This window comes from Fundulus heteroclitus, chromosome 16 (genome assembly GCF_011125445.2).
Source record: "Fundulus heteroclitus isolate FHET01 chromosome 16, MU-UCD_Fhet_4.1, whole genome shotgun sequence".
Taxonomy (NCBI): Eukaryota; Metazoa; Chordata; class Actinopteri; order Cyprinodontiformes; family Fundulidae; genus Fundulus; species Fundulus heteroclitus.
Genome location: NC_046376.1, coordinates 23,035,603 through 23,148,461, shown reverse-complemented (window position 1 = coordinate 23,148,461; position 112,859 = coordinate 23,035,603). Strand labels below are relative to the sequence as shown.

General features: G+C 39.8%; 3 protein-coding genes across 3 annotated transcripts; 1 reads left to right on the top strand and 2 right to left on the bottom strand.

Annotated features, from left to right (window-relative positions):
• Positions 1–1,321: 1,321 nt before the first annotated feature.
• Positions 1,322–19,111, bottom strand: tecpr1b (tectonin beta-propeller repeat containing 1b). Its single transcript, XM_012872406.3, has 26 exons — positions 18,979–19,111; positions 18,685–18,784; positions 15,914–16,146; positions 15,621–15,800; positions 15,327–15,449; positions 13,611–13,733; positions 12,941–13,115; positions 12,527–12,627; positions 12,332–12,433; positions 9,350–9,477; positions 8,673–9,259; positions 7,212–7,324; positions 6,978–7,133; positions 6,723–6,872; positions 6,467–6,624; positions 6,149–6,276; positions 5,827–5,917; positions 5,623–5,719; positions 4,436–4,515; positions 4,285–4,341; positions 4,036–4,210; positions 3,792–3,927; positions 3,587–3,679; positions 3,397–3,503; positions 2,017–2,136; positions 1,322–1,472 (listed from the first exon to the last, which is right to left on the bottom strand). Exons 3-26 carry the CDS (start codon positions 16,136–16,138, stop codon positions 1,332–1,334), a joined length of 3,546 nt encoding a protein of 1,181 aa, XP_012727860.2. The 5' UTR covers positions 16,139–16,146; positions 18,685–18,784; positions 18,979–19,111; the 3' UTR covers positions 1,322–1,331.
• A 6,533-nt stretch (positions 19,112–25,644) lies between these two features.
• Positions 25,645–34,811, top strand: bri3 (brain protein I3). Its single transcript, XM_012872409.3, has 3 exons — positions 25,645–26,277; positions 28,793–28,901; positions 33,644–34,811. The coding sequence occupies exons 1-3, from the start codon at positions 26,112–26,114 to the stop codon at positions 33,774–33,776; spliced, it is 408 nt and encodes a 135-aa protein (XP_012727863.1). The 5' UTR covers positions 25,645–26,111; the 3' UTR covers positions 33,777–34,811.
• Positions 34,812–36,659: 1,848 nt separating this feature from the next.
• Positions 36,660–80,087, bottom strand: baiap2l1b (BAR/IMD domain containing adaptor protein 2 like 1b). The gene is made up of 14 exons (XM_012872405.3): positions 80,037–80,087; positions 77,296–77,371; positions 77,050–77,136; positions 68,324–68,385; positions 65,393–65,464; positions 62,986–63,120; positions 55,965–56,117; positions 55,047–55,202; positions 52,925–53,048; positions 52,161–52,377; positions 44,517–44,579; positions 43,622–43,832; positions 37,577–37,623; positions 36,660–37,495 (listed from the first exon to the last, which is right to left on the bottom strand). The coding sequence occupies exons 1-14, from the start codon at positions 80,085–80,087 to the stop codon at positions 37,423–37,425; spliced, it is 1,527 nt and encodes a 508-aa protein (XP_012727859.1). The 3' UTR covers positions 36,660–37,422.
• Between the last annotated feature and the right edge of the window lie 32,772 nt (positions 80,088–112,859).

Genomic DNA, 112,859 nt, shown 5'->3' with positions numbered 1-112,859 from the left:
GGATTTTGCTGTAAAATTTCTCCATGTAAACAGCTGATTAGGACACAGTAATAAGCACTGGTATAAAACCAAATATTTGTTTCTTAGGACCTCCTGCCAAGTGCAAACCTCCTCTTCTCTGCTCCGTTTTTTGAGACGACTCGGGGATAAAGGCGAAAAATTTTTTTCTCATCATTCTCACAGGGTTCGCTTTTTAAAGGACCAGGAAAATCTACAGAAATCCACCAGAACTGCAGAGCATCTCTATATTCTGACGTTACCAATCCTCCCAGTGCAATGCTTTGACAAAGAAGAGGAGAAACTTCTCTTATCTAGACTTAAATCTATCTTTTTATTGAAATATTACTTTTAAATAAACGCAACACGGGACAGACAGACAGAAAAACTAAAATAAAATACCCAAAACTGCTCATATCTGGTGGTTTTGTCACCGTGAAGCGCTGTACGACATCAGATGATAGAACAGTACTTAAAGTCTTTATTTCACATTTCAATACCCATTTGTGTCTCAGTGACACAAAAACCCGTTGTAGCGTCAACAGTCATGATGGTTGCAGGTTTCTGAACCGGGCGCGTAGGGGGTGGGGGGGGGGGGGGTTCACAGGAACATGTATTTATTGCAAAAGGGCAGAGTGGTATCCTCTGGTGGTAAAGTCCAAAATGTTTCAGTCTGTGTGGACAAAAAGCTGCAAGCCGGTTGTAAGCACTACAACAGCAAACAGCACAACAAACGAAAAGGAACAACGTTTCGAAAATGCATAGTAAATCATTTAGTCAAATCCAAACAGTAAATCAATGCTAAATGAGAGTAAAACGGGGGGGAAAAAATAAATAAATCCATTTCGGGTTACACTGAAGTTCATGAAGAAAAGCCCCAAAGCGTAGCCCTTCGATAACACCTCACCCTCTTAGGTTTTCACTCCAAGATGAAAATACGCAGACGAGCTATTGCTTCGAACCGGTGGTAAGATCAGACATGCATTTGCTTCTGTTCTGAAAAACAAAAAAAGTCTAACAAGACATCCAGAAAGCTAGACTTGTTAGCTGTTTTTTTTATTTTTTATAATGATTTTTTTTTTTTTGCTTGGTACCATCTATCTTCACTGAATACTGAAACATCTTCTGTCTGTGCAAATCAGCCCTGCTGTAACATTCATCCATCGATCAAATCCAGCCAAAAATGCTTAGCCAGAAACTCATGGTTGTGCGGGTCCCTTATGTTAAAAGGGCTGTGGAAAAGGTCCGAGGAAAACACACGTATTTCCAGGCACAAAAGAGGGCTGAGTGGGGACTGTGGGGGGGGGGGGGGGGGGGGTGGGGGGGGGGGGGCGCTACACACACACGGCGCTCCCGTTCACTTGGGTCGCAGGTCGTTGGACGGCCGGGCTGCGTGGGGGGCCGCCGGGAGGAGCGTGGGGCCCCCGAAGGGGCTCTGCTGAGTTCCCTCTCACACTGATGTGCTCCCATCCTCCCTGGGAAACAAAGATTTGGGAATTATTGTTAGTTCAGGTGGATTTTATTTAGACGTATCAGAGTAAAAGCAGCTGGATACAAGTGGGAGCACAAGGTAAAACATTTTTATTTTAAAAAAAGTTTGAAAACTGCAACGTGCATCATTTTCCTTCTACTTCACATTATGCACTGCTTTCTATTGGTCTCTCCTTTGAGCTGGAGCAGGTCTACTGCTCAGCCTGTATATAGCTTAGTAAAGGTGTTGGATGCAATAATATATTCCAAAAGATTTCAGCACACTTTATCTGAGCAAGATTTCCCTTTTTAATGGGCGCATTCGGTCAGAAAGGCCTTCATCAGAGCATACAAAATACAGAATGGACAGACAGGTTAAAAACAGATCAGTCCTGCCCTGATCATTGACAGTATTGGTCTAACCCTTAAAATAGCTGTGAACAACATTTTGTACAAGTTCCTGATTGCAACATGAAATGTTGAGGTTAAGTACTTTTGCAAGGCTGTATAAAGTAAATAGAAATATAAGAGAAAATAGGCTCAACTCACCCCTATGCCATAGTCCCAGGACAGACCCTTGGGTTGCATGGGTCCCACACCCAGCCTGTGGCAGACAGCTCCAGGAGTCTCAGTAGGAAAGCCTGGGACTCCATCTGCTACGATCCAAACCTTGAAGCAAAAAAACTAGAATGTCAAACTTTAGCATTTGTATTGAATGGGTTAAGCTAGGGCTAGACGATAATTCAATAACAATATAATATCGATTGTTAGACGATAATGTTTCCTTCCTTTTGTATTCTAGCTATGTAGGTTAATACTACAGCCATTACATCCTCCCAACCAATCACAAACGCAGACCCAGGAACGCTCCGCCCCCTTCAAAGAGTTCAGAGAGCACATGTTCTTTTTTAAAAACTTGTAGTTTTGGTAAAAAAGTTGGTTGAATAAAGAGTTGCGTTTGAATTCCGTGTTTGTTCTTTATCTAAAAATAGGTTGCTTAGCAACAATATAAAATTGCCAGGGCTGCACTTTGAATTTGTTGATAACTATCGATATCGATCAATATTATTTCTGTTTTATCAATATGCTTTTTTGCTATATCGGCCAGCCCTAAGTTAAGCTATTCTCGGTATGTTGTTGTTAATATGTATTCTGAATTTGGTTTGAGCATGCGCAAAGGAGAAACCGAACCGGTTTCAGTTTTAATGGTTTTATTTGAACTAAGGAACAGGAAGTCCACTCCACAATGTTGGCCTACTTCATGTGTATTTCAAAGATATTGTTTGTGTTATGTCATTTTCTACTTTAATATAAATACATTTTTTATTTTGTCAATATTAAATGAAATGTTAAGTGAAATGTTAAATACTGAAACCGATGAAATTTAGTTTTAGGCCTACTTAGTCATGTTTGTGGTGGTCTATTGTTACAAGCCAAACATTAAATGCAAGTTAAAAGATTAAATTGTGTATAAGATGTATAACATGTTATTGAATAGGTATGTGTTTACTACCTGAAAAAAATAATAAATGTTTATATTTGTGTAAACAAATGTGGTTGTGGGCTTATTTGGAACACACATGTGCTTAAATGGTACTACGGTACCATTTAAGCCCATGTCAGACTTTTGACTTTATTCATAACATTTCTTTAATTTGTTCTTTAAAATATGGATAAGTAAATTAATACACTTTCAAATGAGTGATTAATCCATCATTTTAACAAATGATCATCTTTATAAACCATCTTAGTGTCTATGAAAAATATGTGAACCTAGATTTTGGTGGGCTTAATGGGTACGCTTACCCTAACTAGTATTAAAATTAAAATCTAAGGAGGTTGCTCTGGCACAGGATGTGCATTGTCTTTAAAACTGTGTTCACAGTTTTTTTGGGTTTTTTTGCATACGCTCCCTGTAGTCACACCTACCTGGTCCAGTGGTCCCACAGACACCTTGGTAGCGTTGCCAGAGAGGAGCTCCCAGGCGGAGCCCTGAGGGTAGCTGGGCGTGAGGCCCTGTCTGTACCACAGGTTACCTGAAAGAAATCAGCCAAAAATGAGATATGTTTCATTTATTACTTTTGTGATGTAAAAACAAGCAAAATCAAGTACAACTCACTGTTTTCATCTACAGCAAAGACAGAAGTGCGGCCGACGGAGAGCTGTCTGAGGTTCTGCCTCGGAGGAGAGGGGATGTGGTACCAGCATTCTCCTGCAGAGCGATAGAAACTTCTGAACCGGTCTGAAAACCGCTTCCTTTCTCATCTCATCCTATTCATGTGGTTTCGTCCTGACCCAAAGATCAATTTCCATATCCAACAGACCTGCAGGGTTTTGTGGAGACACTGATCCTCTGTAGAACACGGCTCCGTCCTTCGCGATGGCCCACACCTGATTGGCTCCTCCGATGGAGATCGACTTGAAGGGCTGATCTGTGCCAATGTGGAGCCAGGAGCTCCCCTGTGGGAACAGAAACGCTTCAAAATAGCTTCCAGGATTTTCGACTCACAAATCTGATTTCTAAATGATATATTCTGATAATGTGTTCTAAAAATGCAGATTTCTCACCGCAGGGTTCTGGGGACTCACTCCCAGCCGACACAGGACATCTCCCTTGTCACTGAGGGCCCACACAGGGACCTGCTCCAGTTTGCTCTGGGCCAGACACGGCATCAGAGAGATGTCACTCAGATGGATCGGCGGCACCGCCTTCCACGGACCTCTCACTGTTATCTTGCACCTCCTGTGTTAGGGACAGGTCGCTGTTAATGCTGCTGTGGAGACAGTTACAAACTGGAGGAGGGGAAGCGGGTTTACCTTGTCCATCTTCTGCGCCTCACAAAGTCCTTCATGGTTTTGTGGCCTTGAAATGTCCTGCGGGACAGGGACAATTCAGACAAATGGCTAAACTCTCTTCTTTTTTTCTTGTCAAACTTTAAACGGATCTTGAGAAATAAATGTTTCCTACGCTGGAAAGTCAGCAGCATATTGCCACCCTTCTTTGTCTGTTCCTCCAGGAACGCTGAAATCCACGGCCCACTCGGACACCTAAAACAGCAGTGGATGGCAGCAGACAGAAAACAACCATTAACTACAGGTTCCTTTACTCTTTTGGTTCCCGGTCAGTTTTTTTTTTTTTTGGCCCATTTTCAAAGACCGAAAACAAATGTTCTACATTTCTACAGTGACCAGGATTGATGCGTGAAACCTACAAAAACTAGAGACGGCATGGATGAACGGAGGAGCGGGTGAATGGATGGAATTGATTCAAATGGTCGGGTTGAATAAAATTGACAGATAAGTAGGTGGATGGATGCATTGGGATGTCGAAATAAATTTTTCCATACTTGCTCAGACCTGGAAAAAAACCCTTTTTCCAGACAGCAAGGTTTTAAAGGCTCTAGATCAGGGGTGTCAAACATACGGCCCGCGGGCCGGATCCGGCCTGCCGAACAATTTAGTCCGGCCCTGTGGCTAAATGCATTATCATTATAAAAAAAAAAAATAAAAAAAATAAAAATATATATATTTTTTTTTCCCAGTGTCCTGTCTGGCAATGTGGCAATAAGATGCCACAAAGAGCTCATCAGATTTGACTTTCACAAGTGGACAAGATAAAAGGAAGAGAATGATAAAACAATTATTGAAAAAAACATGTACTTTGTTTAATTGAAAATATGTAGTTCCTATATTGTCCGCGAGGGGCGCTGTGTTTTAATTAGATTAAGCTTTAGGTGTAGAAAATTTTAAATAATTTCTTAATTTGTATCTGTTTGATGTATTTTGTCATGCAGGACAGTGTTTTTAAGTTCCAAAAAATGTGAATAAATGTTTTTCAACATTGTATAATCACTGTGATCAGTTCTTATGCATAATGCACAAGTAAATGTTTAACTGAGTAAAAGTATTGTTGAAATTGCACATACTTTTCTTAAAAACGCTGAGGTTATTCATAATATATTGTGTAAAAGTGAAATTAATTCAATATAAAAATCAAGAAGTCCACTTTTATTAGTTCTATTTAATCTTGCAATGAGTTAACTCGTGTGGCCCTCTTGAGATCAGATTAAGCTGTATGCGGCCCCTAAACCAAAATGAGTTTGACACCCCTGCTCTAGATGAAATATAAGGAACTGATGTCCGGAGTCCTCTTACCCAGGACCACTGAGGGGAGGGGGGATGCGTGTTGCCTTTGGTGCACTCCTTAAACCCACTCTCGTCACTCCACATGGGCCGATCGGTGGGAAGCCCCCTGTTAGAGCATTTTTTTCATTGCGAAAAAAAACAAACAAAAGCAACGATATGTAACATTATTGCATGTAATCAACTGGAAATGTGTGTAAAGTGAAGGAGTCCTACTTGTCCGTATAACCGGTCATGGGGTTCCATCGCTGATTCTCATACACATGCATGCTCCTGACGTCAGTCTGCAGGTGCATGTCAGGGTTGACTGCAGCAGGAAACGCATAGACACGCAATGATAAAGAGTACGTTTTTACACGCGTCTGTGCATGTGCACCAAAGCCTCGACAGATGCTAGCGTTCTGAACCACGGCAAAGCAGTTCCCGCTAAGAAAAGAAAAAAAAAAAACACTTAAAAAGCTAAACGATCAAATTCTTGAGACAACCTCTCTAGAAATCAGCAGGAAGAAAAATATTCTGTCGCTAGGACATGCGTTACCCGGACTGGGCTGTTGCCCGAAGCTCCCGCTGTAGACCCAGGCAGTGCCGTCCCACCCGATGCCCCACACCAGCCCCAGACTGTTAGACTCTACGCAGCGCAGGTGGCCCGGGATCTGGCGCCAAAACCTGCAGCAGCGTACAGGCGGAAGCACCCGGCAAGTTAGCCGCAGCAAGAGACAGAGTTAACTAATGAGGATGTTAGCGACATGTCATTAAAACACCAAAAGCAAAGGCTAAGAATTAAGGCCACGACACAATCGACTGAGTCACGGGGCAAAGCAGAGGATCAGAGCACGCTCTTTGGTGTCGGGCTCACATAAGGTCGCAGGCCACGGAGTGAGCCGCAGCCTCCAGGGACAGGGATGGCTCGTGCACCATGATGTCTCCCTTGGAGGTGGTGGACCACAACGCCTGTCTGCACGGAGCCCCAGCAATACCTCGACACTCGCAGCAACAGTTTGACAACAGGTCCAGCTGTCAGACAAAAAGGGAGCGAGAGGCCAGAGAAAGGTCGCATTATCCCAAGCGTGAAACGGTCTACGGCATTTTTGCACGAAGACAAAAAGGTTTACCCAGTCGTTCATCTCCTTCTCTGATGGCGCTGCCAAGACCAGCGGCCATCTTTGTTTGGTTCTTTCGGCCGTGTACACGGCAAAAGTGTAGTGGCAGTCGTGCAGAACTGGTACTAGTGCCGTCACTTCGTTTATGAACACCTGAAGGTACTGGACAAGCGGCAACAGCGAATCAGTATTCATACGTTTGGCAGTTCTTGTCCTGTTCTGGTTGAAGCCCTTACTTCTCTCTAAGGTCAGGACATGAAAACCAACCTTCTTCTCATCGTATTGACTGTAATAGACGAAGAAGATGCTGTCCTTCCTCCCGTCAGACTTGGTGGACTGCTCGAGAGCAACGACTACGTCCAGCCAGCGCTGCGGCTTCCAGTCTCTCCACCAGCGGAATGCGCCTTTACGAACCCACACGGACTGGGAAAGAAACACCACACAGGATGAGAAACTGTTCACCCTAAAGCAGGAAGGAGGACAGTTGGGATTTCACTTTACGTTGCTTCTCTCCAAAGGTTTCCTGGTGATCTCCTGACGCTCCTGCTGCCGGGGCTGCTCGCTCCAGGCTGCTGATTGCACCGGAGTCAGAGACAGGGAACTGGTGAGAGGACCTGCCATGCAAACAGAGGTGGAAGGATGCAAATAAGGCACTAAATATCATAAAGGGTCGGGGGATATGCCTAAATGATTAGCTAATTTATCTCTTTTTCTTCCTAACTGTCCGACTTTCCCATAATCTTTTAAACTGGTCTTGATCAGTAAGTTCTCAGACCTTTGGCAGGTCTTTTTGTCATTTTTAACGTGGTACTTGTCCATTTTAAGATCAAAGTAAGGTCTTATTTTTTTCGTAAGCCACTAAACTCTGACCTATAAAAATTTCTGTCAAAACTGTACCAGCATTGTTTCAAGCATCAAACAGCTAACTTTAAGCTGGATCTTGCAGCTAGTAGTCTGTAACTAAACATTTCTAAAAGTTTCTTTCTATTATTTTAGCTCAAATCTACTATCCAAACCATTAACCAGAAGATCAGGCTAAACATAGCTGCAAAATCCTTGCTAGCTGCAGCTGACCCCCAAAATTATTTAGACCTCTGACAGATTAAGATTTAAAGTAATATTTTGATTTTACCAACACATTTCTTCTTTTTGGAAGTTTCTACCATTTTGCAGTAGCCTTCCAGGAGTCCAGTCTTGATCTGATTGAGAACTATGGAGGGAGCTAAAGTTCAGGGTGATGGCAACCAAAGAGATTTGGAGCACGTCACCAAAGATAAATGATCAAAGTACCAGAGAAAATGTGCAAAAACGTGCTCAGCAATTATAAGAAGTACATTTTTGCTTTGGTTTTAGAGAACAGTATGAATATGATATGTCAATGAAAAGACAAGTTCTTGAAATAAAAATGATATGTTGTTTTATTATTTAAAAAAAGATGATGTCAGAAACAAAGTTCTCAGCTAATTAAAAATATTTGTTATGAAAATGAAGCAGGTGAATAAACTACTTTTTGGCCTGTTTACTCTATATGAAAAGAAAATAAGTCTTGGAGGCCCTCTGCTGGTCTGGGGGTCCTGGGCAGAGACTTGATTGTATTTTTGGCTTGTTTGCTTTTATTTCCTTAGGCAGTCATTTTGAACTGAATACAAATGAGCCCCACCCTTTTCACATTCCCATTTGTAGGAAGAAAAACATCAGTTTTTTCACCCATGCCACCATTATGTCAAACTTCGTGTGAGTTTATTGTATGAAATGCCACTTAATGGTTTAAAGATGACAAAATACTCAAAGGGTTCTCTTTTTTAAAGCACTGTATTTTGGGGGGAATGTGTGGATGTGCGTGTACTTCCTGTCTTGCTTCTTTGTAAACTTTCAACAGACCCAATTATCATAATTATAATTTCTATCCCTGATTCCACTGTCCCACCATGAAATAGCCTCAGAGACTGGTTGTCCATATACCTGTAGGACTGAGCCAGCTGATCTGTGAACTCGCATCCACGTCGCATCCTCCACCGGAGACCCAAGTCCACACTGGTCCGTCCTCCTCCCCAATGCCCTGTGAGTTCTCAAGGGTTCCCAGGACGTCGCTCAGCAAGCGCCCTGCTGCCTGTCCCCCCCGAGCCGCCTCTGCCCCTTCTAGGTCCACGTTCATAAAGGGGACATCGTGCCCTGCGGCTGGAAGGGTGGGGAGGACCGGAGCTGGCGGCAGCTCCACGCTGTCCTCCTGAGGCATCTCTGTGATGGACGGCTGCGTGGCGGATATTCTGTCGCGGTCACAAACAAGGCTGTTGATGAAGCTGTCGCTGGCTGGGATGAAGGCTTTGGGAGCATCTTGCTGCGGGGCCGAGGAGGGTTCTTTTACCTCCTGGGGAGGGGCGGATGTGTCGGTTCCCCCCAAAGGGACAATAGAGGGAGCTGCAGCCTCCAATATCGGAGTAGCGCTGTGCTCTGAGTTAGCAGGACCCAACTCTGAGTCTGAATCAGTGCCGCTTGGGGCCGAAGCTTGTGAGGCCTCAGTCAGCTGGCCCCTGAACTCACACTCCTCCCTTATGAAAACACAAAGAGTTAAGCATTTAAGGTGTTGATTAAAGTCAGGTAGGAGTTATTCAAGACTTAGCGGATGTTACTCTGCAGACCTTGGCGGAATAAGCTTCTTATTACTGCCCCACTGGGCAGAAACCGGGATCCAGCCGTTTCCACTGGGCTCGGACTGGGTCACGCCCATCCTAAAATACAGCCCGCGATCCTCGCCAACGGCCCACACCTAACAGACGGAGACAAGGCGAAACGTACGTGGAAGAACGGCAGTGACAAGCAAGAGGGGTATGGTAGCTGTAAGCCGTTATACGCAGAACACCAAGTGAGCTATTTAATTAATTCAAGCTCAGTAATCCCCAAAAAAATACAATCTAATGAAACTATTTTCCGTTCTTTAAAAGACCAATCAGAGCAGCTGTTACTTTATAAGGCCATATACTGTAACTCTGGCCGCGGCTCCTTAAGCCATCCCCGTAACTGCAGCCCTCGGACATGAAATATGGGATATGATGACGGCGCCTTGGCCAGCTTCTAATTAGGGAGTCTCCCATATGAGAGGCCAGTGGGAAGTGGGAATACAGTCTGGGGATATTTTCAGGATGGGCCCTGAGGTGCGACTGCTGGCCAGAGCGACACGCTGCGCTCGTGTTACAGTGCTGCAGACGGGCAGGGGGACGGGAATGAGCGAATGACAGAGGGGAGCAGGGGGGGGGGGGAGCTGCAGGTTTGCAGCGCAAGCAAAGTCTTTAGCAGTGAGACACGGAGAGAAGAGTCTCTGCTCTTGATTTGTCCTGAAACCAGATCCAAGCGCAGGGCAAGACGGATCAGGCAGCGGAGAGGCAGTTCGGAGCGGAGAGAGAAAAGTTTTAATAAACCTACAAGGTTAGAAAACGTATGAACAATACATTTAAACTCTTTAATAAAGGGTTTTGGCGACTGTAGTGTTTTATCCTACTGTAGGCGCATGAGAAAGAGCAGAGCGCGAGCTGCAACAAGGCTTTAGTCCCATTTTGTTATGCTACACCCACAAACCTCAATGAATACATTGAGGTTTGAAGTGGCAGAGCAACACGAAGTAGTGCATAATTGTAAAATAGAATGAAAAGGGTGCATGATTTAAATAAAAATAAAAATAATAACTCTGGAAAGTGTGATGTAAATTTCTATCCAGTTTTTCCCGAGTCTACAATCTTACAGCGCTATGTTTAGCAACAATTACAGAAATTACAGTCTTTCACAAGTTGTCTCTCCCGTCTTGACCCAAACTTTACGCACACTAAATGGAGAGTCTCTGCCCCAAAGCATGATGCTGCCAACACCATGTGTCACAGAGAGGAGGGTGTGTTCAGGGCGATGGGCAGCGTTGGCTTTCTGCCGCCTGTTGCGTTTTTTCGTGCAGCTTGAAAAGGTCTATGTTTGGTCTCATTTGAGCAGAACACCTTCTTCCACCTTGTTAGCTGAGTCCCCTGCAAGGCTTATGGCTTGACTCTTCATTGTGTCTCCGATGAAGACACAGATGGTGCCGAAGCGTTGCTCTGCATGACGTTTGTGCAATAAGGCTGAAAACTGATCAGTGAGCTTTAGGCTCTTGTGCTTCTGCAAGTTTGCTGTCCTTCAGCTGTGAAGCGCCTGTTGAAGGCGTGCTTCCTAGCGCCTTGATTTTATTGACCAAATGAGAATTAGTCTGGTCTTCTTTCAACAATAGCTTTCAAGCTTGTGGAGTCAACAACCAATACTTATGATTTTGTTGCCTTCCTCTTCGGCTGATACGGCTGAAACCCAGATTGATTATAGTTACTAATAACTGGGGTATTTTAGAGGCCAGCTGGTTGTACTGAATTTTATTTTAGGAGAATCTGAATAAAGGGGACTTAATAGAAAAGCAAATCACACTTTCCAGACATTTTTTTGTGAAAAATGTTAAAGAAGTTCCGTTCAGACTATTAGACGCACTTAAAAATTCTTAAATCTTCTCAAAAATTAATGGTGCGCCTTAAAATCCGGCGCGCCTTATATATGATTACCGTTGTACTTATACTGACCGATTTTATATGGTACAATGGGCTCAAAATTTTGCTAAAATGTGTAAGTACACCTTTGGTAAGCAACGAAGCCGCTCCGTTCAATGGATATTCGGAGCATTACGGTACACTGATCGGACACCTGAGCTGTCTACAAGACTGCCTGACTGTAATTTCGAAACTCAAAGTGCATTCATGTAAAGAACCCCCACATACTCGGGTGTCATTCACTCTGCAGAGGTTCGCGTGTACTCGATGCGTACCCAAGGAGGCCCATACAAGTATTACATGCAGAGCTACATTTTTACTACCGTGTATGCGGTGTAAACTTCTTGGAAGCAAGAAGTCTTTACAATGAACTGTTTCATATGTGACACCGGGCTTGATATACTGAGCTGCTCCAAGCAGGTGGTCGCAAGGACGCGCGGCCTCACAGTCCCTCTCTGTTCTCACTGACAGGTGGGAGCCTGCTGGAAAAGAAAAGGCTCTAGATGCTCAGTTAGCTAATCACACATTTTACCATCCTTTAAGGCTGCTTAGTCCCACTGGCAGAAATGTGGGAATTGTAGGAATTTGCTACAAGAAATGTAGGAAACAGTACGCTCAACTATGAAGGATAAAACGTCCGCGAAGAGTCAGCATGGAGTCCGCCAAGCTCACAGTATGCACACAGTCTGCCTGAGTATGTGGAAGCCTTTAGGCTATGTGCTAGCAACAATAAACCTAGTAAGTTAATTTAACATAATTAAGTTTATTTTGGCCTTATGTTAGAAACAGGACAGTGTCGTCCAACTACTCTGTCCTCCCGACAGAGACGGGTAGCTCTCTCTCTCTCAGGAGAGGGCTGTGTACATGAAGTGGAGTGATATTACACACTTGGGAAGAATATTTAAAGGCGCCTTATAATCCGGTGCGCCTTATATGTGGACAAAGACACGCATAGACACGTTATGGCCCGAAAAGGACAGTATGTGCTGCTGTTTCTTCGGTTATACTCCCAGTTCTGTGCTCTGAGGTTTGTGGTTAAAATGTGAGAACTGCGTAAAAATCTCCTCTAACCTGGTCGTTGAGTCCCACGTCCACCATCATCATCTCCCCTCCGATACTGATCCAGCCAGAGCCGCAGGGGTTGTGGGAGTTTACGCCACGCCTGAACCACACCTGGACACACATAGACACGCGGGTCGAGACGCGGCGCACAAAGGGGAACCTACAAGCGCTCAGCTCACTTTACTTGAAATTCGCCGGGTTTACCTTGTAGTCCTTTGTGACCACCCACACAACGCTGACGCCGACGGCCACGTGAAGAGCCTCCACCTCCTTTGAGGGTGAGTCCACCTCCAACCAGGAGGTACCTGACAGGAGAACACGCGCAGCGCTGAAGCAGGATGTCCCGTAAAATGGGTTGTCCCACAAAATCAAAACGCCACGCCTGCACTTTCTATAAGGGCATTTATCAGTCAAGACATACAATGCAAAACAGTTTCTAATGTCAATAAAACATCTAATAGATTATCTCTGTATAGAACTTTACTCAAGAGCTACATAATTTACAAAAATCAAACTGTTGAAATGACTATTTCTGGGGTCACTGGACAGCCTTGTGGAAGGACAAGGACAAAAAATGATCAGAACCAGGGATGGACTGTGTGCCACACTGATGCAGACCTGTTGGGCTATCCAGACTGAGGCCTGTACGAACCAGCAGGTTTCCGTCCCACAGCAAAGCCCACAGGAGGTCCCCGGGGCCGGCTGATAACTGTGCAACTTCTTTGGGAACTTCCACCTCCTCCCAGCCGGTGCCCTCTGGCACACGGGGGTGGATTCCCTCTCTGAACCACACCTGTGTGGCAAAAATCATTTCAGTAGATCATCAGGTCATCGGGTCCGATCATCATTTGGATGATGATCGGACGGCATTTAGGCATAAAGTTATAATCTCAGGTTTCACTTCCAACAAGCATTATGTTGCGTTTTCGTAAACTGTTAGCTCTTTTTAATTGAACAAAATCAATATCCTCAGCTCTCATGCCCATCTTGGCTCAGAAAACCTTTAAGTTTGGGCTTGGTATTTACATGAAGCGGTGCTGCCCTCTTGTGGCCATAGATGTTCATTAAAGGGAAAATATCTGGATGTGCTGACATAAAAAAGAAAAATACTGCAAACCACAGGGAAGCCACTAAACTGAGTATCAGGGATGCACACAAACGTGACCCCGTACATCAGCAAGTATCGTAAAATTTGTTGAATATCCAAAAATTTCCTTTAGATTTAGGAGCTAGTTAGCGTTTGTTTGGGTCAGAAATATTAAACCTCAGCTGCGACTGTCTGACTGACCTGTCCTTGCTGTGACACGCCCCACAGGTATGGATACCTCCCAGACTGGTCGCTCATCTCCCAGCCACCGCAGCTGATGTCACACAGCGGCAGGGGGGGCTTCCTAGGATTATCCAAAGGGATCTGCAATGAGACAGCAGAGGAGGATTTATGGATCACATTAGCTTTGACTTTCAAGATTTCCTCTTGGTGTGCCAAATAAATATCCACATAACAGGAGGTAAAGCTGTACGGCAACTCCCAAAACAGATACCGTAAAATGTTTAATTAAAATGTTGTCGTACTGAAGAAAATAACTGCAGTAATATACAGTGGCTTGCAAAAGTATTCCCATCAAATGAAATGTTACATTTTGTTATGTTACAAATACAAATTTCAGAACATATTACTGGGATTTTATGACAGATGACCTTAATCAGAGAAGTTCACGGTGACTTTGGGGGAGCTGCACAGGTCCAAAGCTCAAATGGGAAAATATGTTGGCGTGGCAAATATAAATCCTGCAATCTACAAATCTGACCTTTATGTAAGATTAGCAAAAAAAAGCTGCAGTTGAGGGGAAAAAGTAACTAGAAACCTTATTTAAAGTTATGCAGGGGACAAAACGAACCTTTGGAAGAATGAGCTCTGGTCGGGCCAGAGGGAAACACTAATTCAGTCAGAAAACTAACACAGTATCACCTTGAATAAACCACATGCTCAAGGAAACACGGTGGTAGCAGCATAAACACGAGACAATGTTGGAAGAAAACCAGTTGGAGGCTGCAAGGGTCATCTCAGGACATCTCAGGTCATCTCAGGACCAAAACTTACAGCCAGCACAACCATGTCAGGATCTTTGGCAAGACCTGAAAACTTGCAGACGCTGTCCATCCAATCTAACCTAGCTTGCACTACTTGTCAAAGAAGTATAGATAAAAATATCAGATTCTATATGCAAAAAACTAGTAGAAGCGTACCATAAAAGACTTGCATATTTAATTCCACTTAAAGGTGGTTTCTACTAAGTAGTAATTCATGAGGGGGCTGAATATAAAATTATCTGGAATAAGTTTTTAGAACCATGATTTTTTCTTCCTTCTCACAGTGATGCTACATTGTGCCGGTCTATCGCATAAAGGGGCGACTGTGGTTTGATGGGTTTACTTGATGAGTCGTCTGGCAGTCAGAAGGTTGCGGGTTCGATTCCAGCATCCCCTTGCCACATGTCGATGTGCCCCTGGGCAAGGCACTTAACCTCAAATTGCCTACCGAGCTGCGTCTCAGTGTATGGGGAGTGTTGGCCTAGTGGTTAGAGCAGCATGCTTGCACTCAGAGAAGGATGCAAGTACCCGGTTCGATCCCCAGTGCTGGCACTCTGGGTCCCTGAGCAAGACCCTTAACCCCAGAACCCTTCCCGGACGCCGCACATGGCAGCCCACTGCTCCCCTAGGGTGATGGGTTAAAAGCAGAGAACACATTTCGTTGTAATGTATGTTTCAATGACAATAAAGATGATATTACTATTAAAGTCCCGTAGACGGAAGCTTGAGACTGTTGTTTGTTTTACGCCTGTAGGTTTTCTACCGTGAGCATGAAGTTAACTGGTCAGATTCAAGGATCATAATCTGAAACAGGATTTTGTGGTTGGAAAACATCACCATCACAAACTGCCCTTTCTACTCTCAGTGCAGCTGTACTGACACAGACGTAGAGAGAAATCGGTGCTTGGCAAACCTTCGCCCATGTGCCTTGTGCCGTGTATCGTCTGTAACGGATCCATCGTCTACGACGGACGCAGGAGTTCCACTTCTTGTCTGGGGAAAAGTTGGCCGGAAAATCCACAGCATACTCCCAGCCCTACAGAACGAGAGAAATAAAGTGCTTGGTGCCGGCCAAAGATGCTCTCCTCCTTCCCCCCCTTCCCTCCCTTTATTGATCCAATGACCCACAATGAGAGATAGAAAGAGAGAATAAATAAGCTGTGTGCGAGGAACTAAAACGCTGATGAAGGTCTGAGGCGTTCCTCACCCCGGTCTGGCTGGGTTCTCCGCAGCTCTGATCCACGTACCAGTCACCTTCCCACTCCCAGCTCCGAGAGGGCAGCTGGAAGCTGTGGAGCGGCTGCGGGTTCATCCCGGTGACGTCGCTCCAGGGCCAGCGGTCGGTGGGCAGCAGCACGTCAGTGAAGCCATCCACCGGGTTCCACCTCTGACAGTGAACACACATGGGATGAACTCTAGAATGTAGCTTCGTTGAAATAAAAAAAAAAGCAACATGCTCAGAGCAGAAACAGAGTTTTTTTTTTTTTTTTTTGGCTTGACCTGGTTCTCATAGGTCTCCTCCCGGAAGCGGATGTTGGTCTCGCTGGGCATTATGTTCAGATAGATGTGGTGATCGCAGCCGATGCCCCAGCAGCGTCCCTTGCCTGCAGTGACGCGCTTCAGCTCCAGCAGCATGTCGTCGGCGCGGACCCAGCGCTGGCCGGCTGTGGAGAGGCTGTACACTCTGCCGTACACATCCACGGCCCACAGCAGTGTGATAGGCATGCTGGCTCCTAGCAGAGACAGGGAACGGCACGCATGGCTGTGGAGTTACACACTCACTAAATTCCCTGCAGCAAATTTCTCTCTCGTTTTGTGTGGCAGCCTTTGACATTAGCAGATGACCTTTATTGTGCCATTTGATCTCAGCTTAATGAGCAGGTGCCCTTTCTTAGACTTGGTATACTAAAACTGCATGCCATGTTTTAATCCATTTAAGTCTTATTTGCTTCAGTTAGTCTCTCCTTTCACCGTCCTTTTAATTCATAAAGACCTCCATGACGAGAATCAGAAACCAGCGAGCTCAACAGCATAAAATAACTGAATCAAAGGGGGATAATAATTATATTAAAGATTCCTGCCTCTGTCTAGGTTTGTTGTCGTCTTCAGCAAAATCGCCAAACAGGCTTAAATCGCAGGCAACCGGACTTTCACTCAGTTTTTCCAAAAATGTTTTGACGCCTATCCAGGAGTCTCCAGGAATCTTTGTCAAAGACTCCTGGACAGGTGTTGAAACGTTTTCGGAAAAACTGAGTGAAAGTCCGGTTGCCTCCACTTTAACCACGATTGTTCTTGCGATTAACCGGATAATTGATAATTTGCACAGGCACTTCAGAAAAATGTTCTTTTTTTTTTTAATGCCTTGCACTAATCTGTGCAGATGCATAAAAATGGCATCAAAAACTGCTGACATGTGGATGTAAAGGCCCACTTTTCTGTCCCTTTTTCTTTGCAAATAAGATAAAGCTCACTTTTTAAGTAAGTCAAACAAGATTGATTTCAGTCTGTACTTTGCATCATTCTAACCCATGAATACATTTTTATTTAAAGCCCTCTACTGTGGCTCTGGCTGTACGCTTAGGCTCAGTGTCCTAGTGGAAGGTGAACCTCCATCCCAGTCTCCAGTGTTTTGCAGCCCCCAACAGGCTTTATTATCCTGTGTTTTGCTCCCTCCCTCTCCCCATCATCTCACACCAGCTTTCCTGTCTCTGCTTAAGAAAAGCCTTCCTACAGCATGACATTTCCAACTCTATGTGTCACCATGCATATTGTGTGTTTAGGCCCATATGCAGGTTTTTTTTTTTAGCATGAAGGTGAAAAGGTTTCATTTTTGTCCAACAGCAAATTCACCCCATATGTTTCCTTGTGTTCAAAAGGGATTTTTTTAAAGTTTTCTTCTGGCCACTCTTCCATAAAGGACAGGTGTGTGCTGTCTACAGCTAATTGTTCCCCCGTCAGCAGGTTCTCCCTCCTGGGCTGTTGATCTGTGCAGCTCCTCCAAAGATACCTCTGGCTTCTCGGCTGCTTCTCTTATCAAAGCCCTCCTTGACCAGCCTGTTAGGACGGCCAGATTGAGGTAGGTTTAAATTTGTGATGTCATTTATAGCCTAACCCTGCTTTGACCTTGCTTCTCCACACCTTTATCGCTGACTTGTTTGCTTTTATGATTTATGTTGGTTACTAATGTTCTATAACAACAATATAATAGTGATGAATATAATTCCACTTAATATGCACTATTTGGTGTTGGTGTATCTAATAAACACTCACAAAATCATTTTTTTTGGTTTTAATATGAAAAAATGGAAAAGAAAAAAATCAAGGAGATGGATGCTCTCTCAAGGCACTGTGTTTGAAAAATTCAGAATCAGGTAATTATTTATAAACATTATATACAATGCCATATAATGTTTTTTGAAGACAACTTCAATTAAAACAATGTCATTACCTGAATCTGAATTTTTCAAACACAGTGCCTTGAGATAGCATCCATATACTTGATTTTTTTATCCCATTGTATATAATGTTTCCAAATAATGAATAGAATGTCTAATGGATCCCTTTCGGTATAACTAAATTATTTATTAATTCATTAAGTTAATTATTACAAAATTATTGAATAATAATCTTTTCTTGTTGACTTTGTTTAATCCTCATCACCATTGTTGTTGTTATTATTATTATTATTATTATTATTAGTAGTAGTAGTAGTAGTAGTGTTAGTAGTAGTAGTAGTAGTAGTAGTAGTAGTGTCATTGATAACTAATTTTGTTATTAACAAACTACTACTACTACTACTACTACTACTAATACTAATAATAATAATAATAATAATAATAATAATAATATTAATTATAATAATAATGGTGATGATAATTAAACAAAGTCAACAAGAAAAGATTATTATGATTATGAAAAACCAAGGGGGTTATATTTTGAAATTCATGACCGGAAGTCATGCTTTTATTTTGACTGGCGCACATGACAGTTGCTTTATCGACTGATACTAATCCGCTAGGACACTAACAATCACTGTGGCAAAGAAAAGCTAGCCTTATGCGTTCAACTGGGCCCGTGTCCGTCTGTTTTAAAAGAGCCATAAACACGTTAAAATGAGACCAATAACTAAACTTGATCTTTAAGTCAGCTGTAGAGCCACAGAGTCAACATCGCACTCCCCCTTTTACCTGGCGTGAACTTATATGAATCTACAGTAGTGTGTTGCAGGGATGTCAACTCAGTACAGTCAGAGGAGTCTAACAGGAGCCCACCTGGATATTTACTGGGTCCGACGCGCGGTTGTCATGGGAAATACCAACAGCGTCATGACATCAGGTGCGACAGCAGCAGCTGCCATCTGCGCGATCCATCCTGCGACACGTTCACAAAGCAATGTTTAAAAGCACCGAGCGAGTAAATGTCACGCTGAGATGCACGAGCAGCACAGAGAGAATGCAAATGCCTCTAGGTGGGCTGTAAGCAGTTTACATCTTCAATTAGTCGGCGGCAGTGAGATGGCCCAACCTGCAGGGATGGGCTAAAAAAGCACAAAATATTTTACTCACGCTTGCTCAAGGACCTCCCCCCAGAGAAGCTAAGAATAAAAATCCAGCGTCATTCATCCACGGCATTTATTTTAGACCAGAGGATTGTCCTGTCCAACTCCCGAGCCCACAACAGGAAATGGAGGAAGCGCGTTTGTGATTGGATGCAGCGCTGCGGGGAGTGCGCGATCCCGATCTCTGATTGGTCCAACTGGAAAGCCGCAGGTCTCTCTCTTTTTTTTTTTTTTTTTTTTTTTTTACCCCTCGCCACTACTGGCCTGCAGGATTGTTTTAATAATTTATTCTGCGGCGGGTTATTAATTATTAAAGATGAAGCTTTGGTGACAGATGACACCACAGTGTCACAAAACACCATAAAACAAACACAATAACTTTAACTTCTGATCAACATTGTTGTAAAAATAATATTCTCAATTAAGCCCTATGCAAAACGCTTTTTAACATAGCATTGGTGTTTACGGTTCCTGTACCCGTCATATGAGCAAGGTCAGATCCAAAGGTCCCTCTGTTGGATGTTTAACTATTTAAGAGAGTTTTAAAAAAAATAGTTTCTCTGTGAAGATTTAATCTGTGCATAAAATGAATTGGACAACATGACTTTTGAGAGGTTTGAAGTCTTTTAAAAGTTTACATCAAATAAGTCAAACTGAAGGCAATATATTCGGCCCTCACGAACCAAAAAACATTATCATGTCATAAAGGAGAGGCATATATCATTTTAAATCTGTAGAAAGTAGCAAAAACTGTGCCTCCTGTAGCAAATGTTGATTTTAAAAAACTGTGTAGTAACAGCATCCTGCCACGAGATGTCACTTTTTCCACAACACATTGAGACGGCCCAGAAATGTCTGAAAGAGAAAAAGGGAATGCAGAATTTTTAGAGTCTAAAGTGTAACTCCTCCCAATAACAACTTTTTTTTGCGCAGATAAACTGTATAAACTGGGCCTAAGAGTGCTATCTTTATGCTGCTGAGATTGTTTTTTACATTTTTATGTGAACTGAAATGAAATTATAAAATCAAAAGTGTCGTCTGTACAGGTTCAACCAGCCCCTTTAAAGACTTCATGATGCCCAAGTGGCCCAACATAGGAATGAGTTTGACACCATTGGATGTATGCTAAGTGCTTGATCAGCACACCTTCTCCCCCTTCAGAATCTTTATTAAACCTTGCAAGAAAAACATTATAAATGTATATCGTCAACAATGTCTTCATTTAATTTCCTCTCAACTTATTGAACTTATTTTGAACCTTATATTGAAATAAAAGTGGCCCCCAACATTTTTGTCCCCATGAAAAGTGTTAGCCAGCAGGCTGTCACAGCTTTTAGTGCTTATCTTGAAAAGTGGCAAAAAGGACCTGTACGTTTAAACATTAAATTATTTTAGTAGACGTTTCTGTCCGAGCAGTAATAGAATAAGGGCTTAAAACAGAAATAAGAAGAATAAACTATTCTAGAGCTGAATAGAGCATTTATAGATTAAAACTAATATTTTGTCGTTGGATGTTTCATTCTCATTGAGGGTCTCTCACTCACTCCTCTGGGTGAATTATTAAAGCATGTGAACCCAGAGATGTTCCACATTAAAGGTTTATGGACGTGGCAGTAGTGTAGATAGAGCTGAAGAGCTTTTAAAAAGCGAACCAGCAGCTTATTATTCAAATAATAACGGATGATATTTGAATCAGCTGACGATGGAAGGCAATGTTGTACTCCGAGATAAAGAGGCTGGCTGCAGTACGCTGCATGCAGCATAGTATGGCAAGCTATTTGTGGATTTATTCTGATAACTGGCACAATTTCCCTTTGGGTACATTTTATTGTGTTGTGTGAACACCTCAGTGCTGTAGTTAACCAAATCCGCTTACTAGCGATGCATTTTGCCAGTAGAGGCATTTCCACAGATCTGTGCAGGCAAGAAAGTATTTCCGCCACTCACAGGTATCAGGTTTTTTTAATATTCTGTCACACTTGCATGTTTCAGATTGTCAAAAACCTTTTTCCAGAGCACAATGATAACCTGAGTAAAAACAAAAAGTAGTTTTCATTACTTTAATGCATTAAGATAATAAAGCTACCTAACCTAACATGACCCTATATCCTAATAACTGGTTATGTCACTCTCAGCTGCAACAACATGATCAAACATTCACGATGACTGGAAATGAGTCTTTTAGCATAGCTGTTTTTTGATTAAAGATCTCACTCTGACCAAAAGTTGGGCAAGAAGGGCCTTCATCGTGATATTACATTGAGTTGAACTAATCTTTCATCATGCAGATAATGTTCCTGGCAATTGTTAGAACAGACGCAGTGTTCATGACAATGAAGCCGTTCTGAGGAACTGTTTAGTTAGCTGCATGTCAACACATGTCAAATAATGCCTTTCAAAAGGCATTACTCAGTAAGCTCCTGAATGGATCCCACCTTTGTTTTCAACACATGTTGGTGTCCTTCAGTTAGACTTCTGGTTCCACCCAGTGCAATCAAATGATGTGGAAATGCTTGTCTCTGGCACCAAATAAAAAAAAAAGGTTTAAAAGAAAGATACCTCTGTGGTTGGCTGGGGGATAATAATGTGCTACAAACACACCAAATTCATCCTTAGCACCTGAGGATATCACAAGGGTGTGACTTCTGTGTGCTGGTTTAATGCGGACTCAGAAGAAGATGAGGGAGACAGAGAAAACCATCAAAGAATTATGGCCTTAACTAAATGCTTAATTTGGACCCAATCCCCCTACAAATTTGGTTGTGTTGCCTTTGAACTTTCTATTTTGTTCATTGTCTAATCTTATGGTAAATTCTGCTTTGTTTTGCATCCATATACTGTACCTGCAGTGGAATCTAGAATCCAGTTTAACCTGTACTTTTTTTTTTTTTTGCACCATTACAATTCGTTTGTCACTGAAAAGACACTAATGAAACGTGGGATTCATTAGGAAGTGAGACAATAGAACCGAGATTAAAAGTATGCCGTCTTATCAGGTTATCCAAGGCTGTTTTCCTGCTATTAGAGCCTGCAAGTCCTGAAAGGCCTTCCTCTCTTTTAAATTCTCCATTCTGCTGTCTTAAACGTTCCCTTAGACCGTTTTTTGATAAGGAATCAAGAATCTTTTATTATCACCATATGTTACCACAGTGATATTTTGTTTGAGGCAGACAACGGCTGCACAACACACACAGACACAACACACTTATAATTTACTGGAGTTTTTTTTTTTTTTTTTTTACATTAAAGCATGCAAGTTTGTATCAGAGTCCAAGAGGTCTGATATCAGTCCCTTTGCAAATGATATGAACCATGTTACATGGATGAGTCCTTCCTTTAATTAAGCAACATTTTTGTGCAGTGATCTTAAGGCTTCATTTACAGAAATGTATAATTCAATATTCATGAGAATAAGGGTGAGCAAATATACAGTAACAGTAGTGTGATTGTGACATAATAGACCACAATCTACTCAGCAGGGGTGATATCCCTCACAGCTCTTGGAAAGAAGCTATTTTTGAGTTTATCAGCTCTGGATTTGATGCTTCTGAAACGTTTACCTGATGGAAGAGGGGCACAAAGTGCATTGCCTGGGTGGATGGGATCAGTGGAGATGCCTCTGGCCCTTTTCTGGGCTTTATGAACTGAGTCCAAATCCTGTAGACGGCATCCCACAATCCCATCTGCTGTTCTCACCACTCGTCTTTCCTCTCCTGCACTGTGCAGCTCCCATACCACACAGTTATGCTAGGACAAAAAATAAGTTTCTATTGTAGCAATGCAAAGGTTTTTTAGCAGCTTAGTGGAAAGTCCAGTTTCATGAGGAAGAGGAGCCATTGTTGGACCTTCTTCACGAGGTGGGAAGGTTTCTCTGTCCAGGAGGGGTCAGAGGAGATGTGAATGCTCCGGCATCCAATGCTGTCCACACCTTGCCGTGTATGCAGAGAGGAGCATGTTCAGTCTTCCTGGACCTCCTGTAGTCTGTTATTACCTCTTTGGGTTTGTTGGTGTTCAGGATGTTCCTTTTGAACGTTCCCTTTTAGCTAGTCACATTTAATGTTTACGCCTTGCAGTAAGAAGGTTGTGGGTTTGAATCCCAGCCTGGTGTCTTTGTGAGTTTCCGTGTTCTCCCCTGTGGATGCGTTGGTTCTCTTTATGGGTACTCTGGGTTCCTCCCATAGTCCAAATATATGACTGGAAGGTTAACTGGCCTCTCCAAATTGTCTTTAAGTATAAATATTTACAAGCTGTTTGTCCTGTTCTTCTTTGTGTCGTTCTGTGATGGACTGGTGACCCTATGGCTGCTGGAAATAAGTACCATGAGATAAGTACATTTCTATAAAGTAAACAATTAAAGCTCACTGACTGACTTTGAGACTGACAGGAAAATAAAATATTTGAATCAAGGAAATCAATAGGATTTTAGTGCACAAATTGTCATGGATTGCGGAGGGTTGCAGACCCAAAGTGCAGCAGAGACGAGATTGAGCCTGGGTGTGAGTGAGGATGATGATATTCAATGATGAAGACAAGGAAACCTATAGAGAACGGGGAACGCAGGAGCCAGGAACAACAGAGGTCAACAGTGAACAGAGCGACGGGGACCGATGCAGACTAACGCAGAGAATCCAGCGGCTAACAAACAGAAACTAGGAACTTAAATACATCTGTGGAACAATTGGCCGCAAGACAATCAGTAATCAACAGAATACCAAACGTCTGGGGGACAAGACGAAGCCGAGGAACTGAGGAAGGCATGTAACAGAAATAAACTATAAACAAAACATAAACAACAGATGATTGTGACAGAAATAGCGTTATCAATTTCTAGATTCATTGGTCCATCCATAAAGTCCAAATTAGGACAAAAAGAATGTACTCCATTTTCTTATCTTCTAGATATGCTTGATGTTCCTCAGAAGGCATCCCAAAACATAATGCAGATTGCAAAAGAAGCATTTTCTGTGAAACAGTGATGTACAAAGTAGTTATTAATTAATTCCTATTGCCATATTGCTAGACAGGACACTGGAAAAAAAAAAAAAAAAAAAGTAGTTATTAAGGTAAACAAAACGATTTTCAGGACATAAGATATGGGGGATGATAAAGGTGCCATGCTGCTGTAAACAAAGATCATCATTGAATCAGGAGTAGGTAGTGGAAAGATGTGTTAATGTTAGCTATTTTACATGGAAGTGTGATCGTGGAACACAGACTGTATTAAATATAGTCATATTCAGGAAATTAGAATATGCATCTCTATTGTGTGTTCAGTGTGAATGCACCAAAGGATATTTTGTCAGGTTAAAAGTACCTTTGGAGAAAAAAAAACAAAACTTGAAGCTAGTATTAAACATACTTTTCATTAAGCCCCCTTTCTGCATTAAAAAAATTGCATTTTTATTGATCTAATGCCATATTCTAAGATTAAATGCAATGTTTTTATTAACAGGAGGTGGGAATAAAAATCATAATTAACACAAATCATCAAACTGTGTTAATCTATCTATCTATCTATATATATATATATATATAGATATAGATAGATATATAGATATATATATATATATGATGTAAAAAGAGTTACAGAAATAAATTTACTTTTCAATAATACAGCAATTTGTTTGAATTTTTGTTTTATGCTGTAGCACAGTTTGAAGTCCAGACCTAAAAGAAGATAGATTTACCTCTTACCCTTTAATAGGTACCATAGAACAGAATGTTCCTTAAAAGTTGACTGTCTAAAGTACGGTGGTTTTAGTGATGTGTGAGAGAAAAAACAATGTTTTAGAGGGAAAAAATTATTTTGTCCTAGAAAGTGTAAAGCTCCGATAAATGAAAGCTACAAAACACTATTTTCCATTTGTATGGTTTAAAACAGCCAACACCAATATGGTGCCCGTGGGCACTAGGTAGCCACCTGGACCATATAAATGGTAAATGCACTGATTTTATATAGTGCTTTTCCAGTTATACTGACCACTCAAAGCACTGGACACCAGAGCACACACATACATATACCGATACGCAGCTCGGTAGGCAACTTGGTGTGCCAGGGCACATTGACGTGTGATTAGGGGAAGCTGGAATTGAACCCACCACCTTCTGATTGCAACTACTAAACCAATCAAGCCACAGCCGCCCCCAGTCCCCCTCAAGCCGGTAAAACAATAAATAAATGGCACAACCCTCCAATGAGCTGCATATAAAATGTTACTTTATTCAGTTTCTCTTCCTTTTTAATCATACTTGGTATTTGCACAGATTTAAAAACATGTTTATATTGCATAACGTTAAGGTGAGGTCTAATGATTCTAGTTCAAAGGTCAGTACTTGTAGCCCTTCGTATGACACAGTACCAATGAAGTAGCTCTCAGTTTCAAAAAGGTTGGTGACACCTGGTTTAAAACGAAGCGACCAAAATGCCGGATCATAGTCTGGCGACATTATGACTTTACTTCTTGCTAAGCAGAAACAAATAATGCGACTGATCGGCCACTGCTTTCTCCTGCGTGTGTTTCCACCTCCTGGAAAGCGGAAGTGCTGCAGAATCAGTAAAATCGCCAAATCTCAAAGATAGTGAATATATATATTAATGGCTTGCCATAATCTGTGACTACCGTGCTTTGTTTTTGTGTCCTGTCCCTTTAAGAAGCCTTTCAATGCGCAGAGGCGCAACAGCAGCCCGTCACATGATTCTTTTCTTGTGACAATCCAGACAGAAAGGAAAAGCCTTTCGTGACTTCGAGCTGAGTTTTTTTTTCAAGGCTACGATGGTGCATGGCGGCTGTTTTGGCACAGAAGGACCAACTTCAAGCCGGGAAACGGACTTAAGTTATCCGTCAACAAATTAACGGCGATCATTCCTGCTGTAACGGAGGGCATTCGGCGAGGATTCAGGGTTGTTGCGTCGCTTGGCAGAAAGTTGGCGCATGGAGAGGGGGACGAAGTTTCATTTTTGCGCAGGGTATTTTCTTTGTTTTTTCCCCCCGCTACAGAGCCTCAGCCAGCACCGCGCACCGTTTCGGCTGACAGAAGCCAAGTAGTCAAAACAAATAAATACATATATTTGTTTTAAACTCCTGTTTTGTTCACTTGCGGGGCAAATATACGAGTTAAGGACACGCTTGTTCGGGTGAGATGGTGGACAGCAAACCTCTCCTCCAGGACAGACCTCCCGCCTACCACGCCGTTCCGGGGGCGCATGAGTACGGGCCGCCGCCGCAGCAGCAGCCGCAGCCGCAGCATGGGTACGGAGCCATCCCCGCTGCGGCCCCGCCGCCCTACCACTACCCGGATGGCCCAGGCAAGTAGCAGCTCCGCTTATTCCCCCCCATCGCCGAGCAAAGTTTTCTCCCCAGGCAGGGGACGAGGAGGGCTCTGACTCCTGCCCCGCTTTGAACTTTGGGCTTTAATCCCTCCTCAGACACTTTTAGTTTAACCTCCACTGAGGTTTATAATTACACGGGTTAAAAGAGTGTTTGGTTGGTTTCGCATGCGCAGTTTGTCAACAGCTATGATTTGTTATGCTAATTGTTATGGCACAAAAGAAACGTGATTTTTATATATATATATATATATATATATATATATATATATATATATATATAATCTGTACTGTAAACTTTTAAAAGTAAATAAAGTGTGTTGTATGCTTACTAGAAATGTGTACCAGTTTAATGCGAGGCAGGAAATAATCACCTGACTCTGCTGCTGCTGCTGCTTTTATCCAGGAAGTCAGGCTGTCTTAAAAAAAAAAAAGAAAAAAGAGAGAGCGACATAACAATAACAAATATATACATAATATATAATAATTGCATTTTTTAGATATTTTTTTGTGGATTAAACCTGTTAGTGTCAACTTCCATTAAAATATAGCTGTGTGAAGAGCTGGAAGTCTGATTAAAGTGTCAAAAGTTCCCAATTGTTACACCGTAGAGGTAATGCAAGTGGTCAAAAACAGTGGACATGACGTGGTACATTGAAATGAGCCTGAGCTTTTCCACATGTCCAACTGACACACTGCAGTGTTTTGTGTAGATCAACTTCTTTTTTTTTTTTTCTTTTTTTTTTTTTTTACATAAAAGAGGAAACGTGGGGCTGGTTCATTGATATACAGGTTTGAATCAAACATCAAATGAAGAGAAAAAAAAATGAATTATCGTAATTTATAAGTCTAGACTTTATGTCAAAGTACCTACATGTTGCTGGTTACAGATAACGTCTTTATACAATTTTTTTTAATAATATAATATAATTTGGCCTGGACAGAGCCGTCCTAAAAGAAAAGCAAATTAGGGCCCTGCTCTGGGCCCCCAGACCAGCAAAGCCCCAAAGAGTTCTTTATTTTTATACCCCTGGCTAATTTAAATGTAAAAAGTGTAATTTTGTTAGGAAATGAGACCAACATCTCTTAAAAGTCAAGGAAGATAAAAAGGAGTGAAATTCTGTTCACATTTATATAAAAATGGGATATCAAAAACATTTTGATAATTTTAATACAGCACTTAAACTCAGCAATGAGCTCCTGGTATTTGAGGTTGGAAGGCCTCCCTACCATCACCCTAATCCTTGGCCGCTATCACAGATTCTTTAATAGATTTAGTAGAAATAGAGTGGGGACTGTGGTTGAGCCGCTCCAAAACCCAAATATTGCATCCGGTCAGGAGGAACCTGTTGGTGAAATTTAAATATTATTAACTTTGCTAATAATTTGCTTAATTTGGAACTGAACTGTGGCTCCCAAAAACACATTTATTTTGAAACCTCTGACAGTCAAGCCTATATTTAATATTTTCTCCTACCCATTTTAAATTGAGAATTGTTAGTGATGTATTTGAAAAGTAAAGGCCTTGAAGGATAGGGATGTGCCTGTATGTGGGCTAAAGCACAGGAATCTGCCAGTTTTCCTTTTAAAACGATTATTCTTCATTAAACGCCTCAAAACTCCCTCCATTTTTAGTCTGCACCAGCCAACAGCGTGTTTTCCAGCACTTATTTCTGATTTGAGAAAAATCTCATTAGGAAGTGGTTTGATGCAAACACGGGATAATCGCATACTCCCTAAGTTTTGATGGAATCATCACTACCACTTCTATCCAAGAACCTTTAGGTGTCGTAGTCCTTAGAATAATAATAAAAAAAAAAATCATAGTGTGCTAATTAGGGCTGGACGATAATTCGATATCGATATATATCGATCCATAGATATATGGTTCAATATTAAAAACAGGGCTCAATAAAAAGTTCAATAAAAGAACAGTGCATTCTAGCCTATCATGTAGGTTATTACTACAGTCATTGCATCCTCTCAACCAATCACAAACCCAGGAAAGCTCCATCAGCCTTCAAAAGGTTCACAGAGCCCGTGTTTTTTTTATTTGTTTTTTTTTAACACTTACAGTTTTCGTAAAAAGTTGGTTGAATGAAGGTTGGTTGTGTTTGAATCCATTTATTTAAAAATAGGTCATTAAGCAACAGCATAAAATGACCAGGGCTGCACTTAAAGTGTATATTTTGAATTTCTTTCATAATTATCAATATCGATAAATATGATTTCTATTTTATCAATATGCTTTTTTTCTATATGGTCCAGCCCTAGTGCTAATCATTGTGACACTCATAATTAGATGTCAAGCACATTGTGTGCCTAATTGTGCTGTGTGTGTGTGTGTGTGTGTGTATATATATGTGTGTATACTTCAGAACTGCTCTCGCCAATCGGTTCTTTACTAACAGTGCAGATTATGTCATTTTGTCCTATTTTAAGCCACGCTATATTAACGAAATGATAACATGCCACCTTCTTTGGGCTCTTCCAGGATACCCGGCGGCTCAGATGGGCCCTGCCGTTTCCCAGCAGCCCTACACGTCGACTTACGCCATCATCCAGCCCTCCGTAGTGGTGGTGGGAGGCTGCCCGGCTTGCAGGTGAGGACGCACAGATGACAAAATGTCCGCAAAACTCATAACCAGGCCAGGGTTACTCTTCATACAGAAAAATCGCGAGTGTCATGTGCTCACTGTGCGCTTGGTGTGTTAATTATTATTATTATTGACGCTACTTGTATGAGGAAGCTATCAGCGTAGAAAAGACGAGCTAGTATGACTTTCAGTTTTGTCCACAGTTTCACCGTGGTGAGTCAATGTCCTGTCAGTCAGCTGAGTTCACCCTTCAGACATGTGACGGGGCCAAAGGTGGCGGCGGGGGCCCCGGTTACACTGATGGGGAAAGTAGAATGAAACAACGAGTATGCCCTGTTCGTATCTTATAACAAACCGCAAAGGTTGTAGTTTACGCTCTTTGCCGTCACACGGAGGATAAATGCCACCTTTTCATGGTTTACGTCGACGCGATCACTTTGTTCCAGTAAACAAGCAGGGAGTTTACCCCACAGCCTTCCTATCTGGCCGCCTGTGAAACTCGTGAAATGATGCGCTGGGAATGGGTCAAATGACTCAACTACATGTGCAAAACGTAGGGCGGAGCTTCAGATTTTTATAAATGTATCATTAAAAAAAACAAATGGGATAAGCTACGGTTTAACATGGGAACTAAAAAGCACAGCGAAGACGTCATGTGTTGTTAAAAAACGCCCTGTGACAGCTCTGCTCTTGTAAAGCGAAACACTGTCTGATACCGAGATAACCGTGAAAGCACGAGTAGATAAAACCGATACAGTTGGTGCGTTATCTGAGCAGCGGTTCAGCGTTTTACCAGCTGAAGCCAGAAAAGCTGCGAGGCCGGGCTGCCTCTTGTGATGGGGAAGGCTTTTGGCTGTCCTCACTGTCCTGACGGCCATGAACGCACCGACGACTTTGAAGCTGAACCCAAAAAAGTCACAATGATTAAGCTTATTGATCCCTGGTGGAGCTGCTGCTTTCTTTGCGCACCACTGTGTCGTTGGAATTAGAAATACAGTAAGAGGGGGATTAAAATAAATGTTTTTTTTTTATTATTTCAATTTGGGTCGTTTGGATTTTTTTTTTTTTTTTTTTTTTTTTTTTTTAACCGAACTTTATTTACAGATAAAGAATATACAATTGCAGACAGTAGTATGCTCGAGGTGCTGGGGTAACAGAACCACAGGATTCCATGAAACAGAAAAAGGAAATTACAGATTACAAATTAACTTCATCACTTAGGGTTAGAAGTTTCATAGCTTCAGAATTGGTGCATATTTTTAAGGAGTCCAAAAAACCTCTTACATAAGCTCTAAAAACAGTGAGGTTGGGTTTGTTTTTAGCAAATTTACAACCATGTATGTGGAATTTGGCTAACAAAATAAGACAATTTATAATATAATCTTTCCCAGACATACTGTTATTGGAAATGCCAAAGAAAACATGGTTAACATTCAATGGAATAAGTATATTACATTTCTTGTTGGCAAAATTATTGAAGTCACGCCAAAAGATTTTGCTAAAAGAGCATTTCCCAAAAAAGGTGGGTCAGTGTTCCTTGTTCAATGTGACAGAAGGAACAAAGGGGATCAATATCTGCAATATATTTGTTCAATACTGAATTTACAGGATAACACCTGTGTAAGATTTTAAGGGAAACTTCCCGTACTTTATTTGATACAAAAAACTTTCTTGGAAACAACCATGTTGGTTCCCAATTGATATCTGAATAAAGATTGTTCCAAAAAAGGGGGAGTTTGGAAATGCGGGCACGTCGTCAGGCTGAACCTGCATCACGGGCATGTTTTTTCAACGCTTCCTGGCATCTGCATTGCCAATGTTTTGGCTTGTGCAAACACGTAGAGAAAGACATTGCACAGCAGGAAACGGAGTGGTGCAACGATAGACCAACCGTACACAGCTGTCTTGGAACATCTACCATAATAATGACACTTTGATTTTAAACAACTCAAAGCAGAATCTAGATTTAGTAGCTTTAGAAGTAGGGGATTTCTTTTTTTTTTTTTGTTTTTTTCAACATCTGGCTTTTCACTTCTGTTTCTTGAGAGTTGATTTCCTCAACAACTCTCTGGCTGTGTGATGTGGCTTTGAGTTACCGCTTTATTTGCACACCACCCTGGAAATGCCGTCCCCACTGTGAAACATGACGATGGCAGGATGGTGCTGTGGGCCCTTTCATCTGCGTGGCGTGGTTGAGCTGCTCAGAGCTGATCGTAAGGCGCGTGGAGGAAAACCTGTTGGCAACCGAGCGAGACCCTGAGCATGCAGCCTGGGCTACAGCGGGACTGCTTAGATCACAGCATATTTATGCGTTTAGAACGGGCCAGTCGATGCTCGGCTGTAAATCCAACTGGGAATCTGTAGCAAGGATGCAAAATTAATTTTTACTGCCGCTTTCTGTCCAGTCTGTCTGGGATTGAGTTATTTTGCAAAGTAGAACTGGCGCATATTTGAGTCTGTAGATGTGCAGAGCTGGCAAAACTACCCTATATACGGCATGCAGTTAAACATGCGTCAAAGCAAATTCCTTAATTCATAGTTAACTTGAGACCGAGTTTCTTCTTATTAAAAATAAAAACACCCATATGTTTATAAGTAGGACCTTTTTTCAAAAAAAACAAAAACAAAAAAAAAATCAGCCTTTCACTTCCTACTGTTTTCTGCGGGTTGTTTCCCTCTAAAGGCCTCAGGCCACACTGGCTGCTGTGCTGCAGTCATGAGACCCAGTTAGCACTTTGTTTACTGTCGCTGGGGGTTAAAGCTGGTTAGCTACAAATATTCTTTAAGATTCTCTCCCCCAACAGCTGATTCAGTCGTGTTTGACTGTAAGGAATACTTTCTGATCAAGATGACTTGATGTTGTGAAGAGAGTTTCATTTTTTCATTTGGCTCTCAGAATGAGATCAGGCTCACAGTGCGCGCCGTTCTCTATGGGGTTGTTTATGCTCCCAATAAATGAGAAGTACCACTTGAAGTAGGTGCTACACATAAACATAGATTTGACATAAGTAAATGTAGAAATGTATGTTATTGAATAAACAGCATGAGAAAGAGCTGATGAGAGTTTGGTAAATTAAGACTCTTGCTGATGGATTGCCATGTATGTGCAGTAAAATAACCCTCTACGTTTCATCATTGTAACCTGGTCTGTACTAGTATTAGTAGTGATTATATAGCATTTAACTCTCCTATCAGTGACGTTCTGAACCCTAAAGTCCTTCCATCTTTGTTGTCGGAAACAGAAATTCTATATCAACAACAGTTCCTGTTGGACAGCTTTTAAAAAGCTTTTCCAGCACAGTGTTAACTATGTTTAAAAAATAAAGTAAAAAGCCGCTATCATTGTCTGACAGAACGTCCCCTAAAACACACAAAGCTTCATCGGGTCGGGTTAGGGTGGCGTATGTCTTTTTTTTACTGTTTTGAAATAACTTTAATAATTTGGTGAGTACCAATATTTCACAAAGATTACCAAAAAAAGTTGTTCTCTTGCTTCTTAAACCTGGTGCTTTGCTTTGAACGGCATAACCTTTAATTAGAAGAATTTCAGCTGCTCTCTGCACAGCTCTCCTATAAACTGGCAGCTGTTTTAGGATATCTGAGGACAGCAGGTCACATGACACAAACAGGAAGCGGCAGCAGCCAATACATTGGCTCCATCCGAATACCTTCTATTGGGTAACAAGTCTTTAGCCAAAGCACAAGTGCGTCACCTGTCACCATGATAAGTGCTGTCTGAATAGTGCAGTCGGTAAGGAAGGAGGTAGGAAAAGAAGCCTGAATGCTTCCTCTCATGGTTAATTTAGCCTAGGAACCTTGCAATGTCCCTTACAGGCACTAAGGAGCTACAATAAATCCCACAATGGAGTCCGAAGCTCCTTTCCTCCCCAGGATAGAGTTTTTACTGTTGACCCCGTAAAAGGTCAAGGAACAGGAGCTTGAAGCTATAATTAAGGTTATTTGGATGGAGCCAATATCTCCTTTTAATATGAAGATCACTATAAAGGGAGGTTAAAGATTTATAAATCAACAAAGATGAATGAAAGAATTGGCCGGAATAGGCTCAATTGTTGTGGGTTTTTTTGCATTTAGGTAGAAAACTGTTTTTGTTTTCTTATATTCACACAAATATCAAATTAAAGTAAATTAATTTTCTTTTTGTCTGTTTCTTTTTCAATATTTAAAAACTCTAAACAGTTTTTTTTTTTTAAATTGATCAAAAGCAAATTGTAAAATCGAAGTAATTTGTCAATTATTTGTGTAGAAAATAGCAGAACAAAACACAATGGTGTTTTGTTACACCACTTAAACGCTCATATCTGTGAGTATTTAAGTAAAACACAATATGGATAAATAGAACACGAGATTTGTGCAATAATGCCAAGTAAATAATCTTAACGGCAGTCACTAAGCAACATTTCTAAAGGTATGTATGTATGTATGTGTATATATATATATATATATATATATATATATATATATATATATATATATATATATATATATATAAAATTTTATTTATTCTTTTTTTTTTTTTTTTTTTTTAAGAAGGTTAATTTAGTGCTTGCAGCTCTAAGCACAGTTTTATTCAGCTGAGCTTAGAGGCAAAAATGGCTGCTGCGTTATAAAGCTTGCTGCCTCCTGTTCCAGACCATTACATTCAAACTGTCTTTAATTTATTATCCATTTAATTATTATTTTCAAAATGCCATCGATTCATAAAGTTGTATTTTTTTTTTTTTTCCCAGAGTGGGTGTCCTTGAGGACGACTTCACCTGCCTGGGGATCCTGTGTGCCATCTTCTTCTTCCCGCTGGGCATCCTCTTCTGCTTCGCTCTGCGTCAGAGGAGGTGTCCCAACTGTGGCGCCACCTTCGGCTAGAGGGACCAAACCGCAGCTCTTTCACGCACTTCTCTCATTCACATGCATAGGCAATAACAAATGATAAAGATTACAAAACCACGAATTACACTCTACAAAAATCTATTTTTCATCTACAAGTTTAGGATGTATGTTATCAGACGATGTGTCAGTGCCTTCGCTTCGAGCTGAGTGATCAGATGCCATCAGTTTTATTTTCCTCTAGATGTTTTCAGGGGATCTGAGCAGATTCTTTACTTTTTAGAGTCAGAGGCCAATGAATCCTTTTTTTTTTGTCTTAATTCATTTTTTCTTTATATTTGCTTGCAGCCGCCACCTTTTACTTAATGTACTCAGCTTTTTTGTTTCATATGTTTCTGTTTGGCTCAGTGTGTTCCACGTAGGCATTGAAATAAGGCTGTGAGTTGAAGAAGGAAGGAAAGAAAAAAGGATTATCTATGGACATCACCGGCTCTGGCTCAAACAGTGGACTTATGCTGACAAAGCTTTTTGCCATTTTTTTTTTTTTCTTTTTTGAAGATAATTTCTTGGGGCCATATTTTGCACTGACAGTTTGTCCAATGATGATGATTCTGCTGGGTTGTGCTTCTCCAGGGCCAATGCAGACCTCAGGTACACACAATCTGACATGCCCTCGACTTTTACGACCTCTTTTGAGTTTGGATTCACTTTTGAGAGGACTGTTTTTTTTTTTTTTTTTCGTCAAACGCGCAGCCTCCTCTTTTAACCCCGTGGAGGACTGAGTAAATGTTGAAATATCTTACAGCCTCAGATTTTCCCCTCCATGTTTCCCTCTGCGACAAATCAACTTCCTCCCAGCCAGACAATCAAGCGAGAATGTCTCTGTCCCTGTCTGTCTTCCTCAACTGCGGGATCCTGAAAATTGATTCATGGCAGAATGAAAAAAAAAAAAAAAGAAATTGAGTTGTTGGGAGTTAAAGAGAATTGGCGTTAGAAAACACACTAATGGCGCTCTTATGATTGAGGTTCTTACTTTTTATATGAGTTACTGTAATTAAAAGGTAGTGCTACTCATGTTTGTCTCTGGATTTATTTCTCTCTCTCAAATGGATGTGTGTATATATATAAAAAAATAGCCTGCAAAATAATTGAAAACTTGAACTTCATCACATTTGCCAATGTTAAAATAAAATTCTACTTTTAATTTGGATTCCTACAGATAAAAATCTAAAAGTTATGACATGCACATGTATTTGGCCCGCTATACTTCGACGTCCCTAAATAAAAAACCGACCAACAAATTGCTTTTGGAAGTAACCTAATTAGTAGATAGACCACCAAGACCAAGGAACACAGCAGAAGGGTCAGAGAGAAGGTCAAAGCAGAGTTAGGTTATAAAACATCTGAGCATTTCAACTTCTCACAGCGCTTTGTTCAGTCTGTCATCTAAAGATTAAGAGAGGCATGGCTCAATAACAAACCTACTCATACACTGATGTCCACTCAAATTAACAGGCCAGGAAAGAGGTCTCCATTTCAGTAGGTCTTTTACCTGGTTAAAGGTTTAATATAAATTAAATAAAAACAGGTCATGAAAGAGAACATTAATCAGATCAAGCCCTGCACATTATAGGACATGCAGTATCTGAACCTTTAAAACATGATGGTGTAAGCATCATGCTGTGGAGGGCTGAGTTTTTTTTTAATAGTTGATGGGAAGATGGATGAAGCTAAACGCAGGGCAAATCTGGAAGAAAAACTGTCAACGGCTGTAAAACACTAGAGACAGTCTTTCTAGCAGGACAACAACCATAAGCATATACTGTAGTTGGAGATGCATCACTAGGGTTAGGGCCAGTGGATGTTTAAATTGCATATTTTAAGTTTTTATTTTGTTTCATAGAGCAGTAAAACACAGTTTAAGTAAAAGGTATGGAACGAGTAAACGGTGGCGTCTCTTGCATAAGTGGGGCACAAACTCAACACCGATCAGAAGCAACTGATTTTTTTTTCTTATCCATGCAGCCTGATTTTGATCAATTTTAAATGAAACAGAATAAATATAAACCAACACACTAGAAATGCCATTTTATATAAGCTAAATGTAATTACATTTTTATACATAAAATTACAAATAAAGGCTCACTTATATTAATTTATTTAACAGCCAGCGAGGACAACCAACACTATCCGATAGAACGTGAACGTAATGTGTGCATTTCCAACAGTTTGAGTGGACGATCCAAGCTTGGCGCCGTAGGATTTGTGCCCCACAGCTGTCTACTGAGAGCATGTTGGGCATGCGCACTGCAATTTCAGATGCTCATTATCTAAACAGGGGTTGGTTGGCCGGCCCAAATATCAAGGCGCCTCAAGAGGATTCTGAGCTTGTCAGTTTTCTGGCAGACTTAAATATATAGACAAATGTTAACAGAATTTTATTGGTAAGTGAATCGTTTTTTTTACAATATTACTCTATAAAGAAAGATCCTGTCCCACTGATTATTGTGAACGTAGAGCTTGACTTCTGGTGGGGCCAGGCCCCACAGACCCCAGATGCAGAGACGCCACAGCTAGTAAATCCAATTAAGAATCTCTGGCAAGACTTGGAAATTGATGTTTACAGAAGCGCGCCATCAAAACTAAACGATCTGGAACTGTTTCAGGCACCAAAAGACCTTGAGCTGTAAACGCAGCAAAAGGTAGTTGTACAAAGTATTGACTCGGGGGACTGGATACAAAGGTATGCCTCACTTGTCTGTTTTTTATTCATACAAGCATTAAAACCCTTCATGATTTTAACAGAACAATGTCGTGTTGATCTGTTGCGTACAATCCGTGGCTGTAATGTCACTAAATATAGAAACGCTCGTGTACGAGTACTACAGAAAGCCTCTGTGTGTGTAAAGAAAAACACCAAACTGAAGAAATAAATCTTTATTTGTTATATAGCAAATCATAAGAAGGATGTAATGAGTGATGGAAAAGCATACATGTTTACCATCTGGGATGGTTATATCAGAATTGCACAGCTGGGATAAAGTACAGGTAAAATTTACTTTACAGTATGCATTATTAAGGCACGAGTGTCCACATTACAAAAAAACAAAAAAACAACTTAATTTAGATGGCAATGGACAACAAAGAATCAGTTAAACAAATGTCTATACAAGAGGAGCAAAGACGATCCCTCCGTGACGCATTTGTTTACATCATTTTCCTCCCCACAACAACATGTCTGTAGTGACTTTCAACAGCGAGTTTATACATTAGGACCTAAAGGTGAAATGTCGGAGTCCTGCACAGTATTGTCCTATGACCACTAAATGGTTTCTAACAGTCAGACAAGCAACATCAACGGCATAAATACATTGTAAGATTCTCACTGTCCAGTTTTTTTTTTTATTCATCCATGTCTCAAGTGCAAGTTAGAATGTGGTCATTTAAATCTCACCACCACACACAGACTGACTAAAATATAGACATAGAAAATATATATATATCATAAATAAATGAACTTCTGTTCAGTTACTAAAACGGTCTCAAAATACTTAAGTTTATCATATCAGCTTGTAGCGGTTTCAAATGGCCTTTTTCCTCCTCTGCCTTGACCCAGGAGAAGCTGCTGGACCATAAGAGCAGAGGCCAAAATATGAGTCGAGGAGGTGGATGGAAATGTTGGAGATCAGATGGCGGGTGCAGAGCGATCGTTGGTCACAGTTGGTCGTAGCCTGACTGTTGAGAATGGGTTCCCTCCGCTGTGAAAAGCAGACGAGATGCATGATTAACACGCGTCTAAGTGTAACAAAAGCAAATGCTGATGAAATCATGGAACCTACGCGAGGAAGGCAGGGGGAGGTCTCGCGGTGCCGTTCGACTGTGCAGCCTGTAGACAAAAACACACTCGTCAGATCTGCGTCGCAGGCAAGCCTGATGTAGAGGGTTTACGGTGAAGCACAGAACCATGAAAGTTTTTTTTTTTTTTTTTTTTTTTAAATGGACACGTCAACCCATCACTGCTGATGTCACAGTAACACCGATCTAACGTGTGCAGGTTATTATGGAACAATGAACGAATGGGTTTGACATCAGCGTGCAACAACAGTTTGTCACGTCACGTCACGAGGAATCACGTGGAACCTGGAGCTTCAAGAAATTCAAGTCTGCTACACAGTGAGCCATGCAAATGTTTCCCTGTAACCAGTTTGGTTTCACCAGTGCATTGCAAAAGGGAATATACCTCACGAACCTTCCCTCTTTCATGTCACATTACAACCACAATCTTCAGAGTACTTTAGATTTAATGCTGACCAACACACAGAGTGTAATCATGAAGCGGAACGTAAAAGTGGAATGAATGTGCATTAGGTCCCCTTTAACCCGATAACCCCAAATAAAATCCGGCGAATAGCGCCCACATGTGTGGAAAGTGATCTGCGCATAAATGCAGCTGTTCTATGAGGGCCTCAGAGGTTAGCTTGAGAACATTAGTGAACAAACGGCATAACGCAGAGAGCTGTGGGTGGTGGAAAACTAACACTGCCAACCATCTCAATTGGGGGACATTTGTTGGAAGCCACATGCTGGCTTCAACATGAACAGGGAAGCTGTGCAATCCTTGAAGAAGACCTGTTAGAGGCTACAAAAGATCTGAGACTGATAGAAGGGTTTAACTCAAGTATACGTATAGTCATGTGATCGTATGGTCTAGTCAAAGTCAAATTCCAACAGCTATTTTGCAAAGAACAATGAGTAACAGTGAAGCCTCTATTTTCACATTAACTTGAGTTTTACTTCTACAGGTTCATAATCCCAAACACTTATGGACTATACAAGAGTGGAACAATGGACAAATGGGTTTGACGTAGGCGTGCAATAACACGTTTACTTGCGTCACCAGGCAACACATGGAACCTGGAGCTTCTGGAAATTCAACTCCGTTCCACAATGAGGCTCGCAAATGTTTGCTGCAATTAGTTGGGTTTTATGCAGGTCTGCAGGAACAAGCAGAGTTAGCAGGGGATGTCGACATGTCACATCGCTTAAGGCATTAGCGGCACCTAACAGGCAAAACTTCTTTTACGGTTGTAAATGTAAATGTTTTTACATACGAATGTATTTATTTTTATTAGTCGTCTGCAATGCGGTACTTCTGTACCCGGAGGGAGCCTGAAGCCACGTGGCAGCCACGGAAAAACGCTGTTGAATTTCCAGACTCTAAAAAACGTTTACGTCTTTTGTGAATCCTAATGTGAAGTTCAGAGCTGAAATTAAAATGTTGCTCGTCTTTGAGACCTGTCGTTCTCCGGCATATCTCACCGACCTCATTCATCCTCACAGTCCACCAGGAGCTTTGAGGTCAGCTGACCAGCTGCTTTGCTCTGGTCTCATCATGCATAATACAATGCAAATAAAATTAATTGTTTGACTTATCAAGAATAAAAAAGTGAGTATTAATTAACGGAAACAACCTGAACCCAGCAGGGTTGCCGTATAGGGAGAAAATGCTGGACAATTCCAAAAGAAAATTGAAATATGTGTATAAGCTTTTGGGGTGATTTTGATTTTATTGTCATGGGGGCCACTATAAACCCTAGTTTAGGTTTGAAATTTAATTGCATTAAAATGTCTAAAATTCATATAGTCTCCGTCCTAAAATAATGTCCTATGTCATGTTTTGACTAAAATTAGCATTTTGCCTAAATCAACTTAATAACGTATTGCCTTAATTTTTTATGTGTTTTCTGAAAAGGCTGAAAAAAAATTACTTGGGTTATTATTTCAGGAAGGTGATAATATGACAATTGAACAGCAGATTTTTAAACAAAGACTGCGAAAAGTCCACTTCGATGGTATTTACATGACCTAGATGACTGGGACTCTATAACCCACTACACAACATTGTTCTCTTGTAAAATGTCTAAAGACTAAAATTAGGGCTGCATGATATTGGGAAAACATGAAAGACGACTGGAGATAAATGAAGTTGAACTAAACAGTGTTAAAATCGTTCTGCTTTTAGGTTCATTGCAAACATAAACCTCCTACGCTGTAGTCTGTCCAGCTGGTGGACCTGAAGCTGGCTACACCTTCTGTTTTGACAACAAAACAACTTAGTTGTTGCTTCATAATGCCTTTATAAAATAATTTCTGCTCCATTAAACAACGATATTACTGCTACAGAGAACCTGAATGCATTGTAATTGAGTCCAAACACTCTTGTGCTATAATGATATTGCACACAGTGGTTTTGTAACATGTTGTGCAGCCCTAACAGAAAGTATCTGAGACTGCAACCTTCTAATGAAATCATCCATCTTCCTTTCAAAATACTTTTTAACCTTCATGCCTGCAGTACATTAGATAATCCACAAGATGGCAGACGTGAATAAAAAAATCTGATGTTTCAGATTAGCAATAATGTTGTTGTTGTTTTTTCCTTCTTGTTTTTCTGCACAGGATTCTGAATGCTGATCTCCTGCTTTACATCTCGGGCAGTTATTTGAATTTCAAACAATTGCATCCATTTATCTTAATTATTCTCTAAATAAAGTAATACTTTAAATATCAGTTGATAAGAACATGGGCAGGATTACATCTCTCTATTGATTCCTGTGAATTGTTATCTTTACCTTCACACTAACCACCAAAACCAGTAAGGGTGCATTTTTCTGTCATGGTGAAAGAGCATTCCAGGATAACCCCACCTCCCCACCCCCACTTTGCTTTGGCCTATCTCTTTTCTCACCAACCTACCCATAAGGACAAAAAAAAAAAAAAAAGCCGGATACAGATGTAAACAGCTTTATGTCTCAAAGCAGGTGAAATGTGGGAAAAAAACCTCCTCCTATATGCTCTCAGTACAAACAAAGGCACATCTATCAGCTAACAGAGAGAAACAAATAATTTACACCTACAGGTGGCAAAAACAAGTACGCACTGGTAATTGTTAGAAAACAATACCTTATAAAAGTGATGAGAATTCATTCAGTCTTCAACCTACATAACAGTCGCCCACTTGGACACTTTGTTGAACACAAACCAATGGTTTATAATCTAATCTACTGTTGAAGATCATTTCCCACACAGCTCTGCTCTGTAATCAGCCTGTGTGAGGTTTGTGACTGAAACGGCATGGAAGTATGAAGATGAACGATCAAGTGGGTCAGATGTTGAAATGACTGTGAGAAAAACTGAAAGAGAAACAGAGGGAGAGAGATGGAACCGGTGATATAAATTTATGGGCCATTTGTCCCCCTGTACTGCTGGTCTGTCTTTATTCTATGCACATTTCTGGTTAGAAATATGTCAAAACTTTTCAATCTACACTGAATTTAAATCAAAAAGTGGTGGAAAATGTGTGAAACTCCGGCGATGCTGAACATGCAGTGAGCTGATACATGTTCACACGGTTTGTAAATGATCATAAAGACTCATCTGGCAGTGCCGTACCGCAAACGCATTTACATTCATCCGGCTGAGGGAAGCTGTAGAGCTTCGGCAGACGGAAACCACAGCTTTGCCTGCGACTTTGAATGGGATGCAAATGAATGGTCATTTATAAAGAAGTGAATGTGCTGGAAATGGCTGTGAAAGACCTATTGATCTTTCTAACATTTTACATTTCTTTCCATTAAAAATCAACTTGGATTAATATATAAATATGTATTTCCAATTGTATTTTGAAAATCAGTTTCAGTAAAATTTTAATCTTCCTGTTCTGTTAGTCTTTCGTCCTTTTTTGGAGTTTCCCTTTTCAAGGGCTGCCACAGCGAGTCATCTGTATCCATTAACCTTCCTGTCCTCTTTCACTCCATCCATAAATCTCCTCCTTGGTCTTCCTCTGAGCCTCCAGCCTGGCAGTTCCAGCCTCAACATCCTTCTCCCAATGTAAGGCAAGGCAAGTTTATTTATATAGCAGATTTCAGTAACAAGACAATTCAAAGTGCTATGTACTCACTATCTCTCCTTTGTACATGTCCAGACCATCTCAGTCTGGCCTCTCTGGCTTTATCTCCAAAATATCTAACAGCAGCTGTCCCTCTGATGAAATGATTCCTGATCCTATCTGTCCTCGTCACGCCCAAAGAGAACCGCAACACCTTCATCTCTGCAACATCTCTTCCTCAGTACCTCTAAACTATAAAATACTGCTGGTATCACCGGCGTCTTGTACTCCTTTCCTTTCATTCTGGCTGATACTCTTATCACAACACACCTGACACTTTTCTCCACCCGTTTCAACCTGTTATTCACTTTTTTTCCCCACACTTGCCATTGCTCTGGGCTGTTGACCAAAAGTACTTAAAAACCTCCACCTCTGTATCTGTGCTCATGCAATCTACCGGCTCCACTTGGGTCTCTCTCCAAACAGACATATCAGGGATGGAGTTTGGAGGCTAGGTTATAAGAGTATCACAAGCCCTGTATATCTTATGGGGTGCTGTTGAATTTATCATCCAAAAATCTAAACGGACAAGCCGGGCTAGGAGAGAAGCAACCAGAGAAATGGTCAAGAGGCTAATTGTAACTCTGGAGGAACTGCAAAGATCTACAACTCAGATGGGAGAATCTGTCAAGATGACAACTTAGAGCAGCGTACTCTTCAAATGTAGCCTTTATGGAGCAAGAAGAAAGGTATTGTTGAAAGAATGCCATAATATGTCCTGTTTGGATCAGGTTATGCATGGGATACAGGAAATATGTGGAAGAAGGTACTCTGGGCAGATAACATTGAAAAGTAAACTTTTTGGCCTACTTTTTGAGCTATGTGATGGGAAAGAAAAAGCACTGCACAATTTGCTAACCGCATCATCACCAAAGTGGTGACATCATCATGCAGTGGGGATGCTTTACTACAACATGATTTATTGATTGATTTTTTTTCTTCATGTTTTTGTTCCATTTAAAAAAAGAAAACGCTACTTTGTGTTGGTCTATAACATAAAATCTCTCCAAAAACATTGAAGTTTATGGCTGTAATGCAACAAAATGAAATATTCCAGGTAAATTTCTATTTACAAGGCACTGTTGGTCAATCCTCTCCCTCTTTACTGTTCTGCTGTCATTTTTCTGCAGAACAGCTTAATCTGCATACAGACTGACTGGTACAATGACTATAAGTACGACTGACTGAACTCTGCACATCCTAATAGTGCTGCCTGGTAGTTTTCCCTAAAACACTGGAGTCTTGCAAGTTTAATAGGAGTCACAAGAGTAGCTCCAATTTAAGGAAGGTGGGAGGTTTTATTTTTTAACTGTGCTCCCCTGTTACTGTAAAGAGAAGGTGACAACTTTCTGAAGTATGACAAAAATTTAGCTGGATTCAAGCCTCCCATTTATTTAACACCTACAGTAGGAGCAGTTATCTTATCCCACAGATGAAGTGATATTACAAAACTCAGAAACAAAACAATGACGATCTACTTTGTGCAAAGTTAAAATATCTATACAGTGTACAACTTATCAACTCCCAATAATCGATTGGGTATGGTCATGCTACACCGAGTGTATCTGTGTGTTCAGGTTTCCTGGACAGACACATAAAGCTCATCTGACACCACCTACACACACATGTACCTTCATCAGCAGTCAAGATAAGGCTGTACAGCTGAGGGTACTGTAGCCACGATGCTGCAGATATCAAGTGAGACATAAACTTTACAAAGCCAACTGGGCCAGCACAGAAGAAAGCTTTGGCAGAACACAGCAGATTAGATTGTTGTGTATACAGTATTATCTCTCAAAACAACCGTTTTTATTTGTTTTTATTTTAACTCTTTGCTTTACTGGACGAGACTTAACATTTCTAAAGGACTCCTTTAAAAGCGGAGAAAATCTCATGGAAAATGGCCACTGACCAAGTCTCCCGCCCGCTGACTCACCGTGTTCTGATCAGATGAGGAGGCGGAGGACACCGCCGAGGGCGTAGGGGAGTGCTGGTGGTTATTTGTGGCGACGCTTGCGGCGGGCAAGGCGTTGCTCTTGACGTTGAAGTAGTCTGTCGAGGGGAGCACCATGGTTGCTTCATCCGTCTCTGTGTCTTGATGGTGGAGGTTGACCACACTTCTGCTGCGGTGAGGGGCGACAGTCTCACTATAGAGAAAACAGGTGGAGAAGGAGAAGTGTGATGAGGAGAATTTTATTGCCAAGGGGCTGCAATACATATTTAAGTTTTCTTTAAAGGGTAAGGTCTAAATGACGACTGGTAACTGGTACAGTTCTGGTCAGGAATTTATGTATAATTGTTATGGGCATTAATCCCAATAAATTTGAAAATATGGTCTGTACTAACTCGCAGAGCTTAATTTAAATTAGTTTTCTGAGATGGCAAAGACTTACATATAATTTATAAATAATGGCTTTAAAACATCAGTCTGTGAGAAATTATTTTAAATAACGTGTTTACCTTAGTTAATTGTGTTACTGAAACAAATTTACTTTTTGATAATATTCTAGTTCAGTAAATATCACTGCACATAAAACTTCTGATTAAAACTCTAATATTTGGCCAACCAACAACGGATATGAACCTAATAAATTAGTCAGTCAGGCGTTGGCTGCCTTAAAGCCAACTTTCTTTCTTTTATCCCTTTTCCCAGCATGTGACTTTAAGACGATAGGAATCAAAAGTTGAGCAACAGGAGAGAGCCCACGGGATTAGAAAGGTTATCACTTCAATAGGAGTAACTAGAGGAAACACAGCCAACAATACAGCTGGCTGCAACATGAAACCAAGTGGTATGTGTGTGTGCTAGCAGGAATGCAGAGTCCCCTTACCTGTTGTTATTCACGAGCGGCTCGGTGAGAGCGCGGCAGTAAGATGAAGGGAACCAGCCCCTCCTGAAACAAAGAAACCGGGAAGGAAACTCAGAAAATAATAATAATAATACTAATACTAATACTAATAATACTAATACTAATAATACTAATATCTTCCCATAATCTCAGTTTACACCTACACGTTACTCAGAATATTGTCGAGGAGCTTCCTCCATTAATCTTTTAAACAAAAGATCCAGAGATTAGAATGCAAAATATATAGTTAGACAAATTATTGTTCTTTTGTGTCTAATATAAAAACAAATTAACCTTTAAAAATGAGACCTCTTTAAAAGTGTTTGTAGTGAACTAGATTTAATCTCCACAGGTTTAATGAGTCAATTCCTTAGCCTGCTTCCTGTGTCCTCGGTTTGAAAATGCATGCAACCATTTGTTACTTCCCACACACAAACCAAAATAAACTTGACTTTCTTTTTCAACTGAAAGAATTATGTAAAACATAAAAAAAGACAGTCAAAATGGTCAGCTTTAAGCTTAGAAATCTGCATATGGATATTCAAGAGGTGTGAATAAAGGGACAAAATACTTGACACAGGAAGCATTCTGGTTTCTGTTTATAGCCTGCCTGCAGCCACAGCAATATCAGCCAATCAGCTTGGATCAGGAGGAGGGGGGCTAGATAAACACAGATGAGCTAAACTGTAAAGTTAAAAGTTTAGCTTCTTTGTTTAATGAAACTGGAGAACATGGAGCTGCACATAAATTAGAAATTATTTGGCCATTGCCTCCCAAATATTGAGTGATGCCCCCAACTCCCTTTCAACCTGAGAAAAAAAGATGACTGTAGCTTTAACAAAACTCAGAATTCACCCAAGTATATCAAGCTGGTCAGAGGCAAGGTGTGTTTGTGATTGTGCTACCATGGTGCAGGATTGTGTGTAATCAGTGTGTGAATTAGCCTCTCCTTCACTGTGAAAGAAGGTAAATATTTAATTTTCAGGTTTGGAGAACAGACACTTTCTTTGTGTGTCTATGATATTACTGAGTCAGACTCCTGAATAAATGCTTACGTTTACTCACGGTCTGGTGTTCACAAAAGAAAAATTTCCACTTCCAGGACATCTGTTACTATTTGCCACAAACAAGTTCAATGAAATAGCTTACCGTTCTAACTCATTGTTTATCCTTGACAAATAAACACAATACTGTTGACACTGATCACAGGATTAGACCTGAAAACATTTTAAAGTTTCTTTAAATCATATTTTAGAGCCAGAAAACCTGAAAATATTGAAAGTATGACACATAACATAGAAGATCTACAGTTCCTTTATTTAAAAAATCACCTAAAACAAACTATCAGATGCAAAAAGCACCAGAGGGGCCACACCTCTGTAATGTAGAAGGGGGTTACCATAAAAGGAAGATAAAGTGTCTGGAACTGCAGAGCATGACTTCCTTTTGTAAATAGAAAAACACATTGTTTTCGTGACCGAAAAATGACCTTTCTATTGGGAATGTGTCAAAAGGTTGTGTGTGTGCTCATTTGCAACACAGAAAAAGGATGAAGCTAGCCTGTCTATCTAGGAAAAGTGGGCAAGCTTCATGAAAGTAGCGTATTTTTACCTAATCCTTAAATCCTCTCAATATATATATATATATATATATATATATATATATATATATATATATATATATATATATATATATATATATATTAGCCTCTCCTATATATATATATATATATATATATATATATATATTAGCCTCTCCTATATATATATATATATATTAGGGCTGGGCAACGATTAAAATATTTAATCGCGATTAATCGCACCGATTAATCGCGATTAATCGCATTGTATTTACAAACTCCAAGAATGAATTCAAAAGTAGTGTAAAGAGCACTTGTTCTGCTGCCATATGAACAAAAGTGTTGTAACATTTGTAGCACTTATTTTATACTGGATATTTTCAACCCATCTATTGAATTTAGTGCACTAGTTGATCTTTTCTTCATAAGAGAACAGCAGCACTGCAGCCAAAATATGGCCTTTTTTGACCTGCTGTATATCAGCCAGTCCCTAAGCTTGATGTATCATTAAACTGTTGACCTTTTGGGTTTTGTGGTTTTTATTTTATTATTACAATTAAATAATAATAATAATAATAATAATAATAATAATAATAAATAATAATAATAACAATAATGTTATGTTCAGTGTTTTTTTGCTAATCCACCTCTTATATATTTCAATCCTTATGTAATTTTGTCTGTGTTGTGTGCACCTGCCTGTTGCTTTAATCCTATAAATTTCCCCGTCGTGGGATAAAAAAAGGATTAGCTAATGTTATCTTATCTTAAATAACACTTTTTAATATATGTACTGGGTTCTTTCAAGGTCTTAATTACATGTTATGCGTGGGCTCCAGTAACATCCATCCATCCATCCATCCATCCATCCATCCATCCTCTGATCTACCTGGATGTTCCCTGGAGGACTGAAACGCCTCAGTCAGTGACGTCAGTCTGTGGGTCTGTCGGGGCAATGAGAGAAGTTTCGTCTCCTCTCTCCGTTTCTGGGGCTCGACGTTTTCATGTTTTTTCACGTGCTTAGATAAATTTGTTGTGTTTCCACTGAAATGAACCGGCTTTTTACAAAACATACAGCTTGATTTCATTTACGGTATTAAAATAAAGCCGAACGGTGCTACTTCCCCTGTTTTTTCGCTGCTGCGGTCTCTCTCAGCTGTTTGTGTATTAAGTTTGTGTGAGAGCTCAGTGGGCGGGCCAGGCTGAGCCTGCGTGCTGATTGGCTGGCGCCGCTGAGCCATGTACGAGAGGGGAGGGGGAGGAGGAGTGCTGCCGTGACAGCGCGCTGCAGTCAGCGCGCCTGCTGACTGACACTGACTGAAAGCATGTGAGCAACATGCGTTAATGCGCGATAAAATAAATATCGGCGTTAATAGTCTAATGAATTAACGCGAAATTAACGCGTTAACTTGCCCAGCCCTAATATATATATATATAAAATTAAAGTTGTGCTTAATGACCGATATTCGGAGCATTACGGTACACTGTATCCCTACCTGATCGGATGCCTGAGCTGTCTACAAGAATGCCTGACTGTAATGTCGAAACTAGAAGTGAATTCATATAAAAGGCCCCCACGTACTCGGGTGTAGTTTCCTCCGCAGAGCTCCGCGTGTACTCGAGGCGTACTCAAAGCCGACTCTGCGCATACAGGTACGTGTCACACTATAAACTTCTCAGAGGCAAGAAATCTTTAAATCAAACAGTTTTATATGCGACAGCGAGCTTGATACATGGAGCTGCTCCAAGCAGGCGGTCGCAAGGACGCGCGGCATCACACTCCCTCTCTGTTCTCACTGACAGGTGGGAGCCTGCACGAAAACAAAAGGCCATAGGTGCTCAGCTAGCTAATCATACATTTTACCATCCGTTCCACCACTTCGTCCCACTGGCAGAAAGCGTGGGAATTGTAGGAATTTGCCACAAGAAATGGCAGCAACAGTACGCTTGAGTATGAAGGGTAAAACATCTGCGGAGTCAGCATGAAGTCCGCCAAGCTCACAGTATGCGTACAGTACATCCAACTATATGGGAGCCTTTAGGGAGCCCGTGCCTTGAGTACCCACTAGCAACAACAAACCTAGTAAGTTAATTCGATATAAAAGCTATGCTTATTTTGGCCTAATGTTAGAAACAGGACAGTGTAGTACAACTACTCTGTCCTCTGGACAGAGACGTATAGAGAGCTGTGTACATGAAGGGGCATATTACACAAAGTGATATTACACACCTGGGAAGAATATTTAGCACACCTTATAATCCAGTGCGCCTTATATGTGGACAAAGACGCACAAAGACGCGTTAATTCACTGTGTGCCTTATAATCCGGTGCGAAACGGTCCGAAAAATACAGTAAATGAGTTTCTGCTGGAAAAAACATTTCCCCTTCATATTTAAACACAACGATCAACTGCAGTTGCAACTAATTTTTTTCTCTGAGGCAAACGAATGACATATTCCATATCAGCATTTTTCATTCCCTTACAACAACCACCTGAGATGGCCTTGCAGACGATGACCCTGGAATTATGTTTCAAAAGCAGCAATGCTGTAGCGTGGTTAAACATACAAAAAAGGGAGACGTTCAGCTGCTTCCATTCACTGTTGCTATGCTTGCACAATATAAAGGGGGGATACCCTGGTGACACAGTTGTTGCGGGAAATGGGAGTGCTAGAGCATGCACAGACAAGCAACAATGCTGGTTAGACCTGGGACAGACACTGCAGTGTCTAGTTTTTTTTTTTTTTTTTCAAAGAAAATGTTGTCATCAGTGGACATTCAACACTGAGGTGAATTATAGACAGACTGGTTTGGCCACAGAGATTTTGGCCACAGTCATTCTGTTGGGACTCTCAGCTACTGCCTCTTAGACAGCATTCCTCCTTACTTCCTTCTCATTGCACAAATTGCTCTTTAAATCCTCTCTTTATGAACTTGAAGCTGCATACTGTCCTAAGAGTACTTTTCTTCTTTTCTGGATGGTGTGTGAAATTGGTATTCCTCATGTCACACAGTGTCATTCTTAGACAACTATAGCTTGCATTCTTGGCTGCCATATGCTTTCTGTCTTTCTTTCATATTTATCTTTTATTTTATTTTGGGCATAGGCATCAATAAAACTATCAGGAGCTAAAAGTTTGAACACAACTGCAAAGGAAGCGTTTAGAAAAGGATGACAAGACCGTAAATCATAGAGACAGCTTTCATGATCTGGCTAATGCGGGTATCAGGTGCAACGTTTTTAATGAATCTACTATTCTTCAGTCTAGGGCTGGGCTTTTATCATATAGTTTTATCGTTATCGTGAAAAATTGCTTATTATAAGATTTGGGATTTATCTTGACAACGATAAATTCCAACTTTTTGTGTCTGAACACCCCCCCCCCCCCCCCAAACTACCAGGATTGTTATTTTTGCCATTTTCTTCAGTGTTAGTTTATTAAGAGGATCAATAAATATAAATAAATTCAAATACATAACTAAATGCAGTTACCCTTTGCAGTTTTGTAATAGCAATCACACTTCTTTACATAACTAGAGTCCTGATGAAATATTATGAATTTTGTTTTAATACATTTTTAAATGTTTTTAAGGACAGTATTTGTGCATATCGGCCAATGACTGACAAGCAGTCACAGCCACACCGTTAGCTAAAAAAGACTGCAAGAAGCTATAAATAGTATTTTATCATCATTTTTATCATCATCATATTATAACACACTATATTTTGATAATATTTAAAGTTCATATCACCCATCTCTACCTCAGTCCTTTAGCAGCACTAGTATACTTGAATATCTTTAAGGTTTCTCCAGAGAAGCTGATTGGAAATGTTTGTTAGCGTTGATTTATTCTGAAAGGATAAGAGCAGCCAACCACCCAAAACCATCAGATCCCAATTTTCCGTGAGCCACGATACCCATCTTGTCAGATACGTTGCTCTGATAAACATGAAGAGGGACAACTTTTAGGTCTTTGTGCGTTTTAGTTGTGCCCTTTCAGCAGCAACCAGAACAAAGTTATCTTTAAGGTTGCAGCCTCACACTTTGAGAGCAACTCTGAAGGGATTTTTTTTTTTTTTTTTGGTCAGGTAATTTCCCTTGATAGTAACAGAGATCAAACCTAATGAATGATTAAAATTCAAACACACTTCCTGGGATTCAGAACACATCTTTGTTTAAAAGTCAGACATCGGAGAAAAAGAGGGAGAACAGGCTTTGTTGGTGATATTCTGTGTGGGGAAACAGGTGGTGCTCTGAACTTCTTTCTCAGCCTCACTCAAGCCTCCTGCTGTCCATCCCACCCCCAAGCCAAGCTTTGCCCTATTCCCTTATCTGTCAAGTTTCCAGATCAGACAGCACAGAAACATAATGTCATGGGAGGAAATAAACGTGGTCTGAATAATAATCAGAGAAGAAGCCAACTGAGGGAGGCGAAGATCAGTACTCAAACTCAAATCCGGTTCACACATGGCACTAACATCCATCATGAGCGATTTGATCAAACCTAGACAGCTTTAAAGAGAGGTGGGAAAATCCTCATTGAGGATTCTTTTTTCAGACGACCTTTTATCTGTATAGGGGCTAAGACGATACTTAAAGCCACTGGAGTGTTTTTAAACCAGAATCTTATGGTTGACACGCATTTGCTGGGGTGAGATGGTAAATAGGAAATGTCCAGATGCTGTTCTTGCAGTTAAAAGGCGATTTATTCTTACTTTAGCTTTCTTATAAAACGAAAGATAATACAAAACGGCCAGCTGTAAGGTGACAGCGTTTCCCAGTCAGGCGGTTAAAACCCGATTTGCTTTTTCTGGTGAAACACACACCCATACACCTCCTTTCCCGTCTTGTATAGACTTTACACACATCGGCTTCTACAATCTGCATTTGTTTAACAAAATTAATACAATCTGTCTTGAGGCACATTGTGAAGTACCACCATCAAACCAGATATGACTCCCCTTAAGCAACATAGGTATTAACTGGGTAACTCCTGGTTTGTAAATGGTTAACGGATGTAATATTTTTAAAACAGATCTTTTTTCTTTTTTCTTTTTAATTCCAATAAGCAAAGAAAAGAAAAAAAATCTGTCTGTCCGAGTTGTAATTTTATTGATCAGAGATTTACGGACCTTTAGGGTGAGATAGTCTTCCCTGAATCAAGTTTATTCTGACCATTTTTGGAGTCGATTGTAAGTTTTGGAAAATGTCCGCTCTGAAGCTAATAAAAAGACAGCATGGGACAAAATATAATAAGAGCGACTGAAATAGATTGTACTAACGCACAGTAGAGTTATTGAAAGTGCTACATCAGCTACTGCAGTGGCCACTGTGAAATGTGGCCACATGTTTATTCGCACGTAAAGCAGATAACCGATTTGATTACTCAGGACGGATTTTGATGCTTAGTGTCAATCGTTGGGCTTTACTCAATTTACCTTCACTTGACTCACTTGGGATTCAGATTACAACCAGATATGAGCCTGTTTGTCATAAAAGGGTGGAGGAACAAAAGGAGTGCCTCATCATGACACAGTGAGAAACAGTACATCATGGCTTACAATGACACATTCATGATGAGGCAGGCGATCATGACGGTAAATCTCAAGATAAAGTCAGAAGTATTGCTTGATAATCTCTTCTTTTGATGGGATAATATCTTGTTTTAACGCCCAAATTAGAGCACATCCGGTTGAGGGCATAAATTACAATAACCTTACAGTATTAACGGGCAATATTAACAGAAATTTCAATGTGGATTCTTAAATAGCCATAACTCTTTCTTCCTATTGCAAAAATGACACTATTAAATTTTTGTAAATTTATGGTGATAACAGAAGTGGAAAAAGTGGATGAATGAATGCTTAGTGATGCTTAGCTTTAAATTTAGACCTAAAAGTGAGTGGTGGGGAGTAATAAAATCAGTTCAGCATATCCCTATCCACTTATAACACTTTAATTGTGCTTTTCAGTTTTCTAAGTTACATTATATGTTGTTCGGCAAGTCACATCTGCAGAATAAACAAAATCCAGCTAAGACTCACTTTCCATTCTTTTCCATTTCGCCGTACATCCAACCATCCTTCTCGTCAGGGATGAGCAGGACAATGATGTCCCCCTCATCAAAGCTCAGCAGGGTGCTGTTGTTGCCAGCGTTGTGGGGGAAGATGGTACGCACCCGTGGCCTCCTCGCCATGCTGTTGAGGCCCGTGGCAACAGACACAGACCTGGCAAGATTGTTATCGTCACCGTTTTCATGGTCTGAGGGAGAAAAGGAGGAAGACTGGTGAGAAATGGGAAACATACAATACGAAAAGAAAAAACATTAGCATTATATAGCCTAGATTCGTTTTTAAGGCATTGATGCTCAGCATTTTATTTTGAATTCAAAACAGAGCACACCTTAAGTAAGTGTAATTAGAAATTTTACAGGCATCTGAAAGCAACAGTAACTGACAGATTTAGATTTGATCAGATTGTAAAAATGTCTGCAAGATTAAAGTGTGTAAAAAAGCGTACATGCATGCTACAATTATAATAGGGGATTTTTTCCATTTGTAAAATAGAAAGATTGTAAAACTAAAACTAAACTAACTTAAAAAATCATTTGGAAAAAGAAAGAATAACATAATACAAAAACTACTGAATGCAAAATATTTAATTACTACAAAATTAGCTTTTGGCAGCACTTATACTGTACTTTCCCATACTAAAAAGTATAGGCTGAAAAGCCACAATAGAAGAGAACCAATGTTAATTAAAAAGAACATAAATACATAAAACAACTCTATATTAAAAGTAATATTACCTGTGCTGTTTTTGATAGGAGTATGAGCAGCCACACTGTTAGTGTTGCTTTCCTGGTGGTTGAACATATTAGCCAGAGGGCTGGTGTGAGCCTTCAGAGGTGGAGCCGGGGGAGTAGAGATGCTCTGCCACAGGAGAAACCAATCACATTATATATCAGCGAACCGATTATCCCATTTGTTCCTAACAGATCACTGCACTGTCAGACTGCAGGTCTACTGGTGGCTTCTACCAGTACACAGCTCTCTCCTGAGAGAAAGAGCTATCAGTCTGTGCTTTTTTGTGTCTCTGCCGTCTTCTCTAACCCCCAGTGGGTCAAAGCAGATGACCGTTCACACTGAGCCTGGTTCTGCTGGAGGTTTTCCTCCCTGTTAAAAGGGAGTTTTCTTCTCTACTGTCGCTGCATGGATGCTCAGTATGAGGGATTGCTGCAAAGCTATCAGTCATCAGATGACTGCACTGTGGCTCTCAGGAGGAGTGAATGCTGCTTGTCAAGACTTCATGCAATCTGCTCGGTTTCCTTAGATAGGAAACCTTTTGAATAATCTGTCTGTATGATTTGATTGAATGTGACTTTGTAAAGTGCCTTGAGATGACATGTTGTGAATTGGTGCTATGTAAATAAATTTTAATTGAAAAATGTATTGAATTAGCAATCTGGCATTTGAAGGTGGGCAACAAATCCTACTTCTAAATACAACAAATTAAATTTGTCTAAAACTGGAAAGTCATAGCTGTAATAGCAAAGTTAAAAATAAGACACTGAACATAAAATTAACTGGAAAAATCCAACACACCTAAATACCATTCAGCTATATAATCAACATTAAAAGGTAAAAAAGTAACACTCATCATTTTGGAATGATCATTTAACATTCTGGCAATGGCATTCGAATACACAATATAAACAATGTTTATTCTGCTTACCAAACTACTAGCCTCGTGAGACCATCCTGATCTCGCGAGCTTTCAAGGTTTCACTCGCAGATCAGTCTGGCTACTCTCCGTTAAAGAAAATTTGGAGCCGTTCACCAAACGAACGTCCAATCAGCGTTGGCTTTGAGGCGGGTTGAGGTGTGACGCAACGAGAAGCGCGACAGTTCAGTCTAAATAACATGGCGGCTTCAGCCGATGAAACTAGCGTTAGCGTGGCTATCGAGCAAGTTTTATCGGAATTACAGAGTATTTCTTTGCTGAGCTAACGAGCCTTTACCTGCAGCAGCAAGAGTAGCTTGGCTTGTGGTTGTGTTTTCGTCGTTGCTCGTAACAGAGCGACGACGAATCTGATTGGTTCATTTGGCCCGTCTATCACCAACATAGGCCAATCAGCTAACTAGTATTTTCGCCCCTTCCCAAAGTTACTTCAACGGAAGGTTTCCAGATGGATATGCGGAGCAAATCTATCTGGCGGAGTCAGGTAACCAAACTACAAGGTCATTGGCCCAAATTCTGAGGACTGTGAACATGCTTGATTTCAAATTATTATAAGTCAAAAAATGAGTTACACTGAAATATCAAACTGTGTCATTACTATAAAGTATTGACACATTTTTAATAATTAGAGATTTTTGTAAAATAACCCCCCCACCCGACTTTCTTTAAATTATCCCGTGTATAAATACTTTTAACTACCCAATTTATTTATTAAACGATGGCACTTAATGTTACAAATGTGTTCCATAAAACTGCACACAGCACAGGTTCTTATAAAAATATACAGTTCTAAGCACCCATAGCAAATTTCTACAAAAAAGTAGATTTTTTTTAACAGCTCCTATATGAAATTATGTTTTGCTTCCCAACCAGCAGCACCGAAGCCCCTTTGCAGACCAATAGAACATCAACGGGCTTGGCTAAAATGGCTCTTTAAACTAATTGTTATTTGCTGTTAGAACTGAGATAATTATTCAGTTTCATCATTCATGTCTCTATGCAACACATAATGGTATTTATATCTGTTATTCTATCATTAATATGTACACCCACACATGCTGAAACCACCTCACTCAGAGGTGTAATTATATTTTTTTTTCATCCTGCACTGATGAGCTATTGTCTTACTACTCGCTCAGTACAAAAAGAAATGCAACACTTTGATCGTGCGCTTATTCCTCCCGCCGTACCATGCTGTGTCGTGATGGGGTGGGGGAAGGCAGCGGTGCAATGGTGACCGGCTTGCGCAGTTCGTCAATCATGGACAAAACGTCGTCAGGCATGTTGGTGGCATCGTTGCACTGGTCCTGCCAGCTGCTCAGCTTTGTGGACAGTATGTCTCTGGTCTGTCCAGCGGCCATGCAAAGGAAACAAAGATCATTGAAAATGTACGAATAATCAGTAAAAGAGTGAATATATTTCCATCTCTATGATGACATAACGTACTGTGATTCATTCGGTTTAGGCTTTGTGACATTTATATGTTCAAGATAAAAACTCATAGATTATGCCGAGCTGTTTCGGCACCTTGGTCCTGTCATGCAGGTACCACAGGAATGGGCTGAGGACTGAACTTAATAAAGTTGTATTCAGTCTTTTCTGAACAGCACAGATGCTGTTTTTAAATACTTGAGTGAGGATATTGTTAGCTGTAATGTTTAAAGAGAAGCAGGGTGTGATTAGAGGTGCGCTACCTCGAAGTGCTTTAAAAGTGGCCACTATTAAAGAGACAGTGCTAATTGGCCTCTTTTAGTCAAACTCTCATTCAGCATACTCTTTTGTGACAACTGAAGTAAAAAAAACTGTAAACATTAGCAGATTGTTTAGGGGAATTTTAACAGTTTGTAGGAGCAAAAAAAAAAAAAAAAGAAACAGGAAAGAATTAACATAAGAGATTAAACTGGAAAACACAAGTTGAAAATATTACGTGGTGACATAATATGCAGATGATGTCTGCTATTAATTTATATATTCCTAAAGACTTTACATAAAACAAAATACTGAAGGAGGGATTCATGTTGACAGAGAAATCAGACAAGGTCCCTGAACCTCCCATCTTTATTTGACTTTATGCCAAAAAATTCAAGACTTTGAATCTCATATTTTACCTTGTCATGGTAGGACGCAAACTGATAAGTTAGCATGCAGTGTTTGTCGACAAGAAAACAGAAGCGTCTCTTCTCCTCCAGCAAAGCCTCCTTGCAGCCATCTGCGAGGAACAACTGCATCTCCGTCTGTCGACTTGTCAGAGCTTCCAGGATCTAACAACAAGCAAACAAATATGAAGGAGATTGAATATCATTCCAGTTGCTTTAAATATGCATACATTTGCATGGTGGTGGAAACTGATGTTCATTGCTGCCTTAACCCTCTGATACACAACACATGCACACCCCTTTTAATCTACAACACGGGTCAAAAATCAGCCATATTTATTTATTATGCAATTTCATGTTCCTATGAGCTGTCTGATAAAATATGTTTATTAAATGATTGAAAATTCAAAGTATTGTTGAAATATGTTTGATTAAATATTTCCATTTTGCCCTTCATATTTCCTTTTAAAAGTTGTTTTGTATAACAATATTAGGCGTGATTTAAAACAATTACTTAATAGTATAATAACAATAATAACTTAAAAATAAACATCTTAAGGAGTAATTGGGGCTAAACATTCAAATGCTTCAACATGTGTATTTCGTTTGTCATGCCAACACACACATCTACTTGATAACAGACAGCACAGTACTGTCTAACCCTAGATCACAAACATCCATCCCATGCGTACATGCCTCACAAATGACCCCTAGCTAATTGTTTGAGCAACACAGAATTTCTAAATTCTAACATCATATTTTGTGATATTCTACTAGACTACCAACGGAAAAATGAAAAGATAAAAACATATGAAATATTACAAAATCAATGTGTTAAAACTTATACATTAATGTATCTACAGTGATAGCAATTCTGCTTGATTCCAATGAACAGTTTCAGTACAATGTTCTGTCCAAGGTTCCTCTGGACCTCCTTTTCTGGCCGTCTCCCCTGATGCATCTGTTGCAAAATATACCCCAGGGTCACACACCTATGGTAAATGTGGGTGGGTTGCTTCTGACTATTTTGTGTAAACGCAAATGTAGAAATACAAAATCTATGTTGTTTCAAAAAGTAAAAAAAGTTTCCAAAAGAAAAAACAAAGTTGAATATTGTCTGGATCCTGACTGCTGAAATAAATGTATTACAAATGTATAAAAACTCATGTTACTTTTGACTCAGGTTGTGCATTAAAGGGTTAAACACACAGTTTCCATTAGGTACACTCTCTTATCTAGCCTTGCACATGGTCTGCAGTCACCAAAACCTTGTTGTTGTTGATATATGCACAAACCTAACAAGGGTGCATTGCATGAAAGCAGCAGAGTTCTTTTCTTAAAGCCCTAATCTTTCCCGTGCAGAGGAACAGGTATTGTTAGTTTACAGTTTCCTGTATTGACAGACTCTGCTGAAATAAGTATTTAGAGAGAAGAACGGCAGCAGCGGCCTGAAGAGAGAATAGTACAAATCCCATGATCGGTGGGACAGTGTTATCTTCACTGACAGACAGGGACTGAAAAGGTTAGCGGGGTCGCTCAAAGGATTCAGTTTGTGCATGCATGTGAAAGTAAGTCCAACAGTCTTACTGTGTGATACTTAATCTTGGATTATTTGGCTTTCAACAATTTAGACAATCTTCATAAAAAAAACGTTTTTGCTGATATAATAGAGATATTAGGGAGTAGAATCGAAATGATAAAAATCTGTTATAGCCACAGTGAATTTGTAGCTTTAGAGATAACTTTATTAAAAAGAGTAATCTCGTACAATCAAATAAAACCCTGACTGAACCCGCCTCTGTTTGGATTGTCCCTGATTTCTTTGCACAGCTACTTTAGGGAGCCATGTCTCATCCAACTTGCTGGAGCTGGCACGCCTGTAACGGCTGCAGACACACACCCCTGCTCCATTAAAGTTGCACAACAGTAGCCTTCTGCTAATTCCTTTAATGGTGAGGAATATTTACTTGGAAGGCGAGGTAGTTCAAGATCTCTTTCACTTCTAATGTGTAAAACCTAAACAGGAATAATGAGCTGATGGAAACATGGAAGCTGGTTAGAGTGCCCTGCAAAAGTGTCCTTACCTGTGTTACAACATGTCACAGCCACAAACTTCAATGAGTTTTTAAAGGGTTAGACCGACACAAAGGACTCTATAACTGAACTGGAAGGAAAAGGATAGCTTTCAATAATAAAGAAAACAAAAACATATGAGAAGTATTGCGTCCTTTGGCATTTAAGCCCTAAATTTAATTATTTGGAATCGATCACCTTCAAAAATCAACAAATTAGTAAATATAATCAACCTAGTATGTAACTTAATCTCAGTATAAAGACTGCTGTTTTGTGAAGGCTTCAGAGGTTTGTGAGAGACCATTTGTGAACAAACAATTCATATGAATGAAGATTTTGACTTGCTTGAATATAGTCAAGAAAAATGTATGTATGTAAAAGTAACTGCTATTATGTACGTAGCCTGTATTTGTTTGGGATGTGATGAAGCGCAGGACTTTGGGGGGTTTGATTGAAGCAGAGAAGCCATGTGAGCGGTGTGGTCGGTTTTTCAGAGTTGTCAGGTTAGGGGAATATATATAATGTGGGTAAATATAGGTTACTGGCCATGACAGAAATATTAATATTGCCTATAGGCCTAAATTTAATTATTGGTGTTATATAAAGTATATGATATACATATGACTTTATTTCTGACAAAATATGATAAATGAACAATAATTAGTTAAAGATGGAGCTGGGAACATGGTTCACAATGTTTATGTGATGACCATTTGAACATCTATCAAATAATTTTAACCTGGCTGAACTGGATTTGACATCCTCAAACAGCAAACTCTTTCTCATTCAGAAGCCAACTATTTTCAGAAAGAAAGTAGACACCATCTGACTCTGTCTATGAGTGGTTCTCATCCTACCTCACCGGGAGGACTGAGAATGTCGCCTTGGGAGAAGCTAATTCCCTAGCACACAATGTCATCTGTGGTGTCCCTCAAGGTTCAGTGCTCGGCCCCACCCTGTTTATTCTCTACAAGCTCCCTATTGGCCATGTCATCAGCCGCCATGAAATTTCATTCCACTGCTATGCTGATGACACTCAGGTCTACATTAGGAAAAACCATACCCCCTCTGCTTCCCTGCCATCATCCACACTGACCACCTGCCTGAAGGGGGTAAAGGTGTGGATGAAGCAAAACTTTCTGCAATACTGACGCTATATTAGTCAGCACTCCATAGCAGGTTCGGTCATCTGACATTACCAGCATCACCCTCTCTGGCCAAAACATTCCATTCTTAACATCAGTCACTAACTTGGGTGTTAAAATGGACTCTCATCTGACCTTTGAGGGTCACATCAAACATCTCTGCAAGACCTCCTTTTTCCACCTTTAGGAATATCGCCAAACTCCATCCCACACTCACTCCTGCAGATGGGGAAAAGATTATCCATGCTTGTATCTCCTCCAGGTTGGACTACTGCAATGCATTCCTCACTGGGATCCCTAAGAAAAGCCTTCAGAAGTTGCAGTACATCCAGAATAGTGTCGCTAGGATCCTGCTGAGGGTGCACAAATATGATCACCCTAATCCTCAAATCACTCCACTGGCTTCCTGTCTCATTCAGGAATGAATACAAGATCCTTACCCACCAGTGAATCCATAGTGAAGCCCCCCCACCTAAAGGAACTTCATACCTCATAGACCTCATTATTATTTAGAACTAGTTGTTAAGCATGGACTGGGACAAAACTTGCAGAGCTTCACCTTTTGACAGAACAATGACCCTAAACATACAGCCAAAACCACAACGGAAAGGTTTAGATCATCATTATAGATTCATGTGTTATGATGGCCAAGTTACGTCCAGACCTCAAGTCACATAGGAATCTGACTATCCACAGATGCGCTCCATCAAATCTGACAGAGCTTCACATTTTTGCAAGGACCAACAAGCAACAGTTTTAGTTTTGAGATCTTCAAATCTGATAGACAAACCCAAAAGACTTGCAGCTGTCTTTTTAGTGGTTTGAATACAAATGCATGCCAGATTTTTTCACATTCTTTCTAGAAAAATGTAAAAAAAAAAACATGCATCATTTGACCTGTTCCACTGAACATCAGTCTGTCTTATGTCAAAAAGTCCTGCATGAATCAGTCTATTTAGGTCTGCCAGTATCTCCGTTGCTATCCAACACAGAGAACAGACTTCTGATTGTGTCAACAAGCCATCAAAACAAACAGAGGCAAATTTCAGCAGCAAACATACAAATCTTTACAAATAAGACTATCATTAGAACAGCACACGTCCTCTTGATTTTGCTTTTTAAGCCACAGTTTTCTCCAAATTACTTTTATAACTGCATGTTGTACAGCACAGTTGAACAGAAGACCACATTTTCCCATGTTGTGATTCCACAAAGGAACTAGTCATTTAATTTTTATTTTAAGGGGATTTGACAACAGGCTTAATTAGAAAGGAGCATCCCATGAACTTAATAAGGATGGTCGATTTTAACAGTGCTTTTGAAATGATCTTACAAATCATGTGACACGTTTGTATCTATTTTTCTAACCATCTATGGTCATAATAAAATTAAGCTAAACTGTCTTTAAGATCAAGAATGTTGCTTATCAGGATGTGATAAAATTAATCTGGTGTTTAACAGGCTCTAAAAGTGTTTAGATGTCACCTAAATGTACTAAAACAACAAATTTAAACGTAATGTGAGGAAATAAATGCACCTGAATAATTGATAATCATCAATACAACCAGATATGTAAAGGCAGGATTTTTTCTTCTCTGGAGCATACAGGTGTTCATTAACATAATGCCAGGATGCAGATGATGTTTGCTATAGTTCTAGAAAGAGTTTTAAGGCTATTTCCAAATCCAGTTTCCGAGTTCCAGCAAAATCCCCCGAAGGTCAAACAATGCAGATAAATGACAAGAGGAAAATAAAAACCAATGAGCTTCATCTGACACAGTACAGTCTTCAGTTAGCATGTTAAATAGTAGAAATTCCTCCTCAACAAAGTCAGTGACTGTTAAAGAGACGTGAAGTTATTGCTGCAAAGGGAAACTCTAACAATTAAAGTCAGACATCTGCTGTGTACTTTTGTGCATTTGAGTTTAATTTCCAATAATCAGTCTATAAAATATATGCAGTACTGGTATGAATAACTGCAAGTGGGCTGGCACCATTGTTTCTGAATATGAGATATATTTTGCGTATATTTATTGATGAAATGTGGCACATTTTGGAAAACACACTCCCTGGAAGGATACATCTTTCCTCTCCATTTCTGTGAGAGAATGTGATACCCATCTTGATCAGTTTTGATCTTTATTACTGCATAAAACTTGAGCTATTCTTTTGAAGAAGATTTCTTTCAGCTTTTTGAAGATATTTCTTTTCTTTATTTTTCCAATCCCCTGCGTCTTCTTTCTGACTGTTCCCTTTGAAGACTTTTTGATGTCTGGTGAATCATCGAATACCGTTTTACAGCTCTGTCGTCTGTCTTCTCGCCCATTGGGGCGTCTTGCTGAGACACCAAAATCCCACAAACTGCCTTTAAATCTAACAGTTGAGCACTGCAGCAAGGAAACAAACTCACTCAGGTCCTGGTGGGAGGCAGGAGAAGTGCAAACGAAAACAGAAAGATACTAAAGGGAGGAGATAAGAGAAAAAAAGGATGAGGGAAGAAGAATTGGTAATCAATACAATGGAAGGTACAGAAATGTAAAAGAAGTCAGTTGAAAGTAAAAGGAAAAAGCTTCATAATATTTTCTGAAAATGTTGCTTGAAGAAAAATCCTTACAAAAGATGAGAGGAAAACATTTAAGGGCCAAAACGCTTGGGTTGCAATAAAAAAAAAAAAAGACTCTCTGGCCCTAATGACTAAACACCCTGTTTTAACTAAAGATCATAAACCTAAAGGACGATATACTTAAGAACAAACAACAAAAACAACTAGTGAACTTGTATATTTTTACCTTTTCGCTGAAACGAACAAAACAATAGTTTTACGTAATTGAACGCTATTAAATTAATTGCTCCAAAATGAAAGAAATTTTAATGCACCAAGTCAAATAAAAATCTTTTAAGAAGCCTTTGCTTTCTTCCTTTGAAAGTGTTTGTTTAGTTGAGCCTATCCCTCTGCTAGCATGATGTAAGGTGAACTATGTTCACAGAATACACAAAAACCTTTAACCACACACACGCGCACGCACACACACACACACACACACACACACACACACACACACACACACACACACACACACACACACACACACACACACCAAGGTAAACAGATGCTCAATGAGATCAATTGGAAGCAGGTTATGTAGGATGTTGACGTTGCCGTGCTGTCTGGAACTATGCTTTGAAATTAAAGTCCCCTTTCTGCAGTCTCTGCAAGGGTGTGGCAGCACCATGTTAAAACAACCTGCAATAATGATTTAACATGCCACAGGGAATGACTAAAACAAGGTAAACACTAACGGTAACTGCACATTCGTCTTTTTCCGAAATGGATCTTACAAGTCGCCATAACACCTACAGAAAGATGCTCATAATCGGGACAAAATACAAATACCTAATCTGTTTTGTGCTACATATAGATAATAATTTGTTGGTAAACAAAAAAAAAATTAACAGTGTACAAGTATAAACTCATAACCCAAGACAAGTAGATTAATTAGTTTGGTGCCTTTAGTAAAGATCATATTGGTATCATGATACATGATGCATTCAGTAGAAAAATGGGGCAGAATAGTAAACAGTAATATTTTTATAACTGCACAATTTAACACCACTTACCAATAAATGTTGATACTCCAACTCTCATAATGTGCAGCTCAGGTTTGAAGTTTATGGAGCAGAGTGCCTTTAGGTAATAACTATGTTGACATAAATATGAACATGACTGTGTGTGTGTGTGTGTGTGTGGGTTTTAAAGAAAGGGCATCTCTACATGATGTGTCACATGATTGTGGGTGTTTCTGTGTCCATCTCACCTCGCTTTCCTTGTTTTCGTACTTGTTGGCGTTCTTGCCTTGGCTCTTCCTCCTCAGCTTTTTCAGGTCTGCCTGGGACCTCTCCAGAGAATCCTGCTTCATCTTGTGCTCCATCTGGTACCTCTTAAATGTGGCCTAAATCAGAAGAATGACTCATGTGAATGCTGGAACAAGAATCTGGAGAGATTTGTCAAAAAAAAAACAAAAACAAAACACTTTGCTTCGAAATAGGTCAGTTTTAAGGTGCAACAAACCATAAAAATTCAATATTTTAAAATCCCTGAAATAGCTGTTGTAATGTTCCTATATTTTTAATTATTTCGAATGCAAACTAAGAGAAAGTGTACTTTTCTCTGGTCAAATGTAGAGTGACACTCCTCTCCTCCACATGTTGCTCTCATTTACCTGAGTGAACTCCCCCTGTATTCTTCAGATCTAACAAAAATGACTGCTTTGTCTGGGTTTTTGCAAAAAAGATTTCCATTTGTGGCATTAAAACCTCATAGATTAATAAAAGTTTAAGGGTAGGTCTTCAAAGATCATCCGGGGTCCTTCACATTATGTAACTCAAACAAAAAAAAGGTGTCAATTGTTAAATCTCTGTTGGTGCAGCAAAACACTAAAATATAATAAAGTATAAAAGAAAAAAAAATTGACGTCTTTTGTTTGTGACCACCATGGAGGGATATAACCTTTGGATGGCCTTTATATGTTCTTTTATGGTTGCATAAACAAAACTGCTTGCAGCACAAATCAACACAAACCATTGAAACAAACATTTGCAACAAGATACAATAGCTAGGATGTCTTTAGAGAGAATGAATGACCTGCTGGAAGCTTTCTACAGAGCCAAATAACCCACAAAATGAATAAAATCAACATCTGCTTGTTAGGCTTCCACTGTCAAGGCTCAATATTTACCCAGAACAACTTCCAAGTAAACAAGTTTAAGTAATATGACAAATTATTTATTGACTTTGTTGTGCAGGATGCATATAGTAAATAATTAGCAGTGCAAATTAATGTCTCCTGGTTTATGAAGTGGCTGTTGCAGTTATAATCATTTATACTCAAGATCCCCCCACCCCAAAAAAAATTATAAATTGCTTTTATTGATTTTACTGATAACCCCTGTTTTTAAAACCACAAAAAAATTAGCTTCACAACATTTTGATGGTTTTAATAACTTTAAAATGATATGTATAGACAGTTCCAGATGTTTTCTATTTATATATAATTTGGAAAAAAGAAACTTCCTCCCCCACTGGTTGCTGCAAGCTATCAATCAGCTGCTTGTTGAGCTGTGCGACGGGAAAAAGTTAGGGTCCGTGGATTAATACATAAGCCATGACGGTGTGTTGACACAAAAGTTGGAGGCAAACTGCAGGAACGAACATGTCTGCCAGGAGAATAAACAGCCCACTAGGTAATATCAAACTGTGAGACTCCCAATGTCAGACCGGCCTACGCCTCCTTCCAAGAAAACAAGATCAGATATTACAAACACTCACTTTTTTCAGCTGATATCTGTTTTCATTGTTGCTTTGTTTCTTAAGCACACAAAACTATAAATTGCTAATACTTTTAACAAAACATGTGGCTGGTTTTAAGATGAATATAAAAAGTCACAGTCCTGTAGTTGAGTTTACTTTTGATGAGATGCCAGAGACAGTGTAAAGTAGCTCTTCCCCAAACAAACATTTTTTAACAACCTTTAAGCGCTAGCCTGGCTGTCAGAAGAATAAACAGCCTACTGAGAGCATGCTACGAAGCGAGATACCCGCCTAATTAACTAGATCACATCAGTTTATTGACTTCATTACTCATTACTCTCAATGATGTTTCCAATAACTACAGAGTGCTACTATTTCAACAAAAGTTTGGCATTTTGATGCTGTGCTGGTGTCTGCTCTTTCCATCTGACAAAAGAGGCTATGCAAATTTGACAATAGACAGAACTGCCTCATTCTCATGAACTGGCTTCAAATGTGTCAGCCAGCCAAGACTGCATGACTCGTGTCGCTGATGAATAAATGGAAACTCATTTGTCCTTTGTGTTGTGTGCCTGAGATAACCCACTTTAAATTAATTATCATCCCTGCAGTCATAATTATAGCCAGCAATTGCTTCATGTGATCAGATTAGGGTGGTGTTTCGAGAGTGAATACAAACCCTCGCATCACTTATTAATCCTCTTTAGCTGCTCATCCCGTCCTTGATCTCCATTATCAGAAATCTGAAAATTTTTTCCATCACAAACTATGTTATGTTTGTCTATCCGTCCTTGTAGTCAGTGAATCCACATGCAAATCATAATAATATACTTTTACATGAAAGTGTGTGTTGTTACAAGAAGCGCTTAGGGTGCAGCTGCATTAGGACTCGCAGCTAGACAGAAAGTACTTACTGTCATGTATTTGACATCCATTTCAGTCTTCCTCTCCAGCTCGGCTATTACATCCCTGTGGAACCTCTTAAACTTCGGGTGAAGAGGAAGAGGGATAAAAAAAAAAAGAAAGGTGATTATGAGCATGATAGGAGCATGGAGGACTGGCTTTTCAGCTTTGCTGTCAACAACAACAAGAGAAAATGCAGTCAATCTCAGAGAAAAATGGAAAGTGATCATTATGGAGTGTATTGGTGAGTGTCTGCGGGGGTGAGAGCCAAGTCCAAGGTTGTGCTTATGAATGAGTCAGAAACAAAGCGTGGGAATGCCTATGGTCCTCCATCACTGCAGCTCCCATTTATCTACAGGTGTCAACGCGTTCATCCAGGCCTTGTAGCGACGCAGCGACAGCTCCCGGGGAACCATTCCCATATACACAACACACAGCATCAAAGCACCCAAAAGGTTTTCCCCAAGTTAAACTGAGGCTTTAACTCACAAACGGGAGTCTGTTAAGAAGAAAACCCGCCCACAGGTTCTGCTGGCAATACTGTCTCAGAGGACTGGATCGCATCTTTTCTGCCTCGAAGTTCACTTTTAATGAGACGCTCTCAAACTGTTGCAGCTCATTTCTCAAAGAAAAAATATCATGTGACATTATATGAAATAACATTGTCTTTCTAATGAATTTTTCCGCAGTTCTTTAACAATATAAAGCCAACATCAACACAGATTTAACACTAAGGTGATGGGGAAAGGGGTCATAAAGTCAGTAAATGAGTTTGAGTTATTCCCTAAACAAAATCATGGTAGTTACAAAGTCTCCAGCAGCAGGACAGAATAATGAACTAAATCTCTAATCTTATTAGGCAAAAATTAAACCTTCATCTTCTTGAACTCCAACTTTGCAATAAAAAAAAACTAAGAAAAACAAGGAAATGTTAACACACCCTGTAATGGTTGACATGCTGCAACAAGGCTTATAAGTCATATTCCCATAAACTTCATCTTGATCAGAGGGCCCCAAAGCAATTCACACTGCAATCAGTCATTCACTGATTCCCTCGCTGACAGCGGAGAGCTACACCATAGCCACAGCTGCCCTGGAGCAGACTGACAGAGGCAAGGCTGCCATACAATTGTGCCACCGCCAGCAGGCAAAGCGGGTGAAGAGTCTTTCCCCTGGACACGACAACTGAGAGGGTCATAGCAGGGGTATGAACCAGCATCTCACCACTATTGTCCCTCATGAGGGTTGATGGATTACACCTTCATCAACCCTTATGCCTCTCTCAGGTATGTTTTCTTTTCCAAACACCACATCAGCTACTAGCTCTTTTAAAAACAATCTGGTGATCATTTTTACTGTAACAACTTGCAGGTGTTACATCCATAATATAGATACAGGGATATATTCCATGTGTTCCCTTCTGGTTGTTTTCATGATTATGTCTTACAGAAAATAAATGCCCAAAAATATGTTCAATACAGAAATATCAGTTAACTAAAACGTGTGCCAGTGTACTTTACAGAAACCACTCGGCACTTGGCTGGGTCTCCTTTAGTCATAAATTATTGCATCAATGGGGTGTGGCATGAAGGGTATCATCCTGTGGCTCTGGTGAGGCGTCAAGAAAACCCAGGTAGCTTTAATAGGATCCTCAAAGCTCATCTGGATTATTGGGAATCTTCCTTTTTGACGATATTCCATAGATTCTCTGAGGAAATAGGTCAGAGGAGCTTGCTGGCCAGTAACACAGAAAAACCATGGTCAGTAAACCAGGCATTGGTAGGTTTGGCAGTGTACATAGGTGCCATCACCTGTAGAAAACTTAAATTATCAGCTCATCAGCAGAGGGAAGCATGACATGCTGTAATATTTCCTGGTAGATGGCTGGACCAACATTGGACTTGATAAAACAATGAACCAAGATATGACTCCCCAAATCATCACTGACTGTGACACTTCACACTGGACCTCTTCGCCTTGCTTACAGACCTTGGGACCTTGATTTCCAAATAAAATGCAAAACATTCCTTTACTGAAAAAGAGGACTTAGTACCACTGAGTAGGAGTCAGGTCCCTTTTCTCTTTAGCCCAGGTAAGACACCTCTGACATCGTCTCTGTCTCTGTTACAGGATTTTCTTTCTACAAGACTTTTTTCTTTCACTAAACTTTCCATTTAGGTGGTTGTGTGCAACAACCTAAACAGCCAGCTTGATTCGCCATGGCATTTTGTGCCTTACCTTCCATGTGGAGTGTGTCCATTTCTGTCAGCTGGACTTATGCTAAATCAGGGCCTTTTCAAATATTTTGTGAGCCATAACACATGCTTGTATGAATATTTGTATTAGAAAGCACAGATGGTGTACAGATGGATGAAGGATGGATGCAAGGACATAAAGACGAATGTTGTGATCAATTGTTTTGAAAGGAAGATGTTTGTCACTGTGTCTAAAAAAGCTGGATTACAATGACAAAAACATCACCAGTGTTGAATCAGCCAAGACACATTCAGATATATCAGTGGGAAGCCGTGCATGTGCAAATGCAAGTTTAATGAATCTCAATGCAACAGCCACAGCTGATGTTTTTCCAGGGCTTGTTTAGACTTGCCCTTGTACTCAAACAAAAAAAAAAGAAAAAGAACAATAAAAACATGCCTCATTGTCATTAAATCCCTTTTACATTTCATCTGCCCGTGTGGCTACTGTACATGTAGGTGGGAAAGGAGGAGAGGTATTTTCTATTTATGGGCGTAGAAGAAAGGACTACCGTTTGAATGCGTCAGAAACAGCATGTTACTGTGGAAATATACAGAGCAACAGGCTTACTGAGCGCGCGTGTCTGGCAAAATGCATTAGGATTAGGTAACATAATCACAGAGCGATCAGTCGACAGCTATTTAAACTGGCAATCTGCATAAGTCTAAAACATCTGTGGCACTTACATTTTCCTCCAGCTCAAGATGAGCCATCCTGTGCACCTCAGAGATTTCCACCAGCACTGCACCTGCCAGATGGAAAGGAAAAAGGGGAGGAGGAATATAAATACACAAGTTAATGTCAGAAGACTCATTTTCTTGCTTGACTTTTCCTTCCTTTTTTCCTGCTCTACAAGCTAAAGCTTATTTAATCTTACTGTAGAACATGCCTGGCATGGAGTACAATGCACAGTATGTACCGTATGAACTGCTCTACAGTGAAACGAGTCCCTGTAATTGTACAAATCTGACATAGAAAGTCATAAAAGCTCATTATGTTTCACATGAAAAGGCATACTTGTGCCTCACACCATAAAACTCAACCACCTGCTGCTTATGTGATCAAAAACTGCTTTAATAAAAAGCAGCACCCAGTTATGAAGTTAAGTATCATTGCAAAGCAATTAAACTATGATTATGAAGTAAATAGGAAGATAAATCTCCTGATCAGACCAAGTTATTAGTGTTAAATTGCAAATATAAAAAATGATCAAGCAGCAATCTTTGTGATTTTTACGGCACAGATATGAGTAATTTCTCCCCTTTCAGATAACCCTTTACTGCTTTGAGCTTTCAGAAGTACATTCTTGTGCAGGAAAACTTCAATGATCCTATCCACACTTATAATTTAAAACTCAAACTGAATTATGTGCTTGCAGCATCATAACGTAAAGCATTTCGCATACGTCTGGTTATGTGTAGATGGTCAGCACTGGATCAAGATGACATGCTGAGATCGGCAGCAATCAGCAACTGGTTATGTTATTTATGTCATTTAGCACCTTCCCTGGGGGTTCTGTTTCTATGCAATTCTGAATGTGTTAAAATGTTTTTTTGCAATGACAATATGTTTAATTTAAAGAAAATATGCCTCATAATTTCACAAATAAAGAACAAACAAAGCTTACTCACAATGTTACACAGTAAATAAATTGGACATTTGAAAAATATTTTTATATATCCTGCAAACTGAATGAAAGGACTGGTATTAAGTTGACATAACTTTTCATATATGTACATATATTCATCTTGAAAGTGTAAAACCATGATCTTTGCTGACTTTACACTTGAACTTTTTGTTGTTGGTAGTGCTTTTTGTTTGAGAAGAACTGAACAAATTTAAACATCAAACATCTAGACTTTGTCCCTTTTAGTCTACTCTGTGTGAGGCAGCCTTCTTAAAGACGTGTCTGTTATTAACCATGCAGCCAGCATGCTTTGGTCTTGGGTATAATGGCTTACAGATTTAGCCAAGAACCTTGCACAGCAAGACATCCCTTTATTGCTGCAGGCAAGAACAACAACAAGAATAGTGAATCAATAAAGCTAAAGTAGGTGATCCTTGTTAACCAGAAAAAAAGCAACTTTTCCTTATTATGGTGAAATTTAACTAAATGTCACATATGTGCTGTGTATAATTCCTTAATACGTCCAAAGGGCACCAAACAAGATTCATAAGTACCACAAGACTATTTTTTATGCATTTCCAATTGGTACACACACTGCTGTTGTAAAGTGGAGAAGTTAAACGTAGGGCAAGAAACATGGCAGTGGCAGCATGATGCTGTGGGAAGGGACAGGGAAGCTGATCAAAGTTGAAGGAAAAAAAGGATGGATCAAAATACAGGACAATCATTCTACATCTCCAACAGTTAAACTGTCTAGAAAAACTATATTTATGTCTTAAAATTAGGCCAAAATAACCTCCAGACTTAAATCCAATTGAGAATCTAAAAGACTTAAAGGGGATACATCAAGCTTTTCAGTTCTTCCTTTTCACATTGAAATCATTACATTTTGGTCTATATAAAGTGGAAGGGCAGCACTTTGGGCTGAATTTTTCATTAATTTACCCCCCCCTGTTACCCCTTTTACCCTTGTTTGGATGTGCTTCTAAGAGCAACTTGTTTTGGTACTGGCCTTTTAAACCCACTTCACCTCCCTCCAAGTTGTAGAGTGTTCCACTCCACCCCGATGAGCCATTTTCATAGTATGTTAGTGGATGGTGTAATGAACAACTAAACATTTTGACTTATCCACTTGAAGCTTTGGCATCCTTCAGCTTGAGCTACAAGATCGCTCTGAGTAATAAATATGGCGGATTTGCGAAATTGGCAACCTGGAAGTCCATGACCTTGTTTAGCAGTTCCACAGCAGATACTGTGACATAATTGTCCAAAAATGTATTAGAAAAAAGGGAAAACTGAACAGCTTGAAAAGTATGAACTAGAAAGAACATGAAGTTATCTATGCAGCTCCTGGACAGACTACATTTACATTTTCTGCATTCAAAGAACACAACAATGTTTATTTAAGAGCTAATAAAGTGGATTTTGCATATGTTCCCATTAAAAATGTATGTTCACAGGCACATTCCTTCCAATATAACTGAGCTAGAGCTGTTATGCAAAGAAAAAGACAAAACATTTGTTTGTGAAAACAACAAAATTTGAAAGTTTCAGCGGCATAAATACTTTTGCAAGGCACTTCCTTTGTATTAGGAAATAAGCATGACTAATGATGATGTTTGCATTTAGGGGTGAGGCTATAACCTCAACACAATTTCTGAAAACACCGATTATCCAAAGGGAAGTGCAAGGAAACAAGAGCTCTCATTTGTGTGTTACACACATCAATGCCTAGTTTGGCTTATAAGGTGAACCCAGTTCAAGCACCTTGAGTCCTGTTTACAACCAGAAGCAAAGTGACCCCCGCCACCCGGATAAAGAAGAAAAACAACAGTGAAATGGCCCTTCACTGATTTTTGGATTATTGGTCAGTTGGTGCTTGGTAGATGGTATAATACATGTATAGATATTCAAAAAAGGAGCCTTTCAGAAAAATAAATTATGCAAGCATTTTGGTAACAATAAAAGATTTAATCTGAAAAGAAGAAAAAAAAAAGCGAAACCAAGAAACAACTGCACCATCCTTGACAGCCATTGTATTTGCTGCCTGGTAGATATATCTCTATGAGCTCTACATGCATCAGTATGTAAACAGCGCCCTTCCCTCGGCTCTCATACCACTCCTCCCCTGCCCCACCTTGCCTTACAGTGAGACTGGCTGTCAGAGTTCAAACAGTTGATGCAAAAAAGGCTTTAAAAGAATATGAGGTGACAGGAATGCAAAGGCTGTGTTAAGACAGTAGGGGAGTAAAGGAACAATGCAAAGAAGGTGTACAGAGAGGCAGATATGGCAGGACAAATTGTAGGAAATGGAGCAACAAGAGTGTTAACTCACTGTATGCAGTACTAGTGGCTAAGAAATTAGACTAGAGAAATGTTGGCAAGGAATAAAAAGGCTCAATACCACATGATAGCAGAGCTAAATGGATTACAAGTAAAGCAGGAAATAAAATCACTGCTAAGTTGTGGATCTCTTATAAGATAAGATAAGATAAGATAGGCTTTATTGATCTCACATTGGAGAAATTCACATGTCACATCGGCTCAATAATCAGGATCAAAAGGAGTAGGTAAGAAAAATAAAAAAATAAAATACAAAAAGAAATAAGGCAGAGGATGTCTTATGTACATTCACGGTGACTTATACGCGTGTGTATTGACATATACACCCGATCCTAAAAATTCCTCCTAGGAAGGCTCCTAAAAATGTCAGCAGGTGTGGTTTTGAGTCAAATACCAGACAAACGGGTTCATTTGCAAAGCAAACGAGTCTGTCGTCTTAGCAATGAGCAGTAAATCTAAATAATGATGCGTCCGAAGCTCTCGGAAATTACTCACTGCCTAGAAAAAAGGGCCTAGTTTCAGCAACGTCACCGGCCTTAACAGTCTCATTCCAGCGGGTCCCACTTAATTGTTTGCTGTTGTCACGATCGGCACCTAACGTTGCCAGGAAACAGGTGTGCTTAAATCAGCGAGTTTGTAAGGGCAAAAAGCGTGTCACGATGATGAGGTGCCAAAAGCAACCCACCGCCATTAGCTAACAAAGAATAAGAAAACACAAACAGAGATAAACCCACACAGCTCAGACGGGCTGCCTGCAGGTAAATCTGCCCAGGCTGTAAAAATGGGGCTGAACTCAGAGCTCAGTGGAGCAGTTCGACATGACGGGGCTGATTGCTGAGATAAAATGCAGCTTCTTATGAATGAAGTGAACAACCGGTTTGTTCCACAGAAAATAAATAAATAGAAAAAGCTAAAGTTTGCCACAAAGAGAACAGTTTTCTGTTAGAAGGAAAATCCCTCAGTACGAAATAATTGTTTGAGCTAAAATCAACAGTACCACACCCAAAGAAATGCATACAAGATAAACGTAATTGGTGCCTTTTTAACTTCAAATGAAGGATCTATGACTTTTTCCTTGCATGGAGAATAATGCCACATAATGGTAAAGCCAAGGGAACGTGCTGTTCAAGTAAGGCAGATGTGTGGAAACCATCACAACTCTGGAAACTGCAACAAGAAAAAAATAAAATAAAAATCGCTACTCTACTAAACTTTCCCATATCTACAGTCAGAGTAATAAATAATCTAACGTTTAAAACAATTAAAACAAATGGGCAACAAACGCGAGTACAGCCCCAAGTGAAATTGTCCAAAATATGCCCAACGTGTCAATATTTTGTGTTGCCACCTTTAATTCCCAGAACTGCCTTGGTTTTCTTGGGCCTGGAGTTCACTAGAGCCTCACAGGTAGTAACACAACCAGGGGTCCCAATAAATGCAAAAAGCGTGTGGTAGATAAAATCCAGATAATAGTATGAAGGTAAAAATGACAGCAATCTAGTACGATATTCTTGGATATAAACAAACGTCCTCCTTCCTTTGAGCTGATTTTGATGACAATTGGCCCGTCGCATGCAAAGAGTCAAACAGTTCTTCCACCTTTTTTTTTTTTGACTGTAGACAAAATACTCTTTGCATTAGCGAGAGTCACCTTGCATGCCACGCAAACTGGCTAGGATTATGTAAAAATGCACCAGGTACGGTTTAAACATTGGCCACTGTGTTTTTACCTATGAAGAATCTGATAGGACTTTTTTGTCACAACTAGATACAACTATAAAAAAATGCCTTCTATGTTAAAATGCAGTTTGATACTGTAAGCAAAAGAAATGAGCTAAAAATTGATGAAAAAACTCAAGGAAGGCATGAAGTCAAACCAGGTTTAGCAAAGCCGTAAAGATTTATAAAAATGCTAAAATAGCTATATTTTTAAAAAAGAACCTGCCAGAAACTCCTAATATAAGCAATACAAATGATTAAAACTGATGCCTTACACGTTAAAATTCCATAAAACAATTATTTAGAAGTCACTCTGTGAAGCAGAACAACACACCCGCCGCTTTCTGATCAATAAAGTGTTGATTTACTGTTAGAGCTGCAGCAGGAGGAAGAATTGTTTTGCAAAAAATGCAGAATAAAGGAGTGAAGCTGAACAGAGGAAGGGGTTATGTCGTCAGCTTGGCATGGATAATAAAAAAAATCCAACATTGACCCAAAAACTGCATTCAACTTCAACTGTGATTTTATACAAAGTGCAAACAAAAATCTTAAAAAGTGGAATCCTTTCCTATTGTCCCAATGTTTAGGCTGAAGTTTGAATGAGTGTTTTTAACAAAAATTTAAGAGTTAGTTTAAGTAGTTAGCCTTCAAAGAGCACAAAGTATAAACACCAAAAACGATAGTGCACACATTTGCTGAATGTTGTAAATGTTGAACTGAAACCCCAATTAATTTCTATCTGAACCAAAATCACAACTTTCTGCCACCCTATGAGAGGTCAGATGTGTTCCTAAATGTTGGTGGGGGAGGGATAAAGGAGTTATAAAGGAAGAAGGTAGCAGGACGAGGTGAAGAGGTCCTACAATTTCTTTCAAGAGTATCTAGTTTCTGGCGATGTGTCAGTGGAGCTCGGGTTTCTGACAGAGCAGCTGCTCTACATCCATGAGCAAGTTCCTAATGACAATGTAGACACTCTCTTATTTACATATATTACTGGTCTTGGGAGTCTGAAGACGTCACATCCACATCGCAAAGCACCTGGTTTTACAGCAATCATTAGATGACATCCAACTCTGTATGTGTGTTCACCACCTTTCTAAATAATGACACGGAAAGAAGCGATCCATCGTGACAGGACAGTATATATCTCTGCATCTGTGTCACTGACGGGGATTAGTGGTCCTGGAGTTTGTCCACATGTAAAAGGTGACTTTCACCCTTCAAAATGCCAAGCCAACCGTGTGTTGATGCACACACAATTAAAAAATAAATAAATAAATAAAAGATGAAATTGCATATGAAAACATCTGATAACTGAAAAAAACAGTTTTTGAAATTTACTTTTTGAATAATAAGCAGGTAATGTCCTTTCAGAGCATCAAGCTTTATGTGGTATTGGAGGGCATTCTTTTCAGCTCCAATTACGTTCTTTTTCAGCAGCTATCAACAGCATGTCCAAATAAACTTATGCATAAAATCCAGGTGCAAATCTGTTCAAACGGGTCTTCCTCCAGAGTTTGACTGAATCGATTTGTGGCAGTAGCTACAGCTGAGAAAAAGGCACACATATGCGTTGCACTTTGTGAGAAATGACTAACTGAAGAAAAGAGCATGGCTAGGAGCCTCCACCATCTTGGGCTGCAGCTGTCACAATGCTTGTTCAACAGTAAGCCCAACTTTGGCGTGATGACACATTAACCCGTTTTCAACCTGCTAGAGGCAACAGGAAGTTATGGACAACTCAAATAAAGATGCTGCAGCTGACCCACATAGATACATCAATAGATTCAGAGGTGGTCTTTAATAAACATCAAAATATAAAACCGCATAATCTACCTTTACACCAGAGCAATTAAAATGTCCAACCATCTTTTACATCAATATTTAATCGTTTGTAATAATCAGCTGCATTTGAATTTATATTAGCATCCATTTTTTTTGTTAAATGAATTCATAATCAATCATTTATTTGTCTAATTCTGCTCAAGGCAGACAAAATGCACCCAAAAGACAACAGGATAGAAAAAAAAATAGAATAAATTATAATCACAAAAGGCAGCCCACACACCAAGTTAAAACAGCATAAAGATTTTAGTATCGTTTAGAACTGTGCCAGCAAACTGACGCCAGCGCAGCAACAGGTGGCTCTTCCCATAGTGCTGCAGAATTTAATTAGCAGTTTAGTTCCCAATCCCCAGGGGAGAGGAGAGGCATACAGTGGCTAAATCAAAGTGTGCCACCTGTGACAGTGAGCAAGGATCCCAGTAATCTCTGGACTGAATATTAGCTGGGGGGAAAGGTTGAAGTTTGGGGATTTGGCTGGGAACGATCAGCAGACTTAACAAGCTCTGTGTTTGCTCACTCATAAACCTTTCTCACTCAGTCATAAACCCATAGGTATCAGGCAGAATGAGGACGCCAGTGCTGTCAAAATGCATGGGCTTCTTGTTTCGGTATGGGCCAAGTGGCAAAATGCTCTGTGATGAAAATCACCCCACGTCTATCCAACCCAAATCCATTTGTCTCCTCCATAGCAACCACTTCACCATACAATATTTCTAGTAATAGTATACACAAAATCTTAACATTGGGAAAGAACATACAAGTATTAACATTTTGTGTTGATAGATCATAGGCTTATTGCAATTATAGCTTCAAAAAAGACAAAGAAGAAAAAAAAAAAAAAAAAAAAAAAAGAGTAGGGAATTTATTAAAAAACACAGTTAAATTCAAACAGGTTACTCGTTAGCTCAGCAGAGGTTGAAGACCATCATCCTAATAAGTTAAAATTCTCACATAATTCTGCCTTTCAACCTGTCAGGTATGTATTGCATCATGGCCGACAAATGGCAAAAATAAAATCCAGGGTTTTCAACAGGTTGTTTCTGAAGACACAGGCAGATCCTCAACCAAAGTTAAGGTGATACTGACTCCACATCTCCTCCCACCGTACAAATTAGCAAGTTTGGGCTTTCCAAGGGAGCACTCAACATGGGCACTGAAAGATGGAAGAAAGTGGAGCTCTCCAATGACAAGAAAAACATCGACTGGCTTCCAACATTTCAGTGTTTTTGACAAAGTTGACCAGCCATGATGTTTGGAGCTTTTTCCTTCTATGTACTAATTGAGCCTGGTTTGTGCGGGGTTGTCAAACTATGGAGGCGGGGCACCCCTATCTGGGCGGTGATCACTAGGTATTTCAACAAGAAAAGCTGCGATCCATGACTGAAAATGTTTGGGGATCGATGGCAAAGGACAATAAAAAAAACTTTACATCAGCTCCTCATCAGAGATGTTGTTCATATAGCCACTTGCAGGACATGAAGCACCGTTGTGACAAACCAAATGGAAATATTTGCTTTTCAAGAGATCACCACAAACTACTTGGTCCTCTTCATGACACTTTTAGTTCAGATTTTTTTTTTTTTACCATCCCTTATTTGCCAAAAAAGAGATTCAAAGAAAAGGCATTACTCCACCTCAGTTGTTTTAACTGCAGTCTTTTAAAGACTCTTAGAGAGGTGCAGAAAACAAACCAACCAGCTAACAAACAAAAAAAAGCAGTTAACCCAAGACACAGACAGAGAAAGAGACAGAGACAGAGAGAGAGAGAGAGAGAGAGAGAGAGAGAGAGAGAGAGAGAGAGAGAGAGAGAGAGAGACTTTCAATTTTGGCGGTTAATCCCAGGAGAGAACCAGAGAACACAGCAACATAGAAACTTACCCAATTCTTTGGAGACAGCAGAGCCCGCAGCATTCTCTCCAATCTTAGACAGTGCATCAAAATACAACTTTCCTGCCATGGACATAGCTGGAAAAATAATAAGATGTTTGTCAGAGGTGTCCAGAATGGTTGAATTCCACAGATTAGCTAAAGATGTATTATATTTTGTCAAATGCTGTCCCACTGGCACAACTCTGACTGTGTACCAGCAAACAAAACAAAGTCATACAATGAAATTCAGCTCACCATTAACAGACTTCTCATAGCTCTTCCCCAGGTTCACCAGGTTCCTAAGACCTGGGTTGAACTGATCCATCACATTCTGCAAGAAGACAGTGGCCATAAGAAAGAAGGTTCATTCTTTCAATTTAACTTTATTTATATAGCGCTAATTCACAACACGTCTCCAAGTCAATTCAATGTAATCAGACAGATGGGTCAAAACGTTTTCTATCTAAGGAAACCCAGCAGATTGCATAGAGTCATTAGCTAGTAGCATTTGCGCCCCCTGAAAGAGTGTGTAGCTATAGTGGACACTTGTCTGAATCGTCACCGACTTAGCAGCAATCCCTCATATGGAGCATGCATGTAGCAACAGTGGAGAGGAAAACTCTCTTTTAACAGGAAGAAACCTCCAGTAGAACCAGGCTCAGTGGTTAAACATGAATAACAGAGAGGAAAAACATCTTAAGAAACCAATACAAAGGTGGATTTTGAAAACCAGATCGAGATTTTATTTGGAAAAGCACTAAATGCCTGTATCTTGTGGTTTTATTTGGGCTCTGATAAAGCACATTTAAAAATTATTCAATGCAGTCATGTTTGAACCACCACAACCTGCTCCACCGGCCTGATTTGGTTTCTGTTTATTTCGTCCCAACTGCAAGCTTTTTTGTTTGGAGTTAATAATAATAATCAAATTATGTAGTTTATAATGCACACACTGTATATTGAATCACATTTACCATTGCAATGTCGATGCGTGCAATACTGCAATCAGAAAGGACTGCTTGGATGCAAATTTTGGTAGGAATTTATATCCAAAACGCAAATTCATATTTCCATTAACCTATTTGGCCTACTGAATGGACTTTCCGTGCCCCAAATGCCAAGATCAGCTGTATAATTACTAGCTGAGGCGCTATAGCTAACAGAACAATAGGGACATTGTGAGGAAGACAAATAAAAATAGAGCTAGGAAGCAATGTGGTAGTCATAAATCGATAACATCATGGTAATATTCAGCAATAGTATCACAATAAGATGTCTTCCTGATATTGTGCAGCGCTAATGGATATAGTAAATAATGGATGAATGGATGTACTGTTCTGTGAATGCAGTGGTATATGATTAGATGGATGTTAAAATCCTTGATGCACTGCTAGTAGCATCCAAGTATTTTGTCTTAAGATAGTCAAATTAAAGTTCAGTTCATCTCGAAAGTGTTGCATTACCACAAAAGGTAATCTCAAGCAACTTTTATTTTATTATAATAAGCTAATAAGCTAATTATCAGAGCCAGGAAGGGTCAATGAAACCAAAAACGTCGAACATCCGGACATTATATCCACAGTGCATAAACAGCAACTTTTTATTACAAGCATTCCTTCATAAACCTCAAGGAGGAAAACAATTATCAACGCTACTGTTGTGGCACTTATGAGAGTCACCTAAAGCTGTGAGTTATTGCGTCCCACTCGAGTAAGGCCCAGCTGTGGGATACCTGCCAAATCTAATCTTAGTTTAGGTCTAAATCCATGTCCACAAACGATCAAACCTCAGTGGAAGCGCGGCAAGTCACCCACCGCAATCAATGTTTCATGAGTCATGTAATGATCACCCAATTCAGCTTCACGCCTTACAGCCAGGAAGTGAAGATACGTCACTCAAAATATGGTAAACAAGGGGGAATTATGCAACCTATTACAAAACTCATGAGCTCAATACAATTGTGCCAATAAATTAAAATCTATTAATCCGACTACACAGAGAGAAGCCTTACTCTGTCAAACGTACACACATTGTGAAATGTGGAAACCTTTCAATTAAGCTCTCTGCAAAAACACATCGCTTCAGTACTGACTATAAGCATTTTGTTACCATTAACTTTATTTATCTTTTTCTTTTAGCAGGAGGTGATGGCTGCCGAGGACGGTGCTGTCTAATCTTACCACACAAAACACACAGGCGTCTAAATTATTAAACCTGGAGTCTTTTTCCTGCATTTCACCACTTCAATGAGCTGTGGGGGCTGCCCTAACAGGAGGCCAGGCAAATAAAAGCTGCCTATAAAGACTAAAACCTTGTATGAAAAGCCTTGAGCCGCCGCCCCCCCACCCCCAGCTCTTTATAGTCATTCAGTCTGCTACCTGTGGAGAGTAGCCTGCAGAGTGTTGGAAGTGGCAATTGTTTTTAATTTCAATCAGACGCTTTTACTGCTATTCATCCAACCTTTCAAAAATGAAAAAAAAAAAGAGTTAAAAACGGATGTGATGACCGCAATCTTGAAAGAGGAAAGATGTTCATGCGGGCCCTGCATGGATTTTCACCCTGAATGGGGTGGAGCTATTTTCCTCAAAACCAGTGATTCAACTTTCCAAAAAAAAAAAAAAAAAAAAGAGAGAGAGAGATCAAGCAAAACTTGCTGGAAAACTTCTTTTTTAGACGCGTTTAGACGCCAAGAATATTTGAAAACGTATATTAGGTAGCTAACGTAATAGTCCTTACAATACTTTATCTTCATCTATTGAAGTTGCCGGTGAAAGCCAGTGGGGGGGGGGAAAGAACAACCCAAAAAACTTTCTATGCATGTCAAATTAATTAAAAGTCGCTTTTAAGTAGAAGTAATCAGCTTTTAATTAGGAAACACCTGTTCAGCTTTGCTCCGTTGTTGCTACGTGAAGGTATGGAGGAATTTCCTCCCCCGTCGTGGTCGCACCTGTTGTCTTCCCACCTAAACCAAGCGGCTCGGATAAACTGATACCCACCTTGTATGTACTTTCGGCGAGCTTGTTCGCCTCCTCCACCTTCTTCGACATCTTTATCCTCCTCTCGACGCCCAAATCGATTGAGAAAGAGAGCGTGTCCCCTTTGGATTCAATTTCTCAGACGCAACAGCAACGCGCGAGCCACGAAAAAAAAAAAAAAAAAAAAACAGGAATCCTTTAGGAGAGAAGTGACCAAAACCTACGGACGTATAAAATCCCTCATAGCCAGCGGGAAACGCCGGATGCACACATGGCGACAAAAAAAATAAGACAAAATATGGCTTCAATGGAAGAGAGTGCGATTATTGTATATATTGTTTTATCTGTCGCTGCCACCGCTGCTCGGCACTAAAAGCCCAAGCTGTCAAACTTGTTGTAGGTGGTTAGTTCACAGAAGGGGAGGAGACCTGTGCGGGGAGGTATTATTAGCCTATTTTAACCCTTAACTGTTTTTCTAAGACTCTTATGAAACTTCATAATGGTCGTTTATTCACACAAAGTCTGTTATCAGTTTAAATGTAAAACAACGGGCAAACGCTTCAATTTACAACCCTGAATGTGACTTTGAATTTTCGTTTTTCTCTGTGTATTTGTTTTAATATCCCTACGGGAACATGCTTTCTATGTAATTTATGCTTGAAGCGCACGTTTCCCCATCTTAGATGAGAGATAGGCATATTTGTCAGTTTTACTGAAACTTTAGATGACACAATTGCTCAAAACAACTCTTGCGTTCATCAGTTTTAGCAAAATGTAACTATTTGATATGATTGAGTTAAACTTTAGGAGAAAACACTATTTTTTTTATTTTTTTTTCAATACATTTTGGCATTGAATCTTTGGAAATTCCTGTAGCAACAGGCAAGCTGCATATAGGAAGAAAATAGATAAACTATGGTACACTTGCGCCCCCTGGAGGCAAGTTGGTTATACACGCACCGACGCGCTGCCCTGCTAAAGCTCTCAAAACTTTATTTAACCCAACTTTTTTCAATTTCTTTGACGTCACAATTGCAGTTTAGTTGTAGTTTAGTAGGATGATGGAACAACACAGTAGGATATAACTTTTTCATAACTTTTTTCAATTACAGATCTGAAGTGCTATGCATTGCATACCCCCTGCGCCCCCCCCCCCCCCCATAGAAAAATAAATTAATAAAATAAAGTCACTACCTGGATTTAACAATGCAAATATGCAAATTTCCCTTAAATATTTAGGCTAACTGCATGATTATGTTTCAGCTGGCCTCAGGTTATTTAACCCCAACACATCACATGAGTAGCTTCTGATTTCTAAAATAACCATGTTGGAAGACACATCCTGTTGTCATGGAAAAGTTGTTCCAGAGGGGTCAAATTTATTAGCACCAATGCATAGCAATGCATGCAAGGAGATTGCTGAAAGTACTAAAACTGGATTAAGAACTGCCCATGAAATATAAAAAACTTGAAGGCTTGTGGTGAACCATCATATTTCTGGAACAAATGTGGTCAGATAAAAATCTTGAATTGCTAAAAAGTTTTTGCGACATCATATGGAAACATTTACAGAAATCATATTTAGTAGTGAATGTGCATTTCCACGTGCACGATGTAACGGGAATTTCAGGGACTGAGAATAAAGCCCTAAGAGAACCAGCGAGGCTAGTTGGGGAAAACTAGCTAGGGAGCACACCTATTTGACTCTGAAGCAATGATAAAAGCAGGTTATGGTCTTATGACTTCAGATTTAACATGTTCCAAAGGGATGGAAATATCAAGGTAAGAAGAGATGTGCATGAAGTGATGCTACCATCATGCTTAGTGCCCACAGTACAAGCCGGCAGGGCCAGCAATTTGATCTCGGGTTACTGCAGTTGCTCAGGTTTTGGTTAAGCAGCAGTAAGTGCCCAAAGATTGAAGTCAGCCAACTACCTGCATATATTTTGGATGAGCAGGTTGTTCCATCATTGGATTTCTTCTTTCCTGATGGCTCAGGCATATTCCTAGATGACAATAGCAGGATTAGTCGGGCTCATACTGTGAATATATTTTGGATGAGCAGGTTTTTCCATCGCTGAATTTATTCTTTCCTGATGGCTCAGGCATATTCCTAGATGACAATAGCAGGATTAGTCAGGCTCATACTGTGAAAGATGGGTTCAAGGAGTATAAAGCATATTTTTCCACACATGGATTGGCTACCACAGAGCTCAGCCCTGTTGAGAATCTTTAGGATGTGCTAGTGTATAAATTGTCACAGCAGTCAATCTCTCCCATCATCTCTGTAGGATCCTAATGAAAAATGTATACAACTCTGGATAGAAATAAATGTGACAGTACAGAAGCTCTTTGAAATGATGCCTCTGAGTACATGCCATAATCAAACATAAAGACAGTGCAATGAAATGTTAGAGTGTGTGACTTGTTATTTTGCGAAAGCTGCAAGTATTTTGAAATGTATGTGTGAATTTGTGCCCATTATTGTTCTCAAAACGGATCAATAATAATAATGCATATTAAATGTATTAGTATAGTCCCATACAGTAACCATTAGGTTAACCAAAATGCTTTACAGTGAGAAAAATAAAATAGAAACACATAAAACACAAGGAAACAATCAATAGCACAACACAGATGTAGATCATCTGTGAACATTAATCGTCAAGCCTTGAAATAGATTTGCACATTCATTTAGGTCCAGCCTTTGACTAATCCATGAAATGTTTTGATATATTGCGGTTCGGGCTTTGTGATAGAGATCGACAATGAACCTCAACCCCATGTCTCAATTTCTTTTCCAGCCTCTAACAACTTTTTAAAATCAGAATTATCTTGTATTCAATTCCATCTCTCTTCCAATTTACTGTGATCAGCTTCTAGGTCCCACAGCATGATGCTGCCACCATCATGTTTCACAGTTCAGTGCTATCATTGTGAGGTTCGGTCTTCATCTCTTCCCCCTCATCTGATCAGATCGTCATCATTCTCTGGCTGCTGTGGTTGTGCCAAGTTGCTTTTGCTATTGCTACCCCCTCAGCATACGGAGGCTCCCTCTGGCCCAGCAAGAAGAGAGAAAGAGAAAAAGAGAGAAAACAGAGACACAAGGAAAATATACGGACAAAAACTACACTTTTTTTTGTTTTGTTCTTCATATAAGTTTGCCTTCAGTGCTTCACTACATTTACACTCCTCATTTCTCTGACACATTAGAATAAAAAACATCAGAGGATCTTTGACATCTATAAGCTACCAAATGCTTAATTCATTCATTTGTTTTTCCCAGGATGTAAATTCAAAGTGTTTGTTGCATTTGCAGTTGGTGATCAAATATCATGATCTACCACTAGATGGGCCTCACAGTCAACCCGAGAAAGGGTTTCATAACCACTTTTACCAATAGTGGGTGTCTTTTCTATAGGTTCATAGTATTTGTTTCCATTATTCTGTTAAACTTTGTATTATGGCACGGTAAAAGCATCCATTCCTTAGAATCCCCTTTTAGATCCTTCTAAATTCACATGGTATTTGAGCAGCCAACAAATCAAACACCAAGCATTTGTAAATATCATGTGTTGCAACTGTGAGAGCAAATATGCCAAGGCCTTACTTTGTAAATGTCATTGGAGTTTAAAACTTTGGAAAGCTCTCTGTTGCCGTCGGGGGGCTTGCCAAAAGAGCTGAATGCAAAATGAGACTGTACCCCCAGGCTCTGAATGTTTAGTGCTGCTCTCCCAGCTTTCAAACTGCTGTTAAGTGGCACACACGGAGTAATTAGTCTCTAAATCTCCAATGTATGTGTTAGACCTAAGTGTTGCCTCCCGTGTCTTGTTGGCGTCTTCTGCATTGTGTCTGTCTCCACGGCCTCCCAGTGGGTAGGTGTAAATCGATAAAAAAAAGGAATGTGAAGCTAAAGAAAGCAGCATGAGAGTCATTTATAATCAGTTACATCCATCAAGGGCAAAGAAAATATTTTTATTCACAGGTACAAGCTATGTTGTCATTTAACCTGATTTGATGCATCTGTAAAATAGATGTCAGCTGATGTAACTCACTGAATTGACTGCCACGTGTAATGAGAGTTGGAATAAATGTAATTCAGTTTACGAGTATGGTACCTGCACCATACTTCTCACACTTTACCCCTCCCCACATAGTCCTGTTACAACTGATTTGAAAAATCTTTCAAAAATGAACATTTAAAAAGAGTATGATGTGTATTTATAGTCAATCCCTTTTCTCCGGACTACCCCTAAATCAAACCCAGTGCAACCAATGACCTTTGAAAGTTACCTCATTTATAAAGGCAGAGGTAATTTCATCTCAGTGTAAATCCAACTGTTCTGTGAAGATCTCAGAGCCTCTTTTGCATTCTATCATGACATAACCAAAGAACACCAGACAGATGACAATTAAAGTTTATGAGAAATTGAAAGCAGGGTGAGGGTCTGAGACACTCTTATAGGCCTGGAACATAATGAAACGCGATTTACTCTATTCGGGGGGGGGGGGGGGGGGGGGGGTCTAGAAACTGTGAGAAGTAAGCAAACAATACAGAAGAAGATCTTCATGTCAGCCCACACCAAAAAATTTATAATTAGCACTACTCATCAAAATAAAGACACCATCTAAACCATTACATTTTGGTTGATGCAGCATGATTGTGGGAATACTTTCCTTTAATAAAGAAGATGGATGGGGCTACATCCAGGACATATCTGAAAGAAAACCAATTTGTGGATGCAAAAAGCTTAGGACTGGGGCGGAGCTTCACTTTTCAGCAGGAAACAGAAGCATAAGCTTACATTAATAATGACTTTGGAAAGGTTCAGATAGAAGAATAGTCATGGATTAGAGTGATCCTGTCAAAGTCCAGACCTGAATTAAAATAACACACTGTGGCAAGACTTGAAAATCAATGTTCACAGATGTTATATATACACTGCTCAAAAATTAAAGGAAAAGATTTTAATCAGAGTATAATATCAATTCAGCTAAACTGATATTGATCTGGTCAGTTCAGTAGTAGATGGGGTTATTAATCACTGTCAGCTGTTCTGGTGTTAATGAAATTAACAACAGGTGCACTAAAGCGGCAAAAATAAGACGAACCCAAAACAGGAGTTGTTCTGCAAATGGAGACCATCACAATTTTTTCCTTCTGCATTCTTTTTGACTGCTTTTCGGTAGTTTTGCATTTGACCAGGGTCAGGGTCACCACGTGCACCATGATGCGATACCTGGACCCTACAGAGGTTGCACAGGCAGTTAAAGTGTGCCAGGAAAGTGGCACATCAACACGTACCATTGCCAGAAGGTTTGCTGTGTCACAAAGGCGAAAGGGTCTGAAGAAGCTGTGGCGAATGTTATGCCGCCTTCAACAATGTTCAGCATGATCGATTTGGTCAAGCTGAACATGCTGAACTCCCAACATGCCAGGCAGGCACCAGCCCACCAAGTCAGCTGCTAGTATTGCTATGATTGCTGATGTGTATGTGTGAAACACATTAAAATATGGGTTTTGGCTGGGTGTGCCACCCCCACCACTTAGAGACAACAGTCTCCCCCATCCCAAAGTCGCAAGTATCTCTTGTGTATTGTGACAAAGTGGGTGACAACACCATTTGCCTTGGTTTATATTTTTCCATCCATCCATCCATCCATTATAGGCCCGTTTACACTACACTGTTTTAACCGAGCCGAGCCGAGACCAGTCTGAGCTTGGATCAGTTAACCAAGCCAAGACGACCGTCTACACACCACACTATCCCGGTTCCTTGGTTGCTCCTCGCCTCCTAGTGGCGATCTGCGGTACTACCGCTCTCTGGGATTGAAGGCGGGACCGAGCAAAACAAAACGGCAGCACCCGTAACATTCAGGATGTTATGGTTAGACAGAATCGGCTTTTGGGACGTGGATAAGACAAACAAACGTCTAATAAGGATTTACAGACGCAGGAAACAACACTGAGGTTCATCACACTGCTAAGCAAAATCATGTGTGGCAAGGTAAGGAAGCTGGTATTATTATGAATGTCTGAAATTTGTCTGAATGGAGTGTGAATCGGGACGTGCAGCCAGACACACCGGAAAACCCGCGGACAGTCAGCTGACTGTAAGGGCATGACGTGGTCTGCTTATGCGCTCTTCGTTATCAGATAACCGGGATAAAAAAAAACAGTCCGAGACCTACTCAGGAACTGGGGTCCGTTCTTCGTACGTTGCTTAAAACATCCAATTTAATCCGGCTAATCCTGATCCGGCTAATTGGGTTCTTCAAACACACCTGTTGTTTACGATTAGTATCACTGGATTGAGTTATGTGAGACAACTGCGCATTCATGCGTTTGTTTAAAAGGGGAAATGTATCGATAGTAGAAACATTGATCAGCAACGCTGCTATTGGCTGTTCAGCATGGACAGAACGCCCACAGTTTTTCTCCCAAGCAGAACACAAGCTTTTAATGGAAGGTTATGCCGAATTTGAGTCATTAATTAAAACACTTCAAAATCTGTTAAAGCCAGGAGAGAGGGCTGGCAAAAAGTAGCAGACAAATTAATGCGTAAATACTGTCCATGGTAGATGTTTCTATCACTTTCTACAGAATTCATTTTTGCATTTTAATAATTTGATATTTACTTTGTTCTTTTATGTCAGAGCCTCCACGGGACCCACTAGAACATGGGGGACAAGTAAAAGTGAAATACAAGAATATTCTACAAAATGGTAGCCTTTAATTATTATACTTTATTTTAAAAAGGCACTTGTTATGTCAAGAGATCCAAATTTCAGTGTCATTCCTTAGACACGGGAAGTAAAGGACATGTGCAAACTGGGAATTTTAACAAAAAAAAATCTTTATCCATAAAAAATTAAACTTTTCCTTTTCCAAGTCATCCACAGTTCACACGGTAAAACTGTATTGCTCCATGTCTAGATAATCCATCCATAGTTTTTTTCTAATACTATATACGGCTCGACAGGAAGCAAGCCTTTCAAAATAAAACTAAACTTCACAATAAAATGGCCCGAACAAATCTTCTTACTGAATATGATAAAAAATAAAAAGCAAACCATCATACAAATAACTTTAATATTTTAGATTTATGGCTCTAACACCACTTTTTCCTCTTTAAAAGCCACTGTTAAATGACGTGTTTGTCTGTTTATAACAGCCACCAAGAAAAATCTCTCTACAATTACACTGTTGCGCTGCGCTAAAGGATCCTGTCTATTGCGCAATACGCGATTAATTCGAAAAACTCTGCAAATTATTCTTGCATCTTCCGCAACAGGTTGCTGTCGTAAAAAATGGACATGGCTACGGCAGACTTCCCTATCTCCTCCGCTTATACAGCCGTGATCTAATCTTGTTTACATGAAATAAGCCTGCTCTCGAGCAGGCTTAAGCTGGCGCACATGTTGCTATGACAACAAGTGCAGGATGTCTTTCGAAGAACCAAACGATCCAAGATCATGCCAAATCGTCAACAATGAAATCCTGCTAACTGAGTTAGCGACGTACGAAGAACGGACCCCTGGTCTGCAGTTAGCGCGGTCCGGTTATGTTTAGCGCGGTCCAGTTCAGTCTGCTGACCGTTTACACACAAGAGTTATCTCGGTTACCGAGCTCGGACTGGTCTCGGCTCGGTTAAAAAAGTGTAGTGTAAACGGGCCTTATCTATGCCCGCTTATCCCTCATGGGGTCGCGAGGGGTGCTGGTGCCTATCTTCAGCTATCAATGGGCAAGAGGCGGAGTACACCCTGGACAGGTTGCCAGTCTATTGCATGACGGTTTATATATTTTCAGGTAACATTCTGGTTTGCTTGATTTAGCCATATCTTATTTATTCTGTAGTCTGCAAGAATATACTTGTTTTGCATTTTTTTACAGATTATCTACTATAACATCTTGGTTTAAATCAATTCACAATTCCAGATTGTATTTATTGTTCATGTGCATTTTATTTTGGTGAACTTACCTTACTTACCTGTGTTTCGGAAGGAAGTGTTGCCTCACTTCCTGTAGTTATAGCTTCCTTTTTAGAGCTGATGTCACATGACGGGCCCAGGTGAAGAGGGGGGAAAAGACAATTATTTAAATTTCGGCATTGGATAGAATCTTTCTGTGTGGATTTATTGTATACTGTTATGGCCATAATCAAAAAGATGTTTGAAAGAAACATTTGTGAGTTCAAGCAGAAACAGTTTATGGGTACCTGTTTATGGAAGAGTCCATTGGAGGCCGTTTTGTCTGCCAGACAATGAAGGTATTTAAAATGAGAAAGATGAAATGTACAGGACGGAGGAGAGGTAGTGAAGCTGAGTGCACCTGATGTTCAGTTTGGTTGTTTTAAGTTCAGTTGTGATCTGTTGAGCCGTGTTAACCTCTGAGTTTTTTTATTTTTATTTTTGTAAATGGTTTTTTTTGACTTTTTGTTGTAAATAAATTACCTGCTACACTGGGCATCATCTGCCTACTGCCCTCTTCAGCCACGTTGGCCAGACTGTCTGACGTGTATACAATCATCCCACATCTCAAGAGCCCACTGATGTGTGGTGTTGCATAAGTTAGGGAGGAGGGGGGTTGGTGCTGGCATGAATCCCCGGGGGGTGGCAGGCTCACTAACTGATCCCCTCTTGTTCTGCCCTTGCCAATAGCTCCGACCGAAACCAGGGACCCTCCTGAAATCCCCCCTGGGTAGGAGCAGTCTGGGAGAACCCGGATCAGCAAAGTAAATCCAACACACTGACAGCAGCCCAGGTCCCAGAGATCTGCCTGACCAGCCAGGAGCACAGGCAACAGCGGGGCCATCCAGCTTTTTAAACCGCCACTGTCCACCGAGGCAGAACCCAAAATCTGAACAGGTAGGTAGACCGACATCACATTTATTGATAGGAAGTGAGACTGTTCAATTGATTTTGAAAGTGGGATGTGAGTTTTTAAGAGTAACTCTGGGTTGACAATTTCAGAAATCTAGTTATTACTGGAGGAGATTCTATGTTTATTTTTCTCATCTCAAATTTAGACTGCACAATAGATTTTAGTAAGTGAAATTCAAAGAATCTATTTTTGTCAGTGACATACAAGTCTTCTTAAACATTAAATGGTCAGATCCAAATGACTTATTCCTTTACCATCCCATGTAAAAAAGTAAAGCGCCCTTTATTTCACAAGGATGTCTGAGTTCTTCCAAGTGAATGTTGGTCTGAATTGCATAATTAAAGAACTATTAATTTTGAGATATTCCCTCCAGGCTGTCAGCGATGTACTGATATTGATGTTTTTAAAACAGGTTTGCTGCTTAATTAAAGGGCTGATGAATGGAATATGTGAGATACAGATTTCCTCACTTGGGATTTATTCAAATTATACCAATAGATTGGTTGATGGATGTTTAAAATCTATTTTTTAGAAATGTTGCAATCTATCTAGCAGGTGATACCTATAAAAGTTTGGCAGTCCCAATCTTTTAGCCTTTTGTCAATGACTCGATGTAATCTGCTGGGTTTTCTTGGATATAAAACTCCTTAACCAATCTGTGGATGATTCAATTGAATTGACTTTGCAAAGAGCCTCAACACACGTCATCTCAGTTAAGATGACGTGTGTTGAGAATTGGCACTATATGAATAAACTGATGTGCACTGTAAAGTTTTTTTTTTCTTTTATTATTTGTTAAGGTTAAGCACTATTTTGTCTATTCAAGCCTGAGTTGCTTTTCATCTTGCCTTCACTTCAGTTGAACTTTTCAAGTTACAAGTTAAAAGTCAAATTTCCATCAATGATTGTTTGGGGTTTCTCACCGATCCCATCCATAAAATCCAATATGGCTCGTATGTGTTTAAAACTCCCTAATAAAGGTTGCTCAGTCGGTAATAATGCTCCTCCAGAGTTTGAATACATAAAATGCATAGAAGTACACTTATACTGCCACAGGTAGTTAGCGTCTCACTCCACACAGCAACCGGCACATCCCACAGGTGTTTTTTTTTTCCAGTCTCTGGAACATGATAAAGATCAGCTTGGTGTCATTCCCACTTTGCAACATCAGAGTTAAACAAGTAGCAAATAGTAATTGAATATGATCCTCTGCACTTCTTGTTTTTGTAGTTCCTGATTTAAAGCATGCATCAGTGTGCTGAAACAATGCATCTTCTTGGCTGTTATCTGGCTTTTATTTCCTTGTAAATGGTTGATACCAATCTTATCTGAGCACCACTAAAACCTATCTAAGTTCCACCCGTGGTAATACTGGTTGTACTTGTTCTCAAATTTGAAAACCACAGATTTAGGCAACTTATCCAATCATACAGCTTGTAAAACTGTCAACCACACAGCAAAAACAGATCTAAAAATTAGTAAAATGTTCTTAAAGTTAGTGTATTTGTCCTTGATTTGAGCAGGTAAATAAGATTATTTGCCAATGGAATGAATATTTTGACCCCTAATATAAGATAATTAGACATCCTGCACTTGAAATAAGATGATGGAGATGAGTTGTTCCTATTTTAAGTGCAAAAATCTTATTCCATTGGCAAATTACCTTATTTACCTGCTCAAATCAAGGACAAATGCATTAATTTTAAGAATATTTTGCTTATTTTAAGTTCCGTTTTTACTGTGCAGTATAAAGAAATTTGTATTATAAGCATTAACTGGTTGGCAAAAAGCAAGACAGTTGCTCTTAAAAAGGCGTCACTACAGTGAGAAATACATTTCCCCAATCTTGTTCTATCAGCTTTTACTTGTATTGGTTTGGATGCTGTACTCTCTGCTGATGTTTCCCATCATTCATAGTCTCTATTGTGAATGTGCTGTGAAGGACAGCTCCTCATCTGTTGTGACTAAACACCTAAGTGCATGAACACATTCAATAGAGAGCCTGCTTATGCCCTGCCAGTAAGACAACCTCCTCTCACATGCCATATATATATAATTTTTTTTGCTACAGCGCTTTCAGAGAAATGGTGCACAATGGAAATGGTTTAAAAATGCTTTTTGCCCTTGAAGATTGTAAATGAGTTTACTTTTTACAACAGAGCGCATGTAATCACCTTTGCCTGCGTATTTATTTCAACCGTCATTCTCAGAAACTCTTTATGTCTTAAGTTATTGACGTCAGTCGTGCAGTTCTTTAAATAGTGCAAGGACAGAATGAAACTGTGCAAGGCAAAGACACAAAACATCTCATTATACTCATCGTTTTCAGCCAACACCAGAGCTTGGTGTGCAAAATAACTTCTATTTCCAAAGAGCTGCAATGTTGGAGCTCATTATTTCTTCACGTAAAATCATGAATCTGGCCTCTCTCAGCTGGGACCGAGTGATGACCCTGGGCTAAGACTTGTCTTGTCTACAGCAATATTTGTACGCAAGGAGTTAAACGCTCCATGCGGTCTATGTACACAACTTGACAAAAATTATGCAGATGCCGAATACAGTTTCTCAGGAAAAAAATTATCATTCAGGGAGAAAAAAGTAAATGTATGAACAGCTCTAGTTGTACTGTTCAGGCGCAAATTCCTGTCCCCAAAGTTTGATCCACAGCTAGAAATCCTTTTAACAACAATCTAAAACTAAAATTAAACTTTAAAACTGAGATTATTAAAATAAAGTGGTTTCAAAGGGCAACACAGACTTAATGTCCATTCCCTCATTCCTCTGTGACAGAGGCATGTGTCGGAACTCATTTTTATTCTGAAGCGACAAGTAGTAGGATATGAATTTTTCTGCTCACGAGGAGAAACCGCTGCTTTTCAAAAGCGCTGAATCATCTGGTCAGGTATCCTTCAGTTTTATACTTAGATACTGCAGGAAATGATCTGATGCAGAGCATGCTGCAGGGAGCAAATTAGTAACTGGGGGCTTTTTGTTACATGATGTACTTTCTGAGTTTCAAGGTGGTTAGATAGTTAGCATATACTTCACTTCTACTGCACTAAAAGATCCTAGGTTCAAATCTCAAATGAGACTAAGATGGGTTTGCACATTCTCTCTTTGTGTGCAAGGGTCTCCATCTTCTTCCTACATACACAAACATGCTCGGTTAATTAATGACTTTGATGTCTCTGCGATGGAATGGGGCGGACTTGCAATTGCATAATCTCACATGTAGAAACAACAAAAAATAGAAGTACAACCTTTAAATTTGAGTTTATGCTGTAGTACAGTTATTTGACATCAAAAAATAATAAAGCCCTTCAATTGTTACCTCATTGTTCTCTTCTGTACCAATGCACAAGGGTGGAGAAAGCGATCCTTGACAATTTCTTCCTGTACAGTGTCTTCATGTAACAGTTCTGGGTTTTCTTTTCTGAAATATAACTAACATAAAAATAATGTCCTGGTATTTTTTTAAAAATCTATATTTAAACATTTAAACCCTTATCTAAAAATGGAACCTGCCTGTACAAATTCTCAGTTATCCGGGTCATCACAATAGCAAACAGGCTTAAATCAGAGGCAACCAGACTTTCACTCAGTTCTTTCTGAAACGTTTTGACACCTATCGAGGAGTCTTTGCCAATGCTGGTGGCACACACTTGAGCAACCTGTAGCTGGTGTGCTGCTGTTTTTTAAAGGACATGGAGGCCCATCCTCCTAGGCACATTCTCAGTCAGATGTAAATCACTGACCTACCCACCACTGTCCTGGGTCGTTAGAATCTATTACTTGGTGTGAGTGGAGTACTTGGTCATCTGAATCATGATGAGATAGCTGATGTGATCTCTTTGGAACATGTTGGAGGACCGAGCTGTAAACATTGGGGAGTTGGAGATGCAATCCTCCCCCTCTGTTTAGTGATAGCTTTTCTCTGTTGACCAAGATGTCCTTTTTCACGCCTATTTCAAACCACCTTTTCTCCCTGTTCAAAATTGGGCATTGTTGTCGTCAAAAGAGTGCCATTTGTTCTTGAGGTGGGAGCGGACTGCTGAATCTTGCCCCGAGCTGCTGACCCTCCTGTGCTGGGCCATGCGTTTAATGGGGAAAAAAAATGGAACAGTATAAATACCAGCCATCTCATATTGCCATGCTTGGATTAGCTTCTCAAGATCTGAAATTGGACTACAAAAGAGATAATTTTATGGTCTTTATCAAACTTATGGCCAGGAGGCTTATACTACAGAGGTGATAGAAAAATCACTTCTTCCAACTCTTAGGATGTGCGGTAATTACCTGTTAGATCTCATCACAGCTCAAGGAAAAAGATGAGCTATTCCACTAGAGGTTGCCGTCAAAACGTTTTACTCCATATGGTAACTTATCCTGATTTACATACAAACACTGGCATGACTACTGCACCAAACCTTTCATATTGGTCCATCATTCTGTCTGTTATATATATATATGTGTGTATATATATATATATATATATATATATATATATATATATATATATATATATATATATATATATATATATATATATATATATTAGGGCTGGGCAAGTTAACGCGTTAATTTCGCGTTAATTCATTAGACTATTAACGGCGATATTTATTTTATCGCGCATTAACGCATGTTGCTCACATGCTTTCAGTCAGTGTCAGTCAGCAGGCGCGCTGACTGCAGCGCGCTGTCACGGCAGCACTCTCCCGCTCCCCCTCCCCTCTCGTACATGGCTCAGCGGCGCCAGCCAATCAGCACGCAGGCTCAGCCTGGCCCGCCCACTCAGCTCTCACACAAATTCAACACACAAACAGCTGAGAGAGACCGCAGCAGCGAAAAAACATGAACAGAGGAAGTAGCACCGTTTGGCTTTATTTTAATACCGTAAATGAAATCAAGCTGTATGTTTTGTAAAAAGCCGGTTCATTTCAGTGGAAACACAACAAATTTATCTAAGCACGTGAAAAAACATGAAAACGTCGAGCCCCAGAAACAGAGAGAGGAGACGAAACTTCTCTCATTGCCCCGACAGACCCACAGACGTCTCTGACTGAGGCGTTTCAGTCCTCCAGGGAACATCCAGGTAGATCAGTGGATGGATGGATGGATGGATGGATGGATGGATGTTACTGGAGCCCACACATAACATGTAATTAAGACCTTGAAAGAACCCAGTACATATATTAAAAAGTGTTATTTAAGATAAGATAACATTAGCTAATCCTTTTTTTATCCCACAACGGGGAAATTTATAGGATTAAAGCAACAGGCAGGTGAACACAACACAGACAAAATTACATAAGGATTGAAATACATAAGAGGTGGATTAGCGAAAAAACACTGAACATAACATTATTATTATTATTATTATTATTATTATTATTATTATTATTATTATTTAATTGTAATAATAAAATAAAAACCACAAAACCCAAAAGGTCAACAGTTTCATGGTACATCAAGCTTAGGGACTGGCTAATATACAGCAGGTCAAAAAAGGCCATATTTTGGCTGCAGTGCTTGCTGTTCTCTTATGAAGAAAAGATCAACTAGTGCACTAAATTCAATAGATGGGTTGAAAATATCCAGTATAAAATAAGTGCTACAAATGTTACAACACTTTTGTTCATATGGCAGCAGAACATTAAAATAAAAGTGCTCTTTACACTACTTTTGAATTCATTCTTGGAGTTTGTAAATACAATGCGATTAATCGCGATTAATCGTGATTAATCAGGGCGATTAATCGCGATTACATATTTTAATCATTGCCCAGCCCTAATATATATATATATATATATATATATATATATATATATATATATATATATATATATATATATATATATATATATATATATAAAGTTCATTTATTTGTACCTGTCATTTTAACTAGCTTTGGTTTTGATAGATTGATAGATATGTAGCTAGAACTCATACAATGGTGTTTGGCAAGAGAGCTGCACAGTTTGTAGCATTGTAGCCTTGGAGCAAGGTCTTGGAGGGTCCTGCTAATCTTTAATCCATTCCTTTACATGGAAAATTTCCATCTCTTTAGATTTTCCTCCACCAGTTCTCTGATCTCACCACAGATCATTGTCATCTGCAAGCATCATAGTCCGTGGAGATTCCTGTCAAACCTCTTCTGTCAACCTGTCCATCACCACAGCAAACAAGAAGGGGCTCAGAACGGTTCCTTGATGCAGTCCCACTTCCACCTTGAACTCCTCTTTCACCTTTCCCTCACACCTCACCACTGTCCTACAGCTCTTGTGCATCTCCTGCGGCACTCTAGCATGCTTCTCTGCTCCTCCAGACTTCCTCATACAATACCACAGCTCCTCTCTCACCATCCTGTCTTATGCTTTCTCTAGATCTATAAAAGTGCAATGCAACTAACTCTGTATTTCTCCAACAACATCCTCAAAGCAAACACTGCATCTATACAACTTTTTATGCTTCTGTAGTACTTTTATAACATGTCACATAGTGCAAGCTCAATACACTCTAGACACTAAGTCCTGTCACACTGTAGAGTAAAGGATACAAAACTGTATGATTTGTTACTGAAGCAAAATCCAGCAGATACAATGGAGAATTCAGTACAGCAAAAAATGGAAAGCAAGTTGATTGACTGTTAATGTGCTTATCAGTAGTGTCGGACTCTGGAAAGAGGGCGAGAGGAGGAGGAAACTGCTGTGGAAACAATCATGGCTGGCTATAAGGGCCTATTACGGTAATCACAGATTTGAAGCAGTGGCAGTCACACTTAAAGTTTTTTTTCATGAAAATTTCTGACACAGCTATTTGTCATGTTTGGTTAAGAAAGACTGAAAGTGGATCTATTGATTGTTGCAGCTGTAAAGGCCTCTGATTTCAGCCAACAACCAGAGATTTTCTGACAATTCCTCTAAATAGTTTGTTCACTCAAGGCTGATGAGTAGTGTGAATCAAGCTAAAATGCTAAATCTTGCACTCATTTGACCCAAACATTTAATTCTTGTTAAAACCCTGCTAGCATTCATGATAGTCAACTGAAAAGGCTTTTCAATAGTATCGTGATATTTTGTAGACCTACCACGATGGTACTTTTAGCGTGCCATTATAATTTCAAAGGCCATCAGTAAGTCTGATCAACTTAGAAAAAAAGGCTTAAAAACCACTGGTTGAATTTATTTTGAACAGATTGTTAGGGTTGCCACTGGTGATTTTGTTCTAAACAATTACTTGTTAAATGTACTAAAGTTTGGATTATGAACACAGGATTATGCTGCTGAACTAAAGCATAATGTTATTTGAAGGTACTTTAAAATGATTTCACAGGAAAGAATCATAACAAATCAAATATATGATAAAAAAAAGGGCCTGGAATCCAGAGGGTAACACAGCAGCAACTTCTTCCTCTGGATAATATTGTGATCAGCAGTGTGTGAAAATGCAATTACAGTCAGAATGTCAAGAGCCACAGATCTTACCAAATCAGCTATGTAAGTTGAAAATAAGGTCCCCAGTTATATGGGCCACTGAGTGCTTTAGTCGCACCACAAAATTTTTAATCAGCAGCAAAAATGTTTTGTCTAATTCCATTGCTTTATTTGAGACAACTCAACATTTGGACATGTTCATCTAGGTTAATGTTTCAATTGAAATTCTGTATCCAGACTGCATGTGTAATCAGTAAATGTCACATAGGATATGCCCTGATTAGTAATGATTAACACCGAACACTGCGTCCGTATACAGTCCACGTAGCCTTGATTGCGGCGGCGACAATTTATCACCGTCTGTCAAATCGGTAAAAAACTCTATTGAGTTTTAAAAATGCCACAGATCACAAATGAACTTCGTTCATCCGGATGAGATACAAAATGTACCAGAGTTTCATGCACTCTTCACTGCTGCCTGCAGCCTCAAGCAGGGATATAATTCAAAGTTACAAACAGTTGTCAGTTTGAAACTCTACGCCTTGTGGCGGCAGGCATTAGCACGAACATTGATTCCATAATCACTGTTTTTATGCAGAGCCCCTTGTGGAATTCGGTTTTGATCACACCAAACATCTCAAAGCCGCAAAAGCTTGTATTGCAGCGCCGAGCCATCTCTGAATGAGACAAGACCTGTCATTTTTAGCTACAAAGCGCTGCACAGGGGGGACTTTTGGCTCAGCCTGTTTGAGAGCTCCTCGCACTGACACGAGCACATGTGTGTGCTAATTGCTGTCTCTGCCACACTGATGCCTTCTCTAAATGCTCCAGGTTTGTATCTGGGTTAATTACACCTTCCTAATCCTTCTGAATCTACAGCTCATTTGGAATCTGTCATTACGGCAGAAAAGAGAAGCTTTGCACCGCTTGGGAAATATTACTCTAACACTGGTGGGTAAATGTGTGCCATCCAGAGGTTATAGAAATGATCCACTCTCCAACGTTTAATATTGTTAAAGAAAGATCCTGTACATTTGTTACAATTATTTTAATAACTAGGAGGAGCTGGCGCTATGTCTTATCAGAATTTCTAATTTAATATTTAGCCACATGAGAATAAAGCCTCAAGAGAATAAAGGCTGGTCAGGAATTTTGTTTTCCAGGTAAAGGATGTTTTAAGGTTGTGCATGACTGCGCATTTTGCGAGGCCTATTAACCACAAATGTGTAACCCCATCTTGAATGTGGAGATGTTTACACAAATCTTTCTCACTGCTGCTTTCACTCTGTCAACGTCGATGGAAATAACGTAACCTGCTTCAGCCCATTCAGCTGCATAACATGTGACAATAATCCATAAATCTCATGAGCGGGCACAAGGGATGCCCCATGTGATGTGATGGGTTATAAAATAAACGCCGTCTCATAGAAGAAACTAAAAATGAGGGAAAATAAGAATTGGCTCTTACATATAAGGCACCAGTTTGTTTAGTTCTGTGCAAAAACAGAAAGCTGAACAAAACAACCTGAATGAAATCAGTGTTAGAGGCAGCAGAACGTATTTTTATTTAGTTAATTTCAAAAAGGTAAGTTTCTTTTAGATATCTTGTCCTTAAAATTTGGTTCCCATCAAGTGATCCTGCAAAATAGAAATTATCAGCGTTCATTGCTGCCACTCACTTTTTCTGTTTTTTTCCACAGAGAATGCACTTGATTCAGTGGAGCCATGTTTATCTGTAGGTCTTCCTTAATGAACCCACTAACCCACTCCTTTCGGAGTGTATCTGTTTGTCTGTGTCTTCCTTGACAAAACCACTGAAACATGAACAATTTCACTCTCTTTTCCTCTCTGTCATGTAGAAAATAACATTAGTTCAGTACTTATATTTTTTCCATTTATTTTCTATATGAAGCTACGGATAAAATGATTGTTGCAAGGCGATATGTGCACTCTGTGCGTGTGTGTGTGTGTATATTCTTTATTTGCCCTGTTCTCCCAACCCCCAGCACAATGTGGCAGAAGCCCATTTGTGAACCTTGTTCTGCGGGTTTCTTTGTATTAATGAGGAGTGGTTCCTCTCCACTGTCTCAACTTAGTTGTGTAGGGCTAAACATTTCTGCAAAGTCTTAATTTTGATGCAATCAGCTGGGCTTCCTTAGCAGTGGTGTGTCTGGCATGATAAGTTAAGTGGGACACAAAAACTCAACACCTATTAGCAGCAACATATTTTTTGTGATGCATACAACCTGACTTTGATCAATTAAACAGATAAATTAGCACAAACCAACACACTATAAAATCAATTTCATATAAGCTAAATGTAATTTAATTTGTATACATAAAATTATAAATAAAGGTTCACTAATAATGTTAATTTATTGAACAGAAAAGATTCACATCAGTCTTCAGTAGGACAACCAACAATAGATTAATATTTGCTTTTAGGGTTAGGTTTACATTTAGTTTATAGTTTCCTTTCATTTGAATTTTTTTCTAAATGTTATTCCATCTGTTTATTTACTTGCTTTTATTCTGTTTTTATTTTCCAATGTTTTAATCATGAAAAACACTTTGCATTGTCCTTGTACTGAAATGTGCTAAAAAATAAATTGACCTTGCCTAGATGGTCGCACACTATCCGGCAGAACGTAAACGTAACGTGTACAATTCAAGTATTTTTGATTGGACGATCCGAGCTTAGGGCTACATGATTTGTGCCCCGCGGCTGTCTACTGAGAGCGTGTTGGGCACTGCGATTTAATATGTCCTTTATTTAAACAAACATTGGTGGGCCAGCCACAATATCAAGGTGCCTCAAGAGGATTTAGCCTACTGAGCGTGTCAGTTTTTTGGCAGACTTATAGACACAAATGTTTATAACACAATTGTATTGGTAAGGGTATTTTTTTTTCTTTTACAATATTACTGTATAAATGATGATCATGTCCCACTGCTTATTGTGAACATGGAACTGCACAGCGATATCTGGTGGGGCCAGGCACAGACAATATAAATGTAGACGCCTTATCGGGCGCAGGTTTGTATGTCAACGTCACCGCCATATTGTATGTGGCAGAAAGTAGAGAACGTCTATGTTCCCTGTGTATATGTTTTAAGTATTCAGATAGAAAGATATAGATGGAGTAACTTGTAAAAAAAATAGAGATTAATTGATAGAGATTTGCAGCCAAATTGGCTTTTGATCAATGTTTTGATCGATGTGCACACACACACACACGCACACACACATATATATATATATATATATATATATATATATATATATATATATATATATATATATATATGTATGTATATGTATATATGAGAGACAGAGAAAGACACAGAGAAATATATATATGTGTATGTGTTATGAATATAAAGATCAATTGCTTAAATCTAAACATTGTGGTCTTCATTATTTCATAGAGCCGTGTGAACCTTTTAAGATCTTGTATAGACACAGATTAGCAACAGACTTTTTGGGGAAGTATTAAAGAGATACAATTACTAATATGAGGAAAAAGACATAGGAGAATAAAGTAAAGAAAAAAGACAAAAGTGGTATTATTATGGGAAAAACGTCATAATATAGCAATTTAGGGGGAACATTTCCAGAATAGTCACAGTTTGCAGAATTATCTTAGTCCTGGAGTATTAGGGCCTGGTTAGATTCTTATAATTATTTTTTTTCTTTACGAGAATAAAGTCAGGAGAATGAAGACAAAGGGATATGAAAATAAACTCATAATATTACAAAAATAAAACTATTACGAATATAAAGTATATTTTGAGATTAAAGTCCCTCTGATACTATTTAAGTGACTGAGTCTAACTGTAGATTTGCCACAATCAACATGGCGGACGCTCTGACGAATCCGCAGCATAGGCAGAACCCGGCCAACAAGGCGTCTACGTTTATAATGTCTATGTCTGTCTTCCGTCCGTCCGTCCGTCCGTTGTCTTCCGCTTATCCGGGGTCGGGTCGCGGGGGTAGCAGCTTCAGTAGGGAGGCCCAGACGTCCCTCTCCCCAGCCACTTGGGCCAGCTCCTCAGGAGGAATCCCAAGGCGTTCCCAGGCCAGCCGGGAGACATAGTCTCTCCAGCGTGTCCTGGGTCTTCCCCTGGGTCTCCTCCCGGTGGGACGTGCCCGGAACACCTCTCCAGGGAGGCGTCCAGGAGGCATCCTGACCAGATGCCCGAGCCACCTCAACTGGCTCCTCTCGACGTGGAGGAGCAGCGGCTCTACTCTGAGTCCTCCCCGGATGACTGAGCTCCTCACCCTATCTCTAAGGGAGAGCCCAGACACACTACGGAGAAAACTCATTTCAGCCGCTTGTATCCGGGATCTCGTTCTTTCGGTCACGACCCAAAGCTCGTGACCATAGATGAGGGTAGGAACGTAGATCGACCGGTAAATCGAGAGCTTCGCCTTTTGGCTCAGCTCTCTCTTCACCACAACGGATCGGTACAGCGCCCGCTTCACAGCAGACGCTGCACCAATCCGCCTGTCGATCTCCCGCTCCATCTTCCCCTCATTCGTGAACAAGACCCCAAGATACTTCCTTAGTTATATAACTTTTCACTGACTGGATTGTATTATTATTTGGAATAAATTGGATGTATGCAACTAGATCTGAATCTGACTGTATGATTGGATTGTACTGGAAAGACCTGGACTGATTGGAACTCAATCTGTGCAAAATTGGATTTTAGATCATTATGAATAGAATCTGTCTTTTCTTGTAAAACATCATGAGATGACATCTGTAAGTTGCCATGATATATAGACAATAAATGGGTTCCAATGAGAATAATTTGTCAGATTAAAAGTATCTCTGAGCAGGTATTAAAAATATTTTTCATTAAGCCCACGTCTATTTTCAAAATGCTTTTTAATTGAACTGATGTAATATTCTAATCTCAAATGTCCTGTTTTCATTAGCTGTAGGTGTAAAATGAATTCAAATATATTCTACCCAGTTTATTTATATAGCGCCAACTCACAACATGTCATATTAAGGCACTTCACAAAGTCAATTCAATTAAATCATACAGATTGGTTAAAGTGTTTTTCTAAGGAAATCAAGCAGACTGCATCGAGTCACTGAATTTACTTCTCCTGGATAAGCATATAGCGACAGTGGACATTCATTGCAGTGTGTTGTTGATTTTGCAGCAATCCTTCATGTAGAGCATGCATGTAGCGACAATGGAGAGGAAAACTCCCTTTTAACATGAAGAAACTTCCAGCAGAACCAGGCTCAGTGTGAATGGCCATCTGCCCTGACCGACAGGGGGATGCAGAAGACGGAGAATTCATACAAAATGAACACCCAAGCATTGATCCAGGAGTACTTTCTATGTGAGAAAAAGGTAAAAGGCTCTTTTAGTAGTAGAACTAGCTCCATTAGTGGCTTCATGTAGGTGAGATACACAGCTAAGTCGATAAGCTTCGGGCAAATTTTCAAGCGTAGAGGATGAAAGAGAGCACTTACAGTTGTAGATGCAGTAAAAGCTCAGCCAATATCAATGTCTAGGAGAGAACAGGGCTAAACGCTGATCAGCCGATGTCGCTTTCCAGGACAGTGGTACAGCTAAAATTAATGCCAGTCTAGATTTAACTACTCTAAAGGGGAAAATAGATAAAGTTAAAAGTTAAAATTACAGCAAATAATGCAAAACTGGAGAGCAGTAGGAAAATATAACAGAGTGAGGGAAAGTGATCATTATGTTCTCCAGCAGCATAAGCCTGTAGTAGCATAACTACAGAAAAAGATCAGGTTAATCTAAGCCACTTTTAACTATAAGCTTTATAAAACAAGGAAAAATTCAAAGACAAATCTGCGCAAGACCATCTTACCTTGCTCTTCTGGTCCTCAGGGGGTTTGCATGAAAAAAAGTCCCAAATCCACTCTGGTCTTATTTCTTTCTACTGAGGCCTTCCTCCTCTTCTCACAAACATGAACACAGTTTGCTTCTGGTGACTCTCAGCCATGTTCAAAACATACAGTGAGAGCAGTGGAGCTACAATGAACGACTCGCTGCTAAGCTAACCACACACCTAGCCGCTAAGCTAACCGGATACTAGTGATGGGTCGATGAGGCGTCATGAAACGTTTCGACACATTGGAACTCTGTGCCGATACTGTGCCGATACTGTGTCACTGAATACTGACACCTGCTGGACCTTAAAAATCCCTACAGGCAACCTGGTTGACAGAGTTAACTGACACTGATTTGATGACCAAGTATACACAATACAATTTAAATCATTGTATGTTGCATTGTATTATTTTATATTTTCATTTGAATTAAACATATATTTGATTTTTTTTAGATACAGTCAATAAATAATGTGAAGGAGGATGCTTGTGGACTGGCTTTTTTATTTTTTTTACAAATGGTTGATCGGGCGCTGTGTTTAGTTACCTGACTGATATCATCTGTTCTGAAATCGGACATGCTGAGTATGACAAAGGGAGGAAAAACTACTCAGAGTAGCAACTTTCTACTCAGTGTAGATCAGCCGTTTTTTTCTGAAACGACGCTCAGAACAAAGACGCACAGCGCAACCCGCCCAACCAAAAAAGCGTTGCAGAACCCATCCATCAGTGGTGCGCTCCGATCAGCACCTGGCGCTCACAGAGCGAGACTGTGGTACAACACCATCACACCAGAGTTGCAAAATAGTTAAAAATTAACCATTATTAACCGTTATTTTGTTTACAGTTCAGCTTGGATTTTCTTTACTGCGCAGCATAGCTCTGCTGAGCGCGCTGCTGTGCGCGAATGCACACGCGTGCAGCTTAGAGGGAACAGAAACAGTTTGGCGCGTCAGTCAGTTCGAAACAGGTGCTGTATTGGTCACGTGACCGAAACAGTTCCTGTATCGGTCACGTGACTTTTCCGTAGCAATACACACATCGACACGGGTTTCGCTCTATGAGACCGACACATGCGCTGACGCATCGGTGTTGCCGGACCCATCACTACCGGATACATAAACACTAGAAGTGCGCAAGCCCAGCCAGCAAGCGGAAACTCAGAAGGAAAGAGCACGGACACTGGCGTTACATGAGCGCGTCAGAATGATTGGCATGTGGGACAACCAATGGATAAGGTGATACCCAAAGAACTTGAGGGACAGATGGGGGTAAGTATAAAATGTATATATGGGTGAGATGCCCTTCAGACCGAACGGCAGAGATTGGTTGAAGTGTTTACAGGCCTGCAGTGCCCACAGAGTGATTTTTTTTAATCTCCTTTTTGTGAATACATAATGTATTGAATACTTTCGGGATGGAAGGACAATTTTACCCAGTATAACAAAAAGTATTTCTGAACAGGATTACCAACTATATATAGCTTTAATCCTCCTGATGAACATAAAGGGTTGAAAATATCAACCTATGTGTAATTAATCTGTCCTGTGTTTCACTTACTGAATTCAGTTAGTGAAATTAATGAAGTTTTCAACAATATTCTAATCTATTGAAAGGATCTGCAAATGCATTCAAATTATTTGAATTTAACTCAACTTAAACACGGAAACTTGTAAAGATAAATTTTGATGTTTGATTTAATAAAATCAACTTAAGCTTGTTTAAATAGGCTTGAACTTATTTTGTTTGTTGTTTTTTCCAAGGACCTGTTTTGCATGATTTTTAATCTTTGTGCTACACAAAAGCCTGCTAATTAACTGTTACAATTTGTACTTAAGGTCAGGTGAAGAGACTTTACGGCATCATTCATGTCTCTACCCAACAATCTCAGTCAAACAGTTCATTTTAGTTCAAAGTCATTTTCTTCACTCACCTTCCACAGAAGAGCATTCATAAAACTCTTTGTTTCACAGGTTTTCTTCATTAATAAAACATATGTCTATTTATATGTTGTTATATCTTGATGAAATATACCCACTTTGAAAAAGTGCTGTTAGTAAGAAAAAAAGATTGCTGTTGATGTCATACCCTTGAGACAAACCACTTGTATATACTTAACGTTCTCAATTATGCAAAATTTAGAACTTTAGATGTAAGCAACCTTGAAACTCTTGCGGGACATCAGCATAATCACCAATACAGGTTCTTGCTGCAATCAGTCATGGCTGCTGTAACTGAGGTGAACGATGGGTTCTTTGGCACAGACCAGTCCTTCACAAAGTTCTTGCCAAACTCTAAGCATCCCACTGTTGTGCATATCAATTGCATTCTACTATTCTGCACACGGAATATATAGAGGCTGATTATTTGTTAAATTACTGAGTTAATTTCGATTTGACATTGAGAAGAAATTGTGCAAAAATATCAAATAAAGCTGGCCCACATACTGTGTGTTGCAAAAGTATTAATACCCCTTGAAAGTGTTCATATTGTCTTACATACCAATCTCAAACTTCATTATATTTTTTTTACTTTTATATGATGATGCAAACAAAATGTACTTTCATGACAAAATATGATAAGATCACAGCATATTAAAACCTTTGTAATGTGTTGTACATTGTAGTCTCATAGGCTTTACATTTACCTTACAAGTTTATGCAGTAAAAATATGTTTTAAACAGTAGGGATGCTGGTCCATTTATTTGTCTCTTAATAAAGAGTCCATTTTTCCACATTGAACACTCAAGGTTAGAGTCCACAAGAGCCACACAGGGATTGTGATGGATCTAGGCAGCAAGACTGAGTCACTTATATTGAAACATATCTATTCTGCTCACAAAACTCTCTGACTTACTGGTGTTATTCTTCATGCTAACGGTGAATCTGCTGATCCCACTGGTTCCCTCAGTGCCAGAAGCTCATACGTCTAACTCAGGCTATTGTTGTTGTTTTTTTTCCGTCTGACAATTTCCTCAATCATGCTCAGCCATGTTTCCCATCTGTTTTACCAACCTGCAGCCTCTGCTCTGTCTTTTGTTCCAAGTAAAGCAATAAACTTTGAATTTGGTGCAGAGTCAGGATAGGCTTACGTTTAGCCGGTGGGGGCAGGAAGATCGCATTCAAAAATAGTAAGCAAACAACCAGGCTCTATATTTAGAACCTGTTTGGAGTTATGCTCATGAAAAAAGCGGTTTAATGTTTTTTTTTCTTGTCCTGAAATCCCTTTCCTGATGAAAGCCACATGATCTGCTAATGTCAGAGGAGAGCAGGCTTTAATCGCACCAGAAAGAGTGCACGCATGCGTACACACACACCCTGTCAGCTTGTTGCAGGCATGATGGGTTTATCTCTTGGGTAAGGAAACGTTGGCTGCTGGTGATTTCGTTAGCAGCGTTGCAATGATCTAGATAATGCACTTATCCTCAGCCCTCCTGGGGGAAGGCAAGCCACCAACATGAGATTAGATTCCACAAAGATAAAAGGATCATAAAAAGTCACATGTCTAGTTTATTACTGGGTGACTGTGGGAATTTATCTTACGAATCAACATCATATAATAAAGCGGTGACTAACTGTATTTAATATCTAGTCAAGAAAGTGATAATTGGTTTCTGAATGTCTTGACTTTTACTTTCACACCTGCTCACCTTGGGTTACACTGATACAGCAGAAGACGATTTTTATTTTGCAAAAGTTATTGTTTCGTCTTAAAGCATTTGAAGTATTTTGCTTGCAGCTTCCAGGAGAGCTCTGTATGCGATGTAGGACGCATCCATCTCCCCTTCGTCCCAAGATTTTGACAATGGGATCCCACATGGGTTACTTTACAAAATTATATCTGACAGTAAACTTGTTTACATACTCAGCTACTGAAGTGAGTCAGCCTTGCAGTGTGGATTTTGCTCTGTGTTACTGAGACATTGTTGTTGTGGTTGGCTGGAATAGAAAATCTTTTGCCAGAGAGGAGATGGTCCGATTTAGACTCTTCTTTTTAAATCTGTAGAAAACCTGTGGAATTAAGTAAATGAAAAATGGTTGGTTCACAAAATATTACAACGCTGAAATACCTTTCATACATATTTATCCTAATTGCCACACTATACACTGTTTAGATTTCCCAACTATGCTTGTCTATGTTTTGATTGAATTAATTTTAAGAAGGTCTGCATACGCTCTTTATAAGAACTGTTCCCATCTATCTGCAGCTGATTTAACTGAGGTTGAAAATATAAAATCATGGACACGGCATCAATAAAGAGCTGTACCAGATTCCATCAAATATCCAGTTTTATAAGATCCTGAAGTGAACTGAATTTCGTATAAACGGGGCAAAAATATTTCGAGTCTCCGTTTCCAATTGTACCTTTGCGTAAACTAAACCTGCTTACAGTGGCTTTGTATGAAATGACCAGTCATGATAATCAGTTTTTCCCTTGTATTAAACCAACAGGAACCATATAGGTTCAGGTGTGAGTATTGGGGTATCTCCAGGGTCATTGAGCAAGAGGGGAGGGTACACCGTGGACAGGTATGCAGTCGATCACAGAGCAACACAGAAACACACAGGACAAATGACCGTTAACAAACACACGGATTAACCAATTAAACAGTCATGTTTTTGGATGGTGGGAGAAAGCTGGGGTCCCTGCAGAGAACCCATTAATGCACAGGGAGAACTCCATGCCAACTCCATGACAAAAGACTCCAGGTTGGGATTTGACCCCATGACCTCCTTTGCTGCAAGGCAACAGTGCTACCAATTGCCCCCATGACTGAAATTTTCTAAGATATACCAACCTTAAAAGCTAAGCTCTAAATGTATGGAACATAAGAATAACTTTTGTGTCAATTTTTTCTCATATCAGAACAGAATAAAAGCACTTCTGTTTTAACATGTTAGCAAACCACCTTATATGAACACGTTGTTAGCATGACAAAGAAATTAGTTTGCTAAATGTTTATTCAGGCACGGCATTGTCAGAACAGTATAGCTTTCCAAACCTAATTAACCCAGATGTATATAGCCATGAAATTTACTTTGTAATAATTGAAAACAGGGTAGGCTTATACAAGATTTTTCTTTCTTCTTGCTCCTTTTGCACTTGTGCACAGTAATGCCCCTTTTCCAATAGTACCAGCTTTGAGCGGTATTTTAGGGGTGGTTCACTATTTCTACTAAATGTGACGCAAATGTGGGCGGAGTGGCCAAAGCAAGGCGGCGCTGAGAGACAGAAAAGCGACGTGGCAAAATATTTATGTGAAACAATAACAAAATGTAACGTGGACACATAGCTAAGAAGCGAGCTGCTCAGTCTGTATTTTTTTATTTTAGTTTTTTACCAGACTTGGAGTAGGTCGACAAGAGGGGAAAAAATAATTGACAGAGAAGAGAAAGACTGAAAAGATCAGAGAGAGCGTTAGAGCAGATGAAGCAGACCAAGATAAGGCTTCTGGAAGCCATGGATCGAAGATGAAAGTATTAGCTGTTTATGCTGTTTGTGGGTGTGTCCCACAGGGCATTGACATCGATGTGAAAAGATTTAGCATTAACTGCAGCATGCGACATTATCTGAATCTTCCCAATAAAGTTGTGTGATGCTACCATGTCTCCAGTGTCGATTGATGTAAATCATTTATTATAAAACACTGAAGGATAAACAGATATCTACAATACAACCTAATAATGTGGTTATTTAGATAGGGCTTTCTTTTGAACAAAAGCTATTATCACCGAATGCTCAGTGATACAGTGTAGTGATGCAGCTATATATTTTGTGTTGTATTTCTTTAATCTGGTGATTGTTTTCAACTGATTGATAAAACTAAGAACTACGCTTAAAGGAGCAATAAGTATTACTGACACCTAGCGTTGTAGATCGGAGCAACAGATACGTGAAGGTTTCATGGAGAATAGCCATTTTTCAATGGTGTGAACCTCCACTGTAATTTTACTTACACAGGATAGGTCTATGATGTTGTATTCTGTTCTATATCTGGTCCACTTCTCTTGCTGGCTTCCATGTTTACAGGCTGCTGTAAACATGGAATAATGCATGAAATACATTCTGAGGGTAAAAAAAAAAATGTTTTACATTCCTTTCACTCCTCTGTGTAGTGTACACAATGGGCTCACTGACAGGAGAATTTACCCTATAGACAGATTTTGGAAAGAAATACCAATGATGATAAAACATTTCATGAGGCTGATGTAATTTGACAGAAAAAAAAACTATCTGAGACGACAGACTGAGCAAAGATATAGCAGAAACTGTGTGCACCGACAGCGTCCACACGTAATACAGTTGTTAGGGTGATCATTGCAACAATTAAACTGACAGCATGACTATGAACAGTTGTTAGCTGCTAACAGTCTCCATCCAAATGCATGGACAAGTTCCACTTGACTAAATGTAGCATTCTGGGCCATTTCGTCCCTTCACAACGCTGAAACCTATCGGGTCATCTCTCTCGCCAAGGAGGCTGAGGCTCCGCTGTTTCTCGGACCAAGGACTGTCCGACGGACTCTTCGTGTTCCCTAACCTCCTTAACGTCATTGAGGATCAATGAAAGGTCCTTACTGGAGGCTCTCTTGCTCTTGCCTTGACAGAGAAAAAATGGAAGGTGATATAGGAAGACATGTAGTAAAATAGAAGTATACAAAGCTGGTGATAAACTGTGACATTACAAGTGTTGTGTTTTATGATGAGATTATCAAAACCTGTACGCTATCTGCACAGTTGTTCAACCACACAGTGAGTTGCCTTTCTGTTATGCAGAACAGTTTTGTCCTGTGTGCACCTCAATGCGTTCATCTACCTACTTGCTTGGCCACTGACTCACCCTAATTGTCCAACCGTGGAACAATAAAAAGATATTTCTTTTTTAACATGAGCTCGCAGTCCTCTCAGGTTCAAAACCCATAAGTAGTCAGCCATGAACCACTGTTAAATGCAGACTGCCCATTTTGGAACAACAGAATTGCCAGGTAACATTTTTCCGCTTAACTGGGAATCTAACCCTATCAGTTAATCTCAAAGCACGTGCTGTATTAGGGTCCATGTAGTGAAATATTATCAGTGTATTGATTTTGCCTATTCTATAAACAGACGTGGGTAACCCAGCTTCAGAAATTAAAAAAAAGAATGTGCAGAGATTAGCTCCAAACATTTGCATTTCCACCTTCGCAGCAGAGTCCAGGACTAATACTACAAATCACTTGTTGATGTTAACAGGATGAAGGAAAACTAGGCAGAGTTTTTACTTTCTGAACTAAAATTTACCCTCCTCTCTTACTAAGGCCACAGTTAATTACCACAACTCCCCAAAGGCTAAATGATTTATTTTTTGACCGGTTTCGTTTTTCCAACCATAAGGTGGTATTTTGTGCCTGGGCAGAGCAGAATAGTTTGAATGCTTAAGTACTCTAAAGGGAGTTTGTTTAAACTGTGCTGAATATTTCCAATGTGTGCATATAAGTGATTTTGCTGTTTTGGTTTTGTTTGGTGAGAAACAAGCCGCGCCGATCGGCTGAGTTAGCATTGTCTTTCATCCTTCTTTGCTCTTCTTCTCGCTCTTTCTCTCTTTCGGGTTTCCCACGTTTTGTTGAAGCCTGTCTCAACTGGTTACCGCCTTTCGTTCAAAACCCGCCTTCACACTAGGCTAGTGAGTTAGCCTGTGTGCTCAGAGCCACCATCTTACGCATGGCATGCAAGGTCGGAGGCCATACGTCATCAGAGTCGCCATCTTGTGTGGGGCACTGAGTAGCCCCATGGCGGTTAGCTGCAGGCCGTTGTGAAGTCACACTAACGGATTAGCTATCATTAGCCGAGCGCCACCTTGAAGCCGAACTAGAACAAGTTATAAGCTACCCGTGCATGATCTAACACTGCTAGCGGCTAGTTTTGCCAGAGGTGTTCCCCATCTTGGGGAGCTGTTTTGGTTTACCAGCTTTGCTATCTCAGAGCTAATTAGTCAGTATTCTTTCACTGCCGTTACCTCAGAGTGTTGACATGTTGATTGTGATAGTCAATGTTGACGTCAATAAGATTCATTATCAACTTTGAATTGATGACATGTTGCTACCTCTTAATTAATCCATTTTGATTGACTTTTATTTTCATTTGTTTTCTGGTCTATTTACTAGTGAGTAGTGTTGTCTAGTATTTTATTAAGCAGAATAATGTAATAGGGGATTATCAGCTTATTAAATAACAACTGGCAAAATCGTAGGTGTTTGTGATTATTTTGAGTCAGAAATTTATAAGTTACTGAATTATCTCCTTTTGAGTTAATAACTGAATAAACTGAGACATTTTAATTGGGTTGTGATGAAGGAGTTATGATTAAATCTCCAAATGATGATGAAATGATTCCACGTAACTATTACCAGTAGGAAGACGTAAAAATCGACACATACCGAATCAAATTACTCTTATTTGTACTACTGGAAAAGGGGCATGTAAAAAGTAATAAAAGATAATATGTTTGTGACTTAATGACATTTGTTAAATCAAGTAAATAAAATTCTTGATTGATTGATGTGACCACATACCATTGAAAAAGAAAAAGGATACATTACTCCAATCTACATGAAGAGGGCCAAAGAAGAGTTTGACTTCACTAAAGTGTTTGGCCAAATTTGTCCTCAAAACCAAAACACTGCTGTGGGTCCCACATAAAATTATAAGATAAAAGTAACAACATGTACATGCATGTGTAAACCATTTTTTCATAAAGAAAAAATGCAGGTTGGAGTAGCTGACTATTAATGCTGTAAGGCGTTCATCGTGTTCATCAGAGAGATAGCCCACTCGAAGAAGCTGTCTATGTGGTGCAAAAAGCGCTCTGTAGCACTGACCTGAAGGTAAAAGTCTAAACAATTTGTGTACTGCGTTGTGCAATCAAGCAATTGTACCAAATATCAAGGAAGGAAAGGTGTGCACATTTCTTACACAAAGGAAGAAAATCAAAGAAAATCTTCTTTCTCATCATTCTGGCATTTGGCACACATACAAGATTTTAGTAATCCTAACTAACCTAGAACAGGAAACTTTTCATCTGCTCTAATATCTTGCAGTGAGTAAAAAAGGATTATGTGTCTTTTTATTCAGTGCATGTTTGGTTTGAACTGTACATATGTTGGTCTGTTTGCCAATTCTTAGAGAGGAAACAGCACAAGATCTTGGGATCCTTATACTGCCATCTAATCTACTCCATGTCTGCTATATAGGAAGAAATATAGTTTGTTTCAAAGAAAGTCAACATAAAAATGATAACATAAAGGAGGGATGTACAAATTAATCAGTGCAGAAGGGAAAAAGGCAGCTGCATACGATAGCTTGCAATCTATCCTCTCCAGAGATCAAAGAGTCTGCAGATGCTGGATTGAGATGTCAGTTCATCTTTGATTTGTTTTGATAAACAAATGCTACTGTATTTTCAAGAAAGAAAAAAAATCCAGCAAAAAAAATCAGACGAAGACTCCTCATTCTCAGAGCGGCACAAAGAGGGAGACTCCCAGGCAGAATTTAAAGTGTTTAACCTGAGCACGACCTGTTAAAAATTATCTAATCTTGCACTTATCATCTACCTGATGTTGGTACAAAATATCCGTATGGTGAAAATTTAAATTTACAGCTGCCTCTGGTATTTGTGTCAGCGACCTCGATAAGAAGAAATGTCAAAGCTATGCTGTGAAATGTTCTCTTTTTCTCCCCTCTAATATCACATCTGAAATTTCTTTTAAAGTATCTTTAAATCCTACTTTCTCTCAATCCATGTGGACTGCAAAGTTAAACATTTCTTTCTGTCTGCAAAGCTATAGAGCTACACGTTTCTCACACTAATTCAAGAGTCCCCACTGTTAGTCTTATTTAGGCAAATAACTCGACAAGGTGTTAACACCTCCTTTGGTCTCTCAAGTGTGCCAGGTGTCCTCGCAACCAAACTGCTGCTGTGGGTACCACTGCATTTGGGACACTGACCACAGTGTTTTTCACACTTCACAGTTCATGGCACTAGTCAGTTTAAGATCAAGAACTTGGAGCTTAAATTTGCTTTATGCATGTCCTTGCTTCATCACGTTGAACTTTCCACTGTAACCTCTTGAAGAAAAATTAGGAAGATAGCAAGATTAAGCACATTATCCTAACTATGCTATACATGGATGGCAACATCATTTTATGGGATATTTTGCTGCAGGAGGGACTGGTGCACTTCACATAATGGATGGAATCATAAGGAACGAACATTATGCTCAACTGTGAAAGCAATATCTCAGCCAGGCCTGGAGTGGCTAATCAGGAGGACTGGGACAATTACAGGTGGGCTGGTCTGATTGGGCCGCAAGGGCCGTTTTTTCTTTTTCTTTTATGGGCCGCTGTTGAGTCACGATACTGTAGAGTGGATCACATACCGCTGGCAGCTCTCTTTTGTTTTGTTTTGTTTTCTTTCCTTATTTTTTTGACAATAAGTATATATATATATATATAAATATTAGATTACATGTTCTCCCTGTGCATGCATGGGTTCTCTCCGGGTTCTCTTCCTCCCACAGTCCAAAAACATGACTGTTAGGTTAATTGGTCTCTCTAAATTGTTCTTAGGTGTGAGTGTGTGCCTGAATGGTTGTTTATCCTGT

Bases quoted from the DNA above. Each gene is read 5' to 3' on its own strand.
- tecpr1b (XM_012872406.3), bottom strand. From the start codon at position 16,138: ATGCCTATCACACTGCTGTGGGCCGTGGATGTGTACGGCAGAGTGTAC. The intron at 13,116-13,610 runs GTCAGTCAGACA...TTTGCCACACAG, and splicing joins GCGTGTCACAGCAAGGACAG to GTGTGGTTCAGAGAGGGAAT. The intron at 4,516-5,622 runs GTAAGAGGACTC...CTGCTGTTTTAG, and splicing joins CCTCCCCTCAGTGGTCCTGG to GTGTCCGAGTGGGCCGTGGA.
- bri3 (XM_012872409.3), top strand. From the start codon at position 26,112: ATGGTGGACAGCAAACCTCTCCTCCAGGACAGACCTCCCGCCTACCAC. The intron at 26,278-28,792 runs GCAAGTAGCAGC...GGGCTCTTCCAG, and splicing joins CCACTACCCGGATGGCCCAG to GATACCCGGCGGCTCAGATG. The intron at 28,902-33,643 runs GTGAGGACGCAC...TTTTTTTCCCAG, and splicing joins GGAGGCTGCCCGGCTTGCAG to AGTGGGTGTCCTTGAGGACG.
- baiap2l1b (XM_012872405.3), bottom strand. From the start codon at position 80,087: ATGTCGAAGAAGGTGGAGGAGGCGAACAAGCTCGCCGAAAGTACATAC. The intron at 65,465-68,323 runs GTAAGTGCCACA...CTTCACCCGAAG, and splicing joins ATCTTGAGCTGGAGGAAAAT to TTTAAGAGGTTCCACAGGGA. The intron at 53,049-55,046 runs GTACGGCGGGAG...CTCCTGTGGCAG, and splicing joins CCCCATCACGACACAGCATG to AGCATCTCTACTCCCCCGGC.